Consider the following 144,179-nt stretch of genomic DNA (forward strand, 5'->3'; position numbering starts at 1 on the left):
TTAAATAACTGACATTTTACTGTAAATATACAATTGTTGTATATCAGTTATTGCTTAATAAATTCACTATGTTTTTAAGATTAAAATGAGATTGGAGGTGCCACTCTACCATTCAAATACTGGAACGAGATAAACTTTAGGAATTTCTTATAAAAACTTACCAGATACAGCTTGCTTGGCACCCAACTACTATAACCATACTGTTTGTATCAAATATCACTTATTTACCTGTTAAATATTACATAAATTTGTCTGTTGATTTATAGCCACAGCTTGGAGGAGAATATATTGTAAAAGATCCCATGGCATAATTCAAAGAGCAGGGGAGTTCTCCCGGTGTCCTGGCCAATATTGATCCCACAACAAACACCTAAAAGCAGATCATTTTGTCATTTATGTAATTGCTATTTATGGGAGCGTGTGCGCAAATTGGTTGCCACGTTTCCTACATTACAAGTGTCTATATTTCAAAAAAACGACTTCATTGGCTGTAAAGCTCTTTTGGGCATCCCAAGATCATGTGAAAGGCACTGTAATATTGCACATGATGAAATTACAAATGTGATTTGCAGGTGGGACAGTCAACCAAGATCATATCTGTCTGTTGAGGGTGGGTGTAAAAGATCCCATAACCCTATTCAAAGAGCAGGGAAGTTCTCCCGGTGTCATTGCTAATATTTATCCCTGAACCAACACCGTCAATTTTTTCATATTTATCTCATTGCTCTTTGTGAGATTAAGCTGTGCACAAATTGGTTACCACGTTCTTACAACCGTGACTACACTTCAAAAGTACTTCATTGGCTGTAAAGTACTTTGAGACGTCCTGAGGTGGTGAAAGGCACTATAGAAATGCAAGTTCTTTCTATTCTTCAAAAGGAGCAGGCGAGTTCTCCCTCGTCCTGGACAACAATCAATTTTAAAAATAAATCTGGAAATGTTGCTGTTTTCTGGGATCTTGCTGTGCTTCACACAATTCTCGAAATTTCTCGTTGCCGGTTCTGCGGGATCTTGCTGTGCATCAATTGAATGTCAAATCTGCCTACAGAACCGATAGTGGCTTGTGGCTGAGCAGCCTTGACCTGACGAAGGAAGGTGCAATAGAAATATGCTGTCTTGCCTCTAGGAACAGGTGGCTGACCTGCGACCTCAACTCTTATTTATTGGCCTTTGCTTCCCTGTCCCTCAAGTACCCTTTTTCCAGTTCTAACGAACCTGAAACATTAACTCTGTTTCTCTCTCTTCCCCCACCCCAATAAAACATTAACTCTGTTTCTCTCTCTTCCCCCACCCCAATGAAAGGCTAACTCGGTTTTCCTCCCCCCAACCACACACACACACCACCTCAAAAGATGCTGTCTGACCTGTTGCGTGTTTCCAGCATTTTATTTCTGGCCTTATTACCCTTACCAAACAAAACAATGCCTGACCTAACACGCGAAGACTCGCCGATGGAAGCGACAGCTGCATGTGCAATGCCGGCGGTGGCCCGCTGTGGTATCACTGGGTTCGAAGCTCCGATCCGAGCGGGCTGCCTGGCGAACGCCCCTCCCGCTTCCGAGGCGGGATCGACGCCGGCGGCCAACCGTGACTGCGTCCGCGGTTTTTCCAGAATGTTCGACTGCCGCCAGCCAATCAGCTCCGCCGGTCTTCAACGGCTCAACATCCGGGCGCCTGGCACCCGCAACTCCAGCCGGCTGCGGCCACCAGGTGAGCTCTGATTGGCTGCCGGCGGTTGGTGATCGAGCTCTGATTGGCCGCCGGCGGTTGGTGACCGAGCTCTGATTGGCCGCTGCGGGAGGGAGCCCACTCCCAGTTACTGTGAAGGGAGGAGAGGGGTTTGCCGAGCGAGAGTGAAGCGGCGTCATGGGAGTGGAAGTGGAGACTATAGTCCCGGGAGACGGTATGCGTTACCCGGGGGCGCGGGAACTGAGGCGGCCGCTATTTTACCCGGTCCAGCGGGGCGGGGCGGGGCGGAGTGGAGTGGGGCGGGGGGGTCGTCTTCGTTGATTCTAATCCGAATCTCTCTCTTTTTCAGGACGGACCTTCCCCAAGACGGGGCAGACATGCGTGGTACATTATGTGGGTGAGTAACGGGCTGAGTAGCCCCGGGGCTGGGAGTAGATCCCTGGTGCTGGGCCGCGGCTGCGAGTTGCTCATCGAACATAAGAATTAGGAACAGGAGTAGGCCATCTAGCCCCTCGAGCCTGCTCCGCCATTCAATAAGATCATGGCTGATCTGGCCGTGGACTCAGCTCCACTTACCCGCCCGCTCCCCATAACCCTTAATTCCCTTATTGGTTAAAAATCTATCTATCTGTGACTTGAATACATTCAATGAGCTAGCCTCAACTGCTTCCTTGGGCAGAGAATTCCACAGATTCACAACCCTCTGGGAGAAGAAATTCCTTCTCAACTCGGTTTTAAATTGGCCCCCCCCCCGTATTTTGAGGCTGTGCCCCCTAGTTCTAGTCTCCCCGACCAGTGGAAACAACCTCTCTGCCTCTATCTTGTCTCTCCCTTTCATTATTTTAAATGTTTCTATAAGATCACCCCTCACCCTTCTGAATTCTGAGTAAAGACCCAGTCTACTCAATCTATCATCATAAGGAAACCCCCTCATCTCTGGAATCAGCCTAGTGACTCATCTCTGTATCCCCTCCAAAGCCAGTATATCCTTCCTTAGGTAAGGTGACTAAAACTGCAGGCAGTACTCCAGGTGCGGCCTCACCAATACCCTGTACAGTTGCAGCAGGACCTCCCTGCTTTTGTACTCCATCTCTCTCGCAATGAAGGCCAACATTCCATTCGCCTTCCTGATTACCTGCAGCACCATGGGTCCGGATCCTGGGACTAGGAGTGGATCCATGGCGTGGGGAGAGGCAGGTCCCAGGGATATGAGTGGATCTCTCGGGTGGGGAAGGGAAGGGGCAGGCCAGAGTCTGGGGTTATATGGAGCGTGGGCATGTTGTCTGCGAGGAGGATGCTATGAGGCTGCAGAGTGACTTGGATAGGTTAGGTGAGTGGGCAAATTCATGGCAGATGAAGTATAATGTGGATAAATGTGAGGTTATCCACTTTGATGGTAAAAACAGAGAGACAGACTAGGAAAAGGGGAGGTGCAGCGAGACCTGGGTGTCATGGTACATCAGTCATTGAAGGTTGGCATGCAGGTACAGCAGGCGGTTAAGAAAGCAAATGGCATGTTGGCCTTCATAGCGAGGGGATTTGAGTACAGGGGCAGGGAGGTGTTGCTACAGTTGTACAGGGCCTTGGTGAGGCCACACCTGGAGTATTGTGTACAGTTTTGGTCTCCTAACCTGAGGAAGGACGTTCTTGCTATTGAGGGAGTGCAGCGAAGGTTCATCAGACTGATTCCCGGGATGGCGGGACTGACCTATCAAGAAAGACTGGATCAACTGGGCTTGTATTCACTGGAGTTCAGAAGAATGAGAGGGGACCTCATAGAAACGTTTAAAATTCTGACAGGTTTAGACAGGTTAGATACAGGAAGAATGTTCCCAATGTTGGGGAAGTCCAGAACCAGGGGTCACATTCTAAGGATAAGGGGTAAGCCATTTAGGACCGAAATGAGGAGAAACTTCTTCACCCAGAGAGTGGTGAACCTGTGGAATTCTCTACCACAGAAAGTTGTTGAGGCCAATTCACTAAATATATTCAAAAAGGAGTTAGATGAAGTCCTTACTACTAAGGGGATCAAGGGGTATGGCGAGAAAGCAGGAATGGGGTACTGAAGTTGCATGTTCAGTCTTGAACTCATTGAATGGCGGTGCAGGCTAGAAGGGCCGAATGGCCTACTCCTGCACCTATTTTCTATGTCTGCAAATCTGTGTGCAGCGGATTGTGGGGGCTGGACTGCACTAACTAACGGATGCTCAGGATCCCGTTACACCGTTCCTCCTATTGTTCAGAGCGGCTGGTGTTGGACTACGTCAACGCTTGGCCTTGGCAAACAAGGGCCCATTTGCAGATCATGTGTTGAGAGCTGGTACACCTCGACGACTTGTATTTAAATAGCGCCTTTAACGTAGTGAAACATATAAACATAGAAAATAGGTGCAGAAGTTGGCCATTCAGCCCTTTGAGCCTGCACCACCATTCAGTATGATCATGGCTGATCATGCAACTTCAGTACCCCATTCCTGCTCTCTCTCCATACCCCTTGATCCCTTTAGCCGTCAGGGCCACATCCAATGCCCTTTTGAATATATCTTAACGAACTGACCTCAACAACTTTCTGTGGTAGAGCATTCCACAGGTTCACAATTCTCTGAGTGAAGAAGTTTCTCCTCATCTCGGTCTTAAATGGCTTACCCCTTATCCTTATACTGTGACCCCTGGTTCTGGACTTCCCCAACATCGGGAACATTCTTCCTGCATCTAACCTGTCCAGTCCCGTCAGAATTTTATATGTTTCTATGAGATCCCCTCTCATCCTTCTAAGCTCCAGTGAATACAGGCCCAGTCGATCCAGTCTCTCCTCATATGTCAGTCCTGCCATCCTGGGAATCAGTCTGGTGTACCTTCTCTGCACTCCCTCAATAGCAAGAATGTCCTTCCTCAGATTAGGAAACCAAAACTGTACAAAATATTCAAGCTGTGGCCTCACCAAGGCCCTGTACAACAAATGCAGTAAGACTTTCCTGCTCCTATACTCTCATCCTCTCACTATGAAGTCCAACATGCCATTTGCCGTCTTCATCGAATGCTGTACCTGCATGCCAACTTTCAATGACTGATGTACCATGACACCCAGGTCTCGTTGCACCTCCCCTTTTCCTAATCAGTCACCATTCAGATAATATTCTGCCTTCCTGTTTTTGCCACCAAAGTGGATAACCTCACATTTATCTACATTATACTGCATCTGCTATGCATTTGCCCACTCACCTAACCTGCCCAAGTCACCCTGCAGCCTCTTGCCATCCTCCTCCACAGCTCACACTGCCACCCAGCTTAGTGTCATCTGTAAACTTGGAGATATTACACTCAATTCCTTTGTCTAAATCATTAATGTATATTGTAAATAATTGGGGTCCCAGCACTGAACTTTGCGGTACTCCACTAGTCACTGCCTGCCATTCTGAAAAGGACCTGTATATTCCTACTCTTTGCTTCCAGTCTGCCAACCAGTTCTCTATCCATGTCAATACATTACCCCCAATACCATGTACTTTAATTTTGCAAACTAATCTCTTGTGTGGGACCTTATCAAAAACCTTTTGAAAGTCCAAATACACCACATCCATTGGTTCTCCTTGTCTACTGTACTAGTTATAACCTCAATAAATTCTAGAAGATTTGTCAAGCTTGGACCGATCCTGTCACTGCTTTCCAAATGCGCTGCTATTACATCTTTAATAATTGATTGCAACATTTTCCCTACTACCGATATCAGGCTAACCAGTCTATAATTTCGTGTTTTCTCTCCCCTTTTTTTAAAAAGTGGGGTTACATTAACTACCCATGAGTCCATAGGAACTGATCCAGAGTCTACAGACTGTTGGAAAATGACCACCAATGCATCCACTAGTTCTAGGGCCACTTCCTTAAGTACTCTGGGATGCAGACTATCAGGCCCTGGGGATTTATCGGCCTTCAATCCAATCAATTTTCCTGACTAGTAAGGATTTCCTTCAGTTTCTCCTCTTGCTAGACCCTTGGTCCCTTAGTATTTCCGGAAGGTTATTTGTGTCTTCCTTCGTGAAGACAGAACCAAAGTATTTGTTCAACTGGTCTGCCATTTCTTTTTTCCCCCATTATAAATTCACCTGATTCTGACTGCAAGGGATCTATATTTGTTTTCACTAATCTTTTTCTCTTCACATATCTAGAGAAGCTTTTGCAGTCAGTTTTTATGTTCCCTGCAAGCTTACTCTCATACTCCCAATGCACTTCACAGGAGTATTGAGATTTTAAAACATTGAAACTGAGCCGCAGAAGGAGAAATTGGGACAAGTGACCAGAAGCTTGGTCAAAGATCTTAGAATAAGGGGCTGCCCATTTAAAACTGATGAGAACATTTCTTCTGACGGCTGTAAATCTGTGAAATTCGCTGCCTCAGAGCTGTGGAAGCTGGGACATTGAATAAATTTAAGACAGAAATAGATAGTTTCTTAAACAATAAGGGGTTATGGGGAGCGGGCAGGGAAGTGGAGCTGAGTCCATGATCAGATCAGCCATGATCTTATTGAATGGCAGAGCAGGCTTGAGGGGCCGTATGGCGTATTGCTCCTATTTCTTATGTAAGAGGTAGGTTTTAAGGGGCATCTTGTGTGAGGAAAGAAGAGGCAGAGAGGTTTAGGCAGGGAGTTCCAGAGCTTAGGGCCTCGGTGACAGAAGGCACAGCCACCAATGGTTGTGCGATTATAATCAGGGATGCTCGAGGGCAGAATTAGAGGATCACAGATATCTTGTGTGGGGCTAGAAGAGATTGGAGATGAGGAGGGGCATGGGCCATGGAGAGATTTGCAAACAAAGATGAGAATTTTGAAATCGAGGCGTTGCTTAACCAGAAGCCAGTGTAGGTCAGCTAACACGGATGATGGGTGAGCGGGACTTGGTGTGAGTTAGGAAACGGGCAGCCGAGTTTTGGATCACCTCTAGTTTACGTAGGATAGAATGTGAGGCCAGCCAGGAGTGCGTTGGAATAGTCAAGTCTAGAGGTAACCGCATGGATGAGGGCTTCAGCAGTGGATGAGCTGAGGCAAGAGCAGAGAGAAGCGATGTTAGACGTAGAAATATCAAGAAGCAGCAACATTTTTTGGGAGGGATCACATTATAATGGCTGGTTTGTGCAGCTCGTGTTGTAAAATTATAGGTGTTTTTTTTCTTAAAAGCTGTCAAACCTGTGAGCTGAAATTTTCTAGCATAACGGCATGTCGATTGTGGTAACTTGCTTCTCAGGATACGTGCAGAAGAGAAGCAATGATGGTCAGAAATATCTGGCATTGGATTATTTCACAGGATGGCCATGAGGCTTGGGGCATTTGGCAGAGGGTTGTGTCTGAGACAGAATCGCTCTACTAGGTGAAACCTCCTCCAGCCCTATAACCTTCAGAGAACTCTGCATTCCTCCAACTCTTGCATCTCTTATTCCCTTTGCCTCACCATTGACGGCCGTGCCTTCATCCGTCAGGCTCTGGAATTCCTTCCCTAAACCCCTCCGCCTCTCCTTTTAAGACGCTCCTTAAAATCTACCTCTGACTAAGCTGTGACACCCATCAGAATATCGCCTCCTTTGGCTCGGTGTCAACTTTTGTCTGATTACACTCCTGAAGTACCGTGGGACATTTTACTATATTAAAGTTGTTGTAGATGGGTATAAATTTAAGATAATTATTAAAAGATCAAAGAGAAAAGTTAGAAATTACTTTGTGCAGAGTGTTGCAATTTGTAACTGCCTATGAGAATCCATAATACATTTTCAAAGGGAAGTGCATAAATATTTGAAAAAGAAAACTTTAAATGTATGGGCAATGGGACTGAGTGGATAGTTCTGAGATCTGCCACAAACATGATGTACTGAATGGCCCATCAGTGTTATAAAATTCTATAATTTAACACGATCTGAGTGCATATGCTTGTAAATCCTATTGGCTTTGAGGAAGAAACACAGTAACAAAAAAAATCCTAGGCTGCTATAAGTGCACTAGTTCTGTCAGCATTGAAAGGGAAAAGATGGGTTAGCAATTCAAGTGGCTGCAGCTGGGGTGAATGCTAGAAACTGACGAAGCAAGCTCGGAGAAGGGCAGAATAGCTACAGTCTCTGATTGTGTAGGAATTAAATGCTGGTTTGTGCCTTCAATGTGTTTCCTGCCCTTTGAGAGATTTCAACTGTTTAACTGCAGGTACTGTTTCAGTTGATAAATATGTTGGTAGATTGCTACTCTTTGTTTAAACAAAATGAGCAAAGAATTTCTCTTCTCTTTTCTCTTTCCCCCACCCCCCCCCCCTGCCAACCCCAGGTCAAACTAAATGCTATATTATTTAAATATTACCTTTTGGAAAAATAACATTAGCATTCAAGATGCATGAAATAAATCTAAAGAGTTAATTGGTCTGCTTATGATCATGCAAAACTAGATGTTGTGAATTTGACAGTCTTTTTACAGCCCGGAGGGTAGAACCCATATAACCCATGGGTTTATCTCTGATTATGTGGTATTATGATAGAGGGCCATATTATTCCTTTTCCTGGAATCTAAGAGCTGTTTTCCTTTCCATTGGGATTAATATCAGTTCTGTTATGTCCCGAAGGTGTGGCTGACAAAAGCTGCTGATCTGCTTGTTTTCGTATAGTTTTAGCTTTTCATTCTGTACCTGCAGTTTTCTCTGCCCTCCTATTGTGTATTTTGTCTTTATTTTCTTATTAAATCTATCTTCCACATAATAGAAAATGATGCTTCGACCTGAGTTCTTCGAACTCAATTGCATCGCACTTGCAGTGTTTTATGGGGGTGTTTTGTGATTGGCTCAAATATAGTGGGAATCCACAACAAATCAGTGTTAAAATGAAAGACTTAACAGTTTGTATTTATATGACGTTTTTAATGCAGAAAAATGTCCCACAAACTTCAATCTTGTAATCAGACAAAAATGGTTGCCAAGCCAAAAGAGATGTTAGGAAGGGCCACCAAAAAAACAAGCATCCAAGAACCAAAAGTTGCAATTAAATGCAGTAAGTGGCACAAAACAACTGATAGTGCCTGGGAAAAATATTAGTGATTTCAGGAGCCGTGTGCAATTCACTAGGTTATATGTCTCAAATTTCAATTTGTAGAATAAAAAAATCTAAAGTTAAATTATTCACCACAGAATCATTGTTTGCCCTTCTATTTATCTCTATTGTGTTGCACAGGCCTTCCCTCTTAAAAGAACTTGCCTGAGAGTACGTACAGTTTCCTGCAGATTGCATTCTTTGTTTTAAGAGCAGGCCTGGACCTGCTTGTGCAATTGGACTGATGTTCCTGGGACATGTTTTTTTATTTAGATGTGTTGAAGGTTTTAAAAAATATCATTACCTTTTTTTTAATGTGCAATTCAGTCACGTGTTTGCAGCCTCTCGCTCCATTGTGTGCAGAATGGACCTTATTTTCTGTTGCACATTTATTGTAATCTTTTCCTTTTTGTTACAGTTTGCTGTTTATTTTCTTGTCCTCACACTCGAGATGTGGCCTGTATATAAAGGCTCAGTTGTTATATTCAACTCCCCTTGAGCAAGACCGTTCAGAAGGATTTCCTAGTATTGTCTTGTCCTTTGAATAGACTTACAAAATTGGCTCCAAGATTGGGGTCTGTAAGATTGGCTTTTTAAAATTGGAATTGAAAAATTCTTCAGTTGAACAGAATTTTCAGCTGCATCTCCAGCTATACTGTTAATTTGTGAGTTCTCTGTATATAATTGGTCATGTGTTTGCTCAGGATGATCGTGAACTTCCTGTATATGTGGGTGTTTTTTCTCATTTCTTTTAATTCCCCTAACTTCCTTGTTTGTTTTTCCTTTGTCATGATTTGATTTTACGTTCCTACCTTCCTCTCTCTAAAGGACACACAACTGCTAGAGCCTGAAAATGTCAGTTTTCAGATAGCTCGAAGTCACGGCCTTCTGGCTAGCTGATGATGACAAAGATTCAGTCTGGAAATTCTTGTGTGGCATTGGTTTTAGTGGTTGAATGTGGGGCAGGGCTGGCTAGAAAAAGGAGTGACTCCATATACTTGCTGAGCAAAGACTGATTAGTTGGCTCAGGTAGAAGTAAGATAGGAAGAATTTCAGATCTAAGTACAAGTGGAAATTGCTTCTTTGGAATATTCTTGTCAACATTTAACTTTTTTTCACTTCATGTCCCTATACATGTAACCATGCTGCATTTTAGACTTAGTTGCTGGTATGGGGTTAGGGGGGTGGGGCTGTCTCCTGTGGCCAAGTAGCCGGCGCATCTACTGTTGGCAGCTGCCCCTCTCTGGAGAAGGATTTACTCCCTTCACCATTTCTTTCTGTCCCCCCCCCCCCCCCCCCCCCCCCCCATATATTTACCTGGGCTTATACTATTTCCTGAAGTGGTTTCTCAAACTGTCTCACCTCCAGGTCCTAATGGCAATGTTCCTTGCTGCTGGATGGGAGTTTACCTGCTGTGTCAAATTTGCATTTAGTGCCTTGGTTCAAATATGAAAAGTCAATAATTATTACATAACATACGAAATAGGAGCTGGAGTAGCCATTTGGCCCTTCAAGCCTGCTTTGCCATTCAACAAGATCATGGCTGATCTTCTACCTCAACTCCACCTTCCTGCATTATCGCCATATTCCTTGATTCCCTTTGTTCCCAAAAATTTATCGACCTCTATCTTGAATATGCTTAACGACTGCTCTCGGATAGAGAATTCCAAAGATTCACAAACCTTTGAGTGAAGAAATCTCTCCTCGTCTCTCCTAAATGGCCGACCATTTATTTTGAGACGATGACTCCGCGTTCTAGATTTTCCAGCCAGGGAAAACATAATCTCAGCATTAACCCTGTCAACATAAGAAATAGGAGTAGGCCATACGGCCCCTCGAGGCTGCTCTGCCATTTACTACGATCATGGCTGATCCGATTGTGGACTCTGGTCCACTTCCCTGTCTGCTCCCCATAACCCCTTAGTCCCTTATCAGTTAAGAAACTGTCTATCCCTGTCTTAAATTTATTCAATGACCAAGCTTCCACTGCTCTGAGGCAGCGAATTCCACAGATTTACAACCTTCTGAGAAGAAATTCGTCCTCATCTCAGTTTGAAATGGCCGGCCCCTTATTCTAAGATTATGCCCTCTAGTTCTAGACTGCCCTATCAATGGAAACATCCTCTCTGCATCCACCTTGTAAAGCCCTCTCATAATCTTGTACGTTTCAATAAGATCACCTCTCATTCTTCTGAATTCCAATGAGTAGAGACCCAACCTGCTCAACCTTTCCTCATGTCAACCCCCTCATCTCCGGAATCAACCTAGTGAACCTTCTCTGAACTGCCTCCAAAGCAAGTATATCCTTTCGTAAATATGGAAACCAAAAATGCATGCAGTATTCCAGGTGTGGTCTCACCAATACCCTGTATAAGCTTAGCAAGACTTCCCTGCTTTTATACTCCATCCCCTTTGCAATAAAGGCAAGATTCCATTGGCCTTCCTGATCACTTGCTATACCTGCATACTATCCTTTTGTGTTTCATGCACCAGGACACCCAAGTCCCACTGTACTGCAGCACTTTGCAATTTTTCTCCATTTAAATAATAACTTACGCTTTGATTTTTTTTCTGCTAAAGTGCATAACCTCACAGTTTCCAACATTATACTCCATCTGCCAAATTTTTGTCCACTTACTTAGCCTGTCTGTCCTTTTGCAGGTTTTTGTGTTCTCCTCACACATTGCTTTTCTTCCCATCTTTGTCTCATCAGCAAACTTGGCTACGTTACACTCAGTCCCTTCATCAGTCGTTAATATAGATTGTAAATAGTTGGGGTCCCAGCACTGATCCCTGCGGCACCCCACTAGTTACTGATTGCCAACCCGAGAATAAACCATTTATGCCAACTCTATTTTCTGTTCATTAGCCAATCCTCTATCCATGCTAATATATTACCCCCAACCCCGTGAACTTTTATCTTGTGCAGTAACCTTTTATGTGGCACCTTGTCAAATGCTTTCTGGAAGTCAAAATACACCACATCCACTGGTTCCCCTTTATCCACCCTGTTTTACATCCTCAAAGAATTCCAGCAAATTTGTCAAACATGACTTCCCCTTCATAAATCCATGCTGACTGCCTGACTGAATTAGGTTTTTCCAAATGTCCTGCTATTGCTTCTTTAATAATGGACTCCAAGCACAGATATTAGGCTAACTGGTCGATAGTTTCCTGCTTTTTGTCTGCCTCCTGTTTTAAGCAGGGGTTACATTTGCAATTTTCCAGTCTTCTGGGTCCTCCCCAGAATCCAGGGAATTTTGGTAAATTACAACCAATGCATCCACTATCCCTGCCGCTATTTCTCTTATGACCCTAGAATGCAAGCCATCAGGTCCAGAGCATTTATCTGCCTTTGGCCCTATTATTATCTTACTGAGGACCCGTATAGCCCCTTGACTATCCACTGTAGGGATATTGTTAGTGTACTACATAGAAACATAGAAAATAGGTGCAGGAGTAGGCCATTCAGCCCTTCGAGCCTGCACCGCCATTCAATGAGTTCATGGCTCAACATGCAACTTCAGTACCCCCTTCCTGCTTTCTCGCCATACCCCTTGATCCCCCTAGTACTAAGGACTACATCTAACTCCTTTTTGAATATATTTAGTGAATTGGCCTCAACAACTTTCTGTTGTAGAGAATTCCACAGGTTCACCACTCTCTGGGTGAAGAAGTTTCTCTTCATCTCGGTCCTAAATGGCTTACCCCTTATCCTGAGACTGTAACTCCTGGTTCTGGACTTCCCCAACATCGGGAACATTCTTCCTGCATCTAACCTGTCTAAACCTGTCAGAATTTTAAACGTTTCTATGAGGTCCCCTCTCATTCTTCTGAACTCCAGTGAATACAAGCCCAGTTGATCCAGTCTTTCTTGATATGTCAGTCCCGCCATCCCGGGAATCAGTCTGATGAACCTTCGCTGCACTCCCTCAATAGCAAGAATGTCTTTCCTCAAGTTAGGAGACCAAAACTGTACACAATACTCCAGGTGTGGCCTCACCAAGGCCCTGTACAACTGTAGTAACACCTCCCTGCCCTTGTACTCAAATCCCCTCGCTATGAAGGCCAACATGCCATTTGCTTTCTTAACCGCCTGCTGTACCTGCATGCCAACCTTCAATGACTGATGTACCATGACACCCAGGTCTCGTTGCACCTCCCCTTTTCCTAATCTGTCACCATTCGGATAATAGTCTGTCTCTCTGTTTTTACCACCAAAGTGGATAACCTCACATTTATCCACATTATACTTCATCTGCCATGCATTTGCCCACTCACCTAACCTATCCAAGTCACTCTGCAGCCTCACAGCATCCTCCTCGCAGCTCACACTGCCATCCAACTTAGTGTCATCCGCAAATTTGGAGATATTACATTTAATCCCCTCGTCCAAATCATTAATGTACAATGTAAACAGCTGGGGCCCCAGCACAGAACCTTGCGGTACCCCACTAGTCACTGCCTGCCATTCTGAAAAGTACCCATTTACTCCTACTCTTTGCTTCCTGTCTGACAACCAGCTCGCAATTCATGTCAGCACACTACCCCCAATCCCATATGCTTTAACTTTGCACATTAATCTCTTGTGTGGGACCTTGTCGAAAGCCTTCTGAAAGTCCAAATATACCACATCAACTGGTTCTCCCTTGTCCACTCTACTAGAAACATCCTCAAAAAATTCCAGAAGATTTGTCAAGTATGATTTCCCTTTCACAAATCCATGCTGACTTGGACCTATCATGTCACCTCTTTCCAAATGTGCTGCTATGACATCCTTAATAATTGATTCCATCATTTTACCCACTACTGATGTCAGGCTGACCGGTCTATAATTCCCTGTTTTCTCTCTCCCTCATTTTTTAAAAAGTGGGGTTACATTGGCTACCCTCCACTCGATAGGAACTGATCCAGAGTCTATGGAATGTTGGAAAATGACTGTCAATGCATCCGCTATTTCCAAGACCACCTCCTTAAGTACTCTGGGATGCAGTCCATCAGGCCCTGGGGATTTATCGGCCTTCAATCCCATCAATTTCCCCAACACAATTTCCCGACTAATAAGGATTTCCCTCAGTTCCTCCTCCTTACTAGACCCTCTAACCCTTTTTATATCCGGAAGGTTGTTTGTGTCTTCCTTAGTGAATACTGAACCAAAGTACTTGTTCAATTGGTCTGCCATTTCTTTGTTCCCCGTTATGACTTCCCCTGATTCTGACTGCAGGGAACCTACGTTTGTCTTTACTAACCTTTTTCTCTTTTACATATCTATAGAAACTTTTGCAGTCCGTCTTAATGTTCCCTGCAAGCTTCCTCTCGTACTCTATTTTCCCTGCCCTAATCAAACCCTTTGTCCTCCTCTGCTGCGTTCTAAATTTCTCCCGGTCCCCAGGTTCACTGCTATTTCTGGCCAATTTGTATGCCACTTCCTTGGCTTTAATACTATCCCTGATTTCCCTTGATAGCCACGGTTGAGCCACCTTCCCTTTTTTATTTTTACGCCAGACAGGGATGTACAATTGTTGTAGTTCATCCATGCGGTCTCTAAATGTCTGCCATTGCCCAGCCACAGTCAACCCCTTAAGTATCATTTGCCAATCTATCCTAGCCAATTCATGCCTCATACCTTCAAAGTTACCCTTCTTTAAGTTCTGGACCATGATCTCTGAATTAACTGTTTCATTCTCCATTCTAATGTAGAATTCCACCATATTATGGGCACTTTTCCCCAAGGGGCCTCGCACAACGAGATTGCTAATTCCTCTACCGTAAAGACTGATACAAAATATTTGTTCAGAGTTTCTGCCATCTCCATGTTCCCCATCACTAATTCCCCGGTCTCGTCCTCTAAGGAACCAACATTTACTTTAGCCACTCTTTTCCTTTTTATAAACCTGTAGAAATTCTTGCTATCTGTTTTTATATTTCGTGCTAGTTTACTTTCATAATCTATCTTCCCTTTCTTAATCTTTTTTTATTCGTTCTTTACTGGCTTTTAAAAGCTTCTATTCTTCTGTACTCTCACTAGTTTTGGCCACTTTGTATGCTGTTGTTTTTAATTGGATACCATCCTTTATTTCTTTAGTTAGCCACGGATGGCTATCTTTTCTTTCCTCCTCATTGGAATATATTTTTCTTGAGTTATGAAATATCTCCTTAAATGTACGCCACTGTTCATCAACTGTCCTACACTTTAATCTATTTTCCCAGTCCACTTTAGCCAACTCTGCCCTTTGTAGTCTCCTTTTATTTAAGCTTAGTATGCTGGTTTGAGATCCAACTTTCTCGCCCTCCATCTGAATTTGAAATTCAACCATGCTATGATCACTCATTCCAAGGGGATCCTTTACTAGGAGATTGTTTATTAATCCTGTCTCATTACACAGGACCAGATCCAAGATAGCCTGCTCCCTGGTTAGTTCCATTACATACTGCTCAAGGAACCTGTCCCTTATGCACGCTTTGAACTCTTCCTCAAGGCTACTCTGACTAATTTGATTTGTCCAATCAATATGGAGGTTAAAATCACTCATGATTATTGCTGTTCCCTTTTTACAAGCCCCCACTATTTCTTGGTTTATATTCCGACCAACAGAGTTGCTACTATTAGGGGGCCGATAGACTACGCCCACCAGTGACTTTTTCCCCTTATTATTCCTTATCTCCACCCAAACTGTTTCAACATCCTGATCATTTGAGCCAATATCGTTTCTCACTATTGCAGTGATTCCATCCTTTATCAACAGAGCTACCCCACCTCCTTTTCCTTCCTGTCTGTCCTTCCGAATTGTCAAGTACCCCTGAATATTTAATTCCCAGTCCTGGTCACCTTGCAACCATACCCATTTGTGCCGACAGCTCATCTAATTTGTTACAAATGCTGCGTATCATTCAGATAGAGCTTTTAAATGTGTTTTCTTACCATTTTCTCCTGCTGTGGCCCCAGTTTCTGATACACTCTTATGTTTATAGATTCTGTCACGATCTGGTTTTCGTAATGCTATCCTGCTCTATTGCCTTCACCTTGTTCTTTGAGCTTTTCGGTTTCTGCTCACCTGCTCAAGCCCCTTAAGAATTTTATATCGATCACCTCTCATTCTTTTAAACTCTAGGGAATATAGGCCTAGTCTACTCAATCTCTCTTCATAGGGCAATCCCCTTATCCTAGGAACCTTTGTTGCACTCCCTCTAAGGGAAGTATGTCTTTCTTGTTAGAGATGAGAACTGTACACAGTACTCCAGGTGTGGCCTCACCAATGCCCTGAATAATTGCAGTAGGACTTCTTGACTCTTATATCTGTAGTGGGGAAAATGCTTGAAGCTATCATTAAGGAAGAAATAGCAGGACATCTAGATAGGAATAGTGCAATCAAGCAGACGCAACATGGATTCATGAAGGGGAAATCATGTTTAACTAACTTACTGGAATTCTTTGAGGATATAACGAGCATGGTGGATAGAGGTGTACCGATGGATGTGGTGTATTTAGATTTCCAAAAGGCATTCGATAAGGTGCCATATAAAAGGTTACTGCAGAAGAGAAAGGTATGCGGAGTCAGAGGAAATGTATTAGCATGGATCGAGAATTGGCTGGCGAACAGAAAGCAGAGAGTCGGGATAAATGGGTCCTTTTCGGGTTGGAAATCGGTGGTTAGTGGTGTGCCACAGAGATCGGTGCTGGGACCACAACTGTTTACAATATACATAGATGACCTGGAAGAGGGGACAGTGTAGTGTAACAAAATTTGCAGATGACACAAAGATTAGTGGGAAAGCGGGATGTGTAGAGGACACTGAGAGGCTGCAAAGAGATTTAGATAGGTTAAACGAATGGGCTAAGGTTTGGCAGATGGAATACAATGTCGGAAAATGTGAGGTCATCCACCTTGGGTGGGGGGGAAACAGTAAAAGGGAATATTATTTGAATGGGGAGAAATTACAACATGCTGCAGTGCAGAGGGACCTGGGGGTCCTTGTGCATGACCCCAAAAAGTTAATTTGCAGGTGCAGCAGGTAATCAGGAAGGCGAATGGAATGTTGGCCTTCATTGCGAGAGGGATGGAGTACAAAAGCAGGGAGGTCCTGCTGCAACTGTACAGGGTATTGATGAGGCCGCACCTGGAGTACTGCGTGCAGTTTTGGTCACCTTACTTAAGGAAGGATATACTAACTTTGGAGGAGGTACAGATACGATTCACTAGGCTGATTCCGGAGATGAGGGGGTTACCTTATGATGATAGATTGAGTAGACTGGGTCTTTACTCGTTGGAGTTCAGAAGGATGAGGGGTGATCTTATAGAAACATTTAAAATAATGAAAGGGATAGACAAGATAGAGGCAGAGGTGTTGTTTCCACTGGTCGGGGAGACTAGAACTAGGGGGCACAGCCTCAAAATATGGAGGAGCCAATTTAAAACCGAGTTGAGAAGGAATTTCTTCTCCCAGAGGGTTGTGAATCTGTGGAATTCTCTGCCCAAGGAAGCAGTTGAGGCTAGCTCATTGAATGTATTCAAATCACAGATAGATAGATTTTTAACCAATAAGGGAATTAAGGGTTATGGGGAGCGGGCGGGTAAGTGGAGCTGAGTCCACGGCCAGATCAGCCATGATCTTGTTGAATGGCGGAGTAGGCTCGAGGGGCGAGATGGCCTACTCCTGTTCCTAATTCTTAAGTTCTTATACCATAATCCCTTTGTAACAAAAGCTAACATACCATTTGCTTTCCTAATTGCTTGCTGTACCTGCATGTTAACACTCATGATTCGTGTACAAGGACATCCAGGTCCCTTTGAATGCAAACATTTCCCAGTCTCTCGCCATTCAAAAATATTCATGTTTTTGCTACCAAAGTGGATAACTTCACACTTCCCCACATTGTATTCCATTCGCCATGTTCTTGCCCACAGTCTATATCTCTCTACAGCCTCTTTGCGTCCTCCTCACAGCTTACTTCCCCACCTAACTTTGTATCATCAGCAAACTTGGACACGTTATACTTAGTCCCTTCATCCAAGTCATGAATATGTCTAAATTGGCATATTTAATACCATTAACCCTCAACATGGGGAGAGAAAAAAATGTAGATTCATCTATCGCACTGTATGAAGACTGCGCCAACATTTGCCATAAAAGTGGCACTATTAAACTATTTCCCCAATGAAGTAGAGTGGACTTTGATCCAGTGATTTGTACATCTCCTTCTGCTCGTATGTCCAATTTCATTAGGAAGCTTGGGCCGGGCAGGTACTATCATAGCCTGCATGGTATTTGGGGATTCTGTGTTGTGCTTCCAAAGAAGCACCATTTTATAAACACGGTCTTATTGTAACAATGTTGGATATTATTCCAGGGAGGTGGGAGATGGCCATTCACTCAGAAATAGCCCAAAACCTGATGAACAGGGGAAAACCATAGTCTGAGAATAACCCCCTTCTCAGACACATCAGTAAGTAACTTGTCTAAAATGCAGTTCCTTTTCATGTAATTATACACTTGACCAAAATTTTAAAATTGAGGTCAACACATCAGAGCTCTGGGGAGAAAGGGGAGCAGATCTGAGCGGGTTTTGCATTACCTCGATCTGGATTTGAGAGTAGTCCAATTTGGCAGCTGAGGGACTTGATTAAAATCCAGTTTTTACTATCTACTATTTTGAGTCTTGTGTATGATTGCATTCAATGGATAATTGTGTGAATAGCAGAAGTTGAAGGACTACTGGTCTACTTCAGCATGAAGCCTATAACCACCTCTGGTGGCAGAATTAGAGGAGAAATGCAGCACAGAACAGTCGTCTGAATTAAGCCACTTTATATTAAATTGCTATGATTTGACAGATTACAGACTCAATATTTTACTGCTTACCATTACCAACAGGGACGCTGATGGATGGAACAAAGTTCGATTCTTCTCGGGACCGAAATGCACCATTTAAATTTATAATTGGTCGAAAAGCGGTCATCAAGGGCTGGGAAGAAGGATTATCTCGGGTAAAAAGAAACTTGAATTCTGTCTTGTGTTTCTCCACCTTGCCCTGAAGGTGCTGACTCTCTTACGGGGTTACACTTCCATAGGTGCCATACTTTGCACAAGTGACATTAATTCATGTGCGAGCATACACCGTGCCAACAGGCTATTTCACTGTGGAGCATCACACCAGAGTCCTCACTAGACATGCGGATGTGCTCTTTTCAAGCAAGAGTCCCTAGTTAATAATCAAGTTGAAGTCCGTGCTGTTTTTTTTTCTTTCTGTGAAACTGAGCTAAATTTCTCTCCAGTTTGTAGAGGAAGCTTATAGCCAAAGTAGGCCAGACATGCATTTATATAACAGCTTCTCGCATCTTAGTCATCCCATAGCACTTTACAAAAGGTAATTAGTTGTATTTAAATAGTTATTATGTAAGCAAACTGAATACACATGACCCTAAAGGTTGCTTCATTAAAGTGATTTCACCCCTCAAAGCAATTATGTGATCTGAATTCATGAATATTGGAACATGACCCAACATCTTTACAATGTCATATAAAATGTTTGTAAGGGAAGTGTACCCCAAACCCTCCCTTGCAACCATGTGAAAGGACTAATTTGCTCTGTTCAACCTTTGGTTTTTCTCCATAATCTCTATCTTAAAATTAGGGCGTGCCCATTTAGGAGTGAAATCAAGAAGCAAATTTTCACAAACTGGGAGTTTGGAACCATACAGAAGGGGATTGAGAGAGTCTGGTAATAGCAGTTCAGTAGAATATACTTACCCTTTAACCGCATTTCTGTGTGGTTGTTAAAGAAGCCGAGAGAAAATATGTTACCTAGTAGAATAATCAGTCTGTCTACCCTCCTCCCACCCACAATAACCTGCCCATGCTTGGGTACAGTCTGGTCCCTTGGGTGAGGTACTACAGAGCTGCTGCTGTCTGTGGAACTGTACTCCAGCAAGGATCAATGCCTTCAGAAAGGATTTTTGACTCCCAAGATTAAAATCTCAAACTAATGTTTTTTTATATACAATTCACTTTCTCAACTTTCCACCATTGTGGGAGCACTATCAACTATAATTACTGCAGCGGTTCTAACGGAATGTCATCAACTTGAAACGTTAACTCTATCTTCCCCTTTTCACGGACTGCCTGCCTACCCTGCTGAATATTTCCAGCATTTTCTGTTTTGAATTTGGGTTATCTGAAAGTAGACTTGTACGTGAGCTGGACCTGCTGTCTGGACGCAGCAGAATCTATTCCCAGTATTTGTTCTTGAATAGGAAAGAACCTTTTTAAAAACATTGGGGACTCGCAGGTGCATGAATTGTTAGATTCATTCGCATATGGAGAATACTGGCATCTGCTTTAAAACGCCCTGTAATTTTTTTGGGGGGGAGGGAGGGGGTTTCTGGAGTGATTATTGTACAAAGCAAAATAAACTAATCGCAAACACCAAAAGCTTTACAAATTAAGATACTTGGTTGCAACTGTCCTAAAATCATATTTTACAATGAAAAGCTAATGGTTACAAACAATCAGAACAGGCTTAGCAATCTAATGACTGTAAGGAGACACAACTTATGAACATCCATTTTAGATTTAATAAATCAGATGAAAACCATCTTGAACCTACACTTAAAACATGTAAACATCTTGTAGGCATAACAAAAATCTAGTCGCAACAAAGAATGCATGCCTGAAATGTTTCTAGCATTTTCTGTTTTTGTTTCTTTTAAAACATACTTCCTGTATTTGTTGCAGGATTTTGAACTGTGTTACATAGAAAATATGTGCAGGAGCAGGCCCTTCGAGCCTGCACCATCATTCAATAAGATCATGGCTGATCATGCAACCTCAGTACCCCACCCCTGCCTTCTCCATACCCTCTGATCCCTTTAGTCGTAAGGGCCTAACTCCCTTTTGAATATGTCCAACGAACTGGACTCAACTTTCTGTGGCAGAGAATTCCACAGGTTCACAACTCTCTGGGTGGAAAAAATTTCTCCTTATCTCAGTCCTATATGGCGTACCCCTTATCTTTAGATAGTGACCCCTGGTTCTGGACTTCCCCAACATCGGGAACATTCTTCCTACATCTAACCTATCCAGTCCCGTCAGAATTTTATAAGTTTCTATGAGATCCCCTCTCTCATTCTTATAAATTCCAGTGAGTATAAGCCTAGCCGATCCAGTCTTTCCTCACGTCAGTCCTGCCATCCCGGGAATCAGTGTGTTGAACCTTCACTGCACTCCCTCAATAGCAAGCACGACCGTCCTCAGGTTAGGAGACCAAAACTGCACACAATACTCAAGATGTGGTCTCACGAAGGTCCTGTACAACCTCCCTGCCCCTATACTCAAATCCCCTTGCTATGAAGACCAGCATGCCATTTGCTTTCTTTACTGCCTGCTGTACCTGCATGGCTAACTTCAATGACTGATGTACCATGACACCCAGGTCTCGTTACACCTCCCCTTTTACTAATCTGTCACCATTCAGATAATCTGCCTTACTGTTTTTGCCATCAAAGTGGATAACCTCACATTTACCCACATTATACGGCATCTGCCATGCATTTGCCCATTCACCTAACCTGTCCAAGTCCCCCTGCAGCCTCTTGGCATCCACCTTGCAGCTCGCACTGCCACCCACCTTAGTGTCATCTGCAAACTTGGAGATATTACATTTCAGTACTGGTTAAGTGAATTCTTGGTTGGAGAAATTCTGAAGTGAGCCCAGCAAATGACACTGTCTGTATATTTCCCCCTGTTCACCATTACAATGCAGAGGCCACTGATATTTGGGGATGTCTTTGTTGCTTCAATGATGTGTTTCAAAACCTGTTACTATTCCGTTGTGCTCAATGTGTTACTCTTGTATTTCAGATGAGTGTTGGGCAGAGAGCAATACTGACCTGCACCCCTGACTTTGCTTACGGAGTCTCTGGTCACCCTGGTGTCATTCCACCTAATTCTACTTTGATTTTTGACGTAGAGCTCTTGAGACTTGAATGAAAGCATTATTTGGTAGGTGGAATTGCAATATGGTGAAGATGACACGCACAAAATAATTCCATACCTTTTTTAGATCAAGATCTGCTGTCTTTAACAAAGAAAATTGTAACCTGGAGTAATTTTTTTTGACAGGTTTGTCTCCTGCTTTTGGCACATACACATGGACGAGCTTGAAGAATGTGCATTCAATGTGCAGGGCCTGGCTCTAATCGCACTACATTTACCTTATCCATCTACAACATGCTGTATGTCAGCAACAAACCTGCTTCTCACATCATGTATCTTTTGGGCTGTAACTTAAAATCTGATGATCTTAATGCTGAACTTTATTTTTTTATTTTATTTTTTTTAAATCATTATTTGCTTTCTGAGAGACTAAGTTGCACATGATCATGTATTAACATCAAGGTTCCTGTCCAGTAGAAAGGAAAGCAGATCATTTGACAACTTAATATTCAATTGTTAAAGCATAAGATAATCAATTTGAATTGACTTGATGCATTGAAAAGCCATAAACTGAACATTAACCAGTGACAACATGGCCATGCAGATTGCAGTCTTTTTAAACTTGTCCATCTTTGTATAGAGAAGATTCACTGTTGTGGCCTGCTTGTATTGCCTAAACGTACTCGCGTGCCAATAATGTCAACACAAACTAATCATTCAGAATTTATCTAAAATTGGGGGTGAAGTTGATCCAAGATCAAAGATTCAAAGCTCTGGGTTTTTTGAGGAAGGAAATCTGTTTAACTAATGTCAACACCTGCTTCAATCTTTTCACGCAGTACTTTTCTCTGCTGGTTTACAGGCTCAGTCCAAGTCGCGTTTAACTTTGCATTTTGTCATTTCACCAACACCTATCTCGTGCTCATTTGATTCGACGCGTGCTAGTATCCTCGATAGGGTCTGGTCTTTTATTTCGACACAAAGTTTAACTTGGGACAAAATGATCGAGCATTCTCCTGAATGTTGTTTAGAGCCCAGCACTGGGTCGGAATCAAGACTGATTTTTATTTTGGGAGGGAGGGCGCTGATGTGTAAATTTATACATTTCCAAAAATTACTATTGCCTGATACAAATGGATGATTCACACTTGTCTGCAGAAGGCATCCAGTGGCAGCATTATGTAGGTTGGGAATCATAGGAAAGGCAGCAAATCATGGGGGCTGGCATACTCTACTGCTGAATGGTGTAGGGACCATGAACGTGGCTATGCCGCTGCACCTTGACCAGTGGGATATTTCTATTGTGCCTGTCCCAGTATTATTCCAGGTTCCACATTAGTTTAGTGACTATTTCCTCTGAAATTTCCCTTGCCTCACATTTTTTCCTTTGGTGGAACAGTCAGTGTGTCCCTTTGCAACTAGTTAAATAGGTGCTAGCAACATTTGTAAGCAAGAGATGCTGGTCATCATCACTGCCATCCCTTTCAATTCTCTTCAGTGTGGCTTATGATCTTTTCATTGCACTGTAAGCTCTGTGATCAGCAATTCAATGAGTTTGAAAATGCTTTTACAATAAAAATGCTTTCTACCAGTTTCTGGTCTGATGTTTGTGTCTTTTTAAAAACTTTACCTCTCAGCCTGGTGGATAGATGATGGAGCTGTGGGTATTGATCAGGGCACAGTCCACACCTCTGCTTGTCTGTTCTTCCAGCTGAAAGGGATCTACTGAGATGAAAAGGAGGCCATTTGGCTGTTGAGCCGTGCTTTAGAGTTGGGATTCTGCTCTGTTGCCCGGTGGAGAAAGCAGCTGCCCAGTGTGGCATATTATAGGCACAGACACAAGACCCTGTTGCATTGCGGTACAGTATGTTACAATATTTCAGAGATTAGTCCTGATCCTGTTACAATTCTAACACTGCTAACTGCAAAAAGAAGCTTCCATAGTGTCAGTTTTTCTCAGTGACCACACATTCACCTTTGAGTTTCAAGGTTGTGGATTCAAGCCCTGTTCTAGGACTTGAGCACAAAATCTAGGCTAACATTTCACTACAGTACTGAGGGCGTGCTGTGTTGGAGGTGCTGTCTCTTCGATGAGCCGTGTAACTGCCTGTTCGGGTGGATGTAAAAGATTCCCACTCATTTTTGGAAGAATTGGGAATAATGCTAGCCTGGTCATTATTCATCCTGCAACCACCATCCAAACAAGCTGCAAACAGCATCTGCACATCAACTTCACTGAAGCCCTTTATGATGTGGAGTAACTGAATTAGCCTGATGCAGGATTAACAATTCTACTTTTTACTGCTGGGTTCCATATAAGAGTTCATGTGGACTTCCCCAGCCCCCAACACTGCCACAGTCAGCCTTTTCTCAGTGGGTATCACTCTCGCCTTGTGTCAGAAGGTTGTAGGTCCCACTCCAAAGACTTGGAATGCATAAGCCTGGTTGACACCCCCAGAGTACTGCACTGTCGGAGGTGCTGTCTCAGGCTCAAGAAGAGCAGGGGAGATCTCCCAATGTCCTGGCCAGTATATATTCCTCAAACACCTTAAAACATCTGATCATCTAACTAATTGTCATTTATGTGACCTTGCTATACGTAAATTGGCTACATTTCCTACTTTACAACAGTGACTACACTTCAAAAATATTTCATTGGCTGTAAAGTGCTTTTGGAACATCCTGAGGTGAGGTACTATATAAATGCAAGTTCTTGAGAGCACTGAAAATTACAACCAGCAGTCAATACAACAACAGCTTGCATTTATTTAGTACAGTCAACATAGAAAAATGTTCGATAGTGCTTGCATTACTCTTGGCAGGGTAACACCAACATAAACACCAGTTCATTGATTCTGAAACTTGGGTGGGAAAACTGGGTCATAAGTTATGTGCTTGTACTTTACTTGGCCTTTTCCCTTAGTTTAAGAATTGGTGATTGTGCCAGTTAGAATATATGTGCTATAGGGCTGCTGACATGCAAACCACGATGTTCAGATCTTATCCACATGATAAAATTCTCAGCAAGTACATTTTAAAGCAGTAAAGAGCAGCTTCTGGATCTTAAGAGTTTCATTTTGCTAACTTCACTTATGTTTCAAATTGTCGGGAGTAAGTTTTTAGATGCAAGGATGACTAACTGGTCAAAGATATTCCTCTGAATAATAACTGGACTTAGAATAATGGTTACAGCACAGAAGGAGGCCACTCAGTCTGTTCTGCTTGTGCCAGTATTCTGCAAGAGCACTTCAGCTAACCCACTCCCCTGCCCTTTCCCCATAGCCCTGCATTATTTTTCCTTCAGGTACTTATCCAATTCCTTTTTGAAAGCCACAATTGAATCTGTCTCCACCACCACCATTTCAGGCAGTGCATTCCATATCATAACCATTCGCTGCGTAAGAAAGTTTTTCCTCATGTTGCCTTTGGTTCTTCTGCCAGTCACCTTAAATCTGTGTCCACTGGTTCCCGTTGGCAGAAGGGTCGAGAACAGTTTCTCTGTCCAAACCTCTCTCAATTTTGAACATCTCCTCTCTACTTTCTCTGCTCTAAGGAGAACAACCTCAGCTTCTTTAGTCTATTCACGTAACTGAAGTCCCTCATTCCTGGAACCATTCTTGTAAATCCTGGAACCATTCTTGTAAATCTTTTCTGCACCCTCTAAGGCCTTCACAACCTTCCTAAAGTGTGGTGGCCAGAATTGCACACAATACTCCAGTTGAGGCCAAACCAGTGCTTTATAAAGGTGGTTCATAACTTCCTTGCTTTTGTACTCTGCCTCTATATATGAAGCCCTGGATCTCAGATGCTTTTTTTAAACTGCTTTTTCAACCTGCCTTGCCACCTTCAACGATTTGTGCACATGTACACTTTAGTAAAATATTAGTGAGACTATTTATTAAAAATAACTTCCATACATTGAATTTAGAAATGGCAATTATTTTATTAAAAATTACTGTCACTGAAAAAAAAAATCTGCATTTTATATAGCACCTTTCACATCCTCAGGACGTCCAAAAGTGCTTTAGACCTAATTAAGTACTTACATTGCAGGTGAACACAACAGTCAATTTGTCACAAGGTGTCTCAAACAACGATGTGATAATGAGCAGATAATCTGATTTGATGGTGTTGGTTCCTCTAACGTTCATCACTCCTCCATTGGCAGCCGTGGCTTCAGTTGCCTAGGCCCCAAACTCTGGAATACCCTCTCTAAGACTCTCTGCCTCTTTATATCTCCTCCTTCAAGATGCTCCTTAAAACCTACCTCTTTGGCCAAGCTTTTAGTTCCCCTCCTAATATGTCCTCCTTTGGATCGGTGTTAATTTTTCTATTATGCTCCGGTGAAGCACCTTGGGATGTTTTACTGTGTTAAAGGCACTACATAAATAAAAGTTGTTGTTAGTTGAGTGATAAATGGTGGCCAGGGGGCTGCAAGGACTCTTCTAATAGCGCCACTGGATCTTATACATGTGTGTGAACAGGAGGGCACGGCCTTGGTTTGACATCTCAGAAAAACACCTGTGACAGTGCAGCACTCCCATGGTACTGCAGTAAAGTCACACTACGTTGTGTACTGAAGTCCTGAAGAGGGGTGCCATTTTGAGCGAGTTAGTACAATTTAAAATCTCTAGTCAGATGATCCTTCGGTTCCCAGTGAGAGTTCGAACTCCAGAAAGAAAGCAGTTTTGTTCCTTGTCAATCTTGTAAAAATGGACTACAAATCCAGAAAATATAAGTAATCTCGGGCTGTGTAGTCCAAGGACTTGGGAAGTCAGAGATAGAAAAGAAATGATAAAGAATGAACAGGAGATGAGGGAGAGGAAACATAGAAAAGAGAATGAGAAGAAAGCAGCAACAATAAATTTCAGATATATAATTTTAACGTTCCTGCATATTAAAAAGACATTGGGGCAGAAATTGTGGTCTCCGCAATGGCATACTCCATTTCAAAGGCTTTGGAAGTTCCTAATTTCTGCATGCACTTACGGAACTTGCAATCAAGATACACTTGACATATCATCTGAACTGCCTCAAAAATTAGTACTGCTAGCACAGAGTTAGGTAATTTTCCCAACAACTGCCCACTCTTACAGCTGGTAAAAGCAGGAGTCGGCCACCTGGCCCCTCGAGCCTGTCCTGCCATTTATAAAGATCAGGGCTGATCTGATCATGGACTCAGCTCCACTTCCCTGTCTGCTCCCCATAATCCTTTATTCCCTTATCGCTCAAAAATCTGTCTATCTCTGCCTTAAATATATTCAATAACCCAGCCTCCACAGCCCTCTGAGAAGAAATTCCTCCTCCTCTCAGTTTTAAATGGGCGGTCCCTTATTCTGAGACTATGTCCCCTAGTTTTAGTTTCCCCTATGAGTGGAAATATCCTCTCTGCATCCACCTTGTCGAGCCCCCTCATTATATTATATGTTTCGATATGATCATCTCTCATTCTTCTGAACTCCAACCTACTCAACCTATCTTCATAAGTCAACCCCCTCATCTCCGGAATCAACCTAGTGAACCTTCTCTGTACAGCCTCCAATGCAAGTATATCCTTCCTCCACGTAAGGGTTTAAATAAGACATTTTTAAATCCAAAATTATGCAAATAGACTTTAAATCGGTTTATGCTACTATTGGTGTGGATTAAGATGTTTAAAATTATTTATCAAAAAAATGACATTTTTAATTGAGGTTGGTGCAATGAAGGAACTTATGAATTAAATTGTAATTCAGTACATTTATAATTAATTGAGGATTCCAATGCATATCATTGGGGGATTCCCTTTGTAAATGATTGCAATGCGATCCTCCTTTCCCATTGGAAGACTGGGCCCATGTGATCCCAAGGTTGCTTCTGAACTGCCTGGGATCCCTGGGCCTTTAGGCTGCCGTTCGCCTGGAGACCCGAACTCTTGGCAGCCTGGGCGCCTGGAGGTAAATTCATAAATGTTTTACAGGTCAGTATGCCTCCGACCGCAATTTCTAGGTGATTGTGTAGAGAGTGCTGCATTGCCCGTTCCTTGCGTTTGCAGTGAAATCTGTTCTCTTACCTGACTGACAAGGTAAATAGTATACCATTCCACTACTCACCTTGATAGGAGTTCCAATTTAGGGTTGCCAACTGTTGTGTATGCAACAACTGTTAAACTGAGTATTGTTTAACTCCAAAAGGTATAACCTTGGCTCTGCTTTATTAAGGCCCAAAGTGACTAATATACAAAATGGCTGGCCTTTTATACTTGGGCTGCATACACGCGCGTGCAGCACAATGGCCTCCAATAGTGACGCCATCTAGTGGCTAGTGATCCCAAAAGTACATCCATGACCATAACCCCCTCAGATATTAACACAATCTTTCACAAACGGAGACAGTCTGGTGTTTTACGCTCCCAGGTTGACCATCTCAGTTCAACTCCAGCCTTGGGTGAGTGTTCAGAGTCTGTTGTGACTGGTGGCTGACCTGGTGGGAGTGGCAATGGCCATGTCAGGAAAGTCCATTTTCATTGAACATGTCAGTGATTGAAAGTCCCAATTCACTGATGACCACTGAGTCCTCTGATGACTGGGGGTAGGTTGGTTGGTCGTCGATTGTCTCTTCTTCCTACTGCTTCGGTTTGTCTGTGTGCTGCAGCTTTGTCTGATCCATATGTTTCCTGCATGTTTGCCCATTTTTGAGCTTGACAAATACTCTGGCCCTCCTTGGCCATGACAGTAACAGTACCAGCGATCCACTTGGGACCCTGACCATAATTCAGAACATATACAGGATCATTTACAGAAATATCGCGTGACACAGCTGCGGGATCGTGATACCCTTACTGACATTGTATTCTATATTCAACATGATTATTCAAGTCAGGATGTACAAGAGGTAGCTTGGTCTTAAAATCCCTCTTCATCATTAGTTCAGCAGGCGAGACCCCGGTAAGCGTGTGGTCTTGTCCTGTAACTAAGCATTATGCATGGCAGGCATGTGACCTTTGGGTTACTCGCTTCATACTCTGCTTTATCATTTGGACAGCACGTTCTGCTTGCCCATTGGATACAGGTTTGAACGGTGTTTGATACCATTGAGTTTCATGAACTCTTGAAACTCCTGACTGGTGAAGCACGATCTGTTGTTGCTAACAATGATGTCAGGCAGACCATGTGTCGCGAACGTGACACTGAGATTCTCAATGGTAGCTGTGGATGTGCTGGATGACATGATTATACACTCTATTCACTTCGAATATGCATCCACCACAACTAAAAACAGCTTCCTCAGGAAGGGACCTGCAAAGTCTATGTGGATCCTGGACCATGGTTTGGACGGCCACGATCACAAACTTGGCAGTGATTCCGCTGGTGCTTTGCTGAGCTGCATGCAAGTGTTGCACTGATAGAAACATAGAAACATAGAAAATAGGTGCAGGAGCAGGCCATTCAGCCCTTCCAGCCTGCACCGCCATTCAATGAGTTCATGGCTGAACATGAAACTTCAGTACCCCCTTCCTGCTTTCTCGCCATAACCCTTGATCCCCCGAGTAGTAAGGACTTCATCTAACTCCCTTTTGAATATATTTAGTGAATTGGCCTCAACTACTTTCTGTGGTAGAGAATTCCACAGGTTCACCACTCTCTGGGTGAAGAAGTTTCTCCTCATCTCGGTCCTAAATGGCTTACCCCTTATCCTCAGACTGTGACCCCTGGTTCTGGACTTCCCCAACATTGGGAACATTCTTTCTGCATCTAACCTGTCTAAACACGTCAGAATTTTAAACGTTTCTATGAGGCCCCCTCTCATTCTTCTGAACTCCAGTGAATACAAGCCCAGTTGATCCAATCTTTCTTGATAGGTCAGTCCCGCCATCCCGGGAATCAGTCTGGTGAACCTTCGCTGCACTCCCTCAATAGCAAGAATGTCCTTCCTCAAGTTAGGAGACCAAAACTGTACACAATACTCCAGGTGTGGCCTCACCTGATCATCAGGATACACACCTGATTCCAGCTCAGAGTCAATGCCTGGCCACCTGGCGATGGCTTTCATCATTACATTGCCGGGATGTATGCTATGTAGCTCACGTACAAATTTCTCTCTCTTGGGCATAACAACACGATTGCCCCACAGTATACAGGCCGACTGAATAGACAGTTCGTCTTTGCGACGAATGTAAGGTTTGGTCTCCTCGCACATTTGCTTTGGGATGGCAGACCAATTATCTTTGAGGATGTAACACTTCACCACCGATAAAACCGGGTCCTTGCTGGTCCAGGTCTTAACTTGTTGAGCCACGACAGGGAGTCCTTCACTCTCAAAAGCATCCATAACTAACAATAGGTCCGCCGGATGTGGTGTTTCCACCTCCAATGTGGGCAATGGCAGATGGCTCAAAGCATCGACACAATCCTCGGTGCCAGGTCTATGGCGAATGACATAATCATAAGTGGATAATGTCAGCGGCCACCTCTGGATAAGGAATGAAGCATTGGTATTGACCTTCGTTTTCGGAGAACAGTGAAATGAGCAGCTTGTGATCGGTTTCCAATTCAAACCGAAGACCAAACAAGTACTGATGCATCTTTTTTACCCCATACACACAGGCGAGTGCTTCCTTCTCTACCATGCTGTAGGCTCTTTCCGCTTCAGACAAACTTTTTGAAGCATACGCGACTGGTTGAAGTTTACCCGACTCATTAGCTTGTTGGAGTACGCAACCAATTCCATATGACGAAGCATCACAGGCCAATACTAAACATTTACATGGGTCATAATGTACCAGCAGCTTGTTAGAGCAAAGCAGATTAGTGACTTTCTCAAAAGCTCTGTCTTGAGACGCACCCCACACCCAGTTGTCGCCTTTTCTTAGCAGCATGTGCAGTGGTTCTAATAAGGTGCTCAATTTAGGTAGGAAGTTACCGAAGTAGTTGAGTAGACCCAGGGACGAACGCAGCTCTGTCACATTCTGCGGCTTGGGTGCATTCTTGATGGCCTTTGTTTTCGCGTCCGTGGGCCTGATGCCGTCAGCAGCAATTTTCCTCCCCAGGAATTCGACCTCTGGTGCCATGAAGATGCACTTCGAGCGTTTCAGTCTGAGTCCCACTTTGTCCAGACGATGTAGAACCGCTTCCAAGTTGTTCAGATGTTCCTCGGAGTCACGACGTGTGATCAGGATGTCATCTTGGAACACAACAGTTCTGGGAACGGACTTCAGTAGACTTTCCATGTTCCTCTGAAATATTACTGCAGCCGAGCGAATTCCAAAAGGGCACTGGTGATAAATAAACAGTCCTTTATGCGTGTTAATGCACGTAAGTCTCTTCAACATCTCAACCAGCTCCTGTGTCATGTAGGCCGACGTCAAGTCCAGTTTGGTGAATGACTTCCCCCCGGCTAGCGTTGCAAACAAGTCATCAGCCTTCGGTAATGGGTACTGATCCTGTTTCAAAACCCTGTTGATCGTAGCCTTGTAGTGGTCATCCCACTGCAAAACAGATACACTGCTTTGAGTGCTGTTGAGGGGGATGACTCATCAGGAGAGGGCAGCAGCAGCCAAGTTCATGGCACCGTGGCTGGCTCTGTTGCACAGGAGGGCAGGAAAAAGAGTGGGCGAGCGATAGTGATAGGGGATTCAATTGTAAGGGGAATAGATAGGCGTTTCTGCGGCCGCAACCGAGACTCCAGGATGGTATGTTGCCTCCCTGGTGCAAGGGTCAAGGATGTCTCGGAGCGGGTGCAGGACATTCTAAAAAGGGAGGGAGAACAGCCAGTTGTCGTGGTGCACGTTGGTATCAATGACATAGGTAAAAAAAAGGGATGAGGTCCTACGAAATGAATTTAAGGAGCTAGGAGCTAAATTAAAAAGTAGGACCTCAAAAGTAGTAATCTCGGGATTGCTACCAGTGCCACGTGCTAGTCAGAGTAGGAATCGCAGGATAGCTCAGATGAATACGTGGCTTGAGCAATGGTGCAGCAGGGAGGGATTCAAATTCCTGGGGCATTGGAACCGGTTCTGGGGGAGGTGGGACCAGTACAAACCGGACGGTCTGCACCTGGGCAGAATCGGAACCAATGTCCTCGGGGGAGTGTTTGCTAGTGCTGTTGGGGAGGAGTTAAACTAATATGGCAGGGGGATGGGAACCAATGCAGGGAGATAGAGGGAAACAAAAAGGAGGCAAAAACAAAAGACAGAAAGGAGGAGATGAGGAAAAGTGGAGGGCAGAGAAACCCAAGGCAAAGAACAAAAAGGGCCATTGTACAGCAAAATTCTAAAAGGACAGAGGGTGTTAAAAAAACAAGCCTAAAGGCTTTGTGTCTTAATGCAAGGAGTATCCGCAATAAGGTGGATGAATTAACTGTGCAAATAGATGTTAACAAATATGATGTGATTGGGATTACGGAGACGTGGCTCCAGGATGATCAGGGCTGGGAACTCAATATCCAGGGGTATTCAACATTCAGGAAGGATAGAATAAAAGGAAAAGGAGGTGGGGTAGCATTGCTGGTTAAGGAGGAGATTAAGGCAATAGTTAGGAAGGACATTAGCTTGGATGATGTGGAATCTATATGGGTAGAGCTGCAGAACACCAAAGGGCAAAAAACGTTAGTGGGAGTTGTGTACAGACCTCCAAACAGTAGTAGTGATGTTGGGGAGGGCATCAAACATGAAATTAGGGGTGCATGCAATAAAGGTGCAGCAGTTATAATGGGTGACTTTAATATGCACATAGATTGGGCTAACCAAACTGGAAGCAATACGGTGGAGGAGGATTTCCTGGAGTGCATAAGGGATGGTTTTTTAGACCAATATGTCGAGGAACCAACTAGGGGGGAGGCCATCTTAGACTGGGTGTTATGTAATGAGAGGATTAATTAGCAATCTCGTTGTGCGAGGCCCCTTGGGGAAGAGTGACCATAATATGGTGGAATTCTGCATTGGGATGGAGAATGAAACAGTTAATTCAGAGACCATGGTCCAGAACTTAAAGAAGGCTAACTTTGAAGGTATGAGGCGTGAATTGGCTGGGATGGATTGGCGAATGATACTTAAGGGGTTGACTGTGGATGGGCAATGGCAGACGTTTAGAGACCGCATGGATGAACTACAACAATTGTACATTCCTGTCTGGCATAAAAATAAAAAAGGGAAGGTGGCTCAACCGTGGCCATCAAGGGAAATCAGGGATAGTATTAAAGCCAAGGAAGTGGCATACAAATTGGCCAGAAATAGCAGCGAACCTGGGGACTGGGAGAAATTTAGAACTCAGCAGAGGAGGACAAAGGGTTTGATTAGGGCAGGGAAAATGGAGTATGAGAAGAAGCTTGCAGGGAACATTAAGACGGATTGCAAAAGTTTCTATAGATATGTAAAGAGAAAAAGGTTAGTAAAGACAAACGTAGGTCCCCTGCAGTCAGAATCAGGGGAAGTCATAACGGGGAACAAAGAAATGGCGGACCAATTGAACAAGTACTTTGGTTCGGTATTCACGAAGGAGGACACGAACAACCTTCCGTTTATAAAAGGGGTCGGGGGGTCTAGTAAGGAGGAGGAACTGAGGGAAATCCTTATTAGCCGGGAAATTGTGTTGGGGAAATTGATGGAATTGAAGGCCGATAAATCCCCAGGGCCTGATGGACTGCATCCCAGAGTACTTAAGGAGGTGGCCTTGGAAATAGTGGATGTGTTGACAGTCATTTTCCAACATTCCATTGACTCTGGATCAGTTCCTATGGAGTGGAGGGTAGCCAATGTAACCCCACTTTTTAAAAAAGGAGGGAGAGAGAAAACAGGGAATTATAGACCGGTCAGCCTGACATCGGTAGTGGGTAAAATGATGGAATCAATTATTAAGGATGTCATAGCAGTGCATTTGGAAAGAGGTGACATGATAGGTCCAAGTCAGCATGGATTTGTGAAAGGGAAATCATGCTTGACAAATCTTCTGGAATTTTTTGAGGATGTTTCCAGTAGAGTGGATAAGGGAGAACCAGTTGATGTGGTATATTTGGACTTTCAGAAGGCGTTCGACAAGGTCCCACACAAGAGATTGATGTGCAAAGTTAGAGCACATGGGATTGGGGGTAGTATACTGACATGGATTGAGAACTGGTTGTCAGACAGGAAGCAAAGAGTAGGAGTAAATGGGTACTTTTCAGAATGGCAGGCAGTGACTAGTGGGGTACCGCAAGGTTCTGTGCTGGGGCCCCAGCTGTTTACACTGTACATTAATGATTTAGATGAGGGGATTAAATGTAGTATCTCCAAATTTGCGGATGACACTAAGTTGGGTGGCCGTGTGAGCTGCGAGGAGGATGCTGTGAGGCTGCAGAGCGACTTGGATAGGTTAGGTGAGTGGGCAAATGCATGGCAGATGAAGTATAATGTGGATAAATGTGAGGTTATCCACTTTGGTGGTAAAAACAGAGAGACAGACTATTATCTGAATGGTGACAGATTAGGAAAAGGGGAGGTGCAAAGAGACCTGGGTGTCATGGTACATCAGTCATTGAAGGTTGGCATGCAGGTACAGCAGGCGGTTAAGAAAGCAAATGGCATGTTGGCCTTCATAGCAAGGGGATTTGAGTACAGGGGCAGGGAGGTGTTGCTACAGTTGTACAGGGCATTGGTGATGCCACACCTGGAGTATTGTGTACAGTTTTGGTCTCCTAACTTGAGGAAGGACATTCTTGCTATTGAGGGAGTGCAGCGAAGGTTCACCAGACTGATTCCCGGGATGGCGGGACTGACCTATCAAGAAAGACTGGATCAACTGGGCTTGTATTCACTGGAGTTCAGAAGAATGAGAGGGGACCTCATAGAAACATTTAAAATTCTGACGGGGTTAGACAGGTTAGATGCAGGAAGAATGTTCCCAATGTTGGGGAAGTCCAGAACCAGAGGTCACAGTCTAAGGATAAGGGGTAAGCCATTTAGGACCGAGATGCGGAGGAACTTCTTCACCCAGAGAGTGGTGAACCTGTGGAATTCTCTACCACAGAAAGTTGTTGAGGCCAATTCACTAAATATATTCAAAAACGAGTTAGATGAGGTCCTTACTACTAGGGGGATCAACGGCTATGGCGAGAAAGCAGGAATGGGGTACTGAAGTTGAATGTTCAGCCATGAACTCATTGAATGGCGGTGCAGGCTAGAAGGGCCGAATGGCCTACTCCTGCACCTATTTTCTATGTTTCTATGTTTCTATGTAGTCTCCAGATTCTGACTGTGCCATCACTTTTCAGCGCAAGAACAATGGGGTTGGCCCATTCATTAAATTCAACCGGTGATATGATCCCTTCACGCTGGAGTCTGTCCAGTTCGATTTCGATCTCCCTCATCATATACAGAACTGCCCGAGCTTTATGGTGGACGGGTCTTGCATCCGAGTCCACGTGGATCTGCACTTTGGCTCCCGTGAAGTTGTCGATACCTGGTTCGAACAGCGAGGGGAACTTGCTCAGTACTTGGGCACATGTATCTTTCTCCAACGACAACGCCTTGATGTCGTTCCAATCACATCTGATTTTTTCAAGACAGTTCCTGTCGAACAGTGTTGAGCCATTGCCTGGAACAATCCATAGCGGTAACTCGTGGACCGCACCATCATACAACACTTTAATTGTGACACTGCCAATCACCGTTATGAGTTCTTTGGTATACGTGCCAAACTTGGCATTGACTGGACTCAGCTTGGGCCTCACAGCCTTAGTATCCCACAGCTTGTCAAATGCCCTCTGGTTCATTATCGATTGACTCGTCCCCGTGTCCAGTTCCATCGATACCAGCACCCCATTAAATTTCACGTTGATCATTATTGGTTTGCTCTTAGTTAGGAACGAGTACAGTCCATTTACTTCCTCCTCTGGTATCTCGGATTGCGTATCCGAATCCGTGCTAGTCTGACCATCATCCTCCACGTGGTGTGTTGCAGCACGCTTGCTCATCTGCGGACACTTGTGCTGGAGATGCCCTACTCTCAGACAGCATTTGCAACTATGTTGCTTAAATCGGCACTGCTGGTGCCGGTGATTTCCCCCACAACGCCAACACGGATGTATTCCCGCTGGCGGACTTTGGGCAGCCACAGGTTTCACGTACGCCGTCGGGTAGGCCCTGCCATGTGCCGCTCTGCCGAACGCCGAATCAACCACATTTACAGTACTTGCCGAGTTTCGATTTTTCACTGATATCTTCTTTAGATTGTTATCTATCGTCATACATGACTGAGCGATCGTGACAGCCCTGTTCAAGTCCAACGTCTCCACCGCCAGTAGTTTATGCAAGATCACCTCGTGGTTAATGCTGATTACAAAGAAGTCCCGCAGCATGTCTGCCAACACAGCCCCGAACTTGCATGGTCCAGTTAGACAGCTCAGGTCGGCAACGAAATCCGCTGCATTCTGGCCCTCTGAGTGAACGTGCGTGTAAAATCTGTATCTCGAGATGATGATGCCTTCGTCTGGCTTAAGATGGTCCTGTACCAGTGTACACAATTCTTCATACATCTTCTCTGTTGGACTCACAGGCAGAAGTAGATTCTTTATCAGACTATAAATTTTTGGACTACAAACCGTGAGGAACAGCGCCCGGCGCCGAGCTGCGTCACCGACCTCCTCCATTTTGTTGGCCACGAAGAACTGGCTCAAACGCCTCACAAAGTCTGCCCAATCTTCTCCTTCCACAAATCGCTCCAACAATCCAATTGTGCTCATTTTTGCATGCAAAGGTTCTTGTTGCCTCATCACCAAATGTTGTGTGTGCAATAACTGTTAGACTGAGTACTGTTTAACTCCAAGAGGAATAACCTTGGCTCTACTTTATTAAGGCCCAAAGTGACTAATATACAAAATGGCTGACCTTTTATACTTGGCCTCCAACAGTGATGCCATCTAGTGGCTAGTGATCCCAAAAGTACATACATGACATCAACCCTCCAAAATTGGCCTCGAGTCTGAAGCAAGTAAAGGTTCATCTCCAGGACACTGCTGCAAGCAACACCCAGAGAAAAATCACAGGGGCATTAAAAAAAAATCTCCTAACAGTTTTGTTTATTAGTTATAAAACATATTGCAGATGGAAATAAAATGCTGTTTGGCTGGGCGAGGTGGGAGGTCACTCGATGAAACCTCCAGGAATGTGGTCCAACCAGAGTTGCCAACCCTAGTTTAAACTCCAATACAAAGCAAACGCAATCTCCATGTTTTACATGGAGGAGTAGATGCCTGCAAATATTGTTTACTCACCAGGTGGTAGCCGGTCCACGGGACCCCAGTCTCACTGAGGGAAGATTCCCCAGGTGTTATAGACACATTCCGAGTGCATGAGTGACAGCGGGTCCACCCTAACCAATCCCAGGATCTGCTTCTCAATCAATTTCTTCCTGCTTCCTCCTCGCACTTTGTTGGGGGATCCGCCTGCTAACATCGATATTTCCAGGCATTACTCTTGAGTTCGAGTCCCTGAGCGGAAGGTTCAGCTCGTTTGATCTTCATTACTTTAATAAGGTATATCTCTGAGGTAAGGATTCAGTTTTCCCGTCTCTTTGATCACGTTTATTGTTTTACAAAAATCGCTGTGAACAGGGTTTTGTATTGACGTCCTTCTTTTGACGAATTCATTTCTGGATGTCCATTCCCACCCAACATCGAGCAAAAATGTGTTTTCTATAAATGTGGAATCATATCTGAAGTAATAAAGGGGTGCTCCGCATTGACCAACGAGTTTGTGGCACACATTGTTTTTATCTTAATATGAAAATTAGCAGCTTCAGGGAATCTGGGTGTAAAATTTCCTCCTAAAGTTGGTTAGTTTAAATGACTCATACTGAACTATTTATTACGGGTGTGCACTGTTTGTCAAAGCCTTGACACAACAATGTATCCTCAAGTCACTCGCTTTCTTGTTGTAACTGAAGTTAGGTCGTCCCTTTCTGGTCTATTAACAGCCTGTCCCTCTTTAAACAGCACCAACCCTGCTCTTTAAACTTGGTCTTGTAGGAATCCAGCTGACCCATTGAAATAAAGCAAAGCTGATTCTGATCCCGGCCTCCGCCCAACACACATACACACACACAGGCATTTCACAGGAGTTTATGCAGACTAGCAAAGGAACAGGTGCAGAAAACCTGCCTGATTTCCCCCTCCCCCAACCTTTCTCAATATGTTTGGTGAGGCTAATTGTCGCACCCCATACTGCCATCCTGGGTGAGGCTCTAGCTCAGACTGGGGATCAAACCTGGTTGCTTCCTGGCATAGTACCAGGCATTACATTTACAAACGAGCTATTGTGTGTGGATGTTATAAATAGTGTATTATTTCTAATAGGAACATAGGAGCAGGAGTAGACCATTAAGTCCCGCGAGCATATTCTGCCATTCAGTGAGATCGTGGCTGATCTGTATCTTATCTCTATACACTCGCCTTGGCGCCATATCATTTTATACCCTTGTCCAGCACAAATCTTTTGATCTCAGATTTAAAATTATTAATTGAACTAGCATCGACTGCTTTTTGTGGGAGAGAGTTCCACATGGTAGCATAGTGGTAATGTTACTGGACTAATAATCCAGAGGCCTAGACTAATGATCCAGAGACATGAGTTCAAATCCCACCACAGTAGCTGGGGAATTTAAGTTCAGTTAATTAAATGAATCTGGAATTTAAAAAGTTAGTATCAGTAATGGTGACCACTACTGGATTGTCATAAAAACTCATATGGTTGACTAATGCCTTTTAGGGAAGGATTACTCAGTCTAGCCTATATGTGACTCCAGACCCACAGCAATGTGGTTAACTCTTAACTGCCCTCTGCAGTTCACCACCTCCTTCTCATGGGCAATTAGGGATGGGCCTTGTCAGTGACACCCACATCCCATGAACAAATCAAAAAAAAAATCACACCTTAAAATATAGAGAGGGAAAATGGGAGGTGGAGTAGCTGTACTTATTAGGGATAACATAATGGCAGTAAAAAAGATGACACAGCTATCAGCAAGACAAAAATAGAATCTATATGAATAGAGATAAAAGATAATAAAGGATCAATCACACTAATATGCGTAGTCGACAGACCACGTAATAGTGGAAGGGAGGTGTAGGAAGAAATATGCAGATAAATTAGGGAAATTAGTAAAAACATAGAATAATAATCATGGGGGATTTCAACTACCCTGATTATTAATTGGGTAGAAAAGGTAGGTTAAGGGAATAGAGTTCCTACAATGTGTACAGGACTCCTTTCTAACCCAATATATAAAAAGCCCAACAAGGGAGGATTCGCTATTGGATATGGTAATGGGGAATGAACCAGAGCAGATGAGAAGTAAAAGTAGGGGAACAGCTAGGCAATAGTGACCATAGTATAATACATTTTACGATGATAATTGAGAAGGACATAAGTAAAACGAAAACCAGGGAGGGATGGGAGAAAAGCTGATTTCGAGGGGCTGAGAATACAACTTTGTAAAATAAATTGGGCAACAATATTGGCAAACAACTATGTAAAACAACAATGGGAAACATTTAAAAAGGTGTTCAACAGAGTGCAGGAACAATATATTCCGCTAAAAGGAAAGAACAAACTAAACACTAATGAAACTCCATGGATGAATAAAGACATAAGAGAACAATTGAGGGTAAGGAAAGAGGCATACAATAAGTACATAGACAGCATGTTGAGAGAATACGAAGAGATTAGGAGAGAAGTAAAAAAAAAACAATAAGGCAAAGAGGAACTATGAAATTAAATTATCAAGGAACATAGACAAAATAGTAAAATATTTTACAGCCACATCAAGAAAAAAAGGAAGTTTGGGATGGGAATAGGGCCATTAAAGGATAGACAGGATATACCACAGGTAATGATAGGGAGATGGCAGAAATATTAAATCATTATTTTGTTTTGGTATTTACCAGGAAGATAGAACAGGTGGACGTGACATTGGATGATGAGATTAGTAATGAAATAAGTGCATTAAAATAAAAAGAGAGAATATATAAATAAACTAATCAAACTCAGAGAATAAAACCCCTTGTCCGGATGGATTGCATCCACGCATTTTAAAAGAATCTAGGGAAGAGATAGCAGAGGCATTACTACGCATATTTAATAATTCGTTAGAAAAAGTTGTAGTGCCAGAGGACTGGCGGATAGCTAATGTAATACCTATATTTAAGAAGGAGGACAGAACATGTCCAAGGAATTATAGACCAGTCAGCTTAACATCGGTGGTTGGAAAAATAAGGGAATGCCTACTTAAGGAGAGAATAGAAGAACATCTCGAAACAAAAAATATAATAATGAATAGTCAGCATGGATTTCAATAGGTAAAGTCTTGCTTGATCAACCTTTGAAGAGGTAACAGAGAGATTAGACAATGGTATTGAAGTAGATGTAATTCATCTAGATTTTCAAATGGCCTTTGATAAGGTACCCCCATAATAGACTGATGAACAAGGCCAGAGAATGCAAAGTCAGGGGACCAGTAGCAGAATGGTTAGCTGGCTTCAAGACAGAAAGCAGAGAATAAAAGGGTAGCTATTCACAGGGGCAGAAGGTGGGTAGTGTGTCCCATAGGATCAGTGCTGGGACCACTGCTGTTCACAATTTATAGTAACGATTTAGACTTTGGAATCGGAAACACAATTTCTAAATTTGCAGATGGACACCAAATTGGGGCCGATAGTCAATACTGAGGAGGACTGCAACAAATTACAGGAGGACATTAATAAGCTTTCAGAATGGACATATAATTGAAAAATGAAGTTCAACACAGATAAATGTGAGGTAGGAAGAATAGGGAGGTCACTTATTACTGGAAGGGTGCAAGTCTGGGTGGGATAGAGGAACAAAGGGATCTCAGAGTACAAATACACAAATAGCTAAAGGTTGTGACACAGGTTAGCAAGGGCATAAAAAAGCAAACCAGGCACAAGGGTTTATTTCTAGAGGTATAGAATTGAAAAATAGGGAAGTTATGCTAAACCTGTATCGAACCTTGGTTAGACCACACTTAGAGTACTGCGTACAGTTCTGGTCGCTATATTATAAAAAGAATATAGCGGCATTGGAGAGGATGCAGAAAAGATTTACAAGGGATGATACCTGAAATGCAAGGGTATACATATCAAAAAAGAATGAACAGACTGGGTCTCTTTTTTTCTCTTTTTTTAAAAAAAAGAAGGCTGAGCGGTGATCTAATGGAGGTCTTTAAAATTATGAAAGATTTTGATAATATACAGAGATAATGTGTCCACTTGTGGGAAAGAGCATAACTAGAGGCTATCAATATAAGATAGTCACCAAGAAATCCAACAGGAAATTCAGAAGAAATGTCTTTATTCAAAGAATAGTGAGAATGTGGAACTCACTACCACAGGGAGTAGTTGAAGCAAATAGTATTGTTGCATTTAAGGGGAGGCTAGACAAGCATATGAGGGAGAAGGAAATAGCGGGTTATGCTGATAGATTTAGATGAGGAAAGATAGGAGGAGGCTCGAGTAGAGCTAACTGTTGTTAATCCTATGTAATACTATATAATCCTCTATAATCGTTCTATATTCCAGGAAATAGAAGACTATTTTATGTAATCTCTCCTCATAATCTAACCCTTGGAACCATGGGCACATTCTGGTGTATCTGTGCTGCACTCCTAATGCTTAGGTTTGATTCCCCGAGAAACAATCCTGTGACCATTCCTTGTATTTTTTTTAATTTAGGGATGATCGGTGAGTTGTAAAGTCATTAAAATCATGCAGCACAGAAGCAGGCCATTCGGCCCATCGTGCCTGTGCCGGCCCTTTGAAAGAGCGATCCAATTAGTCCCACTTCCCTGCTCTTTCCCCAGAGCACTGCAAATTTTTACTTGTTGCCATATAGGAAATGTGGCAGCCATTTTGTGCACAGCAAGGTCCCACATTTGTGATAATGACCAGGTCATCTTAGATGCAATCCGACAGTGCAGCGCTCCCACAGTACTGCACTAGAGTGTCAGCCCAGATTTTGTGCTCACGTCGCTGGAGTAGGAATTGATGAGAAGATAAAAGGTGCTATATAAGTGCATGTCTTTCTATATCTCTAGGGATTAAATTTAGTTGAGCCACTGGATGGTGCAATAAATGAGGAACAACAATAGAACAGTGGTTCCCCACAAGAAAAATCATTAAATTACGCTTGATGGATTCCACTCATGTTGACCGTAACTGGGCATTGGGGGACATGCTGCCCTCTTACCCTCTAATCTAACCAATTGGATATAACTTGGGTTAAATGTTGAGCTCCATCTCCTTAACAGATCTAATGAGACACGGCAGCCTGGATTTTCTACTACCATTTGCCCATTTTTACTACCCCATATACACTGTAACCTGTCCATATACGCTGTAACCTGTCCACTGTAATCTGTCCATATACACAGTAACCTGTCCATGTACACTGTGACCAGTGCAGTGGGCTTATAATAGATGTCAGTGGAAAGCCCATCCCTGGAGATAGAGAGAAGGAACTCCAGAAAGGGAAGAGTCAGAGATGGATGATATAAAGTTAAGGGATGGAAATGAAATTCCCTAGATCAGAGTGAGACTGACACAGTCACCATATGAGATGGGAGTTCCAGACAGGCTAAATGGGCTTGGATCAAATAAATCCACAGCATGAGATGGAATTTACTCCAGACAAAGGAGGTAATTTGTGAGGCACTGACGGCCATTATTCAGGAGTCAGTGGATACTAGGGAGATGCCAATAGATTGGAAGCAGGCTAATGTGGCACCATATACAGACCCAGAGGACCCCATTCCAGAATGTCAAGTTTGCAGATGATACCAAACTAGAGAGGCAGTGGAATGGGAGGAGGCAGCCCAGAAAATACAAAAATGCCGTTGGAGAAAATGTGTACTGGACAGAACAATGGCAGATAATATTTAATGCAGACAATTGTAAAGTGCTCTAGCCTCTTGTGCAACCCACACTTCCTTTGCCTACAATTGGCGGTCGTGCTGTCTAGGCCCTTAGATCTGGAATTCCCTCCCTAAAGCTCTCCGCCTTTCTTTCCTCTTTTTAAGGCGCTCCTTAAAACCCACCTCTTTGACCAAGTGTTTGGCCACCTGTAGTAATATCTCCTTCTTTGGCTTGGTGTTAATTTTAGTCTGATTACACACCTGTGAAACGCCTTGCAATGTTTTCCTACGTCAAAGGTGGTATGTAAATACAAGTTGTTTTATTGATAGTGAAAATGGAGATGATGTACCTAGAAGTTAGTTTTAAAAGGTTTCTTTGAATTTGGTACTTGATGCCCCAACTTTAAAGTAGTTCTTACCTGACTTTGGTCAGTGAGGTAATTCTGGTCTCATGATTCCTGAATCATGTGATGTTCAGTGGGTTAATCTATGAACTAGATTTGTTTGTGTAGGTGGTGAAATGCTGCAGCTCCAGGGAGTTAATTGGGGGATGTTTGTGTATCAAAGACAAATTGCAGAATGTGTAACTCCCTCCTGAAGAGTCATCATTCTCTTTGTTATCCCAAGATTTTGGGGATGTGGAGGTTAAGTGCCACAATGTAGTGTTGCAGCTTAATTATGAATTTAGCTGGTGAATAAGCTTTGAGTGATCAGTAAGGTTCTGTAGATCATCCAAAAATGATAGGCAGGAAAAGATCAGCTGGTCCATCAAGCCTGCCCCACACTCATGATGCTAGAGCATCATGACTAGACTCTTCCTAATCCCCCTTCCCTTCTCTTCCCCCCACCCGCCCCGGAACCATGTAATCTCCTGGGAGAGACAAAAACATAGGGTCAATAGGGAAACAAATACTCTATAAAATTCTTCTCCGAACCCCTCAGATCATCAAACCCAGTCCAGGAGATCACACGGACCGAGTGTTATCTGTAAAGACACTGACATTCTATATGATGCCAACTTTGTTCCGGTCAAGAAACGATCAAGCTCCCCCTTGAAGGCACACCCACCACACCAGCCGGCAACACACACCAGAGAATGTGCCCCCCCCACCATACTCGCCCTCACCCCTCGCCCCCCAACCCCTGCCCCCCCCCCCAACCCCCCGCTCATCCCAATCCCTGCCCCCCCACCTTCATCCCCACCCTCACCCCCAACCCCCGTCCTACCCTCAGCCTCCCCCCACCTTTCCTCCCCAACCCCTCCCCTTGCACCCCCAACTCCTCACCCCACCCTCGCCCCCCTAACCTCTCCCCCCCACCCCACTACTCTGTCATGAATACGGGATGCCATGCATGAGCAGGCTTGGGAGGAACTATTGTGTTCCGACTAAGAGAGACTGGAGTCACAGGCTGGGAAGAAACCACATCACAGACAGGAAGTTCATTAAAATGCACGTCAGACTGGATAATATTATTGTGTCATTTGCATGTTAGAACAGGCTCGGATGCATGCCTCTGCTTCATGGGACAGTGGTAGAAACAAATTCAAATTGCTCTGAAGAGGAAGTGACTGGAAATTAAACTACACAAAATAGCTGTCAGTTAGAAACATTAGGAAGAGGAGGAGGCCATTCAGCCCCTCGAGCCTGCTCTGCCATTCAATTAGATCATGACGAATCTTTACCTCCAACCATTTAGTCGCCTTTGCTCCATGTCCCTTGATACCCTTGCCTAACTAGCCTGCCTCCGCAAGATCCTGTAAATACACTGGGAGGATAGACGCACCAACGTCGGTGTTTTCGCTCAGGCATCGAAGCACTGACCACGCTCGACCAGCTCCATTGGGTGGGCCACATCGTCTGCATGCCCGACACAAGACTCCCTAAGCAAGTTTTCTACTCTGAACTCATATACGGCAAGCGAGCCCCAGGTGGGCAGAGGAAACGCTTCAAGGACACCCTCAAAGTCTTCTTGATAAAGTGTAACATCCCCACTGACACCTGGGAGTCCCTGGCCCAAGACCACCCAAAGTGGAGGAAGAGCATCCGGGAGGGCGCTGAGCACCTCGAGTCTGGTCGTCGAGAGCATGCAGAAAGCAAGCGCAGGCAGCGGAAGGAGCGTGCGGCAAACCAGACTCCCCACCCACCCTTTCCCTCAACCACTGTCTGTCCCACCAGTGACAGAGACTGTAGTTTCCGTATTGGACTGTACAACCACCTGAGAACTCACTTTTAGAATGGAAGCAAGTCTTCCTCGATTTCAAGATGATGCCTAACAAAAATCTCAGTCTTGAGAGCTCCAAATGTCTCCCAGCATCTACAGCCTTTTTGGGGAGAGAATTCCAGATTTCTACTATTCTTTGTGTAGAAAAAGTGCTTCCTGATTTCATTCCTAAATGACCCAGCTCTGATTTTAAGATTACGACTCCTCATTCTTGTTTTCCCCATCAGCAGATATAGTTTCTCTAACATCTACCCTATCGAATCCTCTTAACTTCTTAAACACATTGTTCGGATCACCCTTCAATCTTCTACTCATGGGAATACAAGCTAGCTTTATGCAACCTGTCCTCATAATTTAAACCTCGAAGCCCTTATATTTGGTTCTTCTCCCCACCCTGTACTGAAGGTGCTGAGGTATGGTTCCACGGGCACAGTCCGCCCCCAGTCCGGTGGGCATTCATTCCTCAGTGTTAGCCCACACCTTAGCGTAGATTTTTCTTTCTACCGCCTGGGCGTTAAGGATCACCTGCGCGAATCACAGAGAGGAAAATCGGGCGGGAGTATCACGTGTCTGTAAGGGAACCACTCCGATCTTTTTCCTTCCGTTGATGGGTTAGAGATGACTACCTTTTCCGAGCAAGCTCTCTATCAGCTGAACTTGCTGCTGCTGCAGTCTAAGTGCATGCACTCTGGAGAATCTGCCAACATGCAGCAGGGCTCTTCACTCACTGTCTTTCCTCAGGCTGCAACAGTAATTATGATTTTGTTTGTTTTTCCGAATGATTTCAAAACGAGCCGGAACGTGAACTTTTATGACCTTTTTATGTATGGTTTGACCGGAGTTATTTTTAGTCGGAGATAACAATGTCCGAGGCAGAGTGAAGGGGATGATTTCAACATGTATATTTTTTATTTGTACTGTGAAATCAAAACCACTCAATGTTCTCATATTTATTTACTAGATAAGATTTCTCAAAAAATGATACCAGAGATATATTCCCCAACAGGTCCCTGAAACATTAACCCTCTCCCCACAGATGCTGCCTGACCTGCTGAGTGTTTCCAGCCTTTTCACGTTTTGATTTTAGGGAACCAGAAAGGATGAGTCTCGGCGGATCAAATGGCCTTTTTCTCATTGCTGACTTTTCATTCAGCTGTCCATTACTTTCACGTGCAGAGATGCATGATTGAAATTGAACAAGGTATTTACAGATGTGTAATCTGTCCATTTCTGTGCACAGGTTGGACCAAACAATGTCTCTGTATCCATCACTGGAGGATCTGAAGGTCTCCAAAGTAATTCAGGTCGGTTCTGGGCTTTTTAATGCAGTTTTTGCATTGTTCAAGAGAGCGATGATTTGTTTAAGGACATATTAACTTGGCCAGTCTGACAGGATAGAAGGTTTCTTTCTTGACTGGTTATATATCAATTAATGTTTGGTCTGTTACAACCTGATTCTTAAGGGGACCACAGCATAGAATTGGTCATATTTCAGAACTAAACTGTCAGTCTCGCTCACAGTGCACAGGATGACCGTGATGGGGAATGTCACACTGGAACTGTAGGGAGTAGAGCAGAGGGAGTTTTACTCTTCATCCAACTTTAATGTATTTGCTTCATGGGTTCTTTCCTTAAGAATTCATAGCAACACATTACTATTAAGAACTAGTTGGTTTATTAGAAAAGGTTTAACAATCACACTACACATTACCATTTCATCCACTAGACTCACAACTGCATAACTTATCGTGAATGACCTCGACCCAACTGGCTGGGGTTTTATTGAGTCTTGTAAACATCACGTGACTGGCTAAGCCACTCACAATGCAACAGCGCTAAAAACCTGTGAGCATACTCACCGGTGCATACATTACACCAACCCATGCTGTATCTGACCTTGGAATGCTTGATCAGTAGTGCTCTGAAATGTAAGTCGTAACCTTTACAGTAACGCAGAGATGGGAGGTTTCACTTAGGGAGGAGATACAGCAACATGCCAAATGCAAACAGGCTGAGCTAAAGACACCGGTCGAGAAACTGGAACATGTGAAGGAATATCATGAATTACTTACAGACCTCAGTTATTACCCATGGTAAATTGATGAGTAAATTGTCTGGAGTTAACAAAGAGCAGACATTGGTATTGGAATCCTGTATGAATGAGAGGTAAATAGCAGTAGTTTAGAAAATGATACGTTAGTAACAGAAATGAAGGGATTGGTAATGAAAAATATAGATAGAGACAAGAAAAGCAATGGAGAAAGTTCGACAAGTCATTGCAATAGGTGCTTCAATAGGGAAATGTGAAGACAATGGGGATAATGTTAATAGTGTGGTTTATTATATTCTTGGTTAAGAATAAAGGTTATGGAAATAAGGGCAGACAAGCTAATGGGGAGGGTTGGAAATTACAGTCACATTACATGTTGGTACTAACCATATTAAAAATAGAAGATTGAAAGAACTAAAAAGGGAATACAAAACTATGCTGGATTTTTTTTAAGTGATAAAGATTGTGGAATCTATGTTGCTTTCAGTGATGTCTGGGAGAAGTGCGGGAATGAGCTGGATAGTGGTTATCCGAATAGTATTGACATTAATGATTTAGACGAAGGAATTGAATGTAATATCTCCAAGTTTGCAGATGACACTAAGCTGGGTGGCGGTGTGAGCTGTGAGGAAGATGCTAAGAGGCTGCAGGGTGACTTGGACAGGTTAGGTGAGTGGTCAAATGCATGGCAGATGCAGTATAATGTGGATAAATGTGAGGTTATCCACTTTGGTGGCAAAAACAGGAAGGCAGAATATTATCTGAATGGCGGCAGATTAGGAAAAGGGGAGGTGCAATGAGACCTGGGTGTCATGGATCATCAGTCATTGAAAGTTGGCATGCAGGTACAGCAGGCGGTGAAGAAGGAAAATGGCATGTTGGCCTTTATAGCGAGACGATTTGAGTATAGGAGCAGGGAGGTCTTGCTGCAGTTGTACAGGGCCTTAGTGAGGCCTCACCTGGAATATTGTGTTCAGTTTTGGTCTCCTAATCTGAGGAAGGACGTTCTTGCTATTGAGGAAGTGCAGCAAAGGGTCACCAGACTGATTCCAGGGATGGCTGGACTGTCACATGAGGAGAGACTGGATCAACTGGGCCTTTATTCACTGGAGTTTAGAAGGATGAGAGGGTATCTCATAGAAACGTATAAGATTCTGACGGGACTGGACAGGTTAGATGTGGGAAGAATGTTCTCGATGTGGTGACCCTTTGCTGCACTCCCTCAATAGCAAGAACGTCCTTCCTCAGATTAGGAGACCAAAACTGAACACAATATTCCAGGTGAGGCCTCACTAAGGCCCTGTACAACGGCAGTACGACCTCCCTGCTCCTATATTCAAATCCCCTAGCTATGAAGGCCAACATACCATTTGCCTTCTTCACCGCCTTCTGTAGCTTCATGCCAACTTTCAATGACTGATGAACCATGACACCCAGGTCTCGTTGCACCTCCCCTTTTCCTAAACTGCCGCCATTCAGATAATATTCTGCCTTCGTGTTTTTGTCCCCAAAATGGATAACCTCACATTTATCCACATTATACTGCATCTGCCATACATTTTCCCACTCACCTAACCTATCCAATTCACCCTGCAGCCTCTTAGCGTCCTCCTCACAGCTCACACCGCCACCCAGTTTAGTGTCATCTGCAAGCTTGGAGATATTACACTCAATTCCTTCATCTAAATCGTTAATGTATAGTGTAAAGAGCTGGGGTCCCAGCACTGAGTCCTGCGGCACTCCACTAGTCAGTGCCTGCCATTCTGAAAAGAACCCGTTTATCCCGACTCTCTGCTTCCTGTCTGCCAACCAGTTCTCTATCCACGTCAGTACATTACCTCCAATACCATGCGCTTTGATTTTGCACACCAATCTCTTGTGCGGGACCTTGTCAAAAGCGGTTTGAAAATCCAAATACACCACATCCCTTGTTTCTTCCTTGTCCACTCTGCTAGTTACATCCTCAAAAAATTCCAGAAGATTCATCAAGCATGAATTCCCTTTCATAAATCCATGCTGACTTGGACCAATCCTGTCACTGCTTTCCAAATGCACTGCTATTTCATCCTTAATGATTGATTCCAACATTTTCCCCACTACTGATGTCAGGCTAACCGGTCTATAATTACCCGTTTTCTCTCTCCCTCCTTTTTTAAAAAGTGGTGTTACATTAGCTATCTTCTAGTCCATAGGAACTGATCCAGAGTCGATAGACTGTTGGAAAATGATCACAAATGCATCCACTATTTCTAGGGCCACTTCCTCAAGTACTCTGGGATGCAGACTATCAGGCCCCGGTGATTTATCGGCCTTCAATCCCATCAATTTCCCTAACACAATTTCCCACCTAATAAGGATATCCTTCAGTTCCTCCTTCTCACTAGACCCACTATCCCCTAGTACATTCGGAAGGTTATTTTTGTCTTCCTTCGTGAAGACAGACCAAAGTATTTGTTCAATTGGTCTGCCATTTCTTTGTTCCCCATTATAAATTTCTCATCACATATTTATAGAAGCTTCTGCAGTCAGTTTTTATGTTCCCTGCAAGCTTCCTCTCGTACTCTATTTTCCCCCTCTTAATTAAACCCCTTAGTCCTCCTCTGTTGAATTCTAAATTTCTCCCAGTCCTCAGGTTTGTTGCTTTTTCTAGCCAATTTATATGCCTCTTCCTTGGTTTTAACACTATCCTTAATGTCCCTTGTTAGCCACGGCTGAGCCACCTTCCCCATTTTATTTTTACTCCAGACAGGGATGTACAATTGCTGAAGTACATCCATGTGATCTTTAAATGTTTGCCATTGCTTATCTACTGTCAACCCTTTAAGTATCCTTTGCCAGTCTATTCTAGCCAATTCACGCCTCATACCGTCGAAATTACCTTTCCTTAAGTTCAGGACCCTAGTTTCCAAATTAACTGTGTCACTCTCCACCTTAATAAAGAATTCTACCATATTATGGTCACTCTTCCCCAAGGGGCCTCGCACAACAAGATTGCTAATTAGTCCCTTCTCATTACACATCACCCAGTCTAGGATGGCCAGCTCTCTAGTTGGTTCCTCGACATATTGGTCTGGAAAACCATCCCTAATACACTCCAGGATATCCTCCTCCACCACATTGCTACCAGTTTGGTTAGCCCAATCGATATGTAGATTAAAGTCGACCATGATAACTGCTGTATCTCTATTGCACACATCCCTTATTTCTTTTTGATGCTGTCCCCAACCTCACTACTACTGTTTGGTGGTCTGTACACAACTCCCACTCGCGTTTTCTGCCCTTTGGTATTCCGCAGCTCCACCCATACAGATTCCACATCATCCAGGCTAATGTCCCTCCTTACTATTGTATTAATTTCCTCTTTAACCAGCAATGCCACCCTGCCTCTTTTTCCTCTCTGCCTTTCCTTCCTAAATGTTGAATACCCCTGGATGTTGAGTTCCCAGCCTTGGTCACCCTGGAGCCATGTCTCCGTGATGCCAATTACATCATATCCGTTAACTGCTGTCTGCGCAGTTAATTCGTCCACCTTACTCCGAATACTCCTTGCATTGAGGCACAGAGTCTTCAGGCTTGCCTTTTTAACACACTTTGCCCCTTTAGAATTTTGCTGTAATGTGACCCTTTTTGTTTTTTGCCTTGGGTTTCTCTGCCCTCCACTTTTACTATTCTCCTTTCAAGCTTTTGCTTCTGCCTTCATTTTATTTCCCTCTGTCTCCCTGCATAGGTTTCCATCCCCCTGCCATGTTAGTTTAACTCCTCCCAACATCACTAGCAAACACTCCCCCAAGGATATTGGTTCCGGTCCTGCCCAGGTGCAGACCGTCCAGTTTGTACTGGTCCCACCTCCCCCAGAACCAGTTCCAATGTCCCAGAAAGTTGAATCCCTCCCTTTTGCACCACTCCTCAAGCCACATATTCATCTGAGCTATCCTGCGATTCCAACTCTGACTAGCACGTGGCACTGGTAGCAATCCTGAGATTACTACTTTTGAGGTCCTACTTTTTAATTTAGCTCCTAGCTCCCTCAATTCGTCTTGTTGGACCTCATCCCGTTTTTTACCTATATCGTTGGTACCTATATGCACCACGATAACTGGCTGTTCACCCTCCCTTTTCAGAATGTCCTGCACCTGCTCCAAGACATCCCTGACCCTTACACCAGGAAGGCAACATACCATCCTGGAGTCTCGGTTGCAGCCGCAGATACGCCTATCTATTCCCCTTACAATCGAGTCCCCTACCACTATAGCTCTCCCACTCTTTTTCCTGCCCTCCTATACAGCAGAGCCCGCCATGGTGCCATGAACTTGGCTGCTGCTGCTCCCCCCTGATGAGTCATGCCCCTCAACAGTACCCAAAACGGTGTATCTGTTTTGCAGGGGGATGACCGCAGGGGACCTCTGCACTACCTTCCTTGCACTGCTCTTCCTGTTGGTCACCCATTTACTATCTGGCTGTGTACCCTTTACCTGCGGTAAGACCAACTCGCTAAACGTGCTATTCACGAGCATCTACGATGCTGAGAATGACCAGAGTGAATCCACCAGCAGCTCCAGGGCCACAATGCGGTCAGTCAGGAGCTGGAGGCGGATGCACTTCCCGCACACGTAGCCGTCAGGGATACCGGAAGCGTCCCTGACTTCCCACATAGTACAGGAGGAGCATAACACGTGTCCGAGCTGTCCTGCCATGACTTAACCCTTAGATAAACTTAATTTGGCTGATATTAAGTTTACTGATAAAGAAAAGAAAAAAGAAAAGCTACTTACCAATCACCAGCCAATCACTTACCCCCTTGGCTGTGATATCACCTTTCGATTTCTTTCTACTTCTTTTTTACCTCCCTGTTGCTGCTGCACCGGCTGGCCTCCTCGACCTCTCTGCCGCCTCTCCGACTGCCGCTGGCCTTTATAGGCCTCACCAACGCCCCGAACTCCCGCCTCTCCGACTGCTGCTGGCCTTTATAGGCCTCACCAATGCCCCGAACTCCCGCCTCTCCGACTGCTGCTGGCCTTTATAGGCCTCACCAATGCCCCGAACTCCCGCCTCTCCGACTGCTGCTGGCCTTTATAGGCCTCACCAATGCCCCGAACTCCCGCCTCTCCGACTGCCGGATAAGGGGTAAGCCATTTAGGACCGAGATCTTCACTCAGAGAATTGTGAACCTGTGGAATTCTCTACCACAGAAAGTTGTTGAGGCCAGTTCATTAGATATATTCAAAAGGGAGTTAGATGTGGCCCTTACGGCTAAAGGGATCAAGGGGTATGGAGAGAAAGCAGAAATGGGGTACTGAAGTTGCATGATCAGCCATGATCATATTGAATGGTGGTGCAGGCTCGAAGGGCCGAATGGCCTACTTCTGCACCTATTTTCTATGTTTCTATGTTTACAGGACGAGTTTACTATAGGTGATCGGATAATGTACAGAAAGGATGACCCACCTGTAATCAGATAGAGCTTAAAGCATTGGTGCCGAATATGATGCAAAAAAAACGTAGAATCATTTAAAGTTAAATTGCAGGGAAGGAGGATAAAAAAATAAACAGTGAACCTGGATGAATAATGTAAAAAAAAACAGAAGAGGGAACCAGCTGATGGAGTTAGGGCAAAGGGGGATTTCATACTGACATTCTCACATCAGAATAATTTGGAGACACCGCCCTTGTTTACTGTATGTGCACCAGTTGATTTTAATTTTTGTTTTCCTTAGGCACAGTCTACCATTGTAGCCAACGAGGCCTTGCCGGCAATTGAAGGCGAGACCACAGATGTCGAAAGCAGTAAGTCATTGCAGCCTAGCCACATGTCCTTATTTTGAAGTCTACACACCTGCTATAATTCCAGCTTCCATTTCAAATTCACAAACTGGACCCCTGCTTGGTATTCATGTCTGCACTATCATCCATGGCCTCGCCCCGCCCTATCTCTGTCACCTCCTCCAGCCCCACAACCACCCCCCCCCCCCGAGAAGGACACAGTCTCAGAGCAAGTGCCAGGATCGCAACCTGTGGAATTTCAGGCACAGTGTGCTCACAAATCACATTCTCACTCCCTCGGCTGCATATTCTGGTATCGGATGGATGGGGGATGGGGCTGGGGAGTAGACGGGAAATGAGGCAGACACGTCCTTCCTTCCTTCCTCAAATTGTTGTATGTGCTTCGGCACCAGGAGACAGGCAATGCTTTTACTTAACTTACAAATTAGGTGTTATTCCAATTCTGGCCTCGCGCATTTCCCCGATTTCACCATTGGTGGTCCCTTCAGCTGCCTGGGCTCTAAGCTGTGGAATTCCCTTCCTAAACCTCGCCATCTCTCTACCTCTTTCTCCTCCTTTAAGATGCTCCCAAAAACCTACCTCTATGACCGAGCTTTTGGTCACCTGTCCTAATATCTCCTTCTGTGGCTTGGTGTGAAATTTTGCTTTATAATATTCATGCGGGACGTTTTACTGCACTAAAGTCAAATTAATTTTAATCTAGATAAGTGTGAGGTGGTGCATTTGGTGAGAAGAATAAGGAGGCCACATATTCTTTGGAAAATAAGAGTCTAAATGTGGTACGGGGCAAGGAGATCTAGGGGTACAGATTCACAAATAATTAAAGTAGTGATGCAAGTTAACAAAGCCAAAAAAATGCAAACAAAGCACTGAGATTCGTTTCGAGAGGAATGGAATTGACAAGCAGGGAAGTCATGTTAATCTTGTATCGAACCTTCGTTAGACCACAATTCGAGTACTGTGAACATTTCGGGTCTCCATATTACAGAAAGGATATAGAGGCACTGAAGGTGCAATCAATATTTACAACTGAGAGACTTTAACTTTCAGGAAATATTGAATTGGTTGGGTCTATTTTCTGTAGAAAAGAGAAGACTGAGGGTGACCTGATAGTCTGTAAAATTACAAAGGGGTTCAATAGGATAGGTGTGGATAAGATGTTTCCACTTGTGAAGGAGCCCAAAACTAGGGGCTATAAATATAAGATCATCATGAACAAATCCAATAAGGAATTCAGGAGAAACTTCTTTATCCAGAGTGGTGAGAATGTGGAACTCGATACCACAGGGGGTGGTTGAGTTGAATAGCATAGATACATTTCAGGGGAAGCTGGATAGAAAGAAATAAAGACTTGCATTTATATAACGCCTTACAGCCAATGAAGTACTTTTGGCGTGTAGTCACTGTTGTAATGTGAGCAACGTGACAGGGAATCTGTTTTTGTCATGTTGATTGAGGGATGAATATTAGCCAGGACACTGGGGGTAACTCCCCTGCTCTTCAAAATAGTGCCACGGGATCTTTTACGTCCATCTGAGGGGGCAGACTCTGAGGTTTAACGTCTCAGATGCCGAAAGACGGCACCTCCGACAGTGCAGCACTCCCTCAGCACCACACTGGGAGTGTCAGCCCAGAATTTTTGAGCTCAAGTCTCTGGTGTGGGACTTGAACCCACAACTTTCTTGACTCAGAGCCGAGTGTGCTGCCCACTGAGCCATAGTACATGAGGGAGAAAGGAATGTTGATCGGGTGGGAGGGGGCTCATGTGGAGCATAAACACTGACATAGACTAGTTGGGCCGAATGGCATGTTTCTGTGCTGTAGACTCTCTGATTCTATGTGACATGGCTATATAAATGGAAGTTCTTTTTGTTACTGGACCAGTAATCCAGAGATCTGGGTTAATAATCCACCAAAGTGAGTTCAACTGCAACCATACCAGTTTGAATATTGGAATTCAATTCAGAAACGAAGTGACAAATGCCCATCCACACACGTTTGTGGGAGGCCCAAGCCCTAACTTGTTTGGTGGAGGGGGAGCGGTGATTGTCAAGGATCCCACAACCAGCCCACTCACCAACGCCCCCCACCCCCCAGCATGGTCCTTTGGTTTTGGGAGTTGAGGCTGCAGGGCCTCGCCTGGAGCTCACCACGTGGTGCCCAACTCTGCCCTTTGTCAAGGCCAATACGCTGCCACTCACTCGGAGTGGGTACCTCCAGCACAGGGAGGCAGTGATTCTTCCCCATCCCCCCCCCCGCCGCCCCGCACTGACCCCCTCCCCCCGCCCCTCCGCGCTAACCCCGCCCCTCCGCGCTAACCCCGCCCCCCCGCGCTAACCTCCCCCCGCGCTAACCCCGCCCCCGCACTAACCCCGCCCCCCCGCGCTAACCGCACTGACCCCCTGCCCCCCGCACTACCACCCGCCCCCGCACTAACCCCGCCCCTCCGCGCTAACCTCCCCCCCCCCCCCCGCACTAAGCCCCCCCCTGGCTAACTCCCTCCCCCACCGCGCTAACACCACCCCACCTCCACCACCCCCCGGAACGGTGCAAATTCACTGGGGCTCAGAGGCTTCAATTCTGAGAGCAAGTTGCATAATAATGACTCGTATTTCCTTGAGATTAGAACTTATAAATTGGGCATTATTCCCATTCCCGCCCGATTTATTTTGCCCCCGTCCCTCCCACTCCCCAACCATACCACGCCGCCCGATTGAGGTCAATAGAGAGTAAACCGTGCAGGCGTGTAAACCAGGAGTCCGACCCAATCCCACCCTGTTCATTGCAGGATGGTTAGGTTGGGTCTTGCACTGTGTCAGTTACTTTAGTTGGGGGGTGCTGAGACTTTCCTGAATAAACTGACTGAGGTGTTTATGTTTAGCTTCAGGTTTGTATCCGGACCTGCAGGAGCTGGGCGACTACATGGGTCTGGACCTGAAGAGTGAGAAACTCGAGAACATGTCGTCCCTGGTGCCCGTCTCAGGATCTGGAGTAAGCATCCGATGGGATCGGGAAAGAGCAATGAACTCGGCCCCCCCTCCCCCTCTCTCAACCCCCCCCTCTCTCTCACCCCCCTCTCACCCCCCTCTTCCCCTCTCTCACCCCCTCCACTCCTCTTCTCTCACCCACTCCACTCCCCCTCTCTCACCCCCTCCTCTCCCCCTCTCCCTTACCCCCTTCTCTCACCCCCCCTCTGTCCCTCCCCCCACTCTCCCCCTCTCACCACCTCCCCTCTCCCTCTCTCTCTCACCCCTCTCTCTCACCCCTCCCTCTCCCCCTCCCTCTCCCCCTCCCTCCTCCCCCTCCCTCTCCCCCTCCCTCTCCCCCTCCCTCTCCCCCTCCCTCTCCCCCTCCCTCTCCCCCTCCCTCTCCCCCTCCCTCTCCCCCTCCCTCTCCCCCTCCCTCTCCCCCTCCCTCTCCCCCTCCCTCTCCCCCTCCCTCTCCCCCTCCCTCTCCCCCTCCCTCTCCCCCTCCCTCTCCCCCTCCCTCTCCCCCTCTCTCTCACACCCTCCTCTCACCCCCCCCCCCGCTCTCTCTCACCCCCCCCCCTCCCGGCCCCCTCTCTCTCTCTCACACACCCCCCCATCCCCCCTGTCCCCCTCTCTCTCTCTCTCACACCCACCCCCCCCGTCCCCCTCTCTCTCTCTCTCTCTCTCTCTCACCCCCCCCCCCATCTCTCTCTCTCACACCCCCCCCCGTCCCCCTCTCTCTCACTCCCCCCCCCGTCCCTCTCTCTCTCACCCCCCCCGTCCCTCTCTCTCTCTCTCACCACTCCCCCCCCCCATCTCTCTCTCAGCACCCCCCCTCGTTCAGCACCCCCGCCCACCCCAACCCTCACTACACCATCTCTCCCCCCCGCCCCCCTCCTCTCTCCATATTGTAAAAACCGACCAGTTCACTCGTGTCCTTTTGGGAAGGGAATCAGGCGCCTCACTACCCAGTCCGATGTACGACTCTAGTCCCACACTAGTTACATAGAAACATCGAAAATAGGTGCAGGAGTAGATCATTCAGCGCTTCGAGCCTGCACCACCATTCAATAAGACCATGGCTGATGATTCCCTCAGTACCACTTTCCTGCTTTCTCTCCATACCCCTTGATTCCTTTAGCCGTAAGGGCCATATCTAACTCCCTCTTGAATATATCCAATGAACTGGCATCAACAACTCTCTGCGGCAGGGAATTCCACAGGCTAACAACTCTCTGTGTGAAGAAGTTTCTCCTCATCTCAGTCCTAAATGGCCTACCCCTTATCCTAAGACTGTGTCCCCTGGTTCTGGACTTCCCTATCATCAGGAACATTCTTCCTGCATCTAACCTGTCCAGTCCCATCAGAATCTTATAAGTTTCTATGTGATCCCCTCTCAATCTTCTAAACTCCAGTGTATAAAGGTCTAGTTGATCCAGTCTTTCCTCATATGTCAGTCCCGCCATCCCGGAAATCAGTCTGGTGAACTTTCGCTGAACTCCCTCAATAGCAAGAACATCCTTCCTCAGATTAGGAGACCAAAACTGAACACAATATTCCAGGTGAGGCCTCACTAAGGCCCTGTACAACTGCAGTAAGACTTCCCTGCTCCTATAGTCAAAACCCCTAGCTATGAAAGCCAACATACTATTTGCCGCCTTCACCACCTGCTGTACCTGCATGCCAACTTTCAATGACTGATGAACCATGACACCCAGGTCTTGTTGCACCTCCCCTTTACCTAATCTGCTGCCATTCAAATAATATTCTGCCTTCGTGTTTTTGTCCCCAAAGTGGATCACCTCACATTTATCCACATTATACTGCATCTGCCATGCATTTGCCCACTCACCGAACCTGTCCAAATCACCCTGCAGTCTCTTAGCATCCTCCTCACAGCTCACACCGCCGCCCAGTTGAGTGTCATCTGCAAACTTGGAGATATTACACTCAATTCCTTCATCTAAATCATTAATGTATATTGTAACTAGCTGGGGTCCCAGCACTGAGCCCTGCGGCACTCCACTAGTCACTGCCTGCCATTCTGAAAAGGACCCGTTTTTCCCGACTCTCTGCTTCCTGTCTGCCAACCAGTTCTCTATCCACATCAGTACATTACCCCCAATACCATGTGCTTTAATTTTGCACACCAATCTCTTGTGTGGGACCTTGTCAAAAACCTTTTGAAAGTCCAAATACACCACATCCACTGGTTCTCCCTTGTCCACTCTACAAGTTACATCCTCAAAAAATTCCAGAAGATTTGTCAAGCATGATTTCCCTTTCATAAATCCATGCTGACTTGGACCGATCCTGTCACTGCTTTCCAAATGCGCTGCTATTTCATCCTCAATAATTGATTCCAACATTTTCCCCACTACTGATGTCAGGCTAACCAGTCTATAATTACCCATTTTCTCTCTCCCTCCTTTTTTAAACAGTGGTGTTACATTAGCTACTCTTCAGTCCATAGGAACTGATCCAGAGTCGATAGACTGTTGGAAATTAACTGCTAACACCATGTGACGTAGCTTCTCAGTTGTACAAACAATACCTCAAGAAGACGATCCACCACCACAACCTTCTCCAGTCAACGGGGCATGGGCAATAAATGCCGGCCTTGTCAAGTGTCGCCAACGTGACCAGAAGGACAATGGAGTCGACCTTGGCTTTATGCAACGGTGTAAAACGGGTGATAACGAGTCGGCAGCCCATTCACATCTTCCCCATTTTCATTTGCATTGAAGTCAACAGAAATAAAAGCACGGGAGAGATATAAAACGGGCTGTCGATTGGCTATCACCCGCCTTGCACTCTCGCACAAAGCCACAGTCTAACCCAGTGTTTCAGGGCATCAGAAATCTCTAAGCGGCCATCTTGTGGAGGGGTTTTCACCCGTGCATGATCTAATTGAATGGTTCGAGGGGCCGAACGGCCTCCTCCTATTCCTTTGTTAAATTTATGTTTCTATTCAACTAACTGAAATCCGGAGACAGAATCACTCGAAACTTTGGCTAAGTTAAAAAGCCGCTACTAAAAGTGCTGACACTGATGGAATGCCTCCAGTGGCCACACCAAGTGTTGCCGGTAACAGTTTCGTAGACTGCTCCAGCAATCGAATAAATTTATTCGATGCCGCCAACTTTGGGACCTCTCAATTCAGGGTTCAGAGACGGTTCGCAGACTTCTGTCTGTCCAGTTTGATCCTCTCTCTCCGTGACGGTTTGGACTTTTTTTCTGTTTCACTCTATAGCAAGTCGCCAGCAACCAGTCAGCGTTCAATAACATGGTGGCCCCAGTGACTGGGAACAGCCTGGGGCTTCATCGAGCTGAGATCAAAGCTGGTGTACGGGAGGTGATCCTCTGCAAGGACCAGGCTGGAAAGGTTGGACTCCGCCTGCGGGCAATCGACAAAGTAAGTAACAGTGACGCTAATGCACCCCTAGGTCCCATCATAGAATCTTAAAGCACAGATTGAGGCTCTTTGGCCCATCGTGCCTGTGCCAGCTCTTTGAATGAGCTATCCATTAGTCCCACTCCCCTGCTCTTTTCCCACAGCCCTGCAAGTTTCTCCTTTTTCAAGTCTTTATCCAGTTCCCTTTTGAAAGTTACTATTGAATATACTTCCACCTCCCTTTCAGGCAGCGCATTCCAGGTTATAACTCGCTGCGTAAAAATTTTTTTCCTAATGTCGTCTCTGGTTATTTTGCCAAACTCATTAAACCTGTGTCTTCTGGTTATCGATCCTTCTGCCACTGGAAAAAGTTTCTCCCGATTTACACTATTAAAACCATTCTTGATTTTAAACACCTCTATTAAATCTCCCTTTAACCTTCTCTGTCTAAGGATAACAACCCTAGCTTCTCCAGTCTCTCCATTCAGCCCATCATGCCTGTGCTGGCTCTTTGAAAGAACTGTCCAATTAGTCGTACACCCCATAACTCTGCGCTCTTTCAAACCTGTCCAAAGGCAGATTCTGCCCGAAGTCAGTTCCTACCTGAACTCCAGATTATGAAACGATCGCCTCGCGTTCTTCTCTAATCATTTAATAATCACCAGGTGAGGGGATTCGTTTGGATGAGGTGAAAGGTCGGTTCCTAATTAATTCAATCACTCACCTCCTGCATCTTCCAAGATTTCCCTCAGTTTTGGTTTTCCAATTTGGTTGCAGAACCTCAGTAGATGGTCCCCTCTCATTATTAACCCGTATTAAATGTAGGTATCTGACTGACCGAGATAGTCAGCCATGGACCCAAGTCATCATTACGAACCCTATATGTAGCTCAGCTTAGTGTGGGCAGCACTCTTGCCTCTGAGTCAGATGGTAATGGGTTCACTCCAGTGAATTGAGCACACAATCTGGGCTGACTTTCCAGTGCAGTGTTAAGGGAGCGCAGCAATGTCAGAGGTGCCATCTTTCGGATGAGATGTTAGACTGACTGCCCTCTCAAAAGATGCAAAAGATCCCATGGCACTATCTAAAGAAGAGCAGGGGTGGTCTCCTTGATGTCCTGGCCAACATCACTTAAAAATAGATTATCTGGTCATCATCACATTGCTGTTTGTGGGAGCTTGCTGTGCACAAATTGACTGCGCGTTTCTCACATTACAACAGTGACTACACTCCAAAAGCATTTAATTGGCTGTAAAAGGACATCCTATGGTCATGAAAGGCGCTATATAAATACAAGTTGTTTGCTCTCCTTTCCTTATATCACCCATTACCTGCTCATTTTTTTTTTAGGGAATTTTTGTCCAGTTGGTACAGGCCAATTCCCCCTCTTCTCTCGTTGGTCTGCGCTTTGGGGACCAGATCCTGCAACTCAATGGCGGGACCTGTGCTGGGTGGAGCACTGACAAAGCACACAAAGCGCTGAAGCAGGCACCTCAGGACAAGATCTCCATCGTTGTCCGCGACCGGTAAGCATCGAGCATCACCCCTCCGGGTCTTATCGCACTGTCGAGGAGGCAGAGGGTGGGGCTGAGGGGTTCCTCCAATACTAATCCTCAGTAACTATAATCTGTAAGAATTAACTCTTTCTTTTCGATTTTTATTTTTTGAAGGCTCCTCACCATTAGATACTTTGATGGGTAAATTTTGTAAAATTTTAGCTCCATTGCTGAAATAACCTGCTGTACAGTCTTTTATTTTCCTGATGCATTCTATTTGACCCTGAGCTGAGCTTCATGCCCCATATCCTCTCCACCATAAAGACCGCTTACTTCCACCTCTGTAATATCGCCCATCTGCGTCCCTGCCTCAGCCCCATCTGCTAATGAAACCCTGATCCGGTGCCTTTATACCTCCAGACTCAGTCACTCCAATGCTTTGCTGGCTGGTCTCCCATCTTCCACCCTTCATTAACTTGAGTTCATCCAAACCTCTGCTGCCTGTGTCCTAACTCGCACCAAATCCCGTTTACCATCACCCCTGTGCTCGCTGACCTATATTGGCTCCCGATCCAGCAATCTCTGCACGGCTTCACTCCTCCCTATCCCTATAACCTCCTCCAGCCCTACAACCCGCCGAGAACTCTATGTTCCTCCAATTCTGGCCTCTTGTGCATCCTCCACTTCCTTTGTCGCCACTGTTGGTGGCCGTGCCTTCAGCAGCCTATGCCCTAAGTTCCAGAATTCCCTTCCCTAAAGCTCTTCATCTCCCCATCTCTCTAAGGTAAGGGCATCGAGGGATATGCAGCAAAGATGGGTAAATGGAATTGAGGTACAGATCAGACATTATCTAATTCACAGTTTCAGGTGATTCTACTTCAGTTCTAAGCTTTTTCTAAGTTTCACTCCCACCTCGTGCTCTGAGTGTTGCGGCTTTGGATCTGTTTCCCAAAGCTCTCCCCCACTGTGGGTTTTCTTCGCCTCATGTCCGGATCTGTTGTAGACTCATTGATAGAGGTTGATTGCTGTGATTGGTCAACAACTCCATGATCGTTGTATCATGTGACTCCCAAGATGGTAGAAGGTGAATTAGATGGGACCTTATTGCGACGAGCAATTCCAATGTTCCTGCGGAGTTGTGGTTCTTTTTACGCTATTTTTAAACCCAGATTTTCCTAACTTTCAGTGATTTAATTTCTCGCTCTTCCAAGGCCATTCCAGAGAACGATCACAATGCACAAGGACAGCTCTGGTCACATTGGGTTCATCTACAAACGTGGAAAAATCACCTCCATTGTGAAAGACAGCTCCGCTGCCAGGAATGGGCTACTGACTGACCACAATATCTGTGAGATCAACGGACAGAACATCATCGGACTAAAGGTGAGGGACAATACCTGTAATAATCTCAATAATCAGAACTATAATAAGTCATAGAATGATCCAGCACTGAGGAGGCTGTTCGGCCCATTGTGCCTGTGCTAGCTCTTTGCTAGAGCTATCCAATTACTTACACTCTCCTGCTCTTTCCCCATAGCCCTGTTAATTTTTTCCTTTCAAGTATTTATCCAATTGTCTTTTGAAAGTTACTATTGAATCTGCTTCCACCGACCTTTCAGACAGCGCATGCCTGATCACAAGAAGTTGTTGTGTGGAAAAACTATTTCCTCATGTCGCCTCTGGTTCTTTTGCCAATCAACTTGAATCTGTGCCCTCTGGTTACCAACCCTTCAGCCACTGGAAACCGTGTCTCCTTATTTAATCTATCAAAACCATTCCTGATTTTTGAACACCTCTATCAAATCTCCTAACCTTCTCTGCTCCAAGGAGAACAATCCCAGCGTCAGGGGATTCGATGGTGAGGGGAATAGATAGGCGTTTCTGCGGACGCAACCGAGACTCCAGGATGGTATGTTGCCTCCCTGGTGCAAGGGTCAAGGATGTCTCGGAGCGGGTGCAGGACATTCTGAAATGGGAGGGAGAACAGCCAGTTGTCGTGGTGCACATTGGTACCAACGACATAGGTAAAAAAAGGGATGAGGTCCTACGAAAAGAATTTAAGGAGCTAGGAGCTAAATTTAAAAAGTAGGACCTCAAAAGTAGTAATCTCGGGATTGCTACCAGTGCCACGTGCTAGTCAGAGTAGGAATCGCAGGATAGCGCAGATGAATATATGGCTTGAGGAGTGGTGCAGCAGGGAGGGATTCAAATTCTTGGGGCATTGGAACTGGTTCTGGGGGAGGTGGGACCAGTACAAACCGGACGGTCTGCACCTGGGCAGGACCGGAACCAATGTCCTAGGGGGAGTGTTTGCTAGTGCTGTTGGGGAGGAGTTAAACTAATATTGCAGGGGGATGGGAACCTATGCAGGGAGACAGAGGGAGACAAAAATGAGGCAAAAGCAAAAGACAGAAAGGAGATGAGGAAAAGTGGAGGGCAGAGAAACCCAAGGCAAAGAACAAAAAGGGCCACTGTACAGCAAAATTCTAAAAGGACAAAGGGTGTTAAAAAAGCAAGCCTGAAGGCTTTGTGTCTTAATGCAAGGAGTATCCGTAATAAGGTGGATGAATTAACTGTACAAATAGATGTTAACAAATATGATGTGATTGGGATTACGGAGACGTGGCTCCAGGATGATCAGGGCTGGGAACTCAACATCCAGGGGTATTCAACATTCAGGAAGGATAGAATAAAAGGAAAAGGAGGTGGGGTAGCATTGCTGGTTAAAGAGGAGATTAATGCAATAGTTAGGAGAGACATTAGCTTGGATGATGTGGAATCTATATGGGTAGAGCTGCAGAACACTAAAGGGCAAAAAACGTTAGTGGGAGTTGTGTACAGACCTCCAAACAGTAGTAGTGATGTTGGGGAGGGCATCAAACAGGAAATTAGGAGTGCATGCAATAAAGGTGCAGCAGTTATAATGGGTGACTTTAATATGCACATAGATTGGGCCAGCCAAACTGGAAGCAATACGGTGGAGGAGGATTTCCTGGAGTGCATAAGGGATGGTTTTATAGACCAATATGTCGAGGAACCAACTAGGGGGGAGGCCATCTTAGACTGGGTGTTGTGTAATGAGAGAGGATTAATTAGCAATCTCATTGTGTGAGGCCCCTTGGGGAAGAGTGACCATAATATGGTGGAATTCTGCATTAGGATGGAGAATGAAACAGTTAATTCAGAGACCATGGTCCAGAACTTAAAGAAGAGTAACTTTGAAGGTATGAGGCATGAATTGGCTAAGATAGATTGGCTAATGATACTTAAGGGGTTGACTGTGGATGGGCAATGGCAGACATTTAGAGACCGCATGGATGAATTACAACAATTGTACATTCCTGTCTGGCGTAAAAATAAAAAAGGGAAGGTGGCTCAACCGTGGCTATCAAGGGAAATCAGGGATAGTATCAAAGCCAAGGAAATGGCATACAAATTGGCCAGAAATAGCAGCGAACCTGGGGACTGGGAGAAATTTAGAACTCAGCAGAGGAGGACAAAGGGTTTGATTAGGGCACGGAAAATGGAGTACGAGAAGAAGCTTGCAGGGAACATTAAGGCGGATTGCAAAAGTTTTTATAGGTATGTAAAGAGAAAAAAGTTAGTAAAGACAAACGTAGGTCCCCTGCAGTCAGAATCAGGGGAAGTCATAACGGGGAACAAAGAAATGGCAGACCAATTGAACAAGTACTTTGGTTCAGTATTCGCTAAGGAGGACACAAACAACCTTCCGGATATAAAAGTGGTCAGAGGGTCTAGTAAGGAGGAGGAACTGAGGGAAATCTTTATTAGTCGGGAAACTGTGTTGGGGAAATTGATGGGATTGAAGGCCGATAAATCCCCAGGGCCTGATGGACTGCATCCCAGAGTACTTAAGGAGGTGGCCTTGGAAATAACGGATGCATTGACAGTCATTTTCCAACATTCCATTGACTCTGGATCAGTTCCTTTCGAGTGGAGGGTAGCCAATGTAACCCCACTTTTTAAAAAAGGAGGGAGAGAGAAAGCAGGGAATTATAGACCGGTCAGCCTGACCTCAGTAGTGGGTAAAATGATGGAATCAATTATTAAGGATGTCATAGCAGCGCATTTGGAAAATGGTGACATGATAGGTCCAAGTCAGCATGGATTTGTGAAAGGGAGATCATGCTTGACAAATCTTCTGGAATTTTTTGAGGATGTTTCCAATAAAGTGGACAAAGGAGTATCAGTTGATGTGGTATATTTGGACTTTCAGAAGGCTTTCGACAAGGTCCCACACAGGAGATTAATGTGCAAAGTTAAAGCACATGGGATTGGGGGTAGTGTGCTGACATGGATTGAGAACTGGTTGTCAGACAGGAAGCAAAGAGTAGGAGTAAATGGGTACTTTTCGGAATGGCAGGCAGTGACTAGTGGGGTACCGCAGGGTTCTGTGCTGGGGCCCCAGTTGTTTACATTGTACATTAATGATTTAGACGAGGGGATTAAATGTAGTATCTCCAAATTTGCGGATGACACTAAGTTGGGTGGCAGTGTGAGCTGCGAGGAGGATGCTATGAGGCTGCAGAGTGACTTGGATAGGTTAGGTGAGTGGGCAAATGCGTGGCAGATGAAGTATAATGTGGATAAATGTGAGGTTATCCACTTTGGTGGTAAAAACAGAGAGACAGACTATTATCTGAATGGTGACAGATTAGGAAAAGGGAAGGTGCAACGAGACCTGGGTGTCATGGTACATCAGTCATTGAAGGTTGGCATGCAGGTACAGCAGGCGGTTAAGAAAGCAAATGGCATGTTGGCCTTCATAGCGAGGGGATTTGAGTACAGGGGCAGGGAGGTGTTGCTACAGTTGTACAGGGCCTTGGTGAGGCCACACCTGGAGTATTGTGTACAGTTTTGGTCTCCTAACTTGAGGAAGGACATTCTTGCTATTGAGGGAGTGCAGCGAAGATTCACCAGACTGATTCCCGGGATGGTGGGACTGACCTATCAAGAAAGACTGGATCAACTGGGCTTGTATTCACTGGAGTTCAGAAGAGTGAGAGGGGACCTCATAGAAACGTTTAAAATTCTGACGGGTTTGGACAGGTTGGATGCAGGAAGAATGTTCCCAATGTTGGGGAAGTCCAGAACCAGGGGTCACAGTCTAAGGATAAGGGGTAAGCCATTTAGGACCGAGATAAGGAGAAACTTCTTCACCCAGAGAGTGGTGAACCTGTGGAATTCTCTACCACAGAAAGTAGTTGAGGCCAATTCACTAAATATATTCAAAAGGGAGCTAGATGAAGTCCTTACTACTCGGGGGATCAAGGGGTATGACGTGAAAGCAGGAAGGGGGTACTGAAGTTTCATGTTCAGCCATGAACTCATTGAATGGCGGTGCAGGCTAGAAGGGCTGAATGGCCTGCTCCTGCACCTATTTTCTATGTTTCTATGTTTCTATGTCTCCAGTCTCTCCACATCACTGAGTTCCCTCATCGCTGGTACTATTCTCCTCTGCACCCTCTCGAAGGCCTTGACATCCTTCCTAAAATGTGGTTCCCAGATTTGAACACAATACTCCAGCTGGAGCCTAACCAGTTTTTTTAAATTATAAGTTTAGCATAACTTCTTTGCTTTTGTATTCCTCTATTAATAAAGCCTAGGATCCCATATGCTGTTTTAACAGCCTTTTCAACTTGTTCTGCCACCTTCAAAGATTTGTGTACATACACCTCGAGGTCTCTCTGATCCTGCACTGCCTTTAAAATTGTACTATTTAGTTCATATTGTCTCTCCTCATTCCTTCTACCAAAATGTATCACTTCACACTGCGTTAAATTTCATCCGCCATGTGCCTGCCCATTTCACCAGTCTCTGTGTCGTCCTGACATCTATTGCTATCCTCCTCATTGTTTTCTACACTTCCGAGTTTTATATCCTCTGCAAACTTTGAAATTATGCCCTGTATACCCAAGTCCAGGTCATTAACATATATATCAAAAGAGCAGTCATTAATATACATCAAAAGAACACCACTGTACACCTCTCTCCAGTCTGACCACCACAACTCTCTGCTTTCTGTCCCTTGACCAATGTTGTATCAATGCTGCCACTCTCCCTTTAATCCCATGACATTTAATTTGGCTAACGTCTATTATGTGGTACTTTGTCGTACGGCTTTTGAAAGTCTACGTAAACTACATCAACTGCATTACTAGCATCAATCCTTTCCATTACTTCATCAAAGAATGCAATCAAGTTAGTCAAACATGATTTGTCTTCAACAAATCTGTGCTGACTTTCATTTATTAGCCCATACTTTTCCAAATGCCAGTTAATGTTGTCCCGGATTATTGTCTCTAAATGTATCCCCACCACTGATGTTGGGCTGACTGGCCTATAATTAGCAGATTTATCCCTCTCCCCTTTGCACGGAGCCTGTGATCTGGATTTTCCCTATGTTGCTGCCCCTGTTAGCGCCCCGGAAGGGTGGTAATGGCAGTGGGGATGGTTTCCGGGTGGCCGGCCAGCCCTGGCGCTCCACCAGTAAATTTGTTGCCGTTTTGCGGGGGCGCAGAGCAGAACCGCCCGTAAGAGTCGAGCCAGTGTGCAACGCCGCCAGTTACGACTGCACGGGGAAATTTGTTGTGCGCTCGGCCTATAGCATGCCGTGGTGGGACTGCCTGGTCAACCAGGCAGTCAGAGCTGTCCGAGGCGGTGAGTGATGGAATTGTTGAATGAGGTAAGTTTGATTGTTTTGTTTATTTTTATTTTTGCGATATAGCTTATTGAGGGGTGTTTAAGGTATTTTGCTAGTTGTGTTTTTAGATGCGATTTTTTTTTTTTTTTTTTGCCACAATAGCCTCTCTTCGGGCGCTCAGAGGCCGGCTGTTTAGCTTGGGATTTTCAGTTGCTCAGCCGGTCTTGCCTCCTAAAAGAGGTGTGGAATGCCTCCCTTAGCGCTCCGCCCCACACTCGGGGCCCAGCTGATGAATTTTGCTGATAGAAGCGCAAATTGTTCCCGGGCACTAACTTTACCGCCCCGAAATGACCAGAACTGAAAATCCAGTCCATAAATAACTGCAGTTTGCAGAGAATCTGTAATAACTGCGGTTTCCCCTGGCCCTGCGATTGTCTGTGCAGTAACAGAAACAAGAAACTTGAATCACCGGATAGGTGACCCCACCCTCGGACTCCAGGATGAGTCACTGCTGTTGGCAGCGCACCTGCACTTTCTGCGTCCGTCACCAGATGCTGCTGTGATGCCCCAGCAAGGCTGCCTTTTCCCCTCTGACCCTCTGCTCTGACTGCTTCTTTCCACTCAGCTTGCGACAATGACTCCGATATCCTGTTTAGTTGCTGAATCACATTTCCTATGTGCTAAGCAGAGTGCACTATGCAGGAAGGAGCTGGTCACTGTAGAATTCAGGGGTTGTACTGAAGGCGACATCTCGTGGCAGAAAGCTATTGGTACAACGTCTGAATATCTAACAAATACATCGCTGAAGTTTATCAGTATTTGCAAAGAGAAAGGGCCTCAACTATTTCCAATCTATATTAATGACTTGGATGAAGGGACCGAGTGTAATGTAATCAAATTTGCTGATGATACAAAGATAGGTGGGAAAGCGAGTTGTGAGGAGGACACAAACAATCTGAAAAGGGATATAGACAGGCTAAGTGAGTGAGTAAAAATCTGGCAGATGGAATATAATGTGGGAAAATATGAGGTTATTCACTTTGGTAGGAAAAATAAAACAGCAGATTATTATTTAAATGGGGAGAGATTAGAAAATGCTGTGGTACAAAGGGATCTAGGGGTCCTTATACATGAAACACAAAAAGTTAGCATGCAGGTACAGCAAGTAATTAGGAAAGCAAATGGAATGTTGGCCTTTATTGCAAAGGGTATAAAAGTAGGGAAGTCCTGCTACAACTGTACAGGGTATTGGTGAGTCCACACCTGGAGTACTGCATATAGTTTTGGTCTCCTTATTTAAGGAGGGATATACTTGCATTGGAGGCAGTTCAGAGAAGGTTCACGAGGTTGATTCTGAAATGAAGGGGTTGCCATATGAAGAAAGGTTGAGCAGGTTGGGCCTATATTCATTGGAGTTTAGAAGAATGAGAGGTGATCTTATTGAAATGTGTAAGATTCTGAGGGGGCTTGACAGGGTAGCTGCAGAGAGGATGTTGCCCCTTACGGGGGGGAATCTAGAACTAGGGGGCATGGTTTCAGAATAAGGGGTCGCCCATTTAAAACGGAGATGAGGAGGAATTTCTTCTGTCAGAGGGTCGTGAATCTTTAGATTTCTCTTACCCGGAGAGCTGTGGAGGCTGGGTCATTGACTATATTTAAAGGTGGAGATAGACATATTTTTGAAAGATAAGGAAGTCAAAGATTATGGGGAGCGGGCGGAGAAGTGGAGTTGAGGCCAAGATCAGATCAACCTTGATCTTATTGAATGGCGGATCAGGCTCAAGGGGCCAGATGGCCTACTCCTGCTCCTATTTCTTATGTTCTTATGATAATAATGACTTGGGTATAGAGATGGAACCTGGGAGATAATGGGAGGTTCTTTATTGGAATGAACAAGGCAAAGATTCACAAATATTTGAAGGTGGCAGGGCAAGTTGAGAAGGCAGAAAAAGCGTATGTGGGATATTTGGCTTTGTAAATAGGGACATTGAATACAAAAACAAGGAAGTCATGCTAAACCTTTCTGAATCTCTGGCTAGACCTCAGCTGGAGTATTGTGTACAATTCTGAGCAAAAAGAAAGACTTACATTTATATAGTGCCTTTCACGATCACTAGACTTCCCAAAGTACTTTACAGCCAATTAAGTACTTTTGGAATGTAGTCACTGTTTTAACGTGGGAAACGTGGCAGCCATTTTGTGCACAGCAAGCCCCCACTAAAAGCAATATGATAATGACCAGTTAATCTGTTTTTGTTTGTTGATTTGAGGGATAAATATTGGCCAGGACACCGGGGAGAACTCCCCTGCTCTTCTTTGAAATAGTGTCATGGGATTTTTTACTGCGGGAGCAGGCGGGGTCTGAGTTTAACGTCTCATCCGAAAGATGACACTTTAGGAAGTAAGTCAAGGCTCTGGAGAGGGTGCTGAAGAGATTTACTAGAATGGTGCCAGGGTTAAGGGAGTTCAGTTATGTGGAGAAACTAGAGAAGCTGGGATTGTTCTCGTTTGAGCGGAAAAGGGTAAGGGGGGACCTAATAGAGGTATTCAAAATTATGAGGGTTTTTTAATGGAGCAAATGGGGAGAAAGTATTTCCACTGGCAAGTGGGTCAGTAACCAGAGGTCATGCATTTAAAATAATTGGCAAAAGCACGAGAGGGGAAATGAGGAGACAAGTTGTGCATAAAATGGGTATTAAGATCTGGAACACATTACCTGAAAGGATGGTGGAGGGAGATTCAATAATAACTTTTTAAAAAGAATTATATAAATACTTGAAAAAGAAGAAATTTGCAAGGCTATGGGGAATGAGCGCGGGAGTGGGACTGATTTGATTGCTCTTTCACAGAGCCGGCACAGGCTCAATGGGCCGAATGGCCTCCTCCTGTGCTGTAAGATTCTAATACCTTTTCTCATGTGTGTGTGCCTGGACAATGTGTTGTCAGGCTATTTGACCATGGGGATTCACAATGTCCAAACTCCATATAGTCCTCAGTTATTTTACAGAAATCCAGGATTTTTCCAGCAGGAGTCACTGGATCAGGAGTCCTGACCGATTATTTCCCCTCTGCCCCCACCCTGAGGTGCTGACATCAGTGGTACCACCCCTACCAGCGTGCCAGCCAAGGGCATTAGGATTGAACCTGGAACCTCCAGCTTTTTATGCTTCACTGCCACACTAGGCAGCACATTTAGTCACGCGGCCATCGGTATAGCTTGTATTTCTGCTTATGGCAGGTCTGCCCGGCACCTTGTGTCAGCCTTGGCTTAGTGGTAGAAACAGGTCCAGAACTGAGGCGAGGTAACCCCCACCTGAGTGATGGAAAGCTTTGGGAACCAAAGGGGTAGAAATTGGAATTGGTGTTGTTATTTTGGGCATAAAATGTGTGTAAAGCGTACCAATTTAGCAGTGGGACAGTCTGCGCCCAACCTGTGCAGGCATTAATCCCACTGCTAAATTGGGCCATTATTTGAGGCATCTCCATTAAATTCGGCCCGTTGAAAGACTCCCATCGAGATATTCATTGGCAATGGGCGGGGCAGGTTTGGGACATTCCTTGCTCGGGATTCTTCAATGACCCCACGAACCATCAACTCCAGGTAAGTTTAAAAGTTATTTATTGTTGAAAAATAAACCCATCCCGTGGAGCCAGGAGGAGATCTGCCCTGACTCCACAGGGATCACGATCGGCGACCCACCCACCCACCCCCTCCAGATCCCAATCTAACTCCCCCTCCCCACCCGGGACTTACCCTAGGGCCACTGCCGGTGAGGCAGAAAGACCGACATTGATCATGTCGCTCAAGCAAGTTGCCTCTGGAGGCGAGTTCAATGCTGGAAAGGCTAATGAGGCCCGAGGAATCATTTTCATTGATCCTCAGGCCTCTTGGATCGGGCGGGCATTAGTCACCTCATTTCTCGGTCCATAGGTTCAAAGTCACCTGTTCCTCCCAAGCCACACTACGCTTACCACATGTCATGTCTCAAATTAGTCATAGACTGTGTCCCAAATTGTCAATTCCTGAAGGAAATATAATTTGCATTTGAATGAATCTATACTAACTGCTTCCACCATCTCCCAAAGGAGCCTTTCCATAGATTGACCACTCGCTCACTGAAATGTTGTTTCCGCAATTTGTATTTACCGCCCTTCGAGTGCTGGCCTTGTCCTCTGCTTCCACTGTTATGGATGTTGTGTTCCGAACACAGATGAGACTGCACACAGGGAGGTTAAAGTAACAGTGACCTCAGTCTTTATTAAGACACTCCAGAGTGAGTAACAGGCCTTAGGGGCCGGCTTATATACAGTGCTCCCAAGGGGTGCTGGGATCCCTTGGGACTTCAGGGAATGCACTCCCTGGTGGCGGAACATGGGAGTGCATGCTTTACAGATACACAACATCACTTCCCCCCCCAAAGTCAAAGTGAAAACTATTTACAAGGTGAGGCAGTCGGGAGCCTTTCTTTCCCTGGTGAACCGACTCTGTACAAATGTCTGTTCTGGTGTGTTGGCTGTGCCCTCGCTGGGCTGGCGTGTTGTTGGCCCTGCAGGGCTGCTGGGTGAGCCTGGCCTTGCTGGGCTGTTGGGCATGATGGGTTCGATTTCCTGGTCCGACGTGGTGTCGTTGATCCTTTGGGTGTGTGTTGTGGGCTCGAAAAAGGTTGTGTCTGCTGTGGGTTGTTCAGGGCAGTCTGTGAACCGCAGCCTCGTTTGGTCCAGGTGCTTTCTGCAAATTTGTCCATTGTCTAGTTTGACTACAAACACGCTACTCCCTTATTTAGCTATCACCATGCCCACGATCCACTTGGGACCGTGTCCATAGTTTAGCACATACACAGGGTCATTCAGATCAATTTTCCGTGACACAGTGGCGCGAACATCATTTATATTTTGTTGCTGCCGCCTGCTCTCTACTTGATCATGCAGGTTGGGGTGAACCAGCGAGAGTCTTGTTTTAAATGTCCTTTTCATGAGTAGCTCAGCCGGGGGCACCCCTGTCAGCGAGTGGGGTCTCGTGCGGTAACTGAGCAATACTCGGGACAGGCTGGTTTGGAGTGAGCCTTCTGTGACTCGTTTAAGGCTCTGTTTGATGGTTTGTACTGCCCGCTCTGCCTGCCCATTGGAGGCTGGTTTAAACGGGGCCGAGGTGACATGTTTGATCCCACTATGGGTCATGAATTCTTTAAATTCGGCACTGGTGAAACATGGCCCGTTGTCACTGACCAGTATGTCAGGCAGACCGTGGGTGGTAAACATGGCCCTCAGGCTTTCAATGGTGGCGGTGGCGGTGCTTCCCGACATTATTTCACATTCAATCCATTTTGAAAAAGCATCCACCACCACCAGGAACATTTTACTGAGAAACGGGCCCGCATAGTCGACATGGATCCTCGACCATGGTCTGGAGGGCCAGGACCACAAACTTAGTGGTGCCTCTCTGGGCGCGTTGCTCAACTGAGCACATACTCTGCATTGCCGTACACAGGACTCTAAGTCAGAATCGATACCGGGCCACCACACGTGGGATCTGGCTATCGCTTTCATCATTACTATACCAGGATGCGTGCTGTGGAGATCCGAGATGAACGTCTCCCTGCTCTTTTTGGGTAGCACTACGTTGTTACCCCACAACAGGCAGTCTGCCTGAATGGACAGCTCGTCCTTTCGCCGCTGGAACGGCTTGATTAGCTTTTGCATTTCAACGGGGATGCTGGCCCAGCTCCCATGCAGTACAAAGTTTTTTACTAGGAACAGCAGAGGATCTTGGTTGGTCCAAGTCCTAATCTGGCGGGCTGTGACAGGTGATTTATCATTTTCAAACGCTTCCATGACCATCAACAAGTCTGCGGGCTGCGCCACCATCAACAAGTTTGCAGACTGCTCCATTTCCACCCCTGTGGTGGGCAATGGTAACCGAATGAGAGCATCCGCACAGTTCTCGGTGCCTGGCCTGTGGCGGATGGTATAGTTATACGCTGATAGCGCGAGTGCCCACCTTTGTATGTGGGCTGAGGCATTAGTATTTATCCCCTTGTTTTCTGCGAACGGGGATATGAGTGGCTTGTGATCGGTTTCCAGCTCAAATTTGAGACCAAACAGGTACTGATGCATTTTCTTTACCCCAAAGATACAAGCTAATGCCTCTTTCTCAATCATGCTGTAGGCCCTCTCGGCCTTAGACAAACTCCTGGAAGCATAGGCGACAGGTTGCAACTTCACCACAATGTTAGCTTGTTGTAATACACACCCGACTCCGTACGACGACGCATCACATGCTAGCACAAGTCTTTTACACGGGTTATACAATACAAGCAGCTTGTTGGAGCATAAAATGTTTCTGGCTTTCTCAAAAGCAATGACTTGGTTTTTTCCCCATACCCAGTTCTCATCTTTACGCAATAACACATGTAGGGGCTCTAAGAGGGAGCTTAACCCCCCTAGGAAGTTACCAAAATAGTTGAAGAGTCTCAGGAACGACCGCAGCTCCGTGACGTTGTGTGGCCTGGTCGCGTTCCTGATAGCCTCTGTCTTGGTGTCTGTGGGCCGAATGCCATCCACCGCGATCTTTCTCCCCAAAACCTCCACTTCTGTTGCCATGAAGACCGCAGCCCTACGCGATCCAGTCGCTGGAGGACTTCCTCCAGGTTTTGTAGGTGCTCGACGGTGTCCCGACCCGTGACCAATATGTCATCATGAAAAACCACCGTGCGTGGTACCGACTTGAGTAGGCTCTCCATGTTTCTCTGGAAGATCGCTGCAGCCGACCGATTTCCAAACGGGCATCTGTTGTAGATGAACAGTCCCTTGTGCGTGTTGATGCAGGTAAGGCCCTTCGAAGATTCCTCCAGCGTCATGTAGTCCGAAGTCAGGTTGAGCTTGGTGAACGTCTTGCCTCCTGCCAGCGTCGCAAATACATCGTCTGCCTTAGGTAGCAGGTATTGGTCCTGTCGCGAGAAACGATTAATAGTTACTTTATAATCTCCGCAAATCCTGATCATGCCATCGCTTTTGAGTACTGCAACAATCGGGCTGGCCCACTCTCTGAATTCCACTGGGGAGATGATGCCCTCGCGTTGCAGCCTGTCCAGCTCGATTTCCACACTCTCCCTCATCATGTGAGGTACCGCTTGCGCCTTGTGGTAAATGGGTCGTGCCTCTGGGACCAAGTGGATCCGCATCTTCGTCCCGGAAAAGTTTCCAATGCCTGGCTCAAAAAGGGAAGGAAATTTGTTCAGACCCTGGGTATATGAGGCCTCATCGACATGTGATCGCGCTCGGATGTCATCCCAGTTCCAGCGGATTTTGCCCAGCCAGCTCCTTCCAAGCAGTGTGGGGCCATCGCCTGGGACAATCCAGAGCGGGTCCGTGCCCTCGTAGGTGACCTTGACCATGGCACTGCCCAGGACAGTGATAAGCTCTTTGGTGTACATTCTCAGTTTTGTGTGGATGGGGCTCAGGGCTGGTCTGAGTGCCTTGTTGCACCACAGTTTCTCAAACATCTTTTTACTCATGACGGATTGGCTAGCGTCAGTGTCCTGTTCCATAGCTACGGATAAGCCATTCAATTTTACGTTTAGCATTATAGGAGAACATTTCATCGAAAATGTGTGCACCCCGTGTACTTCAGCATCTGCCACCTCTCTCTGATGCTCAAAATTGCTTTGATCCACCATGGACCGATCTTCCTCTGCCACGTGGTGGTTAGCTGGTTTTGCAGAGCTTGCAGCTCGTCTGCAAGCTCGTTGGAGGTGCCCCATTGTTCCACAGCTCTTGCAAGTGGCATGAATAGGCTGAATGGAAGCCTGCACAACACCAACAATGTGTGAATTGCCTTGCATTCATCCTTTGTTGCCGACTCTGAGTCATCTGAGGCCTGCTGGCAGTTGCAGACTCATGGTTTCTGCCCTGTACATTTCTGCTCGTAAGCACAGTTCCAGTTAATTTATGAACATTGCTAGCACTTGTGTGCTGAGAAATTTGTTTGATATCACTGGTGGACATAAACGTTTGTGCTATCGCAATGGCCTCACTGAGGGTCGGTGTCTCTACAGTCAAAAGTTTTCATAGGATGGTCTCGTGGCCAATGCCGAGTACAAAAAAGTCTCTGAACATTTGCTCCAGGTAGCCATCAAACTCATATTGTCCTGCAAGTTGCCTTAGCTCAGCAACGTAGCTCACCACTTCCTGACCTTCAGATTGCTGGTACGTATAGAACCGATACCTCGTCACGCTCTCCCTCGGGTTAAGATGCACCCAAACCAGTGTACACAGCTCCTGATATGACTTATCTGTGGGTTTCACCAGAGCCAGAAGATTTTTCATGAGGCTGTAGGTCGGTGCCCCGCAGACCGTGAGGAGGATCGCTCTCCTTTTTGCAGCGCTTCCTTCTCTGTCCAGCTCGTTGGCTACAAAGTACTGGTCTAGCCGTTCGATAGAGGCTTCCCAGTCCTCACCCTCTGAGAACTTCTCCAGGATGCCCACAGTTTGATGCATCTTTGCGTTGGATTTGTGCATTCGTCGCCAGTTGTTGTGTTCCTAAGACAGAAGAGACTGCACACAGGGAGGTTAAAGTAACAGTGACCTTAGTCTTTATTAAGACACTCCAGAGTGAGTAACAGGCCTTAGGGGCTGGCTTATATACAGTGCTCTCAAGGGATGCGCTCCCTGGTGGCGGAACATGGGAGTGCATGCTTTACAGATACACAACAATGGACATGGTAAACAGCTTGTCATGGTCGACATTATTTAGTTCCCTTTAGATTCCTTAAAACAGCAATCATATCGTCTCTCAACCTTCTCTTTCCCAGTGAGAACATGCCCAATTTACATAATCACTCCTCATAGCCCAAACCCTCCATCCCTCAATCATTCTGGTCGCTTTCTTTCTATATCCTTTCAAAAGCTACAATTTACAAGGTAAAGATGTGTGTGTTATATATATTAAACATAACTTGATATATTTACAATTCTTCCTCCTTATTTTACAGGACACGCAGATCGCTGACATCTTGGCCACTTCTGGGACCACAGTCACCGTCACCATCATGCCAAGTGCTATCTATGATCACATGGTGAAGAGGTAAGCAAATGAGTGCATTTGCACCAGATGCATATGAGTGTCAGCCGCGGCTCAGTGGTAGCATTCTTGCCTCAGAGTCACAAAGTTGTGGTGAGGAACAGGGGTGGGTACAGGCTGGGGAACACCAATCATTACCCACTGTGCTCACTGACCTACATGGGCTCCCAGTTCACCAACTCCTCATATTTAAAATTATTATGTTCAATTCTCTCCGTGGCCTTCCCCCTCCCTATCTCTGTAACCTCCTCCAGCCTTACACTCCGAGATCTCTGTGTTCCTCCAACTCTGGCTCCTTGTGCGTCCCCACTTCCTTCGCCCCACCATTGGTGGCCGTGCCTTCAGCTGCCTGGGCTGTAAGCTCTGGAATTCTCTCCCTAAATCTCTCCACTTCTCTCTCCTCCTTTAAGACACTCCTTAAAACCTACCTCTTTGACCAAGCTTTTGGTCACCTGTCCTAATGTCTCCTTCTTTGGTTCGGTGTCATTTTTTGTTTGATTACGCTCCTGTGAAACACCTTTGGACTCCATCCCTGCCTCTGGCACCTGTCTGAGGCTGAACCCAACCGTTTGCAACTTTGGCATCCTATTTGATCCTGAGATCAGGTTTCTACCCCAAACCTTCTCAATCACCAAAACCACCTACTTCCACCTCCGTAACATCGCGCAACTCTGCCCCCTGTCGCAGCTCATCTGCTGCTGAAACCCTCATCCATGCCTTTGTTACCTATAGACTTGACTATTCCAATGCTCTCCTGGCTGGCCTCCATCCCTGCACCCTCCTTAAACTTGAACTGATCCAAAACTGTGGAGCCCGTATCTTAACTCGCACCAAGTCCCGTTGACCCATCGCCCTTTTGCTGGTTGATCTACTTCGGCTGCCATTCAGCAACGTCTCGATTTTAAAAATTCTCATCCTGGTTTTCAAATCCTTCCATGGCCTCACCCCCTCCCACACTCTGCAAACTTCTCCCAGTCCTACAACCCTTAGAGATCTCTGGGCTCCTCAAATTCTAGCCTCTTGCGCATCCCCAATTTACATCACTTTACCATTAGCGCCCATTCCATCAGCAGCTTAGGCCCCTAATCTCTGAAATTTCCTCCTTAAACCTCTTTGCCTCGCCCTCTCCTCCTTTTAAGATACTCTTTAAAACCTACCTCTTTGAACAAGCATTTGTTTACTGGTCCTAATATCTCCTTTTACAGCTCGGAGTCAAGTTTTGTTGGTTAATCGCTCCTCTGAAGTATCTTGGGACATTTTACTACATTAAAGGCACAATATAAATACAAATGTTTGTTGTTTGCAGATGTTGCTCAGGTCTGATCCACACGTATGTTCTTCCTACAGGATGTCCTCGGGCATTGTGTCCCTGATGGATCACTCCACCCCTGAGGTGTAACAGTCGGTTCCACAGAATTCTCTCCCAAGTTGTTCACAACAGTGATCCAATGTGGAACTGTCTAGTCTGCGATCTCCCCTAAAATAAGCAATTGCATTTCCGTTCTGTTCTTCTCTCACCTGTATATTGTGCTGATGTTTCAATTCCTGAAGGGTGTGTGCATTGATCCATGTTTTATTCTGTTTATTGCATAGTTCTCTATGATCAGCCCCCTGTGTCCTATCCTGCGACTCTCTCCACCATATTTAAAAGTTCTTGGGGTTAATCTCTCAATGTGAATGCTATAATGTAATTGTGGGACAAATTAATCCTTCAAACTGTCGGGAAAGGTGACTGCTGAGGGCACTGGTTTGCAAATAGAATCATAGATCGAGATCCATTAAAAATTGTAAAAAAAATCTTGGGAGTCCGATGTAACAAGAATGCTACATAGCATATTGTAAACATCGTAAGAAATAGGAGCAGTAGGCCATACGGCCCCTTGAGCCTGCTCCGCCATTCAATAAGATCATGGCTGATCTGATCATGGACTCAGTTCCACTTCCCTGCCCGCTCACCATAACCCTTTATCCCATTATCGTTTAAGAAACTGTCTATTTCTGTCTTAAATTTATTCAATGTCCCAGCTTCCACAGCTCTCAGGCAGCGAATTCCACAGATTTACAACCCTCTGAGAAGTAATTTCTCCTCATCTCTGTTTTAAATGGACAGCCCCTTATTCGAAGATCATGCCCTCTAGTTCTAGTCTCCCCATCAGTGGAAACATCCTCTCTGCATCCACCTTGTCAAGCCGCCTCATAATCTTATATATTTCGATAAGATCACCTCTCATTCTTCTGAATTCCAATGAGTAGAGGCCCAACCTACTCAACCTTTCATCATAAGTCAACCCACTCACCCCCAGAATCAACCTAGTTGAACCTTCTCTGAACTGCCTCCACAGCAAGTATATCCTTTCGTAAATATGGAAACCAAAACTGCACGCAGTATTCCAGGTGTGGCCTCACCAATACCCTGTATAGCTGTAATAAGACTTCCCTGCTTTTACATGCCATCCCCTTTGCAATAAAGGCCAAGATGCCACCTTGGTCATTAGCTGACAGAACCCCAATCAGAACACTGAAATTATATCACATGACCAGTAATACTCTCACTGGGGACCTAGCTTTTGGTCAGAGTCACACCAGCTGGAGCTCTGTATTAGGGAAAAAAATTAAACTTGCAAACCAAGTTCCCACTTAAAACAATTCTAACTATGTCTGAACTTAGTGAGTAGCTGCACAAGGCACAGTTCAATTTTACTCGACCTTTTGCATTTGTTACATGTATTAAACAGGAGAATGTAAACTCCAGGATGGTTAATGGAAGGGCGAGGCTGGCTCGCTTGTGACCAGAGAGGGCACGACTTGTGAGTCAGGTGTAAGTTCAGCCTCTCCTCATCCGCTGGAGATCTCGCAGCGCCTCTGTCCCTAGCTGCTGGTGGCTGCAGACATTGTGGGGACTGTGCATGGCCCTGCTGGAGTATGCGGGGTGACGGGCACATCTCAAAGGCCTGACTAGCCACTGGGGGGAGGGTTTGTAGCAGTTGACCCATCTTATGCAGGGGTCAAGGCCATTATCGCGGTCTGAATCCTCCTAGCCTGGAGCCCACTTCTTGTTGCTTCTAAGTATAGTGGCCTCCAAGGTAACGCGGAGTCCTTGGAACTCCGTGCCCTTGTCCCAGAGGGCTTGGCTCACTCCCAATGCTCTGTGAATGCTGGCAGTGTTGCCCAGGACCTGGTGGCTCCGGGTCCCAGTCAGTTTTCCAGCCAGGTGTGAGTGGAAGAGGTATGGAATGAGACCCATCTAATGTGGCCCTATTCCATCAACGGCTGACTCAAAAACTTTACATTTCCAGACATTTTATGGCCGGAATCAGGGACCACGGTCACGGGCAAGAGACCCAGTCACACATACACTCATGGACACACACAGCACTGCTCTGGAACAGACTGAGAGGGCAAACACCTTGATTCCACCCTGGATACAGGTGACGCAGCTTTTCCCAAAGGCCCTGGTGAGGGCAAAGGGTTAAAAGGGGCCAGATTTGGACATTGGCTGCTGCGTTTCTGACAACGGCAACTACACTTCAAAAAGTACTTCATTGGTTGTAAAGTGCTCTGGGGTGTCCTGAAGTTATGAACGGCGCTATAGAAATGCATCTTCTTGAGGCCAACTCTGAGCTGAGACTGCGACACTTTTGGTCCGTCCGGAAGGAGAAACTCGCCCAGCTCCCTTCTCACCTGCTCAACGACCCTTTGTGCAATTCCAGTATTTTCTGTCGCGATTTCGGGTTCCCTGGATTTGTTTTCCGCAGTGAATACACAAGGTGCCCGGAGTTTTCATGTGTTTTATTTCATGTACAGTTCACCCTGATTGCTACAGCTTCAGTGATACAGGAGATGAGTGGAACACGGTGGGGAATGGAGGCCTTTGATCATCCGTCAGACAGGAATGAGATCGGGTGTCACCTTGCTTCAGAGCAAGAGTCAGCCCCTCACCGTCAGTGCCCCACACTCTCACACACCGAACATGGACACAGACACCAAACAAAGACATCATCGGACGAGATAACCACTGACACGTTTCTGGCCAGAACACTGGGCGCCTGCCTGGAGAAGCAAACCCAGCAAGGAGCACACTGGGGAGGTGGTCCCTGCGGAACCTGGGGGGGGGGGGAACACACCATCGCCTCCAAGTCACACGCCGTGCCGACTTACACACACGCAATCGGGACTCCTTCCTGGTGATTGGCTCCATCTCCCGGGGTTCGTTTCCCCAACACCACCACCAATGGACTGCCCATGGACCAAGGCGGCCCACCACCAACACCGCCTTCTCACAGCAACTGGGAAATTGGGCAATAAATGCCAGCCTTGCTAGCGCCGCCCACATCCCAAGAATGAATTAAGAAAAAACACTAGAGCAGAAATGTGGAAAATGCAATTACCTTCCATTACCTTAAGTTGATTTAGAGCGGCCCTCTGTTTGGATGTCTAAAAAGTACAGTTGTATACCCAATAAACAGGGCTCACTGCACAGGTAGATTTTTGAGCTGATAAATCAGAAATACACAGAATCACTCGCTGAACGCCTCTCTGATGTGGGCCTGAATTTGTTGTAAATGGGTCCACTCGCTCATTCACACTCTCTGGGCTGTTAACTATTTGCTCTCTTACTCTCGGCAGGTGTCCCACTATATAAAATTGTTATTAAAAAGACTGATGAGCTAGTACCACTAACATTCTCCCCTCCTTGCCTGAAGGCACCGACTCTTGTTGGGTTCCACATCCACAGGCACCTAATACTCCTCACTATCTCACCCAAGCGGCCATTCCCCGAGCATGGGATGGACTGTGAGTCTATTCAATCATGGGGGTGGGGGCGTTCGAAGCCTACCCCCCCCTCCAAACCTGTCAACTGCCCATCAAGGGTAACTAGATACGATAAGGATCCCAGGCGGTGGCTGATCCTGCCCCCTCCCTATCCCCAGGGCATTGGAGCAATTGGAGTCCCTTTACCAGTAACCCAACAGTTAATCTAGCATAGGGATTGAAGTCGGGCCTATCCTAAGGGAAGAAATTGGGTGCATGTGTGCTTCCTGTTAGCACCCTGGGGGTCACTAACGGGCGATAAATGCCTTTGTGACCAGGCGTGGCACTGACGTCGACTGCCGCCAGTTTAGTTTAGCGGCGGCACTGCGTCATTGCGTCCCGATCTCCTGCGCCCGGAGATCGGCGTGCGCATCGCCCCAGACCCAAAATTCATTTCCATCCCCTGCAGCAGCACCGATGAAAGCACTGACAGCTGCAGGAGGCATGGATCGGGCGGCCGGTCACTACAGGGGGCGATGAGTAAAGGTGAGGTGATCGAAATAAAAAAAAAAACACCTGTCTCGTTTTTACCGTGGGTTCCTGCCCGCGATCAGTCAGCCCATCACTGCTTGAGCATTGGGCTGATCGCACAAGTTCGCAGCTCCCTGGATGCTCCAGGTCGGGCCCCTTCATAATGCACAGCCTGCAGCGATGGCCCTTCTCTTTAAGGGAGGGAAGGAGCCTTTGAACGTGGCAGCGTGGCATGGCCCAGTGTGCACCCTGCCGAGGCCTCCACTTCACCTGCTCTGTTAGTGCTCTGGGAAGGAAGTGGAGTGTTTAATTTAGCGCTCTGGGAAGGAAGTGGAGTGTTTAATTTAGCGCTCTGGGAAGGAAGTGGAGTGTTTAATTTAGCGCTCTGGGAAGGAAGTGGAGTGTTTAATTTAGCGCTCTGGGAAGGAAGTGGAGTGTTTAATTTAGCGCTCTGGGAAGGAAGTGGAGTGTTTAATTTAGCGCTCTGGGAAGGAAGTGGAGTGTTTAATTTAGCGCTCTGGGAAGGAAGTGGACTGTTTAATTTAGCGCTCTGGGAAGGAAGTGGACTGTTTAATTTAGCGCTCTGGGAAGGAAGTGGAGTGTTTAATTTAGCGCTCTGGGAAGGAAGTGGAGTGTTTAATTTAGCGCTCTGGGAAGGAAGTGGACTGTTTAATTTAGCGCTCTGGGAAGGAAGTGGAGTGTTTAATTTAGCGCTCTGGGAAGGAGTGGAGTGTTTAATTTAGCGCTCTGGGAAGGAAGTGGAGTGTTTAATTTAGCGCTCTGGGAAGGAAGTGGACTGTTTAATTTAGCGCTCTGGGAAGGAGTGGAGTGTTTAATTTAGCGCTCTGGGAAGGAAGTGGAGTGTTAAATTTAGCGCTCTGGGAAGGAAGTGGACTGTTTAATTTAGCGCTCTGGGAAGGAAGTGGAGTGTTTAATTTAGCGCTCTGGGAAGGAAGTGGAGTGTTTAATTTAGCGCTCTGGGAAGGAAGTGGAGTGTTTAATTTAGCGCTCTGGGAAGGAAGTGGAGTGTTTAATTTAGCGCTCTGGGAAGGAAGTGGAGTGTTTAATTTAGCGCTCTGGGAAGGAAGTGGAGTGTTTAATTTAGCGCTCTGGGAAGGAAGTGGAGTGTTTAATTTAGCGCTCTGGGAAGGAAGTGGAGTGTTTAATTTAGCGCTCTGGGAAGGAAGTGGAGTGTTTAATTTAGCGCTCTGGGAAGGAAGTGGACTGTTTAATTTAGCGCTCTGGGAAGGAAGTGGACTGTTTAATTTAGCGCTCTGGGAAGGAAGTGGACTGTTTAATTTAGCGCTCTGGGAAGGAAGTGGAGTGTTTAATTTAGCGCTCTGGGAAGGAAGTGGACTGTTTAATTTAGCGCTCTGGGAAGGAAGTGGACTGTTTAATTTAGCGCTCTGGGAAGGAAGTGGAGTGTTTAATTTAGCGCTCTGGGAAGGAAGTGGACTGTTTAATTTAGCGCTCTGGGAAGGAAGTGGAGTGTTTAATTTAGCGCTCTGGGAAGGAGTGGAGTGTTTAATTTAGCGCTCTGGGAAGGAAGTGGAGTGTTTAATTTAGCGCTCTGGGAAGGAAGTGGACTGTTTAATTTAGCGCTCTGGGAAGGAAGTGGAGTGTTTAATTTAGCGCTCTGGGAAGGAAGTGGAGTGTTTAATTTAGCGCTCTGGGAAGGAGTGGAGTGGAAGGAAGTGGAGTGTTTAATTTAGCGCTCTGGGAAGGAAGTGGACTGTTTAATTTAGCGCTCTGGGAAGGAAGTGGAGTGTTTAATTTAGCGCTCTGGGAAGGAAGTGGAGTGTTTAATTTAGCGCTCTGGGAAGGAAGTGGAGTGTTTAATTTAGCGCTCTGGGAAGGAAGTGGAGTGTTTAATTTAGCGCTCTGGGAAGGAAGTGGAGTGTTTAATTTAGCGCTCTGGGAAGGAAGTGGAGTGTTTAATTTAGCGCTCTGGGAAGGAAGTGGACTGTTTAATTTAGCGCTCTGGGAAGGAAGTGGAGTGTTTAATTTAGCGCTCTGGGAAGGAAGTGGAGTGTTTAATTTAGTGCTCTGGGAAGGAAGTGGAGTGTTTAATTTAGCGCTCTGGGAAGGAAGTGGAGTGTTTAATTTAGCGCTCTGGGAAGGAAGTGGAGCGTTTGATTTAGCGCTCCACATCCTTCTTAGAGCACCAATGGCAATTTTTTAAAAACTTGCAATCGCTGGCGCTAACTTTTCAAACTTAAAAAAATTAGTGCCCCAATCGGAACGATAGTGATTTTCTCCCCTTAGTCTCTGCACGACCCTGGGTGATGCCGGTTCACTGATTCCTAGGAGAGTTGGTCTCTCGAGTATTTATGTTAAAAAATAATTTAAAGTTAGCACCAGTTCAAACAGTGGTGGGCTTGCTGGCTGGGTCTGTGCAACATTCCGTGAAAGAATCCACAGGAAAATATTAGGAATTAAATCCTCAGCTTTTACAGTCTGGTTCTGCGGAGGTGTTAGTGAATGATGAATTGGGTTAAGATTAAGACACTGATTTTTCACTCTTGGGTCTGAGTTCAAACTCAACTCAGACTGATTCGATTTCAGTATCCCTCTTCTGCTGGTTATAAGGATAGTTAAGAACAGGGAAGAGGTCATTCAGGCCCTCGAGCCTGCTCCGCCATTCTATTAGATCACGGCTCCTCTGTACCTCAACCCCATTTACCTGCCATTGCTCCATATCCTTCAATACCTTTACCTAACGTACATCTATCGATCTTAGCAGTGAAAGCTTCAATTGAACCCCACCATCCACCACCATTTGGGCGAGAGAATTCCAGATTTCCGCTACCCTTTGCGTGAAAAAGTGCTTCCTGACATCACCCCTAAAGGACCTCTCTCTAATTTTAAGATTATGTCATGTCATTCTTCATTCCCCCACCAAAGGGAATAGTTTCTCCATGTGTAACCTATGACATCCTCAATCAGATCCCACCCCCACCCCACCACAATCTTCTACACGCAAGGAAATATACGCCTAGTCTATGCAACCTGCCCTCGTAATGTAACTCTTTAAGCATCGGTAAGGGTTCAAACATGAAACGAGTTTGCGAGTCTCAATCCAGCTCTGAGACCAGATGTCAGTAATCCAGCACTAGCCGACAATGGGAGTCAAAGAAGGAGCAGGATGACTGGTGAGGTGGTGAGCTTTGGGCCTGAGGCACATTGTTGGGAGGGATCGGATCTCTCTCTCTCAGTGCAGATTGGTGAATTTACCCTAGTATTTAATCACTTGGGACCTGATGTGGGTGCCCTTTTCCACTTCCCAGCAGCATCGTACCTCACCTCGACCCGTGCAAAAACATCACAAAGTTAAATGTTATATAATAAATAAACAAATAAATAATGGGGTAGGCGCCACACAAGAGGGGAAGAGATGGACAAGCTGAGCGTTATATTAACTGCAATTACACAGCGATTCTCAGACACCTGGGATCAGGGCCACGATCACAAGTGACTGATGAACACCTGGATCGGCTCTGAACCGAGCCAACCCTTTCTAAATGAAAAGTTATTACGCTGAGCAAACTGTATCATTGCACCTGGCGGCCTGAAAGCAACATTTTGTAACAGTGCTGCTGGTGGAAATGTAAAAAAACTCTTAATACTTCGTCTTTAAATAACAATAACACCAATTATGGAGTCTTTGAAGTGCAGGCGAGATGGTCCCAGGAGTATCTGATGCAGTCGGTCTTTCACAGCCATGCAATGCAGAGTAAAGTCCCGGCTTCCAAACACTGGGTCACCTCTAGGTGTTATTTTTTTAATCGATATAATATATATGTGTGTGTGTGTATCGATGGTACAGACCACTGATTCGGTGGGTGAGAATGGTACAACTTGGTGCCTCACTGGGAAGGGATGGAGGAGAGGTACGACAGAGGTAAGGGGTGGGGTTGTGGGCTAGGATGGAGGGTGTTTAGGGGAGGGCGGGTTGGCGTTCAATCGGCGTAGGGACTGCAGGGCGAAGACGCAGCAACTCCGCAGTAAGACGCCGATGTTGTAGAGCGGCTGGGCGTTGCCTCGCTGGGTGCTGACGATCCAGGCCACGGTGGGGACAGCCGGCACAGTCACCGCCAGCAGGTCCACGATATAATAGCGGCTCCAGTGGGCCTCGCGGGTGGGAGCTACGACCACCGCTCCCGCCCTGGGCTCGACGACCACCGGGGGCGCCCCCGCTCCGGGAGTCTCGGCCACCGCAACCGCAGGAGCCGAGTGGGAGTCGCTCGGCCTCAGGTCCAGGGTCCCGCCGTGGCTCTCAAGAGTCTGATAGTCGGGGAGGGGCACCAGGCTCTCTGGCCCCGCGGCGAGGCCACCGGGGCTGCAGCTACGAGACCTCAGCACCTTCTCCGCTATCGCTTCCAAGTCAGGATCCCGGAGAGAGAAGTCGGTCTGGATGCCCTGCTCCCGGACAGCACCCATCTGGCCCCCGGTCACAGCGCTACTTCCCAGCGCCATACCGACAGGGCGCAGCTCAGCCCTACCGGCGAAGGCGGAGCCCTCGGCCGCGCGATCAATCCCGGAGGCGAGGGAGCCGCGGTGCGGGAAATCGGTGCCGTCAGCGCTCTGGAGGTTGGCCTCCTGCTCACTCAGCTTGGTGTAGGTGGAGCTGCGGGTCAGAGACTTGGCTGGGGAGCCGGAGGCTGACTGGGTGGCACCATCCTGGGCCAGCTCCATACTGTGCAGCAGCGTCTCCAGCTTCTTGTTCTGGATGTTGATGTCAATGAAGTACTTCTGAATGCCTTTGTCCTTCTCCACCAGGTTGTTCTTCACCGTGTCAATCACCTCCTTCAGCTGCTTGATCTCCTTCCTGGCCTCCTTCAGTGAGAGTTGGGCTTCCACACGGTGACACTCCTCCTCAATCCAGTCTTCCTGCATCCTGGAGAGCTGTGATTTCAGGTCCTCCACTTCCCCACCCCTGTGAAAACCGCAGGGACAACACGTCAGTCACTTATTACCAGTCATTAACTTTCATAGGAACAAAAGGAGGCCATTCAGCCCCCTCGAGCCTGTTCCGCCATTATAGAATCATAGAAGGGTTACAGCACAGAAGGAGGCCATTCGGCCATCGAGCTCATGCCAGCTCTTTGCAAGAGCACCTCAGCTAGTTCCACTCCCCCGCCCTTTCCCCGGAGCCCTGCAAATTTTTTTCTTTCAGATACTTATCCAATTCCCATTTGAAAGCCACGATTGAGTCTGTCTCCACCTCCTCTTCAGGCCGTGCATTCCAGATCCTAACCACTCGCTGCATAAAACGTTTTGTCTTACGTTGCCTTTGGTTCTTTTGCGAATCACCTTAAATCGGTGTCCTCTGGTTCTTGATCTTTTTGCCAATGGGAACCGTTTCTCTCTATTTCTCTTTATCTACTCTGTCAATCAATCAATCTACAATCAATTAGATCATGGCTGATCTGTACCTTAATTCCATTTACCCGCTTTCGCTCCATATCCCTTAATACTCTTACTGAACAAAAATCTATCGATCTCAGTCTTGAAAATTTCAATTGAACCCCAGTTTCCACAACTTTTTGGGGGAGAGAGTTCCAGATTCCCAGCACCCTTTGTGTGAAGAAGTGCTTCCTGACATCACCCCTGAGGGGCCTAGCTCTAATGTTAAGGTTACGCCCCCTCGTTCTGGAGACCTCCACCAGAGGAAAAAGTTTCTCGTTATCTACTCTATTGAATCCTTTTTTCATTTTGAACGCCTCGATTAGATCAGCCCTCAACCTCCTTAACTCAAGGCCAATGTTTATGCAACCTGTCCTCATTTTTAACCCATTCTGGTATAATTCTGATCGATCTGCGCTGTGCCCCCTCCAAGGCTAATCTATCCTTCCTGAGGTGCGGGGCCCAAGGCTCTGAACAACTGAAGCATCATTTCCTCACGTTTGTGTTTCAGCCCCCTTGAGATGTAAAGTCCAACACTCCATTAGCTTTTGTACCTGTGCATTAGCTTTTAGTGATTTGTATCCCTGGACACCCAAATCCCTTTTACTCCTCCACAGCTCCTAGACTGCCGCCGCATTCCGCCAACGCAAAACCCGCTTACGCGCATGGCGGGATTTCTGCCAAAGTTACAGTGACGGAGCGGGAAATTCTCCGAGGGAATTTCCGATGTATCTGTTTTGAAGCAATTCTGGAGATCAATTAGATGTTAACTGTTTCTCTGTGGACTGACAGCTTGTAAATCCCTGGCTCCTCCACAAGGTCAGAAGAAGATACCAGGAAATGACTGGCCTGTGCAGTATCAGTTTATGCCGGGCCACATAGGATCAGTCAATTCCGAACCATTAGGCACCAGTCAGTGTCCGGTCCGTGTGGGATCAGTGTCCGGCCCGTGTGGGATCAGTTGGGACTGGGCCAGCAGGATCTGTCATCACCAGCCTGTGCAGAAGCAGTCAGTGCGGAGTCAGTCAGTTGAGAGCTGTGTAAGAATGGGTCAGTGCCAGACTAGTTGTGAATGGTCAGCTGGGCCACGTCATAATGAGCAGGGACGGGATGGTCCGTACTGACCAGGGGCGGACAGGGCCCTACTAACCAAGGAAGGGCCCTGCTGAGCAGGGAAGGGCCGTACTGACCAGGGCCGGGCCAGGCCGTACCGACCTAGGGTGGGCCGTACTGACCAGGGCCGGGCCGTACTGACCGGGGCCGGGCCGTACAAACCAGGGCCGGGCCGTACTGAGCAGGGAAGGGCCGTACTGACCAGGGCTGGACTGTACTGACCAGGGCCGGGCCGGGCCGTACTGACCAGGGCCGGGCCGGGCCGTACCGACCTAGGGTGGGCCGTACTGACCGGGGCCGGGCCGTACTGACCAGGGCCGGGCCGTACTGAGCAGGGAAGGGCCGTACTAACCGGGGCTGGGCCGTACTGACCGGGGCCAAGCCGTACTGACCGGGGCCGGGCCGTACTGACCAGGGTCGGGCCATACTGAGCAGGGAAGGGCCGTACTGACCGAGGCCGGGCCGTACCGACCTAGGGTGGGCCGTTATGACCGGGGCCGGGCCGCACTGAGCAGGGAAGGGCCGTACTAACCAGGGCTGGGCCGTACTGACCGGGGCCGGGCCGTTGAGGAAGAAGTTGAGGATAGCTCATTGAATGTTTTCAAGTCAAAGATAGATAGATTTTTAACCAATAAGGGAATTAAGGGTTACAGGGAGAGGGCGGGTAAGTGGATCTGAGTCCACGACCAGATCAGCCATGATCTTATTGAATGGCGGGGCAGGCTCGAGGGGCTAGATGGCCTACTTCTGTTCCTAATTCTTATGTTCTTATGTTCTTATGTACTGACCGGGGCCGGGCCGTACTGACCGGGGCCGGGCCGTACTGAGCAGGGCAGGCTGTGGCTGTACTGGATGTATCGTACGACATCCCTGACTCTGCACAATCAAGAACCGGCAGTACCTCTCATCCAGTTTCTCCTCAGTCTCCTTCAGCCTTGCCCTCAGGTGCCTGATGCAGACTTCTTTCTGCTGCAGTGGGGTCAGATACTGCTCTGGTGTTGGCGGTTTGATCCCATGGTTTTCACTGCATGAAGAATATTTACTGGAGCGCCTGCAAAAGAGTTGAGAAATAAAAAGCATGAGGAGTGAAAGCAAACGCCCTGCAGGGAAACGCGGCAGCTAATTTATGCACAGCAAGGTTCCACAAACAGCAATGTGATAATGAGCAGATCATTGTTTTTTCAGTAATGTTGGTTGAGGGATAAATGTTGACAAGGACACTGGGGAGAACTCCCAGCTTGTCTTCAAAATAGTGCCGTGGGATCTATTGCATCCACCCGAGAGAACTGACGGGGGTCTCGGTTTAATGTCTCATCACTCCCTCAGTGAGTGTCAGCCTCAATTTTGTGCTCAAGTCTCCGGAGTGGATCTCAGAACCCACCACCTTCTGATTCAAGAGGCATGAGTGTTAGCCACTCAGCCACGGCTGACACCATTACCAGGACCGGATTAAGGGCCTGATGGGCCTGGGGCAAACCAATCCAAATGGTCCTATAGTTATGTTTGTTCATGTTCATTACATTCTGATTCTGAGTATGGAAACATAAGCCAGTATATTCAACACTGAAAGCGTATAATCTGTTTCAAGTCGGTATATATTCTGGTTCTGATAACATTGCAATGCATATATTTTATATATTAAATATATTATATACTAACAAAGTTAAATAATAACACAGATAAATAGTAAAGATCTTGTCTCTGCAAAAATAGATATGTACATCTTAGGCCAATAAACAATATTTTCCTCTCATTGTCTATTCTATTCAGCCTATTTGGGAGGCCTATTTTTTTCCTACATTTATTTGGTGGGCCTATGTTCTGCTTCAGAAAACCGGAGCAATTGTAAAAAAAAAACAGGGGTGGCTACAGTTTACACACATAACATTACCCCCGGGGAGGATTACCCCCGGGGCGGATCACCCACGGGGAGGAATACCCCCGAGGAGGATTACCCACGGGGAGGATTACATCCGGGGAGGATTACCCACGGGGAGGATTACCCACGGGGAGGAATACCCCCGGGGAGGATTACCCCCGGGGAGGATTACATCCGGGGAGGATTACCCCCGGGGAGGAATACCCCCGGGGAGGATTACCCACGGGGAGGATTACATCCGGGGAGGATTACCCACGGGGAGGATTACACCCGGGGTGGATTACCCGGGGGAGGATTACCCGGGGGAGGATTACCCGGGGCGGATTACCCACAGGGAGGATTACCCGGGGGAGGATTACCCACAAGGAGGATTACCCGGGGAGGATTACCCGGGGGAGGATTACCCGGGGCGGATTACCCACGGGGAGGATTACCCACGGGGAGGATTACCCACAGGGAGGATTACCCGGGGAGGATTACCCGGGGGAGGATTACCCACGGGGAGGATTACCCGGGGGAGGATTACCCAGGGGAGGATTACCCGGGGGAGGATTACCCGGGGGAGGATTACCCACGGGGAGGATTACCCGGGGGAGGATTACCCACGGGGAGGATTACCCGGGGGAGGATTACCCGGGGGAGGATTACCCGGGACGGATTACCCACGGGGAGGATTACCCACAGGGAGGATTACCCGGGGAGGATTACCCGGGGGAGGATTACCCACGGGGAAGATTACCCGCCGGGCGGATGGGGCTGCAGCCGGGTAATCCACCCCACGGGTAATCCTCCCCTGGATAATCCTCTCCCGGGTAATCCTCTCCCGGGTAATCCTCCCCGTGGGTAATCCACCCCGGGGGTAATCCTCCCCGTGGGTAATCCACCCCGGGGCTAATCCTCCCCCGGGTAATCCTCCCCGGGTAATCCACCCCGGGTGTAATCCTCCCCGTGGGTAATCCTCCCCGGATGTAATCCTCCCCGTGGGTAATCCTCCCCGGGGGTAATCCTCCCCGGGGGTATTCCTCCCCGTGGGTGATCCGCCCCGGGGGTAATCCTCCCCGGGGGTAATGTTATGTGTGTAAACTGTAGCCACCCCTGTTTTTTTTTTACAATTGCTCCGGTTTTCTGAAGCTGTAGTAAGCGGTTAGCAGGCACAGCACGGGCCACTAACCTGCCCCTTCACACAAGCGGCCTGGCGTCTCCTGCACTTACCTGGGGGTGGGGCTGCTGTCGCTGCCCTTGTAGGAGCCGGAGTTGCTGCTGCTGCTGAGGGAAGAGGTGGCACCGCTGTCCCGGAGCCCGACCGGCGGAGAGGTGCGTCTGGGCGGCTGGAGGAGGGGCTGTGCCTCCTGCTGCGCTGAGGTCGGGGTCAGCGCCGATTTAAACAGGGAGGAGAAACCACTTCTTCCGTGGAGGCTACGACTAGAGATGGGTGGGGGGTGGTGGGGGGGGGAATGGACAGTCAGAAGGTGCGTCTGTTTACAGGTAGAACACACAGTGCAACAAAAATAAACACTGAAGTCAACTTTTCCCCGCTGCAGAGCTCTGAAAGAGTGAGACACCCTCTTCAACCAGCAAACTATCGCATCATGGCAACCTAAGTACTCTGGAGCTCTCCAGGCAGGCAGTCACTTCCCCTCCCCTCTCCCACAGCAGGGACTTCTCCTGAGATTATTGCTGATAGTCCCCTTGCACGGTTCCTCATTAAAACGGAAGTAAATGTTTTATTTTTATTTATTTGTTCGCGGGATGTGGGCGTCGCTGGCAAGGCCGGCATTTATTGCCCATCCCTAACTGCCCTCGAGAAGGTGGTGGTGAGCCGCCTTCTTGAACTGCTGCAGTCCGTGTGGTGAAGGTGCTGACTTTGTCGTGGCGATTTGGTACAACTCAGTGTCTCGCTGGGTCATTTCAGAGGGGCAGTTAAGAGTCAACCACATTGATGTGGGTCTGGAGTCACATATCGGCCAGACCGGGTAAGGACGGCAGGTTTCCTTCCCTAAAGGACATTAGTGAACCAGATGGGTTTTTACAACAATCCGATAAATTTCATGGTCACCATTACTGATACTAGCTTTTTATTCCAGTTTTATTTTAATTAACTGAATTTAAATTCCCCAGCTGCCATGGTGGGATTTAAACTCACATTTCTGGATTATTAGTCCAGGTCTCTGGTTTACTAGTCCAGTAACATAACCACTATGAAACCGTAATCTCTGTTAGGGATTATGGAGCAATAACTATCTAGACAGAAGCTAATAATTATCAGCAGTGAAATAAAACAGGTTAAGAAATAGGCAACATTTTTTTTAAATCAGAAAGGCAAAGGCCTAGAAATGAGTTTTGGGCAGTATTGGATCAGCCGTCAGTTATACGCAGTGCCCGATACAGAATTCCAATGGACCTGAATATCAGGCACAGCGTACAACGGGCGGCCGATCCCATACTGCCCGCTTTGCGCCATCGCCCGAGACGAATTTCCAGTCCAAAGAACAGGCAGTAAAAATGCATCTTGCATAAGGCAGGCTGAGTTTCACACGGCGCGTTGCGATTTGTTTGCATGCTAGTGTTCATTATTTTTACAGGAGGAAGAAAGTGCTGATGACATAAAGGGAGGCCATTTCTGATTTTTATTTTAAATAATAAAGTTGAAATTCGACTGCAAAGTCTCCAAGGCAGTGGATTGTACAGTAATTCGCAACCGCCTCTTGTATACAGTTTCACAGACAGGCAGCTCTGATCATTCATTAGAATTTCAGTATTACGCTGCAGGGAAGTTAAACAGATTAGTCTTGCTATACACCACTTTTAAATGACACCTTCAAACATTACAGCGACTGATAAACACACCAGCCAATGTTCACTGAAGGTGCTGCCCTGGCTGATCGTTTCTCTTTCTTTCTCTAACAGGCCTAGGGTGCTCAGTTTAGTTGGAGCACCCTGACTACTGTCCAGTTGAGATCAGCTGACAGCACAAATTTGGGACGATGTTCCAAGTGCGCACTAAACAGTGCATTTGATCACAGCCACAGAATGCACTCGAGTGCCCAAACTAATATAAAAATACTCCGCGAGTTGTTATGATCTGGAACGCGCTGCCTGAAAGGACGGTGGAAGCAGATTCAATAGTAACTTTCAAAAGGGAATTGGATAAATAGTTGAAAAGGAAAAGTTTTCAGTCTTGTGATGTAGGAGTGGGCGGCAGGCAGTCAGTGACACTGGCCTCGATTTTAACCAGCAGCTAAAATGGGGCACGAGGACAAACCCATCTCCTTTGCCACCACGATCTGGCTGACTGCAACTTCAAATTGGAGGCGGCATGGACCACCCGTCCCAATCCGGCAGAGTCCTCCCTAAATATTCAGATTGAAGGAGCCCGGGACATCGGGAGCGCAGGGGCCCGGGACACCGGGGGCGCAGGGGCCCGGGACACCGGGGGCGCAGGGGCCCGGGACATTGGGAGCGCATGGGCCCGGGTCACGAGCGCAGGGGCCCGGGACACCGGGGGCGCAGGGGCCCAGGACACGAGCGCAGGGGCCCGGGACATCGGGAGGCAGGGGCTCGGGACACGAGCGCAGGGGCCCGGGACACCGGGGGCGCAGGGGCTCGGGACACCGGGGGCGCAGGGGCCCGGGACACCGGGGGCGCAGGGGCCCGGGACACCGGGGGCGCAGGGGCCCGGGACATCGGGAGCGCAGGGGCTCGGGACACCGGGGGCGCAGGGGCCCGGGACACGAGTGCAGGGGCCCGGGACATCGGGAGCGCAGGGGCCCGGGACATTGGGAGCGCATGGGCCCGGGTCACGAGCGCAGGGGCCCGGGACATCGGGAGCGCAGGGGCCCGGGACATCGGGAGCGCAGGGGCCCGGGACACGAGCGCAGGGGCCCGGGACACCGGGGGCGCAGGGGCCCGGGACATCGGGGGCGCAGGGGCCCAGGACATCGGGAGCGCAGGGGCCCGGGACACCGGGGGCGCAGGGGCCCGGGACATCGGGAGCGCAGGGGCCCGGGACATCGGGAGCGCAGGGGCCCGGGACACCGGGGGCGCAGGGGCCCGGGACACCGGGGGCGCAGGGGCCCGGGACACCTGGAGCGGAGCACACCGGAATGCAGGAGCCTGGAATGCATCGATACTATTTGCCTCAGCCACTGCTTGTGGTAGTGAGTTCCACATTCTTACCACTCTCTGGTTAAAGAAGTTTCTCCTGAATTCCTCAGTGGATTTATTAGTGACTGTCTCATATTTACAGCCCCTAGTTGTGGTCTCCCCCACAAGTAGAAAACATCTTCTCTTAGTCTAACCTATCGAATCCCTTCATGATCTTAAAGACCTCTATCAGGTCACCCCTCAATTCTCTATTGCACCAAAATTGTCATGTATCTCACATTATTGTATATAACTGTATCTTACCATGCTATACATGACTGTAACTGGATATGACCTGTAACAATAAGCATACCTTACCACCAGGGGTGCACTTGCAGGAGACACTCCATACCTGTCCCACTGAGGTATATAAAGGGAGGTCTCAGGCAAGTGCAGCACTGGAGAGCTGGAATTAAAGGTGCAGGTCCTGAGTGACCTTGACTTCAGCACGTGTCTCGTGTAAGTCAGTACATTAGAGTCAGGACTTAACAGTGGCGACGAGTTACGGGATCACGGAATCCACAGAATGGCTACCAACAGCTCAGATGAGAAATACAATGCCGGAGACAATTGGGAGGACTTTATAGAAAGGCTCCAGCAAAGCTTTGTGACTAAAGACTGGTTAGGCGACGGTAAGGCAGACAAGAGAAGAGCCCATCTCTTGACCAGCTGTGGCTCGAAAACATACGCTTTAATGAAAGACCTGCTGGCACCCGAGAAACCAGCAAGCAAGTTGTTTGAGGAGCTGAGCACACTGGTGAGAGACCACCTGAAGCCAGCGAGCAGCCTACACATGGCCAGACACAGGTTCTACAACTACAGACGCTGTGTGGGCCAAAGCATACCCGACTTCGTGGCGGAACTTCGGAGGTTGGCTAGTTCATGTGAGTTCCCCGATGAACAAAGGAGAGAGGTACTGAGAGACTTTTTTATTGAAGGAATAGGCCACGCAGGCATATTCCGAAAGCTTATAGAGACTAAGAACTTGACTCTAGAGGCAACAGCACTGGTCGCACAGACGTTCTTGGCAGGTGAAGAAGAAACGAGGCTGACCTATACTTTGGGTACGACAACCAACGAGGCATCGGAACAAGGGGTTCACATTGTGAAACAAACCGCTATCCCCACACACAGACAAAGGCAGGAGAGCAGGCCTTCAACAGCAGACAGTGGCACCAGAAGCCATCAAAATCAAGGGCCACATGAACGGCCGATCACACCTCATCAACCCACAATGCGAGCAATCAACAACAGATTGAGAGAAGCTCAAGGGAGATCAGCCAGACGCAGCTCATCCTTCGGAAATAATGGAAACGGTCTGTGTTGGAGTTGTGGGGGAAGGCACTCAACCAGGGTGTGTCGATTTCAGCATGCCGTTTGCAGAAACTGCAACTACACAGGGCATCTGGCTCGCATGTGCAGAAAAATAGCAGCTCGGCTGGTATACAAATCGGAAGGGTCGGAAAGCGGACCAGAAGACGGTTGGAACAGTGCACGGGACGCCGAGGTACAGCGGGTTAACACGATCAATGTCCACTGTTCTTACACCAAGATGATGAGGGTTCTACTCATCGGGATACCCGTCAACATGGAACTGGACACGGGGGCCAGTCAATCCCTCATGAGCGTTCAACAATTTGAACAGCTGTGGCCGCACAAAAGCAACAGACCAAAACTCACAAAGATCGACACCAAACTAAGGACCTATACTAAAGAAATCGTCCCAATCCTTGGCAGCGCCATGCTCTCAGTCACACACAAAGGGATAGTGAACCGACTTTCCCTGTGGATTGTCCCCGGGGCTCTCCCAGCCCTGTTGGGGAGAAACTGGCTTGCAGAACTTAATTGGAAATGGGATGATGTTCACGCCATGTCGTCAGAGGAACGGACCTCCTGCTCAACAGTTCTAAGCCGTTTTGAACATCTCTTTCAGCCAGGTGTGGGCACCTTCAAAGGGGCTAAAGTTAGAATCTACATCACACAGAATGCCAGACCGGTCCATCACAAGGCTAGAGCTGTGCCTTATGTGATGAGGGAAAAGATTGAAAACGAACTGGACCGGCTTCTGCGGGAAGGCATAATTTCTCCCGTGGAATTCAGCGACTGGGCAAGCCCCATCGTCCCCGTCATGAAGCCTGATGGATCCGTGCGAATCTGTGCGGATTACAAGTCTACCATAAACAGAGTCTCCCTACAGGAACAATACCCGCTGCCCAGAGCGGAGGACCTATTTGCCACGTTGGCTGGAGGAAAACTTTTCTCGAAACTTGACCTCACATCTGCGTATATGACGCAAGAACTGACCGAAGAGTCTAAGCTACTCACCACCATCAACACACATCGAGGCCTTTTGTGTACAATCGATGCCCATTTGGCATCAGGTCGGCAGCTGCTATATTCCAGCGCAACATGGAAAGTCTGCTCAAGTCCATCCTGGGGACGGTTGTGTTTCAAGATGACATACCCATCACGGGCAGGGACACCGACTCTCTTCTCCGCAATCTTGAGGAAGTACTAAGTCGATTGGATCGGGGAGGCCTAAGAGTTAAGAAATCCAAGTGTCTGTTTCTCGTGCCTGAGGTTTAATTTTTGGGCAGAAGGATTGCCGCTGATGGAATCTGCCCAACCGAATCCAAAACCGAAGCGATTCGCCTGGCACCCAGGCCCCGGAATGTCTCGCGCCTTTCCCAGGCTACTCAATTACTTTGGGAACTTTATGCAGAACTTGAACACGCTGCTGGAGCCTCTCCATGTGCTACTCAGAAAGGGGTGTGATTGGTTTTGGGGGGACGCCCAAGAGCGCGCCTTCAATAAGGCACGCAACCACCTATGTTTCAAGAGTGTTTTAGCCTTTTTTGACCCAGGTAAAAAGTTAGTCCTTACGTGTGATGCGTCAGCGTACGGGGTCGGGTGCGGTTTACAGCACATCAATGATGCGGGTAAATTGCAGCCCGTTGCTTATGCCTCCAGGTCACTTTCGCGGGCGGAGCACGGGTACGGTATGGTTGAGAAGGAGGCGCTCGCGTGCATGTACGGTGTCAAAAAGATGCACCAATACCTTTTCGGGCCAAGTTTGCGTTAGAAACCGACCACAAACCCCTCACGTCCCTACTTTCCGAGTGTAAGGCAATCAACGCCAACGCCTCGGTGCGCATTCAGCGGTGGGCACTCATGCTGGCGGCTTACAACTACATGATAAGGCACAGACCAGGCACAGACAACTGTGCTGACGCGCTTAGCAGGCTACCAGTGGCGACCACAGAAGGATCCGACGAACAGGACTGTGAATTGGTCATGGCAATCAATGCCTTTGAATCCACAGGTTTGCCCATGACGGCTCACCAAATCAGACCCTGGACGACCAGCGACCCCACGTTATCTCTAGTTAAAAGATGCATTTTAACCGGTGACTGGGCAGAGGCTCGCGATGCCTGCCCCGAGGAGGTCAAACCCTTCCATAGGCGCATGCATGAACTCTCACTACAGGCAGGCTGCCTGATGTGGGGCAGCCGAGTAGTTATGCCCTTACGAGGCAGGGAGGCGTTTGTCCAGGAGCTTCATCGCGAGCACCCGGGGATCGTCCTTATGAAGGCCGGATCTGGTGGCCTGGCATTGACACGGACTTGGAGCTCTGCGTCCGTCGGTGCACCATTTATGCCCAACTCAGTAATGCTCCCCTAAGCCCCTGGCCCTGGCTCACCAAACCGTGGTCGCAGGTACATGTAGACTATGCGGGCCCATTCATGGGCAAAATGTTCCTCGTAGTCGTTGATGCATTTTCAAAATGGATCGAGTGCACAATTCTAAACTCGAGCACCACCTCCACCACTGTGGAGAGCCTTAGAACCATGTTTGCAACGCACGACATTCCTGACATGTTGGTCAGTGATAATGGTCAGTGCTTCACCAGTGCAAAATTTCACGATTTTATAGTTGACCACGGTATAAATCACGTTAAGACGGCACCTTTCAAGCCAACCTCCAATGGCCAGGCGGAGCCAGCAGTGCAGATCATTAAACAAGGCATGCTCAGAATCCAAGGTCCCACGCTGCAGAGCAGGGACAGTAACAGACAAATAGGGAAACAGGCTACTGGTTGTACAAATGGACAATGACCAAACCTGCCGGAGGCATGTAGACCAAGTAAAAAGTAGATTCACTAACAACACTGCAGAACCAGAGGCAGGCTACAATGTGGAACTCACACCACACCTGGTGGACAGACAGAGGGAACAACCTGAGGAAATGGCAATGTCAACAGACAGCCCAGGTGAGATACCAGCAATCACACCGAATGAAAAACAGACACCAAGGCAAACAACTGAGCCACAACTAAGACGCTCCATGCAAGAGCGCAGACTACCTGAGAGACTGAATCTATAAAGGCAATAAGACCTTGGGGGAGTGTGATGTCATGTATCTCACATTACTGTATATAACTGTATCTTACCATGCTATATATGACTGTAACTGGATATGACCTGTAACAATAAGCATACTTTACCACCAGGGGTGCACTTGCAGGAGACACTCCATACCTGTCCCACTGAGGTATATAAAGGGAGGTCTCAGGCAAGTGCAGCACTGGAGAGCTGGAATTAAAGGTGCAGGTCCTGAGTGACCTTGACTTCAACATGTGTCTCGTGTAAGTCAGTACATTAGAGTCAGGACTTAACAAAAATGATCTGCGCTAGCTGTCGCTGTGCGTACCTCCGTGGTCCTGGAGATCTTCTGCTTCCTGATCCTGACATGGGGCTCGCTGTAGTGATCCAACGGAGGACCTGAAATCACAAAAGTAATATTCACATTGAAGAGACTGTCCCAAGCCACGGCTGGTGAGCACCAGGGTTACCAAATCTGGCTGAATATATTCCTGGAGGTTTCATCACATGACCTCCTGCCGCCAACTGCCCCGCCCCCACTCTCCCGCCATTGGTCACCCAACATGTCCATCCACGCAGTGCCCTGCACGGCCAATCGGAAAGCGAATAGGCTTATTACCCAATTGAATGATTCTTGACTCTTAGCCTTTTTTACCCAACTCCAATATTTTTATAACTAATAAAAAGAAATGTTCAAAGAAAATGTAAAAAATCACAAAATTAGTTTCTTAATAGCCCGATAATTTTTCTCCTGGGTGTTGCTCACAGCAATGTCCTGGAGATGAATCTTTAATTCCTGGAGACTCCAGGTCAATCCTGGAGGGTTGGGAACCCCAGTAAGTGCACAGCTCCAAGTGCTGCTGGAAATCCATGATCCCACTCCGTCGCTGTAACACAGGACCTGCCTCCACTGACCCCAGGCGACCCCTGACCCAGTCCAAATTGCCAGGTTCAGGGATGTTCCTATAGAGTGGTGGGGTGGGGGAGCATGTTCCCCAGTTCGTGCTGCACCTGGGGCACCTCGGCAGCTGGGGGTTTTGCTGGCAGATTGGCATCTGCGTGTTCACAGTGCTCCTGTTATTAATGGTCTGTGTGTTGCTGGGCGTTATCACTTCAGCGGTTTCCCAACCTGCTCACGGATGCCTGGAATAAGTGCGTGAGAAAGCACAGAGCAAGAAAGCCATTGGGCCCATCAAGCGCGCTCCTTCCACAGACTATGTACAATCTGTGCTTTTGGCTCTTCCAAAAACCCTTCGTCCACCATTGGCGGCCGTGCCTTCAGAGTCTAGGCTCCAAGCTCTGGAATTCCCTCCTTAACCCTCAACACCACACTCTCCCCTCCTTAAACCTTGTTGACCAAGCTTTTGGCCACCCATCCTCCCTCTTAGGTTTGGCGTCCATTTAAAGTGCCTTGAGCTGGCTTTCTATGTTTAAAGGCCGCTATATAGATGCAAGTTGTTGATGCTGGTCTGTACTGTGCCGAGTGCAGGCCCTACAGTTTAAGAAGAATGCCAGACAGGAACGAAGTGTGCTCCCCAACAGGGTTTCGAATTACTGTGCGTCTCTGGCAGATGATAAACGCAACGAAGCCAGGCTGCAAAAGTGCAAAATAAAACCTGCAGTCACTTGCTGCAGTCCAGGCAATTATAACCCTCATTCACTCGGACAGGCAGCCCTACCCTGCAGCCTGTGCTTCTTTCACTGTCTGATCACCTGCATTAATTCCCTGTCCTTTTGAGCAATGTTAAATTAAACCATTTGCTTCATAAATACGTGTAACGGAGGGGCGCAGGAGTATTCAATAAAATCACTGCCGACTCATCATTACAATCCCCTGTACCTGGGAGACACCATTTTTTGTTGAATCCAGAATAGGGAACACAGGACAGAAAAATTCAATTCACTTTACCAATAATTAATTTAGACACTATCAATCATTTAAATAATGATTCTAATTTAGACAATATCCATTCACCTCATTCTTTAAGCGTGCTGAATATTGCCTCAATCTTTTTATTGGGTCAGTCGCGCTCTCTCTTTTCCTATATTACTCTCTCCCTCTGTCTCTGTTACTCTCCATTTTTTTCCACCAATGTATCTTCTTGCGTCTGTTACTCGTTTATTATTCTGTTACTTTCCTCCTTTCCCCGTGATTTGCTGTGTTTAGTTTGCTCTGCCTCTGTTACTCCCTACTCGAGGGTAATTATGACTGCGTTGCCATAAACCAGGTGAAATCGATAATAAAATAACAATGTAAAACAGGGTGCTGATTTGCTATCGCCTGCTTTACACAATCGCACAAAGTCAAAATTACCTTCCTTGTGTTAGTTACTGTGTTCCTGTGTCTCTATTACTCTCTTCCTTCTCTCCCTGTGTCTGTTGCTCTCGCCCTTTCTTGCTTGTTCTGTTTCTCTCCCACCATTGTCTCTGGGTTTCCCTTTCTCCATTACTCTCCCCCCAGGGTGAATGTTCGGACCCATTTTTCCCAGGGGGGGAATGGGGCAGTAGCGCAAGGATAATGGCAGTGCACTACATAACAAGTACTTTGGTTCGGTATTCACTAAGGAGGACATTAACAACCTTCCGGATATAAGAGGGGTCAGAGGGTCGAGTAAGGAGGAGGAACTGAGGGAAATCCTTATTAGTCGGGAAATTGTGTTGGGGAAATTAATGGGATTGAAGGCCGATAAATCCCCAGGGCCTGATGGACTTCATCTCAGAATACTTAAGGAGGTGGCCTTGGAAATAGCGGATGCATTGACAGTCATTTTCCAACATTCCATTGACTATGGATCAGTTCCTATCGAGTGGAGGGTAGCCAATGTAACCCCACTTTTTAAAAAAGGAGGGAGAGAGAAAACGGAATTATAGACCGGTCAGCCTGACATCGGTAGTGGGTAAGATGATGGAATCAATTATTAAGGATGTCATAGCAGCGCATTTGGAAAGAGATGACATGATAAGTCCAAGTCAGCATGGATTTGTGAAAGGGAAATCATGCTTGACAAATCTTCTGGAATTTTTTGAGGATGTTTCCAGTAGAGTGGACAAGGGAGAACCAGTTGATGTGGTATATTTGGACTTTCAGAAGGCTTTCGACAAGGTCCCACACAAGAGATTAATGTGCAAAGTTAAAGCACATGGGATTGGGGGTAGTGTGCTGACATGGATTGAGAACTGGTTGTCAGACAGGAAGCAAAGGGTAGGAGTAAATGGGTACTTTTCAGAATGGCAGGCGGTGATTAGTGGGGTACCGCAAGGTTCTGTGCTGGGGCCCCAGCTGTTTACACTGTACATTAATGATTTGGACAAGGGGATTAAATGTAGTATCTCCAAATTTGCGGATGACACTAAGTTAGGTGGCAGTGTGAGTTACGAGGAGGATGCTATGAGGCTGCAGAGCGACTTGGTTAGGTTAGGTGAGTGGACAAATGCATGGCAGATGAAGTATAATGTGGATAAATGTGAGGTTATCCACTTTGGTGGTAAAAACAGAGAGACAGACTATTATCTGAATGGTGACAGATTAGGAAAAGGGGAGGTGCAACGAGACCTGGGTGTCATGGTACATCAGTCATTGAAGGTTGGCATGCAGGTACAGCAGGCGGTTAAGAAAGCAAATGGCATGTTGGCCTTCGTAGCAAGGGGATTTGAGTACAGGGGCAGGGAGGTGTTGCTACAGTTGTACAGGGCATTGGTGAGGCCACACCTGGAGTATTGTGTACATTTTTGGTCTCCTAACCTGAGGAAGGACATTCTTGCTATTGAGGGAGTGCAGCGAAGGTTCACCAGACTGATTCCCGGGATGGCGGGACTGACATATCAAGAAAGACTGGATCAACTGGGCTTGTATTCACTGGAGTTCAGAAGAATGAGAGGGGACCTCATAGAAACGTTTCAAATTCTGATGGGTTTAGACAGGTTAGATGCAGGAAGAATGTTCCCGATGTTGGGGAAGTCCAGAACCAGGGGTCACAGTGTAAGGTTAAGGGGTAAGCCATTTAGGACCGAGATGAGGAGGAACTTCTTCACCCAGAGAGTGGTGAACCTGTGGAATTCTCTACCACAAAAAGTTGTTGAGGCCAATTCACTAAATATATTCAAAAGGGAGTTAGATGTAGTCCTTACTACTAGGGGGGATCAACGGGTATGGTGAGAAAGCAGGAATGGGGTACTGAAGTTGCATGTTCAGCCATGAACTCATTGAATGGCGGTGCAGGCTCGAAGGGCCGAATGGCCTGCTCCTGCACCTATTTTCTATGTTTCTATGTTTGTATAACGCCCCATTCCCGCTGCCGATCCATCCGGCCCTGAAAGTCAGAGGCCACACTGGGCGCCTCATTAATGTCTGCAATTCGAGCATCCCATGATGTACAGAGGACCATGATGTAATTCTCATGTAGCAGGAATTGGATACATGACAATTCACCCCCCCAACCCCCATGTCTGTTACATAGAATTACATTACGTAGAATGTATAGGACAGAAACAGGTCATTCGGCCCAACTGGTATTTATGCTCCACTCCATCAACATATTCTTCTATTCTTTTCTCCCTCGTGCACTTATCAATATTATCCTATATTTCTCATGCTCTGGCTCTGTCACTTTAGCGTTGTGTGTTTTCTCCATTTGTCCTGGGCCTATATTTATCCCTCAACCAGCATCACTAAAACAGATTGTCTGGTCATTGTCACATTGACGTTTGGCTGCTGCATTTCCTACATTATAACGGTGGCTACACTTCAAAAGTATTTGAATTGGCTGGAAGAATTAGGAGCAGGAGTAGGCCATACGGCCCCTCGAGCCTACTCCACCATTCATTAAGATAATGGCTGATCTTAGTCAACTTCACTTTCCCACCCAATCCCCATATCCCTGGATTCCTCTAGAGACCATCAATCTACCTATCTCAGCCTTGAATATACTCAGCAATTCAGCATCCACAGCCCTTTGGGATAGAATTACTCTTTGGGACAGCCTGAGATTGTGAAAGGAGCTATATAAATGCAAGTTCTCTCTCTCTCTCTTGCAGTCTGAGTACTGAGAATAACTATAGCATCCCACGTTGCAGCTAAAGTTTCTGAGGAAAATGATCTGCAAGCTCACAGGCTTGCCATTTGTACAGCGAGATATGCACCCATATCTTGTCTCTTGATTAAACAACCAAACTCAAGTTACCTAATGCACACGCATGTTTAACATTCGAGCCCCAATTTTGCGAGAAAGGTAGAGTCGCTTGCCCAAAGCGTGGCCACGCTCGCTCCAGCAGCAGGGAGAGCCAAGGTACACACCCCCTGACCTTTATTTTCATATGCTCCTTGAGCAGGGGCACCCATTTCCTTCAGACAGGAGCAGAAGGTGTGCCCCCCCGTAACGTGAGTCCATCACAAGCACCTAGTGGAGAACGTGCAGCACTGCATTCATGGAAATGTAGAGCACCCTGGAGCAAGTGGTTGGAGGGAGGGGGGGGGGATTATCCTATGGGGAGAGATTGAGTAGACTAGGCCTATATTCTCTAGAGTTTAGAAGAATGAGAGGTGATCTCATTGAAACATACAAAATTCATACAGGGCTTGACAGGGTAGATGCAGGGAGGATGTTTCCCCCTGGAGAGTCTAGAACCAGGGGTCACAGTCTCAGAATGAGGGGTCGGCCATTTAGGACTGAGATGAGGAGAAATTTCTTCACTCAGAAGGTTGTGAATCTTTGGAATTCTCTGCCCCAGAGGGCTGTGGGGCTCGATCGTTGAGTATATTCAAGGCTGAGTTAGGGAGACTTTAGGATATTAAGAGAATCAAGGAATACGGGGATAGTGCAGGAAAGTGGAATTGAGTAGATCCGCCATGATGTTATTGAATGCCGAAGCAGGCTCGAGGGGCTGAATGGCATACTCCAGTTTCATATGTTCTTTATGCATGTCTGCAGTCGAGTCCCAAAGTAATGTTTTCTCTGTTTTTTTGCCTCTCCCAGGTGATTACATGGGGTGGGAGGCGGGGGGAGGGGGGAAGGAAGGCTGAGGGAGGGAAGGAAGGCTGAGGGAGGGAGAGAGGAAAAGTTTAGTCACAGTGGTCCAGCCATTGTGGGACTGACTATGTACTCGCTGGTTCTTTACATGCCCATCAATGTTGTATATTTGTAATTAACAGTACAGAACATAAAAACAGGAGGAGGCCATCAGGACCCTCGATCCTGTTCCACCATTCAATTAGATCATGTATTTACCCCCTTTAGAAACATAAAAACATAGAAACATAGAAAATAGGTGCAGGAATAGGCCATTCGGCCCTTCGAGCCTGCGCCGCCATTCAATGAGTTCATGGTTGAACATGCAACTTCAGTACCCCATTCCTGCTTTCTCGCCATACCCCTTGATCCCCCTAGTAGTAAGGACTACATCTAACTCCTTTTTGAATATATTTAATGAATTGGCCTCAACAACTTTCTGTGGTAGAGAATTCCACAGGTTCACCACTCTCTGGTTGAAGAAGTTTCTCCTCATCTCGGTCCTAAATGGCTTACCCCTTATCCTTAAGACTGTGACCCCTGGTTCTGGACTTCCCCAACATTGGGAACATTCTTCCTGCATCTAACCTGTCTAAACCCATCAGAATTTTGAACGTTTCTATGAGATCCCTTCTCATTCTTCTGAACTCCAGTGAATACAAGCCCAGTTGATCCAGTCTTTCTTGATATGTCAGTCCCGCCATCCCGGGAATCAGTCTGGTGAACCTTTGCTGCACTCCCTCAATAGCAAAAATGTCCTTCCTCAAGTTAGGAGACCAAAACTGTACACAATACTCCAGGTGTGGCCTCACCAAGGCCCTGTACAACTGTAATAACACCTCCCTGCCCCTGTACTCAAATCCCCTCGCTATGAAGGCCAACATGCCATTTGCTTTCTTAACCGCCTGTTGTACCTGCATGCCAACCTTCAATGACTGATGTATCATGACACCCAGGTCTCGTTGCACCTCTCCTTTTCCTAATCTGTCACCATTCAGATAATAGTCTGTCTATCTGTTTTTACCACCAAAGTGGATAACCTCACATTTATCCACATTATACTTCATCTGCCATGCATTTGCCCACTCATCTAACCTATCCAAGTCACTCTGCAGCCTCATAGCATCCTCCTCGCAGCTCACACTGCCACCCAACTTAGTGTCATCCGCAAATTTGGAGATACTACATTTAATCCCCTCGTCTAAATCATTAATGTACAGTGTAAACAGCTGGGGCCCCAGCACAGAACCTTGCGGTACCCCACTAGTCACTGCCTGCCATTCTGAAAAGTACCCATTTACTCCTACACTTTGCTTCCTGTCTGCCAACCAGTTCTCAATCCACATCAGCACACTACCCCCAATCCCATGTGCTTTATCTTTGCACATTAATCTCTTGTGTGGGACCTTGTCGAAAGCCTTCTGAAAGTCCAAATATACCACATCAACTGGTTCTCCCTTGTCCACTCTACTGGAAACATCCTCAAAAAATTCCAGAAGATTTGTCAAGCATGATTTCCCTTTCACAAATCCATTCTGACTTGGACCTATCATGTCACCTCATGCCAAATGCGCTGCTATGACATCCTTAATAATTGATTCCATCATTTTACCCACTACTGATGTCAGGCTGACCGGTCTATAATTCCCTGTTTTCTCTCTCCCTCATTTTTTAAAAAGTGGGGTTCCATTGGCTAGCCTCCACTCCATAGGAACTGATCCAGAGTCTATAAATGTTGGAAAATGACTGTCAATGCATCCGCTATTTCCAAGGCCACCTCCTTAAGTACTCTGGGATGCAGTCCATCAGACCCTGGGGATTTATCGGCCTTCAATCCCATCAATTTCCCCAACACAATTTCCCAACTAATAAAGATTTCCTTCAGTTCCTCCTCCTTACTAGACCCTCTGACCCCTTTTATATCCGGAAGGTTGTTTGTGTCCTCCTTAGTGAATACCGAACCAAAGTACTTGTTCAATTGGTCTGCCATTTCTTTGTTCCCCGTTATGACTTCCCCTGATTCTGACTGCAGGGGACCTACGTTTGTCTTTACTAACCTTTTTCTCTTTACATATCTCTCGAAGCTTTTGCAGTCCGTCTTAATGTTCCCTGCAAGCTTCCTCTTGTACTCTATTTTCCCTGCCCTAATCAAACCCTTTGTCCTCCTCTGCTGAGTTCTAAATCTCTCCCAGTCCCCGGGTTCACTGCTATTTCTGGCCAATTTGTATGCCACTTCCTTGGCTTTAATACTATCCCTTATTTCCCTTGATAGCCACGGTTGAGCCACCTTCCCTTTTTTATTTTTACGCCAGACAGGGATGTACAATTGTTGTAGTTCATCCATGCAGTCTCTAAATATCTGCCATTGCCCATCCACTTAAGTATCATTCGCCAATCTATCCCAGCCAATTCATGCCTCATACCTTCAAAGTTACCCTTCTTTAAGTTCTGGACCATGGTCTCTGAATTAACTGTTTCATTCTCCATCATAATGTAGAATTCCACCATATTATGGTCACTCTTCCTCAACGGGCCTCGCACGAGATTGCTAATTAATCCTCTCTCATTACACAACACCCAGTCTAAGATGGCCTCCCCACTAGTTGGTTCCTCGACATATTGGTCTAGAAAAACATCCCTTATGCACTCCAGGAAATCCTCCTCTAGTTTGGTTAGCTCAAACTATATGCATATTAAAGTCACCCATGATAACTGCTGCACCTTTATTTCACGCACCCCTAATTTCCTGTTTGATGCCCTTCCCAACATCACTACTACTGTTTGGAGGTCTGTAAACAACTCCCACTAACGATTTTTGCCCTTTGATGTTCTGCAGCTCTACCCATATAGATTCCACATCATCCAAGCTAATTTGCTTCATATGCCTGGATAACCTTAACCAATAAAAATCTATTGATCTCAGTCTTGAAAGCTTTATGTGTCCGTCAGCACTCAAAATCTTTTGGGGGAGAATGATCCAAATTACTACCACCCTTTGTGTGAAAAATTGCATCCTAATTTTGCTCCTAAATAGCCTAACTCTAATTTTAAGATTATGGCCTCTTGTTTTGGATTCTCAACCAGAGGAAGCCGTTTCTTGGTATCTACTGCATCGAATCCCTTTATCATTTTAAGTATCTCGGTTAGATACGTCCCTGCTGGACTAGTTATGGTCCTGAAGTCATGAATACAGTGTAATGAGATGTCCCCTCAACAGCAGGAGCGGCGTCTAACAGTACCTGCCCATTCCCTGGCACTTCAGCAATCCTTAAAACTTACCTCTTTGATCAAGCCTTTGGTTACCTGTCCTAATCCTTCCTTATGTGATCTGTTGTCAAATATTGTTTGATACCCATCCTGTGAAGCGCCCTGTCCCAAGACCCAACAGGCGACAAGCTGATCCTCCTTGGCGACTTCAACGCCAGAGTTGGAAAGGACACTGACCTCTGGGGAGGTGTGATCGGCAGAGAGGGGGTAAGGAAAACCAACTCCAACGGTACCCTCCTCCTGACAAAATGCTTAGAACACGGTTTCATTATAACCAATACCCTGTTCCATCAGAAGAACAAATATAAAGCTTCATGGCAACACCCTCGCTCCAAGCACTGGCATCTGCTAGACTATGTCATCGTCTGAGTGAAGGACCGCAAAGATGTGCACATCAACTGCGTCATGACAGGAGCTGACGACTGCTGGACAGACCACCGCCTAAATCGCTCTGTCATCACCATCAACATTTCCCCAAAACAGCGACAGCAACAGAAACAATGCCGCAGGAAAATCAACGCTGGAACACTCAAAGATCCTGCTAAGAAAGCCCTATTCATCCAGCGCCTCGCTACCAACCTGACGATTCTCAGAGATGCAGAGTGTCCACAGTGTCTGGTCTGCCCTCAAGGCTTCCACAATCAGCACCTGCGAAGAGACGCTCGGTCACTCGACCAGGAACTGGTTCGACGAGAATGACCAGGAGATCCAGGAGCTAATATGCCACAAGCGCAAGGCATTCTTGGACTGGAAGCAGCAACACAACTCGAGGGCAAGAAAGCAGCTCTACAGACATCTGAAAGCTGAGGTCCAACAGAAAAGCCGCGACCTAAAGAACAGATGGTGGGTGGAGAAAGCTCAAGAAATCCAGCAGCTAGCCGACAACCACGACATGCGAGGATTCTTCAGCGCAGTCAAGACAACCTATGGCCCAAGCACCCAAGGCCTTACCCCACTACTGCCCAAGAACGGAGAAGTACTCATCAAGGACAGAGAGGCAGTCAGTGCCCGCTGGAAGGAGCACTTCGAGGATCTCTTCAACCGAGACTCTGCCTTCGACGTGAGTGTCCTCGACTCCATCTCATAGCATGCCACCCGCCACCATCTCAGCACAACCCCAGCCTGGCACAAGGTTGAAAAGGCCATGCGACAACTGAAGAATAACAAGTCATCAGGAGCAGATGGAATCCCCGCTGAAGCACTAAAACTTGGCGGAGAAGCACTACTGGTGTGGATTCATGACCTCATCTCTCTTATCTGGAAGGAGGAGATCATGCCAAGAGATCTCAGAGACGCTGTAACAGTGACCATCTTCAAGAAAGGTGACAAGTCCGACTGCGGTAACTACAGAGGAATTTCCCTGCTGTCGACCACCGGGAAAGTCATCGCAAGAATCCTCTTGAACCTCCTTCTTCCTGTGGCTGAAGAGCTCCTCCCAGAGTCGCAATGCGGATTCTGCCCACTAAGGGGGACAATGGACATGATCTTCACCGCGTGGCAGATACAAGAGAAATGCAGGGAACAGCAGCAACCCTTGTACATGGCCTTCTTTGATCTCACAAAAGCCTTTGACACTGTCAACCGTGAGGGATTATGGAGCATCCTCCTCAGATTCGGCTGCCCTCTGCCTGCTCCATGATGACATGCAAGCCGTGATCCTGACCAACGGATCCACCACAGACCCATTCTATGTTCGGACTGGGGTCAAGCAAGGCTGTGTCATTGCACCAATGCTCTTTTCGATCTTTCTTGCTGCAATGCTTCATCTCACCCCGCTGGAGTGGAACCAAATTATAGGACAAATGGGAATCTGTTTAACCTCTGCCGCCTCCAGGCCAGATCCAAGGTTGTCCCATCCTCCAACATCGAATTATAGTACACAGATGATGCTTGCGTCTGCGCACACTTGGAGGCCGAACTCCAAGCCATCGTCAACACCTTCACCGAGGCATATGAGAGCATGGGCCTTATACTAAACATCCATAAAACAAAGGTCCTCTACCAACCTGTCCCCGCCACACAGCATTGCTCCCCCAGTTATCAAAATTCACGACAAGGTCTTGGATAATGTAGACCATTTTCCATACCTCAGGAGCCCACTGTCAACAAGAGCAGACACCGAAGACGAGGTCCAACACCACCTTCAGTGTGCCTATGCAGCCTTCGGTCACCTGAGGAAGAGAATGTTTGAAGACCAGGATCTCAAACCCGGCACCAAGCTCATGGTCTACAGAGCAGTGGTGATACCCGCCCTCCTATATGGCTCAGAGACATGGACTATGTACAGCAGTCACCTCAAAACACTGGAGAAGTACTACCAACGCTGCTTCCGCAAGATCCTGAAAATCCATTGGCAGGATAGGCGCACCAACGTCAGTGTCCTCGCTCAGGACAATATCCCCAGCGTCGAAGCACTGACCACGTTCGATCAGCTCCACTGGACAGGCCACATCGTCCGCATGCCTGACACGAGACTCCCAAAGCAAGCGCTCTACTCGGAGCTCCGTGCGGCAAGCGAGCCCCAGGTGGGCAGAGGAAATGCTTCAAGGACACCCTCAAAGCCTCCTTGAAAAAAATGTAATATCCCCACCGACATCTGGCCCAACACCGCCCAAAGTGGAAGAAAAGCATTCGGGAAGGCGCTGAACACCAAGTCTCTTCACCAAGAGCAAGCTGAAGCCAAGCATCGACAGCAGAAGGAGCGCGCGGCAACCGAGGCACCCCACCTACCCGTTCCTTCAACCACTGTCTGCCCCACCTGTGACAGAGCTTGTAGGTCCTGCATCGGACTCTTCAGTCACCTGAGAACTCATTTCTCGTGTGGAAGCAAGTCATCCTCGACTCCGAGGGACAGCCTATGATGATGACGATGATGTTGATGAAGCACCTTGGGACATTTTACTATATTAAAATTGCCATAGAAATGCACATTATTGTAGATCACCCCTCAACTTTTAAACATTCTCCCCCGACTAGTGGGTGGTGCCAGCAAGGCATTCGTTAATCACTTATAGGAATTTGCCACTAAAGGATTTGGCAGAAGGAATGATCAGTTGGAAAGAGCAGTGATGGCGGGCAGGAGAAGGGTCCAACTGGGCAGCTTCCTCGTAGGAATCCCATGCCCTTCCACTCCAGGCCCCTCAAAGGACGGATAAAGTGCCAGAGGATGGGCAGGTGCTGTTAGACATGGCTCTAGCTATTGCAGGAACATCTCATATCTCATGACCTGGACCCTTCACCTCAACGGTGTCCTGCACTATGAACTTGGGCCCTTCACCTGGGCTATTCCAAATTTTAGACTGTGGACATTCAGAATGTGAAACAGCAGATTTCTAACAATGTAAACCTCAAACACAAGAAACAGGCTTCAGCATTCTAAATAGCTTCCCTTTTGTTAAATACATGTGTGAATACAGTAGCAGCAAGCAGCCAGTTTGTAGACTTATGCAAACGTGCTGCTTTATCTCATCGCGCACCAAGGCCAGAAAATCTATACTAAAGAATTTTGTTTCTGATTTGTGCAGTGTGATCACACAGAGGGGCTCTTAAGACATAAAAGAGAGGCCTGGCTGAGCCAGGAAATCATTAGCTTTAGGAACCCGATGCTACACACATACATTATAAATACAAACCTAAAATCTCTTGGTGGGTGCTGTCTTAACTGTTGAATTATAAGAACTGCTCTCTTCTCAAACAATAGGTAATAACTGCCAGGCAGTGATGGAAGCAATCATTCATTGCTTGACAAATGCTATTCTTCTTGTTTTCATTTATACCCCTCGTTGAGTCGATGGAGCCAACGGTGTTGGGGGAGGGGAAGCAGCCACGCAAGAGAGGTTTTGACAGAGTAGATAGGGAGAAACTGTTTCCACTGGCAGGAGAGTTGACACACAGATTTAAGATAAATTGCAAAAGAACCAAGGCGGAGGGGGGGGCGATGGAATGAGGAGAAATGTATTTGCGCAGTGGGTTGTTGTGATCTGGAAGGGTGGTGAAACATAAGAAACAGGAGCAGGAGTAGGCCCCTTGAGCCTACTCCGCCATTTAATAAGATCAGGGCTGATCTGATCATGGACTCAGCTCCACTTCCCTGCCCGCTCCCCATAACCCTTTATTCACTTATCGCTCAAAAATCTGTCTATCTCCGCCTTAAATATATTCAATGACCCAGCCTCCACTGCTCTCTGGGGCAGAGAAGTCCACAGATTTCCAACCCTCAGAGAAGAAATTCCTCTTCATCTCAGTTTTAAATGGGCGGCCCCTTATTCTGAGACTATGCCCCCTAGTTTTAGTTTCACCCATGTGGAAATATCCTCTCGGCATCCATCTTGTCGAGCCCTCTCATTATCTTATGTGTTTCATAGAAACATAGAAAATAGGTGCAGGAGTAGGCCATTCGGCCCTTCAAGCCTGCACCGCCATTCAATGAGTTCATAGCTGAACATGCAACTTCAGTACCCCATTCCTACTTTCTCGCCATACCCCTTGATCCCCCTAGTAGTAAGGACTACATCTAACTCCTTTTTGAATATATTTAGTGAATTGGCCTCAACAACTTTCTGTGGTAGAGAATTCCACAGGTTCACCACTCTCTGGGTGAAGAAGTTTCTCCTCATCTCGGTCCTAAATGGCTTACCCCTTATCCTTAGACTGTGACCCCTGGTTCTGGACTTCCCCAACATTGGGAACATTCTTCCTGCATCTAACCTGTCTAAACCCGTCAGAATTTTAAACGTTTCAATGAGATCCCCTCTCATTCTTCTGAACTCCAGTGAATACAAGCCCAGTTGATCCAGTCTTTCTTGATATGTCAGTCCCGCCATCCCAGGAATCAGTCTGGTGAACCTTCGCTGCACTCCCTCAATAGCAAGAATGTCCTTCCTCAAGTTAGGAGACCAAAATTGTACACAATACTCCAGGTGTGGCCTCACCAAGGCCCTGTACAACTGTAATAACACCTCCCTGCCCCTGTACTCAAATTCCCTCGCTATGAAGGCCAACATGCCATTTGCTTTCTTAACCGCCTGCTGTGCCTGCATGCCAACCATCAATGACTGATGTACCATGACACCCAGATCTCATTGCACCTCCCCTTTTCCTAATCTGTCATCATTCAGATAATAGTCTGTCTCTCTGTTTTTACCACCAATGTGGATAACCTCACATTTATCCACATTATACTTCATCTGCCATGCATTTGTCCACTCACCTAACCTATCCAAGTCACTCTGCAGCCTCATAGCATCCTCCTTGCAGCTCACACTGCCACCCAACTTAGTGTCATGTGTAAATTTGGAGATACTACATTTAATCCCCTCGTCTAAATCATTAATGTACAATGTAAACAGCTGGGGCCCCAGCACAGAACCTTGCGGTACCCCACTAGTCACTGCCTGCCATTCTGAAACGTACCCATTTACTCCTACTCTTTGCTTCCTGTCTGACAACCAGTTCTCAATCTCGATAAGATCACCTCCCATTCTTCTGAACTTCAATGAATATAGGCCCAACCTATCTTCATAAGTCAACCCTCTCATCTCCGGAATCAACCTAGTGAACTTTCTCTGAACTGCCTCCAATGCAAGTATATCCTTCCTTAAATACGGAGACCAAAACTGTACGCAGTACTCTAGGTGTGGCCTCACCAATACCCTATACAGTTGTAGCAGGACTTCTCTGCTTTTTACTCCCTCCCCCTTGCAATAAAGGCCAACATTCCATTTGCCTTCCTGATTACTTGCTGTACCTGCATACTAACTTTAGCAACGGAAGCAGATTCAATAGTAACTTTCAAAAGGGAATTGGATATATACCTGAAAAGGGAAGTTTTGCAGGGCTATGAGGAAAGAGCAGGAATGGGACTACTTGGATTGCTCGTTCAAAGAGCCAGCACAGGCATGATGGGCCCAATGGCCTCCCTCTGTGCTGTGTGATTCTATAATAGCCCAACTGAAAACATTTGTGCAAGGAGAAATCCCGTCCAGTCAAACCTGTTGACTCTTCATGGAATAAGAGAATGTTCCTTCCGGTCTTAATTCACCTTACCAAGGTTTGAGTTTCTCTCCTGTTTTTATTTCCTCGCGCTGGGCTGCCAGTGAAGATCCATCGTTCTCCTGTTTCTCAATTGTTATACTCGCCCTGGGATTCCATCCGGTGACAGCAGTGACACCCTCTGTGAAGAGACAATTACAGCCGCACAATGGTTCAGCAAGCTGGATCACAGTAAAAGCCAGTGCCGCAAACTGCCACAGGCAGAGTCCATTGTGCAAAACCCACTAATTGTACTTTCAACACTCAGTTAAACATATCATTACTTCGCAGCCCAGTTGCGAGTGGGGTAGGAGTGTGCGGAGAGGTTACTGGTGCAATCTGTTCAGGGAATGTGATCACAGCTCGTTGATGCTGACATTCAGTCGCACGTGACTGAAGTTTTTGTCTTTGTCACGAGCATTTTTCTTTTTCAGATACAGCGATGGCCTCTTTTTTTGTTGAGTACAGCCAGAAATCAGAAAAGCATCAGGCCTGTGGCTGATCCACAGACTGATTATCCCACGTAATAGTCTATCATTGCTAATCCTATCTACTGCAAACATCCAGCTTCAGAAATTCCTGGGGGGTGGGGGGAGATGTGGGACAAAGCAGAACTTTCACCCGGCCACTGCAGTTGTCTCTGACCATTTGGGTCAAGGTACTTTGAATATATTGGTTGGACACAAACACCATTTCTGGCAGATGTGCGACACCAGCGTCAGCAGAGCCACAGAGCTCTGGTGAGGCATCTCACCATGGTGTCAGCTGTGGCTCAGTGGGCAGCACTCTCGCCTCTGAGTCAGAAGGTTGTGAGTTCAAGCCCTCACTCCAGAGACTTGAGCACAAAATCCAGGCTGACACTCCCAGTACTGGAGGTGTCGTCTTTCAGATGAAACATTAAACCGAGGCCCCATCTGTTCTCTCGGGTGGTCGTGAAAGATCCCACGGCACTATTTGAAGAAGAGCAGGGGAGTTATCTCTGGTGGCCTGGCAAATATTTATCCCTCAACCAACACTGCTAAAAGAAATTATTTATATAGGATTATATAGGATCAAGACACAGAAACAGGCCATTCGGCCCAACCAATCCATGCCGGCCTTTATGCTCCAGTCGAGCCTCGTCCCGTCTTTCCTCATCTAAATCTATCAGCATAACCCTCTATTCCCTTCTCCCTCATATGCTTGTCTCGCCTCCCCTTAAATGCATCCAAACTATTCGCTTCAACCACCCCCTGTGGTAGCGAGTTCCACATTCTCGCCACTCTCTGGGTAAAGAGGTTTCTTCTGAATCCCCTATTGGTCATTATCTGGCTATTATCACATTGCTGTTTGTGGGAGCTTGCTGTGTGCAAATTGGCTGCCGTGTTTCCCACATTACAACAGTGACTGCACTCCAAAAATAATTTATTGGCTGTAAAGTGCTTTGGGATGTCCTGAGATTGTGAAAGGCCCTAAGTGCAAGTTATTTCTTTTCTCTCAACATAAAAAAAATTCCCTGGTGCCTTGTTCTGCCGTCGAAACGACCATCTGTTACGTGGGCATAAATGGGAGTTTGCGACAGCTGGGAGCGTGCTTTCTCATGATATACATTCCCAGCATATGCAAGAAGCACAGAAATGGAGAACTTGCTTCTTTTCTCCAGGAAAGAGAAAGCTGCGGGGCAATGTTCTGGGGAAGCTGCGCGGCTGTGCAGTGGTCTGGGGAAGCTGCGCGGCTGTGCAGCGGTCTGGGGAAGCTGCGCGGCTGTGCAGCGGTCTGGGGAAGCTGCGCGGCTGTGCAGCGGTCTGGGGAAGCTGCGCGGCTGTGCAGCGGTCTGGGGAAGCTGCGCGGCTGTGCAGCGGTCTGGGGAAGCTGCGCGGCTGTGCAGCGGTCTGGGGAAGCTGCGCGGCTGTGCAGCGGTCTGGGGAAGCTGCGCGGCTGTGCAGTGGTCTGGGGAAGCTGCGTGGCTGTGCAGTGGTCTGGGGAAGCTGCGCGGCTGTGCAGCGGTCTGGGGAAGCTGCGCGGCTGTGCAGTGGTCTGGGGAAGCTGCGCGGCTGTGCAGCGGTCTGGGGAAGCTGCGCGGCTGTGCAGCGGTCTGGGGAAGCTGCGCGGCTGTGCAGCGGTCTGGGGAAGCTGCGCGGCTGTGCAGCGGTCTGGGGAAGCTGCACGGCTGTGCAGCGGTCTGGGGAAGCTGCGCGGCTGTGCAGCGGTCTGGGGAAGCTGCGCGGCTGTGCAGCGGTCTGGGGAAGCTGCGCGGCTGTGCAGCGGTCTGGGGAAGCTGCGTGGCTGTGCAGCGGTCTGGGGAAGCTGCGCGGCTGTGCAGCGGTCTGGGGAAGCTGCGCGGCTGTGCAGCGGTCTGGGGAAGCTGCGCGGCTGTGCAGCGGTCTGGGGAAGCTGCGCGGCTGTGCAGCGGTCTGGGGAAGCTGCGCGGCTGTGCAGCGGTCTGGGGAAGCTGCGCGGCTGTGCAGTGGTCTGGGGAAGCTGCGCGGCTGTGCAGCGGTCTGGGGAAGCTGCGCGGCTGTGCAGTGGTCTGGGGAAGCTGCGCGGCTGTGCAGCGGTCTGGGGAAGCTGCGCGGCTGTGCAGTGGTCTGGGGAAGCTGCGCGGCTGTGCAGCGGTCTGGGGAAGCTGCGCGGCTGTGCAGCGGTCTGGGGAAGCTGCGCGGCTGTGCAGCGGTCTGGGGAAGCCTTGCAGGCCGCTCACCAGCTTTTCAGTGTAAATAACATGCAGCGAGCTATAGGGCCCGAGCACTAAAAAACAATTATAGGAAACATTGCGGAGCGGTGACCTGATAGAGATCTTGAAGATTATGAAAGGGTTTGATAGGGTAGACGTAGAGATGTTTCCAGCTGTGGGGGAGACCAAAACGAGGGGCCATAAACAAGAGCATAACAAGAAAATACTTAGTCACTAATAAATCCAATGGGGAATTCAGGAGAAACCTCTTTACCCAGAGAGTGGTTAGAATGTGGAACTCGCACATTCGATGCATTTAAGGGGATGCTAAACAAGCATGTGAGGGAGAAGGGAATAGAGGGTAAAGCTGATAGATTTAGATGAAGAAAGACGGGAGAAGGCTCGAGTGGAGCATAAAGACTGGCATGGACTAGATGGACCGAGTGGCCTGTTTCTGTGCTGTGCATTCTATGTAGTATCTCCAACATTGTCTGTTCTCCAACTTTCTCGATGTCGCATTCAAAGGGAGCTGTGCGAAAGCCAGAGTTTAGCTGGTTAAAGACAGGGGGGGGGGGGGTTAAAATTCAACTTGGGCCGATGCAAAACAAGTGATATTAGATTTTCTGCCCGTTATACAATCCGTTAATATTTAGTTCTATTGACTTCAATATAACCCGGCAGCAGAGGAAATACCGCCTGCTTTGCATCCCTGCTTAAGTTGAATTTCAACCCCAGGCCGTTCTACTAGGTTTCTGATAAGGAAGAAGTCACAAGCACTGTACAAACAGTTGCGGGTGAAGGGGGCGGGGTGGGGGGGGGGGAGAAGGTATTGGGACAGAGAGTGTGGGGGTTACAGAGAGCACACCACTATCAGAGAAATAGCATTTTGGTGCTAGGGATCATAATTCAGTTAGATTTAGGGTAGTTATGGAAAAGGACAAAGATGGACTAGGAATAAAAGTTCTCAGTATTGGGAAAGCCAATGTTACTAGGCTGAGATGCGATTTAGCCATAGTAGACTGGAAACAGCTACTTGAAGGTCAGTCAGTGTTAGAGCAGTGGGAGGCATTCAAGGAGGAGATTGTGAGGGTTCAGAGCAAGTATGTTCCCTTAAAGAAAAAGGGAGGGACTAACAAATCTAGAGCCCCCTGGATGTCAAGGGGCATACAGGGTAGGATGAAGAAAAAGGGAGGCTTATAACAAATACTGAGAGCTCAATACTGCAGAAACCCGAGAGGAGGATAGAAAGTGCAGGGGTGAAATTAAAAAGGAAATTAGGAAAGCAAAGAGAGAGCATGAAAGAATGTTGGCAAGTAAAATCAGAAAGAGTGTGACATATTAGATGAAATAAAATTAGTGAGAGAGGAAGTATTAAGGGGTTTAGCAGCTTTGAAAGTGGATAAATCCCCAGGCCCGATTGAAATGTATCCCAGGCTGTTAAGAGAAGCAAAAGAGAAAACAGCAGAGGCTCTGACCATCATTTTCCAATCCTCTCTGGCTACAGGTGTGGTGCTGGAGGACTGAGGGTCTGGAGGACTGCTAATGTTGTCTCTTTGTTTAAAAAGGGAGGAAGGGATAGACCAAGTAATAACAGGCCAGTCAGCCTAACCTCAGTGGTGGGAACATTATTGGAAAACTTCTGAGGGACAGGATAAATCTTCATTTAGAAAGGCACAGATAATTCAAGGACAGCCAGCATGGATTTGTTAAGGGATAGTCGTGTCTGACTAACTTGATTGAATTTTTTGAGGAGGTAACAAGGAGGGTCGATGAGGGTAGTGCGTTTGTTGTAGCGTATATGGATTTTAGCAAGGTTTTTGATAAGGTCCCACATGGCAGACTCGTCATGAAAGGAAAAGCCCATGGGATCCAGGGCAAAGTGGCAAGTTGGATCCAAAATTGGCTCAGAGGCAGGAAGCAGAGGATAATGGTTTATTAGGTGTCTTTGTGACTGGAAGGATGTTTCCAGTGAGGTTCCACAGGGCTCAGTACTGGGTCCCTTGCTTTTTGTGATATATATCAATCATTTAGAGCCCGAACTTGGTGGTAGCTAAGTTCCGCCTAAGTGCCACCCATAGGACCGCTGCGATACCTGATGGTACTTTGGGCGGGAGTTTCGTTTAAAAAATCCTGGAATGACCGCCCGGCGGCAAAAATATGACTTTCGCCATGAATCTGGCCAGCAGCGGGCGGGAGTTCCAATGTCAGCGGCAAATGCAATCCTCGGCAAAGTACCGCCGAGGAATGAGTCGGGCCCAGGGAGGGGGGAGAAACACATAAAAATAAAATTTTCCATTCAAAAAAAACAATGAAAAACCTTCAGGGGACCCCATCCACCTGAATCACTGGATAGCGCTTTGTCAACCGGTGAGGACATGATGGGCTGAAATGGCCTCCTTCCGTGCTCTAAATGTCTATGATTCTACGAGAGCATCAGAACATGGGGGTGGGGAATGTCATTTCTTCAAAAACATCTCGCTGACGTTTGCACATGTGTGTGATCTTGATTCATTTACAACCCGCAGAATCCAATGAAGGTTAGGGCAGATGGCACATAGATTGCACTCCGTTCCTTTGCTGACATGCAATTGCTTATTCTGGATTAATGCAGCGTGCTCGCTGCAAACTAACACAATGCAAACTCCCAGGCGCAGTCACAAGGGAACTCAATCTTTGCACCATTGGGTCCATTTGCTCAATCCCCTCATCCCCCGGACATTTTACTCTTTGACAAAGATAAAAAGACAAAACTGCAAATGCTGAAATAAATCAGAAAATGCAATAAAATAAACAGATCAGTCCCAAACAATATCCCACAGCGCTTCACCGAATCACTGCTGACACCGCAGCCAATTTGAACACAAGAACCCACAAACTGTAAGGGGCTAAAATTGATGGCCTTAGCACCCACTGCCGCCGTGATCCGCTGACATTCCTCTCCAGATTACGCCCAGTGCCAGTTTGCACTTGGGCTGGAGCAGGCGGGAGGGGAGAACCGGCGGGAACCGCCCGCTGGTGTCAATGGAAGACGAAGTGGCCTCCCGCCTGCCAAGATGCCAGATTGGTGCGGGCGGGAGTGGGCGCCGGCAGGGAGAAGGACCGGCGGAGGAGGTAAGTTTAAAAAACTGAAAAAAAAGGTTAGTGAACTTTATAATAATTTTTTTTCCACAGCGACTTACCTTAATGGGTTCCCCTGAAGGTCTTCCGGGTAATTTTTTTTTCCAATCATTTTTATTTGAACGTCTTCGACCCTCCGCGGGCCCGATTTCATCCTCGGCAGCACTTCGGCAACAAGAGCCGTTGCCGCTGAGATTGGGAGTTCCCGCCCAGTTTGCCTCAGTACTGCCCCTGCAACAGTGCAGCGCTCCCTCAGTACTGTCCCTCTGACAGTACAGCACTCCCTCAGTACTGCCCCTCCGACGGTGCGGCACTCCCTCAGTACTGCCCCTCCGACAGTGCAGTACTCCCTCAGTATTGCCCCTCCGACACTGCAGTGCTCCCTCAGTACTGCCCCTCCGACACTGCAGCTCTCCCTCAGTACTGCCCCTCCAACAGTGCAGCTGTCCCTCAGTACTGCCCCTCCAACAGTGCAGCTCTCGTTCAGTACTGCCCCTCCGACAGTGGAGCACTCCCTCAGTACTTCCCCTCCGACAGTGCAGCGCTCCCTCAATTCTACCCCTCCGACAGTGCAGCGCTCCCTCAGTACTGCCCCTCTGACAGTGCAGCTCTCCCGCAGTACTGCCCCTCCAACAGTGCAGCGCTCCCTCAGTACTGCCCCTCCAACAGTGTGGCGCTCCCTCAGTACTGCCCTCCAACAGTGCGGCGCTCCCTCAGTGCTGCCCCTCCAACAGTGTGGCGCTCCCTCAGCACTGCCCCTCCAACAGTGCAGCGCTCCTTCAGTACTGCCCCTCAGACAGTACAGCACTCCCTCAGTACTGCCCCTCAGACAGTACAGCACTCCCTCAGTACTGCCCCTCAGACAGAACAGCTGAAGAGATCGCAAAGTCTCTGTTCAAAGAATGGACTCAGTCGAAAATATTTTGTGGACTTTATGGGATTTTTCTGAGGGTATTTTCCCCTGTGATGGGATCACCCTGTGCAGAGAGACCGCATGGCAGTTGGCTGTGACAAAAGAACTGTCAGTCATCCAGAATGTATGGGTTCACCCGCCAGTCCCAGCTAAAGGAAGGGGGCCATATGCAAAAGCACTTGTCACCTCCATCTCAGAAGAGAAGTAGAACAATGAACCCACTAGCCTGGCCAGCCAAAGAGGAGCCAGTTTTTTTTTCCCAACACAAAGACCGATGTGTGTCCCAGACTCAGGGCCATTAGTCCAATCAGGGAATACACATGGATCTGATGGTGGCCCATCACTGACTAAGCACTGGACTGCTTAGATCTTTTTTTTCCCAACACAAAGACCGAGATATGTCCCAGACTCAGGGCCATTAGTCCAATACACATGGGTCTGATGGCCCATCACTGACTAAGCACCAGAGTGCTTAGAAACAAAAGGGTTTTAAAGATTGGCGGGAAAGATAGGGGTAGCAAGACTCATATAAAGATAGACTCTTTTCCACCATTTCGCTGGCCCCTTCTCCCTCTCGCTCTGGATGTAACAAGAAGTACCAGAGGAGGAAGCCGCAGTTCCGCAGAAGAAGCCGCTGAGACAGAGAACCGCTTAACCCTCACAGGGTACGGCCTCTAGGCAGTGACTTCCCACAGCTGAGCTGAGCGATCGAGACCCACTGTGTGGTGGTGAGCTTGCTCGCGAGGGTCCCAAGCCGGTAACCAGATATCCCAGCCGAGTTGGGTGAGGTGTAAGGGCTCAAGAGTTTTCTCAGAAGTGAAGCTTTTCGGGGCTATTCTGGGGAGGAAGCTTGGTTTGGTTTAGCCAGGCGAAGGGACTGCGGCTGGGTAATTCGTTGGTAGGGGCGGAGTTAGAATCCACCATAGCAACAAGGGAATTACTGCATGTTACCGGTCCTCAGTTTGTACTGTATGTGTATGCTGTTTGTAACCTGGATCTTATTCTCTACAGACACAGTGATTTCGTTTAGTAGTGCATGTTTTAACCAATGTATGTTACACTAAATAAATATAAGTACGATTTTTCACCAAAGCATTCCTTTCCGTGACTTATTCCATTTACACTCTAAATAATAATCCCCGGGTATAGAATTTTCGTAAGTCGGGGGCGATTTGAACTGTCCGTCTAGCCATTGGGCTAGGATCAAAACCGCTTACACAGTGCTCCCTCAGCACTGCACTGGGAGTGTCAGCCCAGATTTTGTGCTCAAGGACTGGAGCTTGAGATGCAAGAGTGTTATACCCACTGGGCCAAGGCTGACACTTCAAAGGATCTCCACTCAAAACTTTAAACTGCTTTGCTCTTCGGATGTTGAAGGCTTGCTGTGTATTGCTAGAACATGCTGTTTTATAATTATATTTTTACTGGGTGGGTGTCTGTTTTGAATATAAATGTTTAACATCGGTGTGACATTTCTCCATCTAGTCCCACCTGATTCAACTTTCGGCCGGCCTTTAAACGGGCGGCCAGCATTCCCGCCCAAAACAGATGGGTGGCCGTTTAAATATGCAAATTGGGGTCCTACACTGGTTACATGGCTGATGTTGGCTTTGGGCCAAAGTTAAACATTAACCACCTGCGTTATCCAATTCTGGTTTTTAAAGTTGTGAATTACAAACTTTAACCTAATTTATTTTCTCTGATTACACTAGGTACAGCTTCACACTCTCGGTGAGTCAGTATCATATTAAAGCAATATGTGGGAAGGTGTACAAGTGATGCTATCATCATACTGCGAGACCGGAGAGTTCCTAAAGTTCACAAATGCCTCATCAATTTAAAGAGTGTTAATTCTGTATTGCTTTGCAACTCAAGGTAATATTAACACACACGAGTCACCGTAAGGCCTGTTAAACATCATTCACACAGCATTGCCAATAATTCAACGCCTCTAACTTTTTGAAATCAAAACAGAAAATGCTGCAATCACTCAGCAGGTCAGGCAGCATCTGTGGAGAGAAAAACAGAGTTAATGTTTCACAGCGATGACCGTTCGCTAGAACTGCGTTTAACTTTTTTCGGTGCGTTTCCTTTTAATGGTGAGTGCCAATGACACCCGAGGGTATGGGAGCTGGATTGACATTGCTATCAGAGATGGTTAACCCAACCTATTTCCTGCCTCTAAAAGCAAAATACTGAACCTGAAATAAAAACAGAAAATGCTGGAAATACTCAGCAAGTCAGGCAGCATCTGTGGAGCGAGAAAGCTAGGTTTAATGTTTTCGGTCTATGACCTTTCTTCAGAACTGAAAGTGTTATGTATGTTAACTGGGTTTTACCTGCCACCGGAGGGCGCAACTGTCGGAGTCTTAATGGTCACTGGCAGACACATGCAAGCAGTGTATTTAATGTTGGCAGCCATGTTGAATCCTCACTTTGAGAGTAAATAAACTGGAGTAAGGTCATGCCTGAACTAGCTCACCGTACTTAGCCTCGTGGAGTTATTCGATACTTAACAGAAAGTTCATCGACCTGAAATGTTAATCCCACTTTATGACACTGATTCCACTTCAAAAGAACTTCATTGGCTGTAAAACGCTTTGGGACGTCCTGAGGTTGAATTGAAGGTTGGGAAGACCGAAGCCATTGTTTTCGGTCCCCGCCACAAGCTCCGTTCCCTAGCCACTGACTCCATCCTTCTCCCCAACTCCTGTCTGAGGCTGAACCAGATTGTTCACAACCTTGGTGTCATATTTGATCCTGAAATGCGCTTTTGACCGCATATCCGCAGCATAACTAAGACCGCCTATTTACACCTCGGTAACATCGCCCATCTCCGCCCTTGCCTCAGCTCATCCGCTGCTGAAGCCCTCATCCGTGCCTTTGTTACCTCTATACTTGACTATTCCAACACACTCCTGACTGGCCTCCCACATTCTACCCTACGTAAACTAGAGGTGATCCTCGGCTGACCAAGTCCTGTTCATCCATCATGCCCTGTGCTCGTTGACCTACATTGGCTTCCGGTTAAGCAACGCCTCGATTTCAACATTTTCAGCCTTAATTTCAAATCCCACCATGGCTTTGCCCCTCTCTGGCCCCAAGTTTCCACATGATTTGCTCCTGATTTTTAGGAGCAACTGGTGGAGAACGGAGTATCTTAGAAATCGCAATTCTCCACATTTAAGTTTTCTGCAGTTCTAGTCAGTTAGAACAGTTTCACTTTTGAACAGAATTTTTTTTTCAAAAGGGGGCGTGTCCGGCCACTGACACCTGATTTGAAAGTTTCCACGGTGAAAACGTACTCCAAACTAACTTAGAATGGAGCAAGTGAAGATTTTTGTAGGCCTGAAAAAACCTTGTCTACACTTTAAAAAATCAGGCGCTGGTTACAAATTAAGGCGTCCGCTACGAGGTGGGGGGGGCGGGGGGGAAGGGAAGTCATTAAATTCTATAATAAATCCTTAGTTATACTTATACAAATATTATACAAATAAATCCAACAATAAAAATTTATAAGCAAAGAAAAGATTAAATAAACCATGTTCCTACCTGTGTGAAAGTGCTTCAGGCAGGGAGAAGGCTGCAGGAAGCCTCACAAGTTGAGGCAGCCGTTCCCGACGGCGGGGGGGGGGGGGGGGGAGGGGAGGGGCCCTGCCGTCGGTCGGGCCCGTCGGGAAACAGCTGCCTCAACTTCTGAGGCTTCCTGCAGCCTTCTCACTGCTGCAAGAAGCCTCACTGCTGATCACGGAAGAGCAATGTGGTTTTATTAAAAAATTTTAAAAATTGAACAGCTACAAAGAACTACAAAAATGGCCGAGTGCCAATGTTTCCTTCACGCACTGCGCATGCGCGAACACTCCAACGCGCACGCGCAGGGTTGCCGGCACGAAAAAAACTCATTTAAATGGTACCCGCCCCCTCCTACTTACAAAATCGGCGCGAGTGGTAGGCTCCGCCCCCTGGGCGCCGCACCAAGCTGACATCGAGCTGCAAAGCGCTCGAGAATAGAGCGTTTTTTTTCAGGCGCCGTTTTCGGCGTGAAAAACGGGCGTCCAGCTCGGAGGAGCGCCTGTTTTGCCGCGTGTGGAAACTTGGGGCCTCTATCTCTCATCTCCAGACCCACCACTCCCCGAGAAGTCTGCGCTCCTCTAATTCTGTCCTCTTGAGCATTCCTAATTATAATCGCTCAACCATTGGTGGCTGTGCCTTCTGTTGCCTAGGCCCCAAGCTCTCGAACTTCCTCCGCTTCTCTACCTCTCTTTCCTTCTTCAAGAGGCTCGTTAAAACATACCTCGTCATCTGCACTAATTTCTACTTATGCGGCTCGGTATCAAATTTTTATCTCAAAATACTGCTGTGAAGCGTTTGAGATGTTTCACGACATTAAACGCGCTATATAAATACAAGTTCTTGTTGAGGTTGTAAAAGGTGCTGTATAAATGTAAGTCTTTCTTTCTTTACCTTCCTGGTCCATAGAAGTTGCCCGACCCGCTGAGTGTTTCCAACATATTCTGTCTTTCACTCAGTGCCTCTCACAACCTCAGGATATCCCAAAGCCAGCACACCGGGGATAACTCCCCTGCTCTTCTTCGAAATAGTGCCATGGGATCTTTTACATCCACCTGAGAAAGCAGATGGGACCTCGGTTTAACGTCTCATCCGAAAGACAGCACCTCCGACAGTGCAGCACTCCCTCAGTACTGCCCCTCAAGTCAGTGCAGCGCTCCCTTAGTATTGCCCCTCCGATAGTGCAGCACTCCCTCAGGACTTCCCCTCAAGTCAGTGCAGCGCTCCCTCAGTACTGCCCCTCCGACAGCGCAGCGCTCCCTCAGGACTGCCCTTCCGGCAGTGCAGTGCTCCCTCAGTACTGCCCCTCCGACAGTGCAACACTGCCTCAGTACTGCATTGGGAGTGTCAGCCTAGATTTTGTGCTCAAGTTTCTGGAGTGGTACTTGAACCCACAACCTTCTGACTCAGATGCGAGAGTGCGACCCACTGAGCCACAGCTGACACTTTAGCTGAATGCATGAGGCCTTCACCCAGAACATTAACATGTTTTCTCTTTCCAGACCTGCTGTGAGTGTCCAGCAGTTTCTGTTTATGTAATAGTACTTTTATATTGCGCTCTCAGCGAAAGAACAGATGCAATGAGTTGAAATAATATATTTCTGACCTTACCTTAAGAACGCAGTGGGGTTTTTCTTCAATCTGTAAAACACTGACTGTAGCGAGCATCCCACGGCATCACTGAGTCATTCATTCTGTCACGTTGACCAATCTGAAATGGGAGTGTCAGCAGCTGAAATGGACATCTTTCCGGCCTGCGCCATAGAGGGAAGGCGAGTTTAAAGTTGAGAGCACCTTCCTGTTGGTGTGGGCAGACCAACATATTAAACAAAAACAAAAATTAAAACACTGCTCACTTGAAACTCTGCTCTTTCGGAATATACTTAACCACCCGACTAAATTGCATTTAGAAGAAAATCATTGGGCCGTGACTTGCTGGAGCAGTAACGGCGTATGCTGTTAACGACGCACGCCGTTATTAATGAGCAAATTGTGCAGAAAGTTCAGGGGATGAAGAGATTCGCCACAAGTTGCAAATCACCGGAACTTGCTGATCGATTAACGCCACCCCGCAGTTTGCTTCGCACAAATGGTATCTCGCCCTCAGCCTCCCTGTTATTTTGGATGAACTTGCTGGATTTGCACCTTAATTGCCCGTTAAACTCCCCACTTCCCTTTCCATCTTTCTCTGAATCCAATCTTTCTTTCCCTCTCTTTATTTCACTTTCTGTACCTGATCTGACTCTAATTCAACCTATTTCCTTCTCTGTCAACCCTCTTTCTTTCTTAATCCTTAAACCTCACGGGTAAGAAGGTACACCGTGGGTCTCACTGAGGTCCCATATGCTCCTCTGCCCCATTATTAGCGCGCACTTCCAGCAAGTTACGGAGTAACTTATATTCGAGCTGAAGAGTGAGGACAAAGTCTACCGTATTTCGCCGTGAAGTGCCCCACTCCAGCAAGTTCCTTTTCCGATAAAATTATTTTAATCCATTTCTTTTTCAGCCATTAGAAATGACCGCCCATTACTACTTCATTTTTTGAATCCAAACATAAAGAATGTGCCTTCGAGAGGGAGCTGGATCTGTTCCTGACTGGGGCAGAGATCGCATTATAGAGAAAGCAAGTGATTTTACAGATAACACACAGTCCGTGTGATCTCCTGGACTGGTTTCCATCGCCCGAGGGGGTCGGAGAAGAATTTTCCAGAGTATTTTTCCCCCCTTATTGGCCGTGAGATTTTCTTTGTTATTTTTGCTTTTCCCAAGAGATGACACGGCAGCGGAGAGTCGTCACACGTCACAACAGCCGGCAACGCATTCCAGAGACTTGCTACTCTCTGGGGAAAGAAACACTGCCTGGCATACAGTCCATTCCTACTCTTATATAACTCGGGGCAGAGAATTCCATAGATTTACAACCCTCTGAGAAAAGAAATTCCTCCTCATCTCAGTTTTAAATTGGTGGCCCCTTATTCTAAGATTATGTCTTCTAGTTTTAGTTTCCCTTATGAGTAGAAATATCCTCCCTGCATCCACCTTGTCGAACCCCCTCATTAACTTATGTTTCAATAAGATTGCCTCTCATTCTTCTGAACTCCAATGTGTATAAGGCAGCCCCCTCATCTCCAGAATCAACCTAGTGAACCTTCTCTGAACAGCCTCCAATGCAAGTATATCCTTCCTTAAACACTGTATGGAATACTCCAGGTGTGGCCTCACCAATATCCTGTATAGTTGTTGCAGGACTTCTCTGCTTTTATATTCTATCCCCCTTGCAATAAAGGCCAACATTCCATTTGCCTTCCTGATTATTTGCTGTACCTGCATACTAATGTTTTTTGTTTCATGCACAAGAACCCCCAGGTGTCTCTGTACTGCAACACTTTAACACTTTGCAATTTTTATCAATTTAAATTATAATTTGCTTTTCTATTATTTCTGCCAAAGTGGATAACCTCACATTTTCCCACATTATACTCCATCTGCCAATTTTTTTGCCCACTCACTTAGCCTGTCTATATCCCTTTGCAGATTTTTTGTGTCCTCCTCACAATTTGCTTTCCCAACCATCTTTGTATCATCAGCAAACTTGGCTACATTACACTCGGTCCCTTCATCCAAGTCATTAATATAGATTGTAAATAGTTGAGGACCCAGCACCGATCCCTGCGGCACCCCACTAGTTACTGTTTGCCAACCGGAAAATGACCCATTTATCCCGACTCTCTGTTTCCTGTTAGTTAGCCAATCCACTATCCATGCTAATATATTACCCCCAACCCCGTGAGCTTTTATCTTGTTCAGTAACCTTTTATATGGCACCTTATCGAATGCCTTCTGGAAATTCAAATACACCACATCCACTGGTTCCCCCTTATCCACCCTGCTCGTTACATCCTCAAAGAACTCCAGCAAATTTGTCAAACATGATTTCACTTTCATAAAACCATGCTGACTCTGCTTGATTGAATCGTGCTTTTCCAAGTGTTCCGCTACTGCTTCCTTAATAATGGACTCCAGTATTTTCCCAACAGATGTTAGGCTAACTGGTCTATAGTTTCCTGCTTTTTGTCTGCCTCCCTTTTTAAACAGGGGCGTTACATTTGTGGTTTTCCAATCTGCTGGGACCGCCCCAGAATCCATGGAATTTTGGTAGATTACAACCAATGCATCCACTATCTCTGCAGCCACTTCTCTTAAAACCCTAGGATGTAAGGTATCAGGTCCAGGGGACGTGTCCGCCTTTAGTCCCATTATTTTACCAATATCACTTCATTAATGATAGTGATTGTATTAAGTTCCTCCCTACCTATAGCCCCTTGATTATCCACTATTGAGATGTTTTTAGTGGCTTCTACCGTGAAGACTGATACAAAATATTTGTTCAAAGTCTCTGCCATTTCCCTGTTCTCCATTATTAATTCCCCAGTCTCATCCTCCAGGGGACTAACATTTACTTTAGCCACTCTTTTCCTTTTTATGTACCTATAGAAAGTCTTACTATCTGTTTTTATATTTCGTGCTAGTTTACTTTCATAATCTTCCCTTTCTTAATCATTTTCTTGCTGGCTTTTGAATGATACTGTGGGTGAAAGGGTTAAATTATGAAGGCAGGTTGCATAGCCTGAATATTAAGGGGTGATCTAACTGCGGTATTTAAGATGATGAAAGGATTTGATGGGGACGATAGAGAGAAAATATTTCCTCTGGTTTCAGAGTCCAAAACAAGGGGCTATAACCTTAATATCAGGGCTAGTAATTTAAAGGGTGATGTCAGGAAGCACTTCTACGTACAAAGGGTAGTGGAAATCTAGAACTCTCTCCCCAAAAAAGCTGTTGAGGCTGGGGGTCAATTGAAAATTTCAAAACTGAGATTGACAGATTTTTATTAGGCAGGGGTATTAAGGGTTAAAGAACCAAGGCGAGTAAATGGAGTTAATATACAGATCAGCCATGATCTAACTGAATGGCGGAGCATGCTCGAGGGGCTGAATGGTCTCCTCCTGTTCCTATGCTCTTTCCTTGTGCATTGAGAAGCACCTGCTTTTAACTCCTATCCTCCATATACTTGGGGAACCACCCAATTTTGTTAACTTGTCTTTACCTTATGAGGAAGAACAAAAGGTTTCACATATCTCCAGCTAATGACAAGAGGACTGAGATCAGGAACTCATGAAATGGACATGTGTGCATGTCTGCAGTGCAGCAGATTAGTGAGCCATATCAACCATGTCTGCTTTATAACATTCAACCAAGAATCGATAATGCAAGAGGATCTTTGCCTTGAAGGAACCAACTAAAGAGCTGTTTATTTTCTGTATTTGTTCATATAATTGTCTTCTAAAAAAGTTAATTAGCAGGGCCCAAGACACAGTGACTGACAATTATTTATTGCCAGTCAATAGAAAAGCTGGTATAATGTGATTGAAAAAGCTCTGCAGAAAATGTCTTTTGTATTAAATGTTAATATGCGTCATTATAAAATGCTTCCCTACTCTCATAATAAAATCTGAGATATAAATAGGCCACATGTGACCTCTGCGCACTAATTCTTGCAGCTTATGCAAGTTTTTTCATTATATTTCCTTTATTGAATCTATATTCAGAGCCACCTCCTGCAATAGCTTCTCTTCCCACTCCCAAACCAGTACCGTTGCAGTCCCCCAAGGATCTATCTTTGGCCCCCCTCCTACTGCTCATCTACATCAGGGCTTCTCAAACAGGGGTCTGTGGCCCTCTAAGGGTCCGCGAGAGGGTTTCAGGAGGTCCACCATAAATAACCACCGGGATTTTTTTAAAAAAGAATCCACCTTCGCGGGAGGAGAGCTCGAGCCCGGGCATTTCTGCTCAGTGGCCATTGACTCCCGTCCCTCTCTTCTCAGTCAACACGGCCCTGGGCTCTGGGCAACTGCCGCCGTTATCGCACAGACGTTCGGGAGGGAGGAAGCAGAAGCCTGAGTCGGGGCCAGAGCCGCCAGTTTGCTCACCCTTTACACGAAGACACAGTGACTGACAATTACTTATTGCCAGTCAATAGTACTTATTGCTGTATCTACGGGCGGACAAGCCTGCTGACCGAACAGCTGCAGTTCAATCGACGCATCCAATCGATTTGAAATCTAGACTCGCGACCAAAAGCATCTGACTGCACCCTTAACTTATTCTGCGCAATATTGGAATCTCCCGGTTGGCTAATAGATTTTAGCAAGAGTGTTGACTCTCATTCTCGTACAGTTACAAGGGTACAGGCTGCCCTTTGGTGCCTAACCTCATTCATTCTTCACCTGCGAGCCTATACCTCAAGTGTCAGCCGTCTTGCTCTACCAAGGAGGGCATCACAGCAGACCTGATTGTTCACACTCAATGTTGGCCTCCAGCTAGGATTTCAACTTTCCAGGATTGTCCTGGAGCCGCCAAAAATAAAATATTAATCTGGACACTACTGCGAGCAATTTTGGAGAAAAATCATACCGGCCTTAAAAAAATTGTGGTTTTTTTCCATTTCCATTGTACACTTTTGTTTATTAGTTATGAAAATATTGGAGATGAGGGGAAAAGAGGCTGCGTGACTGACAATGAAGCAGAGAACCGGGACTGGCTAATGTACTGAGAACAGTCAGTGAGGGAGTCGGGGGTTGCGGGGGGAAGAGGGAGACTGAGGGTCAGGTGATTGGGGCTCATGTGGAGGGAAAGAGAGAGTGGGATGGATGTGGGGATCAGTATTTTCTGCAGTGCCAGGATAACAGCAACGGCAACATGGTGAGTGGGAGAGGTGTTGAGAGAATTCTTATATAGAAGAAATACTTGTGTTGTGTTACAGGGGTCCGAACCCCTGATCTACACGCTGCCCCTTAGTGACATCATCCCTAAACACATCAGGTTCTACATGCACGCTGACGACACCCAGCTCTTCCTCGCCATCGCCTCTCTCAGCCCCTCCATTGATTTGTCACGTTGCTTGTCCGACATCCAGTACTGGATGAGAAGAAATTTCAGACAATTAAATATTAGGAAGACCAATGCCATGGTCTTCGGTCCCCACCACTGTCTCTGTTCCCTAGCTACTGACTCCATCCCTCTCCTTGGTCACTGTCTGAGGCTGAAGCAGACTATTCGCAACCTTGGCATCCTATTTGACCCCGGGCTGAGTTTCCGACCACATATTCGCTCCATCATCTGGATGCTCCTTAAAACCGACCTCTTAAAACAGAAGTCCAAAATTACAATCCTTAAATGCTTCCCGTACTACTGTAAGCAGCAATCCCACACAGAACTGATTCTAATTCTTAGCAATGTAAACAAGCAAATGGAACATAAAATGGTCATTTTCAAAAAGGATTAAGTATTGCAAATACTTAAAGTACCTCCCGAAAACTGATGAATTGAATCCTTATGTATGATCTTCTGCAAAGTAGTGACTATACAACAAGTAAAATGGACAAACACATCGCTACCATCCCCACTTTTATCGCACAAATACCTGTCGTGCTGGGATGGCTAAGGGGCTCTTGCTGTTGTCTTTTCCAATCCCATCAGTTAATGGAAAGGCTGAACTCTTTATCATCTTTATCACACATACCAGCATTTTCCCCAATCATCATGCTCTATTTGATACAGTTGTTCAAAATAATTTTAAGAAAAGTAGAGACGGTAAATGCAGTTTATTTCTAATAATAGGAAAGAGGCCATGATCTCAAAATAAGCACTGGATACATAAAGGAGGAGAATAAAAGAAACCTGTTATTGGAATGTGGGGACATGTGGATGTTCTGTGGATATTGTTGTTCATTACAGAATTCAAAAAGGTGCCATATAATAACTGAAAGCAGAACAGCACGGTGACACACTTGGATATGCACTTGAAGGCTACGGACCAAGAGCTGGAAAGTCATCATCATCACAGGCAGTCCCTCTAAATCGAGGAAGAACTTTTCAGAATGGCAGGCAGTGACTAGTGGGGTACCGCAAGGTTCTGTGCTGGGGCCCCAGCTGTTTACACTGTACATTAATGATTTAGATGAGGGGATTAAATGTAGTATCTCCAAATTTGCGGATGACACTAAGTTGGGTGGCAGTGTGAGCTGCGAAGAGGATGCTATGAGGCTGCAGAGCGACTTGGATAGGTTAGGTGAGTGGACAAATGCATGGCAGATGAAGTATAATGTGGATAAATGTGAGGTTATCCACTTTGGTGGTAAAAACAGAGAGACAGACTATTATCTGAATGGTGACAGATTAGGAAAAGGGGAGGTGCAAAGAGACCTGGGTGTCATGGTACATCAGTCATTGAAGGTTGGCATGCAGGTGCAGCAGGCGGTTAAGAAAGCAAATGGCATGTTGGCCTTCATAGCAAGGGGATTTGAGTACAGGGGCAGGGAGGTGTTGCTACAGTTGTACAGGGCATTGGTGAGGTCACACCTGGAGTATTGTGTACAGTTTTGGTCTCCTAACTTGAGGAAGGACATTCTTGCTATTGAGGGAGTGCAGAGAAGGTTCACCAGACTGATTCCCGGGATGGCGGGACTGACCTATCAAGAAAGACTGGATCAACTGGGCTTGTATTCACTGGAGTTCAGAAGAATGAGAGGGGACCTCATAGAAACATTTAAAATTCTGACGGGGTTAAACAGGTTAGATGCAGGAAGAATGTTCCCAATGTTGGGGAAGTCCAGAACCAGAGGTCACAGTCTAAGGATAAGGGGTAAGCCATTTAGGACCGAGATGCGGAGGAACTTCTTCACCCAGAGAGTGGTGAACCTGTGGAATTCTCTACCACAGAAAGTTGTTGAGGCCAATTCACTAAATATATTCAAAAAGGAGTTAGATGAGGTCCTTACTACTAGGGGGATCAAGGGGTATGGCGAGAAAGCAGGAATGGGGTACTGAAGTTGAATGTTCAGCCATGAACTCATTGAATGGCGGTGCAGGCTAGAAGGGCCGAATGGCCTACTCCTGCACCTATTTTCTATGTTTCTATGTTTCTAAGACTTGCTGCCACTCTAAAAGTGAGTTCAGGTGACTGTACAGTCCAATACGGGAAATTACAGTCTCTGTCACAAGCGGGACAGACAGTGGTTGGAGGAAAGGGTGGGTGGGGAGTCTGGTTTGCCGCACGCTTCTTCCGCTGTCTGCGTTTGGTTTCTGCATACTCTCGGCGACGAGACTCGAGGTGCTCAGCGCCCTCCCGGATGATCTTCCTCCACTTCGGACGATCCTGGACCAGGGATGCCCAGGGGCCGGTGGGGACCCAATCCACGTCCAGACCGCGGGCAAGCAGGGCTGCGTAATCGCGCCAACGCTCTTCTCGATCTTCCTCGCTGCAATGCTCCATTTCACTTTCAATAAGCTCCCTGCTGGTGTAGAACTATATTATAGAACCAATGGGAACCTGTTCAACCTTCGCCTCCAAGCTAGATCCAAGGTCATCCCATCCGCTGTCATCAAACTACAATACCCAGATGATACTGGCGTCTGCGCACATTCAGAGGCCGAACTCCAAGCCATCATCAACATCTTCACCGATGCATATGATAGCTTTACCATGGTCCTCCACCAACCTGACCCCACCTCAAAGCACTGCCCCCCGCTCATCAAAATCCACGGTGCGGCTGGAAAGTGTGATTAGGCTGGATAGCTCTTTTTCGGCTGGCACAGACACGATGGGCTGAATGGCCTCCTTGTATGCCGTAAATTTCTATGCGGTGGCTGGTGTGCAACGGCCACCCCACGTTAAAAGAATTCACGCACAGGCATCTTCCACCATTTAAAATTAGCTCATCAGTCACTTTACTCATTTTTAGTGTGGAAGCAAGTCATCCTCGATCACGAGGGACTGCCTATGATGATGATGAAATTTCTATGATTTGTGAGGAGGTGGAAAGGGTACCAATCAGGTTCTTGAGAGCAAGGCAGAAGTAGAATCTATTGAAAGCTGGGATTCCTTTTCTGAATAAGGAGATTAGATCAAATTTGGAACTATAAAAAGTACTTAGTGCTTACAGGGCAGATAATAAATGAAATAGGAACATAGGAATTGCTAGAGAAAAAGTGACCAAAGTTCCCTTCTACCCCCGGGATGGTGGGACTGACATATGAGGAGAGACTGGATCGACTGGGCCTGTATTCACTGGAGTTTAGAAGAATGAGAGGGGATCTCATGGAAACATATGAAATTCTGACGGGACTGGATAGGTTAGATGCAGGAAGAATGTTCCCGATGTTGGGGAAGTCCAGAACCAGAGGTCACAGTCTAAGGATAAGGGATAAGTCATTTAGGACCGAGATGAGGAGAAACTTCTTCACTCAGAGAGTTGTTAACCTGTGGAATTTTCTACCGCAGAGAGTTGTTGAAGCCAGTTCGTTAGATATATTCAAGAGGGAGTTAGATATGACCCTTACGGCTAAAGGAATCAAGGGATATGGAGAGAAAGCAGGAAAGGGGTTCTGAGGTGAATGATCAGCCATGATCTTATTTGTTGTGTATCTGTAAAGCATGCACTCCCATGTTCCACCACCAGGGAGCTCATCCCCTGAAGTCCCAAGGGATCCCAGCATCCCTTGGGAGCACTGTATATAAGCCGGTCCCTAAGGCCTGTTCCACACTCTGGAGTGTCTTATTAAAGACTGAGGTCACTGTTATTTTAACCTCCCTGTGTGCAGCCTCATCTGTGTTAGGAACACAATAACTGGCGATGAGAATATGAATCGAACGCAAAGATGCAGCAAACTGTGGGCATCCTGGAGAAGTTCTCGGAGGGTGAGGACTGGGAAGCCAATGTCAAACGGCTAGACCAGTACTTTGTAGCCAACGAGCTGGACGGAGAAGGAAGCGCTGCAAAAAGGAGAGCGGTCCTCCTCACAGTCTGCGGGGCACCGACCTACAGCCTCATGAAGAATCTTCTGGCTCCGGTGAAACCCACAGATAAGTCGTATGAGGAGCTGTGTACACTGGCTCGGGAGCATCTTAACCCGAGGGAGAGCGTGCTGATGGCGAGGTACCGGTTCTACACGTGCCAGCGATCTGAAGGTCAGGAAGTGACGAGCTACGTCGCCGAGCTACAGGACAATGTGAGTTTGATGGCTACCTGGAGCAAATGCTCAGAGACTTTTTTGTACTGGGCATTGGCCACGAGACCATCCTAGGAAAACTTTTGAATGTAGAGGCACCGACCCTCAGTAAGGCCATTGCGATAGCACAGGCGTTTATGTTCACCAGTGATAACACCAAACAAAAAATCTCAGCACACAAGTGCTAGCAATGTTCATAAATTAACTGGAACTGTGTTTGCGAGCAGAAATGTACAGGGCAGAACCCACGAGTCTGCAACTGCCAGCAGGCCTCAGGTGACCCAGATGACTGAGTCCCCAATAAAGGATGAATGCAAGGCAATTCACACCTTATTGGCATTGTGGAGGTTTCCATTCAGCCCATTCATGCTGCTTCAAAGGGTATGTTTGCAAGAGCTGTGGAACAATAGGGCACCTCCAACGAGCTTGCAAACGAGCTGCAAGCTCTGCAAAACCTGCTAACCACCATGTGGCAGAGGAAGATCAGTCCATGGTGGATCAAAGCAATTTCGAGCCTGAGAGAGAGGAGGCAGATGCTGAAGTATAGGGGGTGCACACATTTTTGACGAAATGTCCACCTATAATGCTAAACGTAAAATTGAATGGCTTACCCGTAGCCATGGAAGTGGACAATGGCGCTAGCCAATCCATCATGAGTAAAAAGATGTTTGAGAGACTGTGGTGCAACAAGACACTCAGACCAGCCCTGAGCCCCATCCACACGAAACTGAGAACATATACCAAAGAGCTTATCACTGTCCTGGGAAGCGCCATGATCAAGGTCACCTACGAGGGCACGGTGCACGAATTGCCACTCTGGATTGTCCCGGGCAATGGCCCCACACTGCTTGGAAGGAGCTGGCTGGGCAAAATCCGCTGGAACTGGGATGACATCCGAGCACTATCACATGTCGATGAGGCCTCATGTACCCAGGTTCTTAACAAATTTCCTTCCCTTTTTGAGCCAGGCATTGGAAACTTTTCCGGGGCGAAGGTGCGGATCCACTTGGTCCCAGAGACACGACCCATTCACCACAAGGCGCGAGCGGTACCTCACATGATATGGGAGAGAGTGGAAATCGAGTTGGACAGGCTGCAACGCGAGGGCATCATCTCCCCAGTGTAATTCAGTGAGTGGGCCAACCCGATTGTTCCAGTACTCAAGTGATGGCATGGTCAGGATTTGCGGCGATTATAAAGTAACTATTAATCATTTCTCGCTACAGGATCAATACCCGCTACCTAAGGCAGATGACCTATTTGCAACGCTGGCAAGAGGCAAGATATTCACCAAGCTCGACCTGACTTCGGCCTACATGATGCAGGAGCTGGAGGAGTCTTTGAAGGGCCTCACCTGCATCAACACACACAAGGGACTGTTCATCTACAACAGATGCCCGTTTGGAATTCGGTCGGCTGCAGCGATCTTCCAGAGAAACATGGAGAGTCTACTCAAGTCGGTACCACACATGGTGCTCTTTCAGGACGACATATTGGTCACGGGTCGGGGCACTGCTGAGCACCTACAAAACCTGGAGGAGGTCCTCCAGCAACAGGATCGCGTAGGGCTGCGGCTGAAGAGGTCGAAATGCGTCTTCATGGCAATAGAAGTGGAGTTTTTGGGGAGAAAGATCGCGGTGGATGGCATTTGGCCCACAGGCGCCAAGACAGAGGCTATCAGGAATGCGCCCAGGCCACAGAACATCACGGAGCTGCGGTCGCTCCAGGGACTCCTCAACTATTTTGGTAACTTCCTACCGGGTTTAAGCACCCTTTTAGAGCCCCTACGTGTGTTATTGTGCAAAGGTGAGAACTGGGTATGGGGAAAAAAAACAAGTAATTGCTTTTGAGAAAGCCAGAAACATTCTATACTCCAACAAGCTGCTTGTATTGTATAACCCGTGTAAAAGACTTGTGCTAGCATGTGACACGTCGTCGTACGGAGTCGGGTGTGTATTACAACAAGCTAACGTTGCGGGGAAGTTGCAACCTGTCGCCTATGCTTCCAGGAGCTTGTCTAAGGCCGAGAGGGCCTACAGCATGATTGAGAAAGAGGCATTAGCGTGTGTGTTCGGGGTAAAGAAAATGCATCAGTACCTGTTTGGCCTCAAATTTGAGCTGGAAACCGATCACAAGCCCCTCATATCCCTGTTCGCTGAAAACAAGGGGATAAATACTAATGCCTCAGCCCGATCCATGTTGACTATGCGGGCCCGTTTCTCGGTGAAATATTCCTGGTGGTGGTGGATGCTTTTTCAAAATGGATTGAATGTGAAATAATGTCGGGAAGCACCGCCACCATTAAAAGCCTAAGGGCCATGTTTGCCACTCACGGCCTGCCTGACATACTGGCCATGTTTCACAAGTGCCGAATTTAAAGAATTCATCACCCGCAATGAGATCAAACATGTCACCTCTGCCCCGTTTAAACCAGCCTCCAATGAGCAGGCAGAGCGGGCAGTACAAACCATCAAACAGAACCTTAAACGAGTCACAGAAGGCTCACTCCAAACCCGCCTGTCCCGAGTACTGCTCAGCTTCCGCACGAGACCTCACTCCCTCACAGGGGTGCCCCCGGCTGAGCTACTCATGAAAAGGACACTTAAAACCAGACTCCCGCTGGTTCACCCCAACCTGCATGATCAGGTAGAGAGCAGGCGGCAGCAACAAAATGTAAACGATGGTCGCGCCACTGTGTCACGGGAAATTGATCTGAATGACCCTGTGTATGTGATAAACTATGGACATGGGCCCAAGTGGATCGCGGGCACGGTGATAGCTAAGGAAGGGAATAGGGTGCTTGTAGTCAAACTAGACAATGGACAAATTTGCAGAAAGCACCTGGACCAAACGAGGCTGTGGTTCACAGACTGCCCTGAACAACCCACAGCAGACACCACCTTTTTCGAGCCCACAACACACGCCCAAAGGATCAACGACACCACGCCGGACCAGGAAATCGAACCCATCACGCCCAACAGCCCAGCAAGGCCAGGCTCACCCAGCAGCCCTGCAGGGCTAACAACACGCCAGCCCAGCGAGGGCACAGCCAACACACCAGAACAGAGATTTGTACCGAGGCGGTCCACCAGGGAAAGGCTCCCGACCGCCTCACCTTGCAAATAGTTTTCACTTTGACTTTGAGGGGTGGGGGGGGGGGGCCGGGGGGGTGGAGTGATGTTGTGTATCTGTAAAGCATGCACTCCCATGTTCTGCCACCAGGGAACCCATCCCCTGAAGTCCCAAGGGATCCCAGCATCCCTTGGGAGCAGTGTATATCAGCCGGCCCCTAAGGCCTGTTCCTCACTCTGGAGTGTCTTAATAAAGACTGAGGTCACTGTTACTTTAACCTCCCTGTATGCAGTCTCATCTGTGTTAGGAACACAATATTATTGAATGGTGGTGCATGCTCGAAGGGCCGAAAGGCCTACTCCTGGACCAATTTTCTATGTTTCTATGTTTCTCCTGGGAGTTGCGTGATACGATAATGGAGTTGTTGACCAATGACTGCAATCAATCTCTATCAGTGAGTCTACAACAGGCCCAGACAGGAGGTGAGGAAAATCCCCAATGGTGGAGAGCTTTGGGTACCACAGGTCCACAGTCCCCTGTTCCCCCCGAACATGCTGCACTCACCACATGTCCAGGATAAATATGATGAACATAGGAAAGCTGCAAAAAAATTCTGAGAGTGAGGGAATACAAGAAAATGAGCAATACCTATTCTGTAGGCACATAAGTAATATGAAAGTAGTTAGGTTCGGGGTAGAGCCGCTAAAAGATGAAGGAGGCTAGCTGGCAGCGGAGAGTGACGCGACGCCAATAATACTAAATCGGTACCTTTCCTCAGTTTTCACAGAGAATGTAGATATTGGGATATTACTATTGCCAACTGTTATTATTCCAATAATCACACGATTGAAGAAGCTAACCAAAGTTAAGGTAGACCAACTGTCAAGAGTCGTACGAGACTGGATTAAACCAGCAGGCACATGGATAAACATGAGGCGATCAGGGTTAGTCAGCAGGGATGTCCTAGGCTGCACTTGAGCAGACTAATAAGAATCCTTTTGAATAAATAACAGAGCATTGATAAAAGAAATGTAGTGGACATGTATCTACATTTACAAAATTATTTGATAAAAGTATTACGCAGGAGACATGTGGCAAAGATAACGGCCTGTGCTTATGGTAGTGTGGTGGTTATGTTACTGGACTCGGAATCCACAGCCTGGACTAATAATCCAGCGAATGCGAGTTCAAATCCTGCCATAGCTGTCTGAGAATTTGAACACAGTTTAAAAAAATTAGGAATTATAAAGCGACCATGAAGCTGTCGGATTGCTGTAAAAACTCAACGGATTCACTAAGTGTCCTTTAGGGAAGGAAACCTGCCATCCTTACCTGGTCTGGCCTACATGAGACTCCAGTCCCACACCGTGGTTAACTCCTAACTGCCCTGTTACGTGGCCCAGCAAGCCGCTTACTTGGATCATTGATTGATAAAGGAAATACAGTGGATGTATGTCTGCATTTACAAAAATAATTTGATAAAGTATCACATAAGAGACTTATGGAAAAGATAACAGCCTGTGGTTATGGTAATGCAGTGCTTATGTTACTGGACTAGAAATCCAGAGGTCTGGACTAATAATAAAAACAACTGCCCTCTGAAGTGGCTACTTCATTGTATCAAACTGCAATGGGCAATAAATAGTGATACCCACATCCTGAAGATGAATGAAAAAATTAAAGGGAATGTAGCCATGTACAGCCAATATTTATCCCTTAATCAACATCACTAAAACAGATTATCTGGTCATTATCACATTGCTGTTTGTGGGAGCTTGCTGTGCGCAAATTGGGTGCCGAGTTTCCCTCATTACAACAGCGACTGCACTTCAAAAGTAATTCATTGGCTGTAAAGTGCTTTGTGAAGTCCTGAGGTCGAGAAAGGTACTGTATAAGTGCAAGTCTTTCTTTTTTATTGTGGATAGAGAGATGGTTGGAGGGTGGAAAGCACAGGCTAGGGGTAAAAGGAAGTTTCTCATTCTGGAAAGGCGAGATGCTCCACAGGCCTTTGAGTTGGGGCCCATCTTATTTACTATATACATAAATTATTTGAACTTAGGAATTGAGGGGCAATATTTAAATTTGCAGATAACACCAAATTGGAGGCATGGCAATTTATGACATAGATAGGCAGCAGGACGGGCAGAGAGGTGGCAGATGTAGTTCAATGTAAAAAAAAAATGCTATGTATTAACAGGGAAAGGAAATATACCATAAATGTTGAGATCTGAAATGGTGCAGAGGGCTCTTAGTGCACAGATATGCAGGTTAGTAAAGTTGGCAGTGAATAGAGAAATAGAGAAGACCAATAAAAAGCAAACAGAATCCTTGGCTATGGAGCTGGAGCCACAGAATTGGTTGTTGCAGGTGGTAAGAGAATCAACACAAGAGAAAAGTACCTGACCTCGCCATCACCAATCTAAACTCCCTACCTAACAGCAGATAACACCAAATTGGAGGCATGGCAATTTGTGACAAAGATTGTAAAAGTCTGCAAGAGGATATAAATAGGCAGCAGAATGGGCAGATAGGTGGCAGATGCAGTTCATTGCAACAAAAAAATGCAACGTAATAATAGGGAAAGGAAATATACTGTGGGAGTACCTTCATCATCATCATAGGCAGTCCCTCGGAATCAAGGAAGACTTGCTTCCACTCCTGAAGTTAGTTCTTTGGTGGCTGAACAGTCCAATACGAGAGCCACAGACTGTCACAGGTGGGACAGATAGTCGTTGAGGGAAGGGATGGGTGGGACTGGTTTGCCACACGCTCTTTCCGCTGCCTGCGTTTGATTTCTGCATGCTCTCAGCGTTGAGACTCGAGGTGATCAGCGCCCTCTTGGATGCACTTCCTTCACTTAAGGCGGTCTTGGGCCAGGGACTCCCAGGTGTCAGTGGGGATGTCGCACTTTATCAGGGAGGCTTTGAAGGTGTCCTTGTAGCGTTTCCGCTGCCCACCTTTGGCTCATTTGCCGTGAAGGAGCTCCGAGTAGAGCACTTGCTTTGGGAGTCTCTTGTCTGGCATGCGAACTATGTGGCCTGCCCAGCAGAGCTGATCAAGTGTGGTCAGTGCTTCAATGCAGGACAAAGTCGACGTATTTACTGCGGCGTACGAAAGCATGGCATGGGCCTTACGCTAAACATCCGTAAGACAAAGATCCTCCACCAGCCTGTCCTCGCCGCACAGCACTGCCTCCCCAGTCATCAAGATCCACGGCGCGGCCCTGGACAATGTGGACCACTTCCCACATCTCGGGAGTACCTTCACCACATGGACTAAGCGGTTCAAGAAGGCGGCTCACCAGCACTTTATCAAGGGCCATTATGGATAGGCAATAATTGCCAGCGATGCCCACATCCCGTGAATGAATAAATAAAAGAAAAATTATACAAGCACAGGGAGGCATTGTGGAAATTATACAAGATGTTAGTTAGGCTGCAGTTGGACTATTGTGTACAGGTTCGGGTAAGCATTATAGGAAGTATATAAAAACAATATGAAAGGGGTATCATAGATTGACTGGGATGATACAAAGGATGAGGGGTTACAGTAATGAAGAGAGACTTCAGCTGTTGTGGCTTTTTCACGAGAGCTGAGAAGGTTAAAGGGTGAACTGGTAGAGATCTTCACTAGAAAGGGCTATGATAATGTAAATAGTGATAGACTGCTTCCATTAGTTGGAGAGGCGGCGAGGAAGATTGAGAAGAGGTTTGGGGCGATGATGCAGCCCTGTTTGACCCCGGTCCGGACATGGATTGGGTCTGTAATGGATCCGTTGGTAAGGATCATGGCCTGCATGTCGTCGTGGAGCAGGCAGAGGATGGTGACAAACTTTTGGGGGCATCCGAAACGGAGGAGGACGCTCCATAGATCCTCGCGGTTGACAGTGTCAAAGGCCTTTGTAAGGTCAAAGAAGGCCATGTATAAGTGCTGGTGCTGTTCCCTGCATTTTTCCTGCAGCTGACGCGCTGCAAAAATCATGTCCGTTGTGCCCCGTAGGGGACGAAATCCATACTGCGACTCCGGAGGAGCTCCTCGGCCACAGGGAGAAGACTGTTGAGGAGGCAAACGAGCCAAAGGTGGGCAGAGGAAACGTTACAAGGACACCCTCAAAGCCTCCCTGATAAAGTGCAACATCCCCACTGACACCTGGGTGTCCCTGGCCAAAGACCACACTAAGTGGAGGAAGTGCATCCGGGAGGGCGCTGAGCACCTCGGGTCTCATCGCTGAGAGCATGCAGAAATCAAGTGCGGGCAGCAGAAAGAGCGTGCGGCAAACCTGTCCCATCCACCCTTTCCCTCAACAACTATCTGTCCCACCTGTGACAGGGACTGTGGTTCTCGTATTGGACTGTTCAGCCACCTTCTAAGAACTCATTTTAAGAGTGGAAGCACATCTTCCTTGATTCCGAGGGACTGCCTATATGATGATAGTTGGAGAGGCAGAAGCAGAAGGGAACTTATGTAAGAAGGTCACAAAAAGAATTAATGGGAAGGTTAGAACAAAATTTCCTTACACGGAGACTGAACTGAATGGGGAATATCTTTGCCACTAAGCAATATTGAAGCAGAACTCATAACTTCTTCTAAAATGGAATTAGAGTATTGATTGAAAAAGAGGAATATTAAAACAAGCAAAATACTGTGGATGCTGGAAATCTGAAATAAAAACAGAAAATGCCAGAAACACTCAGCAGGTCAGGCAGCATCTGTGGAGAGAGAAACAGAGTTAACGTTTCAGGTCGATGACTTTTCGTCAGAACTGGAAAAAGTTAGAGATGTAACAGATTTTAAGCAAGTGTTGGGGCGGAGGAAAGAACAAAATGGGGGGTCTGTGATAGGTTGCAAGGCAGGAGAGATTAAATGACAAAAGGGATGATGATGCGAGGCAAAAGGAGATGGTAATGGGACAAGTAAAGAAACAAAAGATGAGTCTAGAAGAGACTAGAAGAGGAATATGAATTTTTTTTTGATAGAGTCATTATGGCACAGAAGGAGGCCATTCGGTCCATCGAGTCCATGCCAGCTCTCTGTAGAGCAATGCAGTCAATCCCATTTCCCCGCTCTATCCCCGGAGCCCTGCAAGTTTATTTCCCTCAAGTGCCTATTCAATTTCCTTTTGATATCATTGATCATCTCTGCTTCCACCATCCTCGTCAGCAGCGAGTTCCAGGTTATTACCATTCGCTGCGTAAAAAAGTTCTTCCTCACATCTCCCCTGTATCTCTTGCCCAAAACCTTAAATTTGTGTCCCCTAGTCCTTGTACCATCAGCTAATGGGAACAACCTTTTTCTACCTTATCCAAACCCATCATAATCTTGTACATCTCTTATCAAATCTCCCCTCAACCTCCTTTGCTCCAAGAAGAACAACCCCAGCTTCGCCAACTTAACCTTGTAGCTAAAATCCCTCATACGAACAATGTCAGACAGGTAAATACCCTCTGGTCCATCAAGCCTGTCCCACACAATTGCGATACCTTGTGTATCACAACATATACACTCCACCTCACCCCAAACCATGTGATCTCCTGGGAGAGGCAAAAAAACAGATAAAAAATCCAGTCCAATTTGGGAAGAAAAAAATTTGACAAATTCCTCTCCGACCCATCTCGTTGTGGAGAATGAGCAGATAAATGGGATTTGATTGGGGCGGAGGAGGGTGTGACTGTGTAAAATCAGCCTCAGAGACCTAAATTCAGCACAAGGAGGAAGGGCTGCAAGGCTTCCTTGTCTTTCTATAAATGTCCATGTTTCTATAGCATTGGCCTAGTTTAGGACTGATGAACGCAGCCAATTATGCAAAGCAAATGACAGCACCTGAGTGACAGGGGAATCAGCCTTCTCAAATTGAGAATCCAAGTGTTTGAACACTTGAAACGCAGCAGCACTTTCAACCCAGAAAATGTTTAATTCACACAGGTTCTGAGTAAGTGTGAGATGCAAGTTCACACAGTAACTCAATTATCAAGATATAAAACCTGGGGTTGGTTAGCACTGTAAAAACAGTCAATTTTAAACTCTACAAAATTCTGAGGTGAATAATTCCAAAAAAACATTTGCGGGCTGTA

General features: G+C 46.7%; 3 protein-coding genes across 3 annotated transcripts; 2 read left to right on the forward strand and 1 right to left on the reverse strand.

The window, feature by feature from the left end:
• The first annotated feature begins 1,803 nt into the window (after window positions 1-1,803).
• On the forward strand, window positions 1,804-23,264 carry LOC139277655 (peptidyl-prolyl cis-trans isomerase FKBP1A-like). The gene is made up of 5 exons (XM_070896413.1): window positions 1,804-1,903; window positions 2,039-2,086; window positions 18,614-18,726; window positions 21,599-21,739; window positions 21,860-23,264. The coding sequence occupies exons 1-4, from the start codon at window positions 1,867-1,869 to the stop codon at window positions 21,725-21,727; spliced, it is 327 nt and encodes a 108-aa protein (XP_070752514.1). The 5' UTR covers window positions 1,804-1,866; the 3' UTR covers window positions 21,728-21,739; window positions 21,860-23,264.
• Window positions 23,265-36,971: 13,707 nt separating this feature from the next.
• LOC139277656 (syntenin-1-like) lies at window positions 36,972-80,682 on the forward strand. The gene is made up of 9 exons (XM_070896414.1): window positions 36,972-37,172; window positions 46,013-46,076; window positions 52,537-52,606; window positions 55,485-55,594; window positions 58,826-58,987; window positions 60,317-60,492; window positions 61,674-61,845; window positions 76,117-76,208; window positions 77,553-80,682. Exons 2-9 carry the CDS (start codon window positions 46,026-46,028, stop codon window positions 77,602-77,604), a joined length of 885 nt encoding a protein of 294 aa, XP_070752515.1. The 5' UTR covers window positions 36,972-37,172; window positions 46,013-46,025; the 3' UTR covers window positions 77,605-80,682.
• A 4,727-nt stretch (window positions 80,683-85,409) lies between these two features.
• Window positions 85,410-113,780, reverse strand: LOC139277657 (syntaphilin-like). Its single transcript, XM_070896416.1, has 5 exons — window positions 113,729-113,780; window positions 98,740-98,810; window positions 91,099-91,308; window positions 88,909-89,058; window positions 85,410-86,424 (listed from the first exon to the last, which is right to left on the reverse strand). The coding sequence occupies exons 2-5, from the start codon at window positions 98,778-98,780 to the stop codon at window positions 85,410-85,412; spliced, it is 1,416 nt and encodes a 471-aa protein (XP_070752517.1). The 5' UTR covers window positions 98,781-98,810; window positions 113,729-113,780.
• Window positions 113,781-144,179: the final 30,399 nt, after the last annotated feature.

This window comes from Pristiophorus japonicus, chromosome 12 (genome assembly GCF_044704955.1).
Source record: "Pristiophorus japonicus isolate sPriJap1 chromosome 12, sPriJap1.hap1, whole genome shotgun sequence".
Lineage (NCBI taxonomy): Eukaryota > Metazoa > Chordata > Chondrichthyes > Pristiophoridae > Pristiophorus > Pristiophorus japonicus.

Coding starts and splice junctions, on each gene's coding strand:
- LOC139277655 (XM_070896413.1), top strand. CDS start 1,867: ATGGGAGTGGAAGTGGAGACTATAGTCCCGGGAGACG. Junction 1,904..2,038: donor GACTATAGTCCCGGGAGACG/GTATGCGTTACC, acceptor TCTCTTTTTCAG/GACGGACCTTCCCCAAGACG. Junction 18,727..21,598: donor GGGAAGAAGGATTATCTCGG/GTAAAAAGAAAC, acceptor CTTGTATTTCAG/ATGAGTGTTGGGCAGAGAGC.
- LOC139277656 (XM_070896414.1), top strand. CDS start 46,026: ATGTCTCTGTATCCATCACTGGAGGATCTGAAGGTCTCCAAAGTAATT. Junction 61,846..76,116: donor AGAACATCATCGGACTAAAG/GTGAGGGACAAT, acceptor CTTATTTTACAG/GACACGCAGATCGCTGACAT. Junction 76,209..77,552: donor TATGATCACATGGTGAAGAG/GTAAGCAAATGA, acceptor TTCTTCCTACAG/GATGTCCTCGGGCATTGTGT.
- LOC139277657 (XM_070896416.1), bottom strand. CDS start 98,780: ATGTCAGGATCAGGAAGCAGAAGATCTCCAGGACCACGGAG. Junction 91,309..98,739: donor AGATCTCCAGGACCACGGAG/GTACGCACAGCG, acceptor ACCCATCTCTAG/TCGTAGCCTCCACGGAAGAA. Junction 89,059..91,098: donor GACAGCAGCCCCACCCCCAG/GTAAGTGCAGGA, acceptor ACTCTTTTGCAG/GCGCTCCAGTAAATATTCTT.